Source organism: Rutilus rutilus, assembly GCF_951802725.1.
Source record: "Rutilus rutilus genome assembly, chromosome: 8".
Lineage (NCBI taxonomy): Eukaryota > Metazoa > Chordata > Actinopteri > Cypriniformes > Leuciscidae > Rutilus > Rutilus rutilus.
Window position 1 is genome coordinate 30316153 of NC_140222.1, and position 144179 is coordinate 30460331.

The following is a 144179-nucleotide window of genomic DNA, read 5'->3' on the forward strand; positions in this document are numbered from 1 at the left end:
ACTCCCATTGCAAAATGTTTCCATTAGAATTGAGCAATCTATTAAACTGACAAAAAAGAGAGACAGAAGAAGAGTTTGACCCTTAAAGTATTTGCCTGTACTTAAATTGTTGTTGTCTCTTAGAAAAAAAAAAAAAAAAGTTGGAAAGGCTGGATGTCATTTACTGGATCTTACAGTGTTGACTTTTTGTAAACGCTGAATTGTTAAACTCAAAGGTCTTTAACTTTATTTGCAAATGGTTGTCATGTGATAACAGATTCTTGGCACATTCAATGAATATGTTCAAAACAGGGCCTGGAGCTCTTTAAGAAATGCATCATTTTTAAATAGTAATTGAAAAAAGAGTGCTGAACCTTCAGAAAATGCTGACTGTGAAGATAAATGTCAAACTAAATACTTTATGGAGTTGTTTTATTTTTTTTGAGGTTTGCAAAAAAATTGCAACCATATACCAAACTTGAGACATGTCTAAATGTTAAAACCCCTAATTTGATTAGATTTTTTTTATAACAATAAGCATTACATAACATCAAAATTAAACAGACAAAATTCATAAGATTAAAAAAAAGAGTTTTGGATCAAAGCTTGATTTGTAGTAACTGATAAACTTATTTTCGTTTTTTAATCTTATTATTTTGTTTAATTATTTATTTATTAAAATAGCTTGAGTAACAGAGTTCTTAAAGAAGATATTTATTTTGAGGGGACATTTATTTAAAATTGTGGCATTATTTGGACCCACAGCTATCAGGAACAGGACAAATGATCGCATTTGATTGTCTGCATTTTTAGTTGACAAATATCATATGTGTGAAGTTTGAATTTATGATTGTCAATATATGCTTACTAGACTTTATTGGACAGTAGTTTAAATGATTAATACATAATGTAAACTGTTGTCACTATGCTTTTAATGGCTAATAAGCAGCCCAACTCTGTACACTTTGTTGTTTTTCTTGATTTCTTAACCAGTGAACACTATAACCAGGCTTTTGAGCTAAAATTTCAAAACCATAATGCCATTTATCAAAAAAGCACACCCATTTCCCTAAACTATAAACACTATTCCCCTGTTTTGACACTAAGTCAGATTTGTTGAACTGTCACTGCAAAACTCTACACACAAGCAACATAACTTACCAGTTTTGGAAATGTCATTTTGAATTTATTGCACAAGCGTGTAAGACTATTTTGTGGTGTGTGTGTGTTTGTGAGGGCTTGTGTGTGATGTCTGAGGGCAAAGTTTGGTTTTTCAACAAGAGTGAATGGTTTTGAGTGTAGAGCTTCATTTTGACCTGAAAAAAGGGGATGTTTGGGGAATTGGGTGAGATGTTATGGATTTGTGTTTACTGTTTTGAGAATATGAGGCATAGTTTCAAGAAATGTGTTGAAGCAATCGAGAAAAACTGTAATTGGTCCAAAGGTGAATCCATAGTAAGTGATAAATGGTCCCATGGTCTTCCTAAACTGCCAGGTGGTTTGTCCTGGAAAATAGATGGGTTAAAATATTTAGGAGTAGGCCTATATGTTGGCAACGTTTCAATGTTAAGCAAAAATTGGGAATGAGTTTTAGAAAAAGTAAAGGGGCGATTGGAAAAATGGAAATGGCTTTTGCCAAAAATGTCTTTTAGAGGGAGGGTTATAATAATTAATAACCTGGTGGCTTCAGTTTTGTGGCATTGTTTGGCCAGCATTGATCCTCCAAATGGACTTTTGAGTAAAATTCAAGCCAGTACGGCGGACTATTTTTGGAGCACTTTTCATTGGATACCGCAAAGCATACTTTTTCTACCCAGAGATGAAGGAGGTCAAGGACTTATCCATTTGCCCAGCAGGGAGGCAGCCTTTCGACCTCTTTTTATTCAAAGGTACCTTACAGGACCTAAGGATCTAGTCTGGAGAAAAGTGGCTGATGTTATTTTTAATCAAGCTGGCAGACTGAACTCTGATTGATGGTGATTGACTCCTTTTTATAAGGGACTTTTTCAAGTTTGGGACTTACTTGAAAAACGGAGATTGGAGGCGACTTCCTCGTTGTACTAGCTTTTGGAGAAACCTCTTGTGCATGGAGCATGGTTTGATGTTACTTGTGAAGTTACACCTGGACTGCTTCATTGTTTAATTACCACTAAGACGTTAAAAATGCATCATTTATATGATGTCACTGGTCCTGGTTTAAATAATGCTCAGTCCATGGCCTCACATCTAGGTTTGCGGTCGGTCCCTTTCCAAGTATTTCTTTTAGTCCCAATCTCAAAGGGCTTCCTAGACCTTTTCTGAACCTGAGCAGGCTAGAAGGGTTAAGTTTGCAATATGTTTAGAGTAAAGTGTTGTATAAATGTCTTGTAAAGGTTTTACAGTTTTTTTGGATTGCTTACACACTAAAATTAAAAGTAGTACACTATTAGCAAAACCTTACACTCAAGAAGCAAAACATCAGCCCATATTTGCACAACTATAAGCACATTGTCAACCTCACACTTGTTGCAAAACTCTACTCACAGTGATTTGCAAAACACTAAACACACTTAACATACCCAGCCAGCAATGACATGTGGGGCCCAGATGAGGGCTTCATGGGCGGCAAATGTGGGCCCCATTATGGGCTTGCACCCGGGATCCACATTGGGGCAAGCCGTGGAAGCCCAGACATACTAAAAGTGGGACCTGTAAGGGTACTGCATGGGTCTTAATTGGGCAATTCATGTCAGACCCATTTGGGCCCCACCTGCCCAAATGGGTCTAAAGTGGGCTTGCACCCGGGATCCAACCATGGCTACCCAGATGGGCTTTAAATGGGCTCTGTAAGAGTCTTATGTGGGTCCTAACTGGGCAATTCATGCCAGACCCATTGGGGCCCCACCTACCCAAAGGGGTTTAAAGTGGGTTTGCACCCAGGATCCAGCCGTGGATGCCCAGATGGGCTTTAAAAGGGATCTATAAGGGTGTTATGTGGGATCTTAACCGGGCAATTCATGACAGACCCATTTGGGCCCCACCTGCTTAAAGGGCGTTTACAGTTTTTTTCAGTCGCTAACAAGCGTTTGTCCAATCAGTGTTCACATTTTCAAAACTCTAAACACAATTAGCACAGCATCGGTCTTTTGTGGCCATACCATTCACACATTTCTTGTCGTTTTCACACAATATGCAGTCAGTGAACACATTTCCATAATGCTTACATTTTCTTAACAGACAAGCTATACCTCCCAACAAAATGATGGATTGTTTTTGTAGTATTTACAAATGTTAACACACAACATCCCACAATAGCAAAAACAATATTCCAAACCTTAGATACAGTATGGACTGCATTTATTTATTTACCATTTACATTAACTTTTACCATTTTTGTACATTTCATGATTTTAGCAAAATGTGATTTTGATTGCTAGCAAAATGTGTTGCTTTTGAACAATGTCATGAAGAAACAAGCTTTTCGAGTCCATATGCATCTTCCTGGAGTAATGATGCTGAAAATTCAGCTTTTCATCACAGGAATAAATTACATTTTACACAATTTATTACATGACATACATATTTTTAAACAGAAATCAGTTATTTCAAATTGTACTAATATTTCACAATATGAAAGTTTATAAAAACCTCTGCTTCTGCAATGATATCAGTTCAAAAACAATATATCAGTGAGAGTCAAGGAGCTACAACGACAATATGTCCAGGTATAGTGTACTGTATATTCAATTCAATGTCCAGTTCTATAAGCTTTGCACTTTGCAAGTAGGTAACCTACACAGTAATAGGTTACAGTATAGTATACAGTAATGACATGATTTACATAAACTTTGTTTTGAGAGTTATGAATTCATATACATATAGATGAGGCAGGATTCAATCTGGCCAAAAGGCGTCAACCTGGACAAAATGTAATGTGAAGGTGGAAGGTTTACTGTATGACCATCAGCCACATGACCAGATGTCCCTCTTTGAAGCCATGGATGCTGGCTCCAAGGGTGGATCCGACATACCAAGCAGTTTTATCCCAGGTGCATCGCCTTGGATGATATCAGATGTGATCTTGATGAAAACATGTGGCCTAACCCTAAAGATCGCAGAGATTAGATACAGTAATTTTGTGGGGGGTTTTGTCCCCCCCCCCCCCCCTCCTCTTGTGTGTTTCATGGATATTTTGTTCACTGTAAGCAATACTGTAAAACTTTTTCTGTTCTATCAAACCGTGTTTCTACTGTACCTCCTGTAGTAAACAGTAAAGGAATAAAAACTGATTTGCTTTTTACTGGAATGCTTATGAATGTGAACAGTACTGTACATGTGGACAGTTCCCAACCAAGAATTTAGTGTAAAACGGTGGATTGCACGTTTTGCATGCAAATACCTGTAAAACTGAAACATAAAAATCTATGCAGTTTTAGTAATGTCACCAATAGCCAGTATTTTGAAACCTGGTGTACTTTGATTGAGTGCATGTACCTTGTGAAGTGAAAACAAGTGTTATTCTTTGACAGAAAATTTTCATTTTGAGTCAGATTTCCAGTGTTTTGGTAAAGTTAGTGTGTGCAGAGAAACATGTGTTCTGTTTTGAAATGAAGAGTTAGTATATATTTAACTAAATGTGTTTTTGAGAAGGCAATTAACCATTTGGCCAATTGTGTTTTGTAGGTGTGAGTCTGTGTTAAGAGTTTAGAAAAAGTATCTGAAGTATGGGTAAGCGCTTGTTAGCGATTGAAAAAAAACTGTAAAATGGGCTTGCACCTGGGATCCACACGGGGGCCAGCCGTGGATGCCCAGATGGGTTTTAAGTGGGACCTGTAATGGTCTTATGTGGGTCTTAACTGGGTAATTCATGTCAGACCCATTTGGGCCCCACCTGCCTAAAGGGGTTTAAAGTGGGCTTGCACAAGGATTCAACCGTGAATGCCCCTATGGGCTTAAAGTGGGCTCTGTAAGGATCTTATGTGGGTCCTAACTGGGCAATTCATGCAAGGCCTATCTAAGCCCAACCATGCCAAGTGGTTTAAGGAAACAATCTAAGAAAAACTAAAAATGAGGAATGAATATAAGTCCAAGATAAATACAAGACACTTGACGCTTTGAACTGCAAGAAATATATTGTTAAATTGAACAACAAAAATGATCTTTAAAAAACAATTTAAATGTCACAATGTAACAGGTACCGTAGCAACGGCACCGTTGATAACAGATTAATTCCTGTAAAACAGGAATTTATTTTCTGAATTTTCTTCAGCAATCACATCTCTATTGTTAAGTATCATTGTATGTTTCACATATTATATGTTCAGTGTCTTTTTAACATTACAATGAATTTTCAGTGTCCATGTCAATGCAAAATCCATATTAAAATAAACCTCTTGCCACCAAATGCATGTTCACTTACTCTTCATGCTTGTATTTTATACTATTTATCAAAATGAAATGTAAAGACAATGGTAATATTCACCAGCTTTTTTTTAGATACTTAGAATCTTCCATTCACAGTATTTTATCAGTATCATGTTAATACAGTACTGCAAAATCATGCTCAGAACTCATAAAGTGATTAAAGTGTAACTGTTAACCTCGTTTTAAACTGTAAACATTTTTGTATAAACTCATTGAGCAAAAAAACATTTCCAACAGATGGTGGGAAACTGACATGCTAAACATATCTGTTAACATTACAAGCTCAAAAAAATATCTTCATGTACATATATATACACGAGGAAAGTGTGTGTTGAGCTGACTTGATCTCTAGTAATGTCTCTCGACCGTTACTCTGTTGGACTTTGCCCTCTCGTTTCAACTCATTTCAAACTAAATCAAAAACAGACCCTATTGAAACTCATTTCACTAAAAACAGTTCACTCATATCTCACATACATTTCAGCATAGATAAATGCTACTTCTGAGGTGTTTTTATACAATTACCCACCTGTAAAACAGGAGAGAAACGAGGAGACAATAGCTGTGTCTCAATGTGAAGGCTGCATCCTTCGAAGGACTGAAGACTTCAAGGATGCAGCCTATGCGTCCTCGAAGGACGCACCATGTAGCCTTCATAGGATTTCCTAATTGCGCAACCAGGTGTTTCTGATCACCGCTCCTCAACGGTGCGAGAGGACAGCTGCCATCCTGATCATTCATTTGATATAGCCTAATTGAGTAAACAGCTATGGAGCCAGAATTGGCTACTGTCATTTTTATGTTTTATATTTTACTGGAGGACATGGTGAGGATGTTTCAGCCCTGGCGCTGCCAGGTCATGTATTTTCGGTTTAGCCCTGTTTGAAAATAAAACCCAATTGAATATAAAAAAAAGTCCAGTATTTCTCGCGCTCGTGATCGGCAGCTGTCACGGTTGCCAGGCGACAAGAACAATCCTCCATAGGCTAGACCGGTCCGAGCGCTTCAGATGAGCCCTTTGATATGGGACATATCAAACTTATATGAGACTTTAATTTTCAAACTGATATGGGACTGTAATTTTCGGAACTGCATATTTCATTAAATATTCACGTACAAATGTGAAGTAACCTACTGAAGTACCTTTTTTCCCCTCACATATGATTTTACATTAAACTACACAAAAGTATATAATGTAACAACCTTGAAAATATTCAGAAGTAAAATGCATGTCATAATATAAATACAAACTATAATAAAAACCCTGACAAGGAGTTTTTTCCCCTGCAGAATACATACCTCTAGTTTTACTCTTGATACTAAAAACTTGTTATTAAAAGTACTTTTTTCAGAAATTACTCTTTTTGAAAGTCTAATTATTATTCTAATAAATTCTAATAAAAGTCTACATCATTTTTTTCTTATTTTATGTACTGTAAATGTTTGTTGATTTTGATGTTTAACGTATGTTGTTAATAGTTGGAAAAAGTACTTTAATGTAGCCCATGGAACAAATGATTTTCATTTACCAATTTTATTTGAAAAAAAAAAAGGTATAGGCCTACAAGAGTTTGTTTCAAGTAGAAATTATGTCCAGAACAATTCATTCTCTTTTATTTACACATTTAAAGTTGCATAAAAAAAATGTACAGATTTTCTTTCGTTTTAAAAAATAATGAAAAAAGTTAAAGAATATGTAGAAAAAAAAAAAAAATCAATCATTTTCTCAAGAAGAGAAAACAGCCTGTCCATACTCTCCCTGCTCTCTTCGCCTCTGCCTTGGTGCTGGTGCTGGTGCTGCTGGTGCTGGCTCCTCCTCACCGTGGGCACCCACTGCTGAACTGGGCCATGAGGACAAACCAGGGCCGAGTTTCAGCAGTGGGTTTCCCACTCACACCCTCACCTGTCCCAGGACACTTGCAATCCTAAGGGCAGAGCAAATTAACCATGGCTTGTTAACAACAACAGCACAATACATTTCAGCAAAGACGTGTTTTTTTTTTCTCCTGAATTGCTCTAAAAAAGCTTAACACAGGGGTGCAATCTGAAGTGCATTGTTAACACTGCAAAATATGACACATCAAGACATGCATACAAAATACTTAAGAAATCATATTTCTATATACTCAAATTTGGTTAAAACCACATAGCTTGCATGACAGCACTACAAAAACACATAAAAGTGAAACCCCATTGCCTTATCAACTGCTTTTCTTTTTCATTGTTGTGGGCTTACTTCTTTAGCATATTTCTTTTAGCCTAATACACAAGTGAGATAGACTAGTGCAAATATTACAAATAGGTCGTTAAACTAATATTAGCACAAGTTTTGCCTCAAACTACCTGACAAGCCACGCAATAGTGACGAAGGAGTTAAGATGAAGTTTATAATAAACTTTAACTCGGTTTCGCTAGCCATTTAAATAAATGAAAACATAATACTTACATTTAAATGTGAATTTGCTGTCCACCACCGATCTCTAGTCTCGACCGCCTTTACACACAAAAATCTATCATGAAGTCACTTCCTTGCAATACCAAAGCACTGACTGTCAAATTACCGCACCGTCCAACCAATTGGTTCAACACAGTCATCAGGTGTGCAAACACTTGTTTGCTTAATTGTAGACACACCAATCAGGTGTATAAGCACTATAAAAAGCAGCAGTCATTCAAGACGTTTCTTTCCAAGGTGTCTTGCTAATGACAACATTGCCTGCGATGTTGATGAAATTCTCTGGCCAGATCCAGCTAGGCGAAGAGACTATGTCTAGGTTTTTTTTCTTCTTTTTTTACAGTAAACTTACAGTACAATATGTAAAGTGACATTTTGTTACAGTATTATGAATCTCCAGGTCAACATTTTGGGCGTGTTGAGAAATAAATGAGTTTCTTCAGTCTGCAACATGGTCTTGTGTAGTGTTTGGTGAATTTACATTATATTTGTACTTTGTTGATGGTACCCATACACAAAATAAATATATTTACAGTAAAATATGTTTTCAGAGTATATTTTGGAATATATGCAAATATTTGAAATTGGCCCAATAAATATATTTCACACTTACTGTAACATCATATATTTTTTGTTATATTTCAGAATATTTTTCAATGTTTTTTTTTCTGTATGCACTGTAAAAAGTTTAACTATTATTTACTCAATTTTATTGGTGAAACATTTTTACACTCAAAAAAATTGAGTAAATTTTAAAGCTGTGAAATCAATGAAATATACTGTATGAATTGAGTAAATGCAAGTACAAAAATTAAGTAAATCTGAGTAACTGCATCTGGTACATTAACAAATAAAATTGAGTAGAAATAATTTAACATTTAAACATTTAAAAAACAATATTTATGAGTAATATTAACTGTTTTTATTAATGAGTAATATTAATTTTTTTATTTTCTCTAAACCTTTGTAAAATAGTACTCCAGACAACCAGCAGTATACATTACATTGGCCTTTATTTTCAATGAGTACAGCAATACAGCACATTTTAGACTGTTTTTAACATGTATTTGCCTGCATTTAAACTTATTTAACAAGTAAAAATGAAATATTTAAACATTCAGGTAGCCTAATTCAAGTGTAATCAACCAGTCTGTTATCCAATATCCACCGAATCTGCGCTGGTCCTCGCGCCGGAGACGGACTCGCCTCTGCGGGTGAACTTCGAACTTCATACCGCCGTCCTGCGTTTCACTCAGTCACAGCCGAAAGATACTGCGAGCGACTGACACAACCTGCCAATAAACAAACAGTGACAGTTCTGAGGACATTTTATCATCAAAATGATAATAATTATATTCATCATCATTAGGAATGAAGTCGTGTGTTTATGCAAAGCGTTTCAATCACGCAAAAAGACAGGCGCGACTCTCGTTTAGGTGTGTCAAATTACGCCTCTGTATGTTGTTTTGCATTAAATATGCACAGTAAAGATTTTATAGATAAAATAAAACATACACCAACCTGAATTTCACAGAGGAAATGCACCAAATCTGCGACGCTGAGAAGAGAGCTGTTGTCTGGAGACTGGAGAGTTCAAACAGCGCGCGCTCACTCAACCAACCGTCGAGCTGTCCTCAGGTCAGAGAGCGGGGGAGGGGTGCGTTGTTTTAATTGAGTAAACTTACTCAATTTTAAGAGTGTGTTAAATATATTAATAATATTGATTTGAATTAAGTAATTTTTTTGTTTCTTGAAACAGATCAGTTTAATTCAACATTCTCGAATATTTTGATAGAAATTTCACAAATATATTAAGTATATTATAAAGAAATAATTGGTTAGTCAAATACTAAATCATTTTATTGAAAAAAACTTAAATATATCTGTAAATTTTAGATAAAATTAACTGTTGGATTTTTACTCAATTATTTTGGTATGTTTAACTCAAACAATCAAATAAACGATATTCAGAGATTTTATTAAGTTAATAAAGTTAAAAATTTCTGTAATATTTACTAAGCCACAGAATTATTTTTTACAGTGTGGGTCCCCAAAAGTGTCAAAAATATATGTGGCATATATTCCAAATACATTGAAATATATTCTGAAATATAACAAAAATATATGATGTTAAGTGTGAAATATATTTATTGGGCCAATTTCAAATATTTGCATATATTCCAAAATATACTCTGAAAATATATTTCAAATAAATTTCTTTTGTGTATCTAATCATAGGGAAGTAGAAGTGCTAAAAGTGTTTTAGGTTTATCACAGCAGAGTGTAACTCGTGCAAACAGAGTATAGTAATGTGAAACGTGTGTGTTTCATATGGTAACAAAGTGTGGTTTTTAAACAGAAGTGTATAGTTTTTACAAGAGTGTTTAATTATGCAAAGGATCTGTAGTGTTTTGCTAATTGGGTGTGTGGTTGTGCTAACTGTGTGTAGTGTTTTGAAAACACAGGCCCTGTTTTGAAAATCGTGCTTAAGCAATCCAAAAAAACTGTAAATAAAGCACATTTAAAAGAACGTGATACAATGTGGAGAGAGAGATTGGGACTAGATGATTAAATTAAATCTGTTTGGAGAGTTTTATACAAACCACCAAATGAAAAACGCACAGGTGATATTCAATGGAGAGTTTTACATGGCAGAGTTGCTGTAAATGCATTTGTGAGCATTAACCCCAATATATCAAGTGATTGTGCTTTTTGTTAAATGAAGGAGACAATTTTTCATTGTTTTTTAGAATGGTCAAGATTGTATGATAAGTTTTCTTTTCTTTTCATTAATTTTGGGGAGATTTTTTTTTCCCTAAGATTTGGATTCTTGGACCCAAATATAGTGTGGCGCAATATAGTGAATTTTTATTTGGGCAAGCCAAACTTGCTGTTTACGTAACCAGGAAAAACAAAATAGATGGTAGAGAAGGAAACCATGTGGTTATTATCTTTAAAAATTTGGTAAAAGCAAGTTTTATGTTTGATTTCAAGTTCTATAAAACGATGAATGATTTAGAAAGTTTTTTGCATAAATGGTGTTTTGATGAAGCTATTTTTAAATTTGAGGAAGAAATGTCAATCTTTACTACCATGTTACAGTAAGTCTTGATTTTTGCCTCATTTTAGTTTTTTTGGATAATGTGATTGGATGTTTTGCTGACGTTGTAATGATATAAATAAAGTGAGTTGAAAACTCCCTCCCCCTCTCTCTCTCTCTCTCAAATGCCATATGGTTTTAACTCATGAGTCCAAATCCCAAACGTATGAGACCCTTTGCCAGGGTCAAAGCAAAGTAGCCATCTGAGACGTCTGTCTCTCCTCACTATAGGGTCCAGTTCCTTCAGCACCAATCCTCTTTTCTTACACGCAGACCCTTCTCTCTGCATTTGGTGTACATCCATCGGTACCCATGAAGTTGCCCAGAGGACTGCAGCTGATTACGGATGAAATCAACAAGGTACAAGGTATCATTTTTTCGTTGAGACAAAAGGTGTCTGTCCAAGCTCACATCAGTTTTTGCGAGGGAACGCAAAAATCTTTGCGAGGGAAGGCAAAAGTTTTGTGTGGGAACGCAAATATCTTTGTGAGGGAAGGCAAAAGTTTTGTGTGGGAACGCAAATATCTTTGTGAGGGAAGGCAAAAGTTTTTTGCGAGGGAACGCAAATGTTTTGCGTGGGAACACAAAGTTTCTCGGGGGAACGCAATAGATTTGCGAGGGAACGCAAAAGATTTGAAAAATAAAAAAATACTTCCATCCCAAATTTTTCCCACCACCTTTAGGGGCTACGTAGCTTTCATAGGTTCCACATGTGTAAGGGGAAAAAAGAAAAACATAAAGATGCACAGTCCAGCACACATTCTTCCTCCTCTCCCCTACCTCTTCTTCTCCCTGGTCCTGATCCAACTACTCCTCTCCTTCCATCAACTATTCCTCTCCCTCACCCAGACATTATTTTTCTCTCTCTCTGCTTCTCTGAGTTGTTCTGAATTCACAGTACAGTTTTTTACAATCGCTATGACAATTTTTTTAAATACTTTTAACAAATTTCCTAAACTCTTAACGCACCAACACACCTACAACACTCAATTGGCAAACCAGTTAATTTCATGCTCAAAATCACACATTGTAAACTAAACTCGAACACTAATTTTCAAAATACAATAATACACTAGCAACAATACACCATGTCTACCAAAACATTAACACATGTTCTCGTCCAACAGGAACATTTAGTCAATCATAGCACAATGTCATAAAAACACTAACATCAGATGGCATTACAGAAACTGCATTATTTTATATGTGTCAGTTCTGCCCTTATAGCCTACAATAGACAGTATATTGTATTGATCATAGAATGTGTTTTGTACTGCAGTTTCTTTTGAAGTCTCTCTCTCTACATGTTTGTGGTAGGGTTTAGTAAATGCGACAGAATTGCTGCAGTAACGGCTTTATTTGCAACAGGATATTTCTGCAAGATAACAAAAATATGCAATATACACTGTAAAAAATCCAACTTACGGTTTGTGTGACAAATTCAGTTTTTAAAGTTTATTCAACTATTTAACATGAAAAAAGTTAAGAAAAGTTGAGATAACTCAAACACGTAAGTTGAGAAAACTCAAAAATGTCCTGCAGCTGGTTGCCTTAAAGGCCATGTTGCAGGTTAACCACCACTGTTGATCAATGGGTACATTAATCACTCAAGATATGTATACCATTTTTAAAATGTCTCAAAAATGGTCTTAAAAACCATTTTTTTACGTTTTTTGGTATGAACGTTTTTTTTTACGCAATTCGGTGATGACGTCACGTTGGGGAGAAGCGGAGGAAAGGTAGCCTCAGCCAATACAGTTTGTATTAGAACTATGGCGACTGACTGGGAAAAATGAGTGAAAAATCAACGTTTTCTTTATATCTAGTGGCAGTGATCATGACATTAGTTCAGATAAGTACCGGTAAACTTTGTCTTCATCTAGAAATAGAAGGCATCATGCTAGCTATGGGCTAATTTGCCAGTCCCACCTGTTATCCACCCCCTCCAGATAATCCCTAATTAAGTCTTTCCCCCAACGTGGTAAACACATTAATGATTAGTTATCCCACGTTTTGATGGTAGCCTACTAGCTCCAGTAACAGCATCATTGCCAAGTGTTTCTAAGCGTTTACCTCTTCCTCCGGTGAAAATGTTGCAAACGCAGCCGCCGCGTGTCTGTCGCTGTTTGGCAGGTGCTTGTGTGGGCGCCGGCGGTGCCGTCCCATGGAAACTGCGTTGGAAAGCTTGTGCTGTAAGTGAGTGCGTTTTGGTCGCTGGTCGAGGAGCTCACCCCGCGACCAGGATTTGCATGCTGCCTGAATCCGTTTGTGCTAAAGATAGCATACACCCATTTCACGCAGGATCATGGTCCCCTTCAAGCCGGCACGCACGAGTATGTTAATTGTTTGTTTACTTTACCATTCTTTTTACACAAAGTCTTATGAACCAGCTTAAACAGTTATAGGTGACTAGAGATGTGTTGTATAATCTGCGCTATCTGAATACTCTCGTCTACTACTCGTCTCTCTAGTCACTCGTCTCAACGCTCTCAAGGCGGGCTTTGGAATATTCTCTCCCCAACGTGACGTAATGGAATGCATTGTGGCGGAAAGGAGAATCGTTGCAAACCGCTGTAAGATAGCCTACTTTTTCGTATTATATTGCGTTTTGTGATACCCAACAACATAAAATACAATGGATAACAGTTTAAATGTTTATTACCAACAAGTAAACTGCACAAATTCGATGAAAAAAAAAAAAACCTGCAACATGGCCTTTAAACTTTTAAGTTTTCTCAACTTTTTTTTTTTTTTTACAGCTGGCATTTACAGTATTACTGCATGCCTTATCAGTGTTCAGCTGTGAGGTCTTGGCATGCAGCATCCATTGCATACAGGAGGGACATTTGGTCCCGTGGACGATGGTCAAAAACCTTTCATCTCCAGGCTGAGAAAACTCCTCAATGGGGTTGAGGAAAGGGAAGTAATGGGCAAGAAAAGGGTGACATCATCCTCTGATGGGTGTCAAACCAGGCTGTGACTGCACGGGAATGGTGGAATGCCACATTGTCCCATATGGTATTTGCATAACTTCAGCTGTTTCTCAGTAGCAATGGAATAAAATACAGGGGATATATTTGTGTTTCAATTCACAATATAAACAGCTGTTTACCTTGACTTTAGCCTGTAAGGTTAGGTTCAGAACATGGTGTTATCTGTTCTGACATACAGGGTTAAAGCATTGGTAAATTTGGCAGTAAAAATCCATTGTTTTGGTCTTGTTTGAGCTTGTGTGTAAAAGAAGTTCAAGCATTTTAAATTTGTGTTAATTGTATGCATTTTGTGTTAAAGCAACAAGAAATGTGTTAATAGTATAGCTTACACAGACGGATGTACTGTAGTGTTAACTGTGTTAAGTGTTTTGGAAAATTGTTAAAAGTATTGAAAAATCTGTCATAGCAATTGTAAAAAACTGTTATGTCATTTCCATGCACATTTAAACATGTTGCTTTTATCATTTAGTTTTAATTGCAAGAATTCAAAACAGAGAAACTGAATTGGGAAAAAGGATTTATTTAGATAAAAAAAATAATAATAATTATTAGTAGTACAGCTGATGCATCAGTGATGTTTTATTCTCCTTGTCACACACACTCAGGCAAATGCATCACTCCATCATTACAGTATTGTATTAGGGGGATACTGCCTATTAAATATTTGCCCCACTGACATACAAAGGTGATTTTATCCTCATGTGGTGAGAATATCTTTTCCCGTGGACGCCATCGCAGCTCTATACCTCTTTTATCCATTTCCTCCACCGTCACTGAACAAGGCTCTGAAACAAACAACATCTCACTGTCACTGTTGCAATATACATTCATTGATTCATCAGAACCAGAACAACTACAAGATTACATCAAACTTACAAAACTAAATACAGTTAGAAAAGCCTTACATGTCTTTGATGTATGGTTTATACAGAGTGTTCATACTTACTCAAACACTTAATATTCCCTCTCCATTCGCCTTGTTCACAGGTCATGTATTTGGAGTAGGTGCGACGCTGAACCAGTTTGTATTTATCAAAGCATCTGTATTCAACTCTCTCCCCTGAATTGTATTCAGCTTTTGTCATCACTGTTATATCTGCAAAGTCTACTTGTGGTGGTGGCCCACATTTCCCTGAAGGTAATGCAAAGTTATTTTGTTATTTTTAGATCACCACAAAAATGGCCAAATTACATTAATAAACCTGAATATTAGCCACATGCCTTTTTATGGCCTTCAACCATAGAACATGATTTTATGTAATGAACATTATTAAAATGAGAATTTGGGGTCTTCTTTTAAATGTTTTAAAAAATGCCTTTCTGTATTGAAGAGATCTGTGGATATTTCTATAATATATTATAACAAAATCTAAATTTGTGTCGGAAGTTGCGGTTATGCATGTAAAGCTCATCGCCACGGTGTTAGTGCGTAGCTATGCTGTTGCTAGGTTATTCTGGGTTGTTGCTATATACTCGCAATAGTGATGCTTGCAAACACTGCAAATAAAACTCGATTAAACCTGTGAACCTTACCTTATGCAAAGAAAATATATTTCCTTATATACAGGTGTATGGAAGTAAAATAATGTCAAATGTTTTTGAAAGTTGAATTGCACTACTTGAAAAAAAGAGGCATTGCATTAACCATGCTTGCATTTTAATGCATTGTATTTTTAGGGCTTGCATTTTTATGGGCTGAAATTCAACATGGTTGAATATTTAAGCTGTGAATATTTAAATTCAAAACATTTCAAACACATTTTCATTATTAAAAATTAAATAATCCATATTCACCTTTCATATTTCACTTCCAAAATATTCAAACTGTTTAAAAATACAACCTATAATATTCAACAGGCAATTTTCGGTCCATTTTATTTCGCTTTGAAAATTCGCTTCCACAAATTCAGTGGTTCAAATTCGACAGTAAATTAAACATTGACGTCCAGGAACTGCAGGAACAGCAGTAGATTGCCGAGCATACTCTCCATCTGCTGTTAGTCAACCCCACCAGCAGGTGGTGCAAGCGCGTGTTGTTGACGACGACCAGCAACAGTTAGAACAAGTAATTCATTCATAAAATGAAAATTATTATCTGTGTCAGTTTATATGCGGAAAAGATGATAAACACACAAAAGCTATGTTTATGTTTCATTCAATAACTTCATTGTTACTTTCCCTGTGTAGCCTACATGTTATCAGCTTTCTCTATGATCGGTTTCCCTCAATACCTCATACTCAAGGATTCCCCTTCCGTTGGGACAAAAAAAGCTTAATGGACTAATACCGTGATATAAAAGACCAAACTCTCAACTTATTTGGGAGGTAGGCTGTAGGCTATAGTAGGCCTATATACTATATAGGGGACATTCTACCAGAAACGTACATTTCCACTTTAAAAAATCTTGGGGAAAAAAATATATTTTTCTTAAATCTGAACGTTGAGACATATGGAGGACATGTTAAACTATGAGAAACACATATCATCCCATCTCAGCATGTTTTTATGATTAAATAAAATACATTTTTATACGCATTTCACCCCTAAAATGTCAGGCCCTGTCACAGACAAATTTGTATATGTTAGAATGGTTTCCTAATGAATTTCTTTGATACAGATAGCATTTTCTTATTGATCACATGTCCCTGATTGTATCTAACATGGTTTTATAATTCCTTTAAGAAATATAAGTAACTTTTCGGTCAACTGTAGTACACAAAATCACAGAATACCCACAGGCACTCATATAGTTGTAAAATAACTATCTTTACATAGGAGATTTTTATAAAAACATAGTAGTGGATATATACCCCCACCTTCATCTACACAGTTAAAGAGATTAATTAATTAATATTTCCTCAAATAGTACACTTTTATCATAATTTCCTGTGTGACAGGACTGACCATGGCGTGACAGGACTGACGGTACTGTGACAGGACTGACTTTATGGATTTTGATGATGCAGAAAAAGTTATGTTTTGTGTTCTTTATTTAAGTTTTGACAGGCATTTCTTTTTTAAATTATTATTATAATTTTAATGTTAAAGTAATATTAGACTATGGTAAAATTCAGCCAAGGACATACATAATATTGCCAAAAGTATTGGGACAGCCCTCCAAATAATTGAATTTAGGTGTTTAAATCACTTCCATGGCCACAGTTGTATAAAAATCAAGCACCTTGGCCTTCATTTTACTATTGCATGCGTTAAATACATAGCATATGCAATAAATGTAATAAAAAAGAACAATAACATTAATTTGTAAGGCCGTGTCACACAGGAATGTGACAGGGCCTGATGTGACAGGGCCTGACGGTTGGCCATTGTAAACTGCCATTACTCAGCCTGCTAGCATGCTAGCATAAAAACTGTTAACATGCAAGCAAGGAATTTCAATAACCTTTTTAGACATGTTTTGGATTTAAAACATTTTCATTATTTTCTGGAATGTTTAACCGTGACAGGGCCTGACCCTTTAGCTCGTCTTCCTAAAAAAAACATACAAAAACAAGCTTAAAATCATACAATTCAATAAGCTTCACCTGGGTCAAATTATGTCACTTCCTCTGAGTGATACCCTTAAAGGTGTATTTCACACATTTTATGTAGAGTTTTATGTAAACGTGACAGGACTGACCAAAACATGGGGACAGTTGTAAAATAGAATTTATTTGTAGAATTTATATATAATTTTATGTTTTTGATCAGTTGTGAATGATAACAGCTTAAACTTGTTATTGATGAGTTTTTTTTTTCTAAATAACAGTTTGTAGCATAACAAAACTATGAAAGCTGTAGCTCCAATTTGGCTGAGGACAAGGACATGGACAGGATTTGTAATTTTCAAAAGTGTTTTTAATAAAGAAAAAAATATCTGAGAACCTAATGAATGACATATTCCTTTACAGAACAACTCACAGAAATCAACTATGAGCCAGTTTTAGAAATTTTTGGATGAAATACTTTTTTATTCACTGTAACAATTCAAGGACAGATAATGTACGTTTCTGGTAGAATGTCCATGTTGATACAGATAGATGGACTCAGAATATGAACTTAACGCACAAAGTTTCATGCTGAGCGTGATATACTGGCATAAAATCAACACTTGATCAATTAATACTCTTCTCTTCTCTTCTCTTCTCTTCTCTTCTCTTCTCTTCTCTTCTCTTCTCTTCTCTTCTCTTCTCTTCTCTTCTCTTCTCTTCTCTTCTCTTCTCTTCTCTTCTCTCCTCTCCTCTCCTCTCCCCTCTATATATATATATAGTATGCCTACGTGTATTGCATTAGCTTAAACTGGGAAGAGTCATAGCACTTTCATATTGTTGTCCTCCTATTGTTAGTTTAACTGTAAATCGCTTTGGATAAAAGCGTCTGCTTGGCTTGACATTGGACATTCGCACATTTAGGGACCGTCTCTTAAGTTGCATACAACATTGGCATACACGTTTCTAACTTCAATAGTAAACTTACATTTATTTGAATAAATATCAAAAATCCAAAGGGTGCGCATTATGCCTGACACTACATGAACACTTTACAGTTGGTTTTATGACTGTAAGTCGTTCTATTCAAATGCTATCGAAGTTAGAAACGTGTATACCAAAGTCGTATAGGCTACCTTAGAGAGGCACATTCGCACCACTAAATGTGCGAATGTAGCCTACAACGCCAAGCCAACTTTATGCCAGTCTATCACTGGGAAACGCTCAGCATTAAACTCTGCGCGTTATTCTGAGTCCATCTGCTTGCCTGCGAGTCTGGTCTTTTACATCACTGTAATTAGTCCATTAAGCTACATTAAGCGTTTTATATGTTCAGCAGGGGAATCCTGAAGTATTGAGGGAAACCCTAATAGCCTGCATGAGGCACATCGCCACAATATAAAGTTAAGGCAACTGAACAACCAAGAGAAATATATGTCAACCTGAAAATTTTTACATCTGATCTGTATATCCGCATCGGGGAATAACATTATAATCTCGTTCACGGTAGAGAAAGATGCATGTAATGTAGGCTACACATGAAAAGTAACCGTGAAGACACTGAATTTAACATAAAACAGCTAGCCGTCATAATAATCACAAATACACTTACATTGCTAAATGAGTTTTATGAATGAATGGTTTGCTCTAACTGTTGCTGGTCTTCGTCAACAACACGCGCTTGCACCCCCTGCTGGTGAGATGGACTAACAGCAGATGGAGATGGACTAACAACAGCTCGGCAACCTACTGCTTTTCCTGCAGTTCCTGGACGTCAATGTTGAATTTACTGTCGAATTTGAAGCACTGAATTTTTGGAAGCGAATTTGCAAAGCGAAATAAAATGGACCCAAAATTGCCTGTTGAATATTATAGGTTGTATTTTTAAACAGTTTGAATATTTTGGAAGTGAATGAAAGGTGAATATGGATTATTGAATTTTTAATAATGAAAATGTGTTTGAAATGTTTTTAATTGAAATATTCACAGCTTAAATATTCAACCATGTTGAATTTCAGCCCATAAAAATGCAAGCCCTAAAAATACAATGCATTAAAATGCAAGCATGGTTAATGCAATGCCTCTTTTTTTCAAGTAGTGCAATTCAACTGGCTTTTTTATTTCAAAAACATTTGACATTATTTTACTTCCATACCAGGTGCTGGTCATAAAATTAGAATATCAATCAAAAAGTTAATTTATTTCAAGAATTCAACTTAACAGGTGAAACTAATATATTATATAGACTCATTACATGCAAAGTGAGATATTTCAAGCCTTTATTTGTTATAATTTTGATGATTATGGCTTACAGCTTATGAAAGCCACGAAATCAAAATCCCAGAAAATTAGAATATTACATGAAATCACACAGTAATTACACAGTAATACCATGGTCATTGAACCAGGTTTTGGTTCTTTTGGCAAATCCTGCTGGAAAATGAAGGAAGCATGAAGTGCTCTGAAAATGTCCTGGTAGATGGCTGCGTTGACTCTGGATTTAATAAAGCACAGTGGACCAAAGTCCTCTTTTCTGATGAGAGCAAATTTTGCATCTCATTTGGAAACCAAGGTCCCAGAGTCTGGAGGAAGAATGGAGAGGCACACAATCCAAGATGCTTGAAGTCCAGTGTGAAGTTTCCACAGTCTGTGTTGGTTTGGGGAGCCATGTCATCAGCTGGTGTTGGTCCACTGTGTCCATTGTCCACTCAACGCAGCCGTCTACCAGGACATTTTCAGAGCACTTCATGCTTCCTTCAGCAGACAAGCTTTATGGAGATGCTGACTTCATTTTCCAGCAGGATTTGCACCTGCCCACACTGCCAAAAGAACCAAAACCTGGTTCAATGACCATGGTATCACTGTGTAATTACTGTGTGATTTCATGTAATATTCTAATTTTCTGGGATTTTGATTTCGTGGGTTTCATAAGCTGTAAACCATAATCATCAAAATAATAACAAATAAAGGCTTGAAATATCTAATTTTGCATGTAATGAGTCTATATAATATATTAGTTTCACCTGTTAAGTTGAATTCTTGAAATAAATCAACTTTTTGATGATATTCTAATTTTATGACCAGCACCTGTATGAATGATCAATATATTAAACGATTTAACGACATATTTGAAAATGTTCAGAATAATATATTGTGCTAATAAATCACCATATATTGAAAAATACATTTTTCAATATATGGGAATTGCCACTTTTCATATATTGAAAAATATGTGACAATATATTTACTAATATATCATAATGTTTGTAATTTTATATTCAATTTTATATTTAAATTTTATATTTTATATTTACTTCATAATATGTAGATGTAAGATATGGTACTGCATGTGTATAAATATATTGCAGATATATTTCCTCATGCAGTATAAACACACATAGGCTTTATAGAGAAATATATAATGTAGCCTAATACATTTCTTGTATTTTATAATTATTTACATTATAAATGTTTCATATTTTCAATCTAATAAAAAAAACATGCACACCTGCATGTACTAAAGTATTTAGCAAAGACATTATCACTGTGCAGAGGAGTGCACAGCCATTACTTTTTAAATATAGTAACATATAGAGCCCTATTTTAACGATCTAATGCATGGTCTAAAGTGCATGGCGCAAGTGCACTTAGTGCGTGTCCAAATCCACTTTTGCTAGTTTAACGACGGGAAAAATGGTCGGCATGCCCAGCGTATGGTCTAAGAGGGTTGTCCCTATTCTCTTAATGAGTAATGGGTGTGTTTTAGGCTTTACGTGCGTTAAACCAATCAGAGTCTCATCTCCCATTCCCTTCAGACCAGCACGCACATGGGCGCACATGCATATGCTATTTAAACAACATGGCGCAGGCCGTCGAAACTAGCAAAAAACACTTGCCTGGCACTACATTGCGCTGGGTGTATAGGGCTCATAGTCTTAATGGTGTTTTGCCAATCGTCAACCTAACCACAGGCTCTACTCTTCAGCACAATAACCCCAAAAACACATAACAGAAAACCTTTTAAATTCCAAAATAACAGAATATTAAACACTAGCAGCTCCCCCACTACATTAGTAATATTGACTAAAACACATGAAATAACACTTACAGTTTTTTTCAATCGCTAACAAGCGCTTACCCATACTTCAGATACTTTTTCTAAACTCTTAACACAGACTCACACCTACAAAACACAATTGGCCAAATGGTTAATTGTCTTCTCAAAAACACATTTTGTTAAATATATACTAACTCTTCATTTCAAAACAGAACACATGTTTCTCTGCACACACTAACTTTACCAAAACACTGGAAATCTGACTCAAAATGAAATTTTTCTGTCAAAGAATAACACTTGTTTTCACTTCACAAGGTACATGCACTCAATCAAAGTACACCAGGTTTCAAAATACTGGCTATTGTTGACATTACTAAAACTGCATAGACTTTTATGTTTCAGTTTTACAGGTATTTGCATGCAAAACGTGCAATCCACTGTTTTACACTAAATTCTTGGTTGGGAACTGTATGTCCACATGTACAGTACTGTTCACATTCATAAGCATTCCAGTAAAAAGCAAATCAGTTTTTATTCCTTTACTGTTTACTACAGGAGGTACAGTAGGAACACGGTTTGATAGAACAGAAAAGGTTTTACAGTATTGCTTACAGTGAACAAAATATCCATGAAACACACAAGAGCATTGTGAACAAAAAAACAACAGCAAAGGGAGGGAGGGAGGGAGGGAGGGGGGGGGGGGGGGGGGGGGGGATAAAACAGCTTGGTATGTCGGATCCACCCTTGGAGCCAGCATCCATGGCTTCAAGGAGGGACATCTGCTCATGTGGCTGATGGTCATAAACCTTCCACCTCCACTTTACATTTTGTCCAGGTTGACACCTTTTGGCCAGATTGAATCCTGCCTCATCTATGTATATGAATTCATGAGGGGCCTGGTTGGCCTCCAATTCCATAACTCTCAAAACAAAGTTTATGTAAATCATGTCATTACTGTATACTATACTGTACTGTAACCTATTACTGTGTAGGTTACCTACTTGCAAAGTGCAAAGCTTATAGAACTGGACATTGAATTGAATATACAGTACACTATACCTGGACATATTGCCGTTGTAGCTCCTTGACTCTCTCACTGATATATTGTTTTTGAACTGATATCATTGCAGAAGCAGAGGTTTTTTTATAAACTTTCATATTGTGAAATATTACTGTAGTACAATTTGAAATAACTGATTTCTGTTTGTAAAAATATGTATGTCATGTAATAAATTGTGTAAAATGTAATTTATTCCTGTGATGAAAAGCTGCATTTTCAGCATCATTGCTCCAGGAAGATGCATATGGACTCGAAAAGCTTGTTTCTTCATGACATTGTTCAAAAGCAACACATTTTGCTAGCAATCAAAATCACATTTTGCTAAAATCATGACATTTTCAAAAATGGTAAAAGTTTCATGTAAATGGTAAATAAATAAATGAAGTCCATACTGTATCTAAGGTTTGGAATATTGTTTTTGCTATTGTGGGATGTTGTGTTTTAACATTTGTAAATACTAAAAAAACAATCCATCATTTTGTTGGGAGGTATAGCTTGTCTGTTAAGAAAATGTAAGCATTATGGAAATGTGTTCACTGACTGCATATTATGTGAAAACGACAAGAAATGTGTGAATGGTATGGCCACAAAAGACCGATGCTGTGCTAATTGTGTTTAGAGTTTTGAAAATGTGACAACTGATTGGACAAACGCTTGTTAGCGACTGAAAAAAACTGTAATTGTAAAATGTACTCTTCTTTAACAGTCAGAAGCAAAGCATGCTGGGAACTAGAAATCTGCTGCGACTCATTCCGTGAATGTGTGTATATATGCGTGTACATACATTCACATATGGGAACATGTATGTGAAATATATGTACACAATAAAGGATACAACTTTATGAATATTACATGTAATGCTATTTTTGCCTTAATTTCTAAATATTTCATATGTATCAATATATAGCCATACACGATCAATGCATATATTGCAGTATATTGAAATATATAAGCACTACTTTCCCCTATATGGAAATGTATTATGTAATATATCACATTATATTTTGCAGTATATTCCCATATATTTATGTTCGTAAGGGTTACCTCCTACACATTTAGGAAATGGAACATCCCATTCTCCAGTTGGCAAGCAGGAGATTCCACTCTGTCCTTCTAATTCCGATCCCTTCCCAACACATGAAAGAGTTATTGTGTGTTCAGGTCTGATTGAAACCTTAGTGTGTCCGTCCGGGTGTCCGTCCTCAGTGACGTCTGATCTCATGTTTACTGGCAGGTTTGCGACACACATTACCTCTAAAGAACATAAAGATTTGATAAATCAAGCATTCTCCATGTGAACAACAGATCTATCATTGATCTATCTTTGTCCAATCCAAAGCTTTTGCCATCTGTGTCCTTATAACACAATTAAAGATATGTATAATTGCAGAGCTCTGTAATTGAATTAAAGAGCTCTGCAATTGCATTCTTACTAGTAACAACTGAATTAGAGAGCTGTCTAATTGGAATTGTTACTAGTAATAAATGAAAGCTTTAGCGCAAGTTCTGCCAGGAAGACTCAATCAGCGCGTCACGTGTTACCTCACTTCTAACCAATCATATGCTAACACTCGTAGTATAAAAGATTGGTACTTACATTTGTCTGAGTTCACAGATGCTGACGCTGCCAGTTACCTCCATCCTCCCCAACCACCACCAAGATGGTACCTTCCCCTTCATCCTCCCCACCACCACCAAGATGGTACCTTCCCCTTCATCCTCCCCAACCACCACCAAGATGGTACCTTCCCCTTCATCCTCCCCCACCACCACCAGGATGGTCCCTTCCTTTACCTCCAGGGGGTCAGCTGCGCCCCTGCCTTCATCTTCAGGCAGGATATGCAGCTTCCGCTACCCTCGCATTGCACGCTAAGGACGGGGCCTACGCCAAAGAACTTTATAAATTTATGCTTGCTGGGCTGTTACAGTTTTTCTCGATTGCTTAAACACTATAACCAGGCTTTTGAACTAAAATTTCAAAACCATAATGCCATTTATCAAAAAGCACACCCATTTCACTAAACTATAAACACTATTCCCTGTTTTGACACATGAGTCAGATTTGTTGAACTGTCACTGCAAAACTCTACTCACAAATCCTTTCATTTCTCATTGCCTACACCATGTTGTCATATAGAAAGCACTAGCATTCAATATTGTTCACTCAATCAGCACAGCTTCAGCTCAGTTAGCACACAATTACCCAAGTGGAAACACTAAGAGTCAAAATTGAACACACATCAATCATATCCTCCAATAGATAGATAAAAGGGCCCAAATCAGTTTATTGAGTTTTGGAACAATGGATCCAGAAAGACATGAAGGAAGAGGGATAAAAATGAGGAGGAGGAAGGGCAAGGGCAAGGACAAGGACAAGCAGTCTCAGATTAAATTCAAGCCACTCTAGTTGCACGTCTTAGTCAATGGTATGCCTATGAGGGAGGCTGGGCTACGAGTAAGGCCAAATTTGAGTCGCTTTACCGTCGCCTCGAGAACCTTCAGGGAGGTGTGGTGGCAAACAAAATTCTATCACTGAATAAGAGACAAACATTTCCAATAGTCTTTGATGAGGTGTATTTTCTTGCAAGAAAAGGCCAGCAGTCGTACAGTCACACAGAGTGGCACAGAGTGTGACAGTGAAGGGAGGGCATCCTTCATCCTTTATAGTCTTGACTCCCAGAATGTTATCTTTCTAGGCCAATGATGGTATTTCAACCACATGTGGAACATTCTTAGACGTGTTCCTTGACGTGTTCCTTGTCTCCTTGAGTGGAGGCCCTCCTGTCACGACCAACACTCTTTACCATTCCAATACAATTCCATATTAGAATATGGTTTGTGTGTGCTCTTTTACTGTCATATGATGGTCACACACATCTTACTGTAAGTAAATATAAAAACAAATTTAGAGGAGAGAGTAAAGAAGAAAAAATAAATAAATAATTGTGTGTGTGTGTGTGTTGTACTGTGTAGTACATGAATGAATAAAAATGTGCCAATGTATCCATTGGTTGTGTCTTTTGTGTTCATCATGTGGAAAGGTTTGTGAGGGGGGGAACCACAAGCAACATAACTTACCAGTTTTGGAAATGTTGTTTTGAATTTATTGCACCAGTGTGTTAGACTATGTTGTAGTGTGTGTGATTTTGAGGGCTTGTGTGTCCTGTCTGAGGGCAAAGTTTGGTTTTTCAGCAAGAGTGAATGGTTTTGAGTGTAGAGCTTCATTTTGACCTGAAAATAGGATGTTTGGGGAATTGGGTGAGACGTTATGGATTTGTGTTTATAGTTTTGAGAATACGAGGCATAGTTTCAAGAAATGTGTTTAAGCAATCGAGAAAAACTGTAATAAATATTCGATTGTTATATCAATTTATCTCCCGAGTCTTTCTGGTAGAACTGAATTGTAGAGCTCTCTAATTGTAATTCTTACTTGTAACAATTCATTTGTAGAGCTCCGTAATTAAAAATTAATGGAAGTCAATGGAGACATATGACTAGTAAAAATTAATTTGTAGAGCTCTCTAATTGAATTCTTACTAGTAAAAATGCTTACGACGAGTAACGCTGGGTACAATTTAAGCTAAAACGGCTTGCCATAATCTCCACAATGAATAGCTTATTATCCTTATGTGACTGTTAAACGTAACTGGTATCACCACAAACGTCGGTCTGTGCCCTAAAAACTGGCATATTTCATGGTATTGTGTCATGCAAGGTAATTGCAAAATCTAGAGAAATGTGTGAGGTGGCCAGCGGGGGACAGTTGAGACACATGTATCAACTGTACTGTACCCCCGATAGAGTTCTATTAGGAAACACATTGTTTAGTTGTTCAGTGTTATAATAACAGGTTAAACGCCGTAATTAGCCAGCATAGGACGCAAATGAAAATAAAATTTGATATTTGTGATATTTAAACTGTGTATTATTAATAAATATTGTTACATATCTTTTCATATCATTATAAATATCATACATATATCTTTATCAATTTTAACCAGTACTAATTTAAATAAAATGAATGAATATAAATGGATGAATAAACAAAAATGTTGCCCAATTGTTATTTTCTTTATTTGTCTTTATTTTTTATATTTACAATGAATGGCTAGTTACCTTCACATCATTAAAAATGGGTGTCTCAACTCTACCATGGTACTGTCTCAACTGTACCACATATGGGTACAATTGAGACAAAGTTGAGACAAAAAGCACCTTATTTTTATGAGCTAATTATGGAAAATATAAACTGCTTGTGGGTATTATTGATTGATAATATCTTCAAGCTAATGAAATGTCATGTGGAAATTCACTTCTTTTCAGTATCTATTTTTGTGTGAAAAATCAAAACGCAAAAAGTGTCTCAACTGTACTCAGTCTACCCTACAGTAAGTGCATGGTTTCGACGTGTCAAATTCTGTATGTGCGGCTCAAGAAGTTCGCAAAGATAAGATTTTCCTTCCGCGGAAAATCTGTATCTTTCATACAAGTATAACTATCAGGAAAGGCAAGGGGATTTTGTCTTTCCCTAAAAACTCTTTCTCTAAGTGCTCGTCTAACAGTTTGCGCTGAGATGTCCACAGGATTTGGAAGAAAAGGTGAAGTGTCTGAAGCATTGCAACAGACACTGGAAATTTGTTACGTCACCTATATCTTTCTTTGCTCACAGCTGATTGGTCAAACTTAAGTCTGAGATCTCAAATCCAGAACATAACCTGCCCCGGAGCAGGTTAGCCGTGCAGCGTATAAGATACCATGGCAACGAACACCGATTAAAGCCAAGCTACTTTCATAGTCAGTGGCGGATTTAGCAAATTGGGGGCCCAAGGCGAAGGTATGTATGGGGCCCCCTCATTTGATCTTTAAAAGAGAACAAAAAAATAATAATTACAGACTGAATGTGAGTCCCCGTTTGAATTTTGCCATGAATGTGAACATATTATGTTGTCTGTGAATTTAATTTAATATAATTTTTCGTGTGAAGAATGCTACAATTTAGCGGGTAGAAGTTTGATACGGTTAGACTTTGTGTGAGAGCACTTTGTGGACTACAACTCTTCGCTGCTTTCGATGCGTTTGAAAGAAAGAACAGCCCATTTTGTTTGAACGGTGACATTTGGGTACAAAACACACAGGCATCTCGATCTGTCTCCATAGATTATCGCAGCATTAGCACCGTGATTTGACAAGTGGAGGGAAAATGTGTTATGGGGTGACGTCACATAGGCGACATGTAGTCTTATTCGTTATGTCTTTTCCACAACTGCTAGCCAAAGAATCATACAATATACTGTCAAACTCGTAACATGAAACATTTTATAAAAAAATTCACAGACAACATATGTTCACATTCATGGCACAATTCAACCGGGACCAGAAAATAATTATTTTCTCACATTCACTTGCATTGACGATTTTTCAACCTAGAGGTCCACTTGGGGTTTTACGGATGGGTGGGACTTACCAGCTATATAGACTGCCACTGTCCATAGTAACCCAGGGTTGGCGGAAACTAAACTGAAACATAGCTGGCTAGCCACCTAAACCGGCTTCATGGTATAGACCCCTGCACTCCCGCAAGTACCGCGGGACCCAAAGCAAAAGAGTGCGGCGCGGGACTAGATTTGATGGCCGCGTGCGTGCGTAAGATACTCGTGTGTGTGCGGGTTGCGGGAGAATAAAAAGATTTGCGGGACTCCCGCAAATCAGACATACATATGTGTTGATTTCTTGATGGCCAATGGGATGTAAGCTATTTAAGATAGAATCCACTCACCGCTCAAAACTGAGTTTTTGTTCAGTGCTGAATTCTGCATGCTGGCAGATCCTCTGATTATAACAAACGAAGTGTATAGGTGAATATGGATTATTTAATTTTTAATAATGAAAATGTGTTTGAAATGTTTTGAATTTAAATATTCACAGCTTAAATATTCAACCATGTTGAATTTCAGCCCATAAAAATGCAAGCCCTTAAAATACAATGCATTAAAATGCAAGCATGGTTAATGCAATGAATATTTTTACAAGTAGTGCAATTCAACAGGCTTTTTTGTTTCAAGAACATTTGGCATTATTTTGCTTCCATAAAAGGGCCTATTTTCTTATGTTTATCGTAATATTTTAAACTCATACAATGCTATTTTTGAAGTTTTGCAATCTGATTTAGTAATCTGATTTGAAGGGTTTTCTGTACAATGACACCAGTTTTTTTACATTTCCTACATTGTATGTGTGTAGGGTGAATATTTAAACTTGGGTGTGTTAAATTCAGGCGGAATTCCAAAATATGTGAATTAGAGTGGAAGGAATTTACAAGGACAGAGCAAAAATCAACTGCTTGTCAAATGGAGAATGGCACATCCAATTCCCTAATTGTGTAGGCAGTAAGTTCACATGCCTACTAGTCGAGTTGCATTAGCAGTGCTTGCAAGCATCACAATTGCTCGTATTAAAGTAAATGCTTAACTTTGGTATGTTACTTGACTCTCTTGACCAAGAACCAACGTCTAATTTAGATCTATAGTTATAATACATTATAAAGAAAAATCCAACCCAGATCTCTTCAATACAGAAAGTCATTTTTAAAGCATTTTAGAAAAATGACCACAAATACTCATATTAATAATGTGCATTACATTGATAAAATGTTCTATTGGTTTAATACCTTTGTTGGTCTGTCTCTGACTCTTGCCTGCTTGGGGATTACATTTAATTTGGAGAATCATCCAAACAGAATGAAGTAAAATCAAAATTCTGATAATTTATATAATAATAATGAGAATAATAATACGTGATAATAATAATAAATAGAAATCAATTATAATAATCATTAATGATACAAAAATCATACCAGTGCATTGTCGTATGCCTGTCCATTCATTCGGGGAATTAAAGGTGATTTGTACAGGCTGCTCTGGTTCAAACCCAGGACGACATTTATATTGTATTCTTGAATTGATGTTGTTCCAGCAGCCATATCACCCTGTAGCCCAAGACTGGTTGCCCACTGAAGCTAAGCAGGGCTGAGCCTGGTTAGTTCCTGGATGGGAGACCTCCTGAGAAAACCAGGTTGCTGCTGGAAGAGGTGTTAGTGAGGCTAGCAGGGGGTGCTCACCCTGTGGTCTGTGTGGGTCCTAACACCACAGTGTAGTGACGGGGATACTATACTGTCAAAGAGCACCGTCCTTCGGATGAGACGTTAAACCGAGGTCCTGACTCTCTGTGGTCATTAAAAATCCCATGGCACTTCTCGTAAAGAGTAGGGGTGTAACCCCGGTGTCCTGGCCACATTCCACCCATTGGCCCTTACCAATCATGGCCTCCTAATAATCCCCTTCCATTGAATTGGCTCTATCACTCTCTCTCCTCTCTCCACCTATAGCTGGTGTGTGGTGAGCGCACTGGCGCCGTTGTACTGTGTCTGACGTCGCATCATCCAAGTGGATGCTGCACACTGGTGGTGGTTGAGGAGAGATTCCCTGATATGATTGTAAAGCGCTTTGGGTGTACAGTAGTACATATGAAAGCGCTATATAAATGCCTCATTCTATTCTATTCTATTCTATTCTAGCGTGTTCTCTGATCTCCCACAATCTCTGCATTTGGGATGTTTGGTGTTGCACACATTTTTACTGTAAAACAAAAATATCATCATTCTAATTTGAATTCATAATATATGCACAAATTGTAAGATTTAATATCAGCCCATACCAGCACACAGTGGTTTTGGTGTCCATCCGTCTCGTGTGCATGTGGCCTCTGCTGACATTTTACCATATCCATCCATGCAATAGTAATATTTTTTTACTCCCAATTTCAGATCTCCCCTGAAGTAATATCCAGGTCTATACACATGCTGGTCATATGGAACTTCACATCTAATTTCTGAAACAAGATTTACATTATTTTACAGTTTTTCTCGATTGCTTAAACACATTTCTTGAAACTATGCCTCATATTCTCAAAACAGTAAACACAAATCCATTACGTCTCACCCAATTCCCCAAACATCCTATTTTCAGGTCAAAATGAAGCTCTACACTCAAAACCATTCACTCTTGCTGAAAAACCAAACTTTGCCCTCACACTGGACACACAAGCCCTCAAAATCACACACACTACAACATAGTCTAAGACACTGGTGCAATAAATTCAAAACAACATTTCCAAAACTGGTAAGTTATGTTGCTTGTGGTTCCCCCATCACAAACCTTTTCACATGATGAACACAAAAGACACAACCAATGGATACACTGGCACATTTTTATTCATTCATGTACTACACAGTACAACACACACACACACACACACACACACACACACACACACACACACACACACACACACACACACACACACACACACACACACACACACACACACACACAAAAATATATATTTTTCTTACTCTCTCCTCTAATTTTTTTTTACAGTATTTACTTACTTACAGTAAGATGTGTGTGACCATCATATGACAGTAAAAGAGCACACACAAAACCTTATTCTAATATGGAATTGTATTGGAATGGTAAAGAGTGTTAGTAGGTGACAGGAGGGCCTCGATCCACTCAAGGAGACAATATGATGAACACGTCTAAGAATGTTCCACATATGGTTGAAATACCATCATTTGCCTAGAAAGATAACATTCTGGGAGTCAAGATTATAAAGGAGAAAGGATGCCCACCCTTCACTGTCACACTCTGCATCCACTCTGTGTGACTGTACGACTGCTGGCCTTTTCTTGCAAGAAAATACACCTCATCAAAGACTATTGGAAATGTTTGTCTTTTATTCAGTGATAGAATTCTGTTTGCCACCACACTCCTCCCTGAAGGTTCTCGAGGCGATAGTAAAGCGACTCAAATTTGGCCTTACTCGTAGCCCAGCCTCCCTCACAGTCATACCATTGACAAAGACATGGGCAACTAGAGTGGCTTGAATTTCATCGGAGACTGCTTGTCTTCTTGTCCTTCGTCGTCGTCCTCCTCCTCCTTCTTATCCCTCCTCGATCTCTTCCTTCATGTCTTTCTGGATCCATTGTTCCAAAACTCAATAAACTGATTTGGGCCCTTTTATCTATCTATTGAAGGATCTGATTGATGTGTGTTCAATTTTGACTCTTAGTGTTTCCACCTGGGTAATTGTGTGCTAACTGAGCTGAAGCTGTGCTGACTTGAGTGAACAATATTGAATGCTAGTGCTTTATACATGACAACATGGTGTAGGCAATGAGAAATGAAGGGATTTGTGTGTAGAGTTTTGCAGTGACAGTTCAACAAATCTGACTCATGTGTCAAAACAGGGAATAGTGTTTATAGTTTAGTGAAATGGGTAATACCTTTGTTGGTCTGTCTCTGACTCTTGCCTGCTTGGGGATTACATTTAATTTGGAGAATCATCCAAACAGAATGAAGTAAAATCAAAATTCTGATAATTTATATAATAATAATGAGAATAATAATACGTGATAATAATAATAAATAGAAATCAATTATAATAATCATTAATGATACAAAAATCATACCAGTGCATTGTCGTATGCCTGTCCATTCATTCGGGGAATTAAAGGTGATTTGTACAGGCTGCTCTGGTTCAAACCCAGGACGACATTTATATTGTATTCTTGAATTGATGTTGTTCCAGCAGCCATATCACCCTGTAGCCCAAGACTGGTTGCCCACTGAAGCTAAGCAGGGCTGAGCCTGGTTAGTTCCTGGATGGGAGACCTCCTGAGAAAACCAGGTTGCTGCTGGAAGAGGTGTTAGTGAGGCTAGCAGGGGGTGCTCACCCTGTGGTCTGTGTGGGTCCTAACACCACAGTGTAGTGACGGGGACACTATACTGTCAAAGAGCACCGTCCTTCGGATGAGACGTTAAACCGAGGTCCTGACTCTCTGTGGTCATTAAAAATCCCATGGCACTTCTCGTAAAGAGTAGGGGTGTAACCCCGGTGTCCTGGCCACATTCCACCCATTGGCCCTTACCAATCATGGCCTCCTAATAATCCCCTTCCATTGAATTGGCTCTATCACTCTCTCTCCTCTCCACCTATAGCTGGTGTGTGGTGAGCGCACTGGCGCCGTTGTACTGTGGCTGCCGTCGCATCATCCAAGTGGATGCTACACACTGGTGGTGGTTGAGGAGAGATTCCCTGATATGATTGTAAAGCGCTTTGGGTGTACAGTAGTACATATGAAAGCGCTATATAAATGCCTCATTCTATTCTATTCTATTCTATTCTAGCGTGTTCTCTGATCTCCCACAATCTCTGCATTTGGGATGTTTGGTGTTGCACACATTTTTACTGTAAAACAAAAATATCATCATTCTAATTTGAATTCATAATATATGCACAAATTGTAAGATTTAATATCAGCCCATACCAGCACACAGTGGTTTTGGTGTCCATCCGTCTCGTGTGCATGTGGCCTCTGCTGACATTTTACCATATCCATCCATGCAATAGTAATATTTTTTTACTCCCAATTTCAGATCTCCCCTGAAGTAATATCCAGGTCTATACACATGCTGGTCATATGGAACTTCACATCTAATTTCTGAAACAAGATTTACATTATTTTACAGTTTTTCTCGATTGCTTAAACACATTTCTTGAAACTATGCCTCATATTCTCAAAACAGTAAACACAAATCCATTACGTCTCACCCAATTCCCCAAACATCCTATTTTCAGGTCAAAATGAAGCTCTACACTCAAAACCATTCACTCTTGCTGAAAAACCAAACTTTGCCCTCACACTGGACACACAAGCCCTCAAAATCACACACACTACAACATAGTCTAAGACACTGGTGCAATAAATTCAAAACAACATTTCCAAAACTGGTAAGTTATGTTGCTTGTGGTTCCCCCATCACAAACCTTTTCACATGATGAACACAAAAGACACAACCAATGGATACACTGGCACATTTTTATTCATTCATGTACTACACAGTACAACACACACACACACACACACACACACACAAAAATATATATTTTTCTTACTCTCTCCTCTAATTTTTTTTTACAGTATTTACTTACTTACAGTAAGATGTGTGTGACCATCATATGACAGTAAAAGAGCACACACAAAACCTTATTCTAATATGGAATTGTATTGGAATGGTAAAGAGTGTTAGTAGGTGACAGGAGGGCCTCGATCCACTCAAGGAGACAATATGATGAACACGTCTAAGAATGTTCCACATATGGTTGAAATACCATCATTTGCCTAGAAAGATAACATTCTGGGAGTCAAGATTATAAAGGAGAAAGGATGCCCACCCTTCACTGTCACACTCTGCATCCAGCAGATGGGAGTTTTACTTACTCAAACATGTTCTGAGGGCAGAAAGGAAAATGATTGGTTTACAGTTTCAACCAATGAAACTGAAGCAAGGGCGGGGTTTAGACGTTTGAACTTGAGATGCGCTGCGGAGGGATTTCTTGAGGAATAGTCGGAAGAAAAGACAGATGTTCGTGGGAGAACGCATTTATTGCAAGGTAAGTGAATTTACAACTATATTTTGTTAATTCAACATCCTCTAATGTTTACTAAGATAATAAGCGAACATTTAAAAATGCACAGAACTAATCATCGTCTAAATAACGTATGCATTTTGATTTGTCTGTTTCATCAGTAGAGCAAAACAAAGCTGCTTATGGGGTAACTAGTGTAAAACATGCTTTTCCAATGCTTCCTCGCTGTCTGTTAAATTGATATGCGAGAACAAAACTCGTTCAAATTTTCCGCGGTCAAAATGATACATCTCCCGCCTTCGCGCTGCTCTCAGGGCAGGAGTACTTGATAGATTCAAACTGCTGTTATTTTAGTGTATTACGCGCTGCTCTCAGGGCAGGAGTACTCGATAGATTCAAACTGCTGTTATTTTAGTGTATTACGCGCTGCTCTCAGGGCAGGAGTACTCGATAGATTCAAATTGCTGTTATTTTAGTGTATTATGCGCTGCTCTCAGGGCAGGAGTACTCAATAGATTCAAATCACTTTTATTTTAGTGTATTACGCGCTGCTCTCAGGGCAGGAGTACTCAATAGATTCAAACTGCTGTTATTTTAGTGTATTACGCGCTGCTCTCAGGGCAGGAGTACTCAATAGATTCAAATCACTTTTATTTTAGTGTATTACGCGCTGCTCTCAGGGCAGGAGTAGCCTACTCAATAGATTCAAATTGCTTTTATTTTAGTGTATTACGCGCTGCTCTCAGGGCAGGAGTACTCAATAGATTCAAAGCGCTGTTATTTTAGTGTATTACGCGCTGCTCTCAGGGCAGGAGTACTCAATAGATTCAAATTGCTGTTATTTTAGTGTATTACGCGCTGCTCTCAGGGCAGGAGTACTCAATAGATTCAAAGCGCTGTTATTTTAGTGTATTATGAGCTGCTCTCAGGGCAGGAGTACTCGATAGATTCAAATCGCTGTTATTTTAGTGTATTACGAGCTGCTCTCAGGGCAGGAGTACTCAATAGATTCAAATCGCTGTTATTTTAGTGTATTACGCGCTGCTCTCAGGGCAGGAGTATAGATTCAAATTGCTGTTATTTTAGTGTATTACGCGCTGCTCTCAGGGCAGGAGTAGTTGATAGATTCAAACTGCTGTTATTTTAGTGTATTACGAGCTGCTCTCAGGGCAGGAGTACTCAATAGATTCAAACTGCTGTTATTTTAGTGTATTATGCGCTGCTCTCAGGGCAGGAGTACTCGATAGATTCAAATTGCTGTTATTTTTAGTGTATTACGAGCTGCTCTCAGGGCAGGAGTATAGATTCAAATTGCTGTTATTTTAGTGTATTACACGCTGCTCTCAGGGCAGGAGTACTCAATAGATTCAAATCACTTTTATTTTCAGTGTATTACGCGCTGCTCTCAGGGCAGGAGTACTCAATAGATTCAAATCACTGTTATTTTAGTGTATTACGCGCTGCTCTCAGGGCAGGAGTACTCGATAGATTCAAATTGCTGTTATTTTAGTGTATTACTCGCTGCTCTCAGGGCAGGAGTACTCGATAGATTCAAACTGCTGTTATTTTAGTGTATTACTCGCTGCTCTCAGGGCAGGAGTACTCAATAGATTCAAACTGCTGTTATTTTAGTGTATTACGCGCTGCTCTCAGGGCAGGAGTACTCGATAGATTCAAATTGCTGTTATTTTTAGTGTATTACGAGCTGCTCTCAGGGCAGGAGTACTCAATAGATTCAAATCGCTGTTATTTTAGTAACTTATATTACGAGCTGCTCTCAGGGCAGGAGTACTCAATAGATTCAAATCACTTTTATTTTCAGTGTATTACGCGCTGCTCTCAGGGCAGGAGTACTCAATAGATTCAAATCACTGTTATTTTAGTGTATTACGCGCTGCTCTCAGGGCAGGAGTACTCGATAGATTCAAATTGCTGTTATTTTAGTGTATTACGCGCTGCTCTCAGGGCAGGAGTACTCGATAGATTCAAACTGCTGTTATTTTAGTGTATTACTCGCTGCTCTCAGGGCAGGAGTACTCAATAGATTCAAATCGCTTTTATTTTAGTGTATTACTCGCTGCTCTCAGGGCAGGAGTACTCAATAGATTCAAATCGCTTTTATTTTAGTGTATTACGAGCTGCTCTCAGGGCAGGAGTACTCAATAGATTCAAATCAAATCGCTGTTATTTTCAGTGTATTACGCGCTGCTCTCAGGGCAGGTGTACTCAATAGATTCAAATCGCTGTTATTTTTAGTGTATTACGCGCTGCTCTCAGGGCAGGTGTACTCAATAGATTCAAATTGCTGTTATTTTAGTGTATTACGCGCTGCTCTCAGGGCAGGAGTACTCAATAGATTCAAATCGCTGTTATTTTCAGTGTATTACGCGCTGCTCTCAGGGCAGGTGTACACAATAGATTCAAATCGCTGTTATTTTTAGTGTATTACGCGCTGCTCTCAGGGCAGGAGTACTCAATAGATTCAAATCGCTTTTATTTTAGTGTATTACTCGCTGCTCTCAGGGCAGGAGTACTCAATAGATTCAAATCGCTTTTATTTTAGTGTATTACGAGCTGCTCTCAGGGCAGGAGTACTCAATAGATTCAAATCGCTTTTATTTTCAGTGTATTACGCGCTGCTCTCAGGGCAGGAGTACTCAATAGATTCAAATCCCTTTTATTTTCAGTGTATTACTTGCTGCTCTCAAGGCAGGAGTACTCGATAGATTCAAATTGCTGTTATTTTAGTGTATTACGCGCTGCTCTCAGGGCAGGAGTACTCAATAGATTCAAATAGCTGTTATTTTAGTGTATTACGCGCTGCTCTCAGGGCAGGAGTACTCAATAGATTCAAATCGCTTTTATTTTAGTGTATTACGCGCTGCTCTCAGGGCAGGAGTACTCAATAGATTCAAAGCGCTGTTATTTTAGTGTATTACGCGCTGCTCTCAGGGCAGGAGTACTCAATAGATTCAAATCGCTTTTATTTTCAGTGTATTACGCGCTGCTCTCAGGGCAGGAGTACTCAATAGATTCAAATCACTTTTATTTTAGTGTATTACGTGCTGCTCTCAGGGCAGGAGTACTCAATAGATTCAAATCGCTTTTATTTTAGTGTATTACGCGCTGCTCTCAGGGCAGGAGTACTCAATAGATTCAAATCGCTGTTATTTTTAGTGTATTACGCGCTGCTCTCAGGGCAGGAGTACTCAATAGATTCAAATCACTTTTATTTTCAGTGTATTACGCGCTGCTCTCAGGGCAGGAGTACTCAATAGATTCAAATCGCTGTTATTTTAGTGTATTACGTGCTGCTCTCAGGGCTGGAGTACTCAATAGATTCAAATTGCTGTTATTTTAGTGTATTACGTGCTGCTCTCAGGGCAGGAGTACTCAATAGATTCAAATCACTTTTATTTTCAGTGTATTACGCGCTGCTCTCAGGGCAGGAGTACTCAATAGATTCAAATCGCTGTTATTTTAGTGTATTACGTGCTGCTCTCAGGGCAGGAGTACTCAATAGATTCAAATTGCTGTTATTTTAGTGTATTACGTGCTGCTCTCAGGGCAGGAGTACTCAATAGATTCAAATCGCTTTTATTTTAGTGTATTACGCGCTGCTCTCAGGGCAGGAGTACTCAATAGATTCAAATCACTTTTATTTTCAGTGTATTACGCGCTGCTCTCAGGGCAGGAGTACTCAATAGATTCAAATCACTTTTATTTTCAGTGTATTACGCGCTGCTCTCAGGGCAGGAGTACTCAATAGATTCAAATCGCTGTTATTTTAGTGTATTACGTGCTGCTCTCAGGGCAGGAGTACTCAATAGATTCAAATCACTTTTATTTTCAGTGTATTACGCGCTGCTCTCAGGGCAGGAGTACTCAGATTCAAATTGCTGTTATTTTAGTGTATTACGTGCTGCTCTCAGGGCAGGAGTACTCAATAGATTCAAATCACTTTTATTTTCAGTGTATTACGCGCTGCTCTCAGGGCAGGAGTACTCAATAGATTCAAATTGCTGTTATTTTAGTGTATTACGTGCTGCTCTCAGGGCAGGAGTACTCAATAGATTCAAATTGCTGTTATTTTAGTGTATTACGCGCTGCTCTCAGGGCAGGAGTACTCAATAGATTCAAATCGCTGTTATTTTTAGTGTATTACGCGCTGCTCTCAGGGCAGGAGTACTCAATAGATTCAAATCACTTTTATTTTCAGTGTATTACGCGCTGCTCTCAGGGCAGGAGTACTCAATAGATTCAAATCGCTGTTATTTTAGTGTATTACGTGCTGCTCTCAGGGCAGGAGTACTCAATAGATTCAAATCGCTTTTATTTTAGTGTATTACGCGCTGCTCTCAGGGCAGGAGTACTCAATAGATTCAAATCGCTGTTATTTTAGTGTATTATGAGCTGCTCTCAGGGCAGGAGTACTCAATAGATTCAAATCGCTGTTATTTTAGTGTATTACGAGCTGCTCTCAGGGCAGGAGTACTCAATAGATTCAAATCGCTGTTATTTTAGTGTATTACGCGCTGCTCTCAGGGCAGGAGTACTCAATAGATTCAAATCACTTTTATTTTCAGTGTATTACGCGCTGCTCTCAGGGCAGGAGTACTCAATAGATTCAAATCCCTTTTATTTTAGTGTATTACTCGCTGCTCTCAGGGCAGGTGTACTCGATAGATTCAAATCACTGTTATTTTAGTAACTTATATTACGAGCTGCTCTCAGGGCAGGAGTACTCAATAGATTCAAATCACTTTTATTTTAGTGTATTACTCGCTGCTCTCAGGGCAGGAGTACTCAATAGATTCAAATCACTGTTATTTTAGTAACTTATATTACGAGCTGCTCTCAGGGCAGGAGTACTCAATAGATTCAAATCACTTTTATTTTAGTGTATTACGCGCTGCTCTCAGGGCAGGAGTACTCGATAGATTCAAAGCGCTGTTATTTTAGTGTATTACGCGCTGCTCTCAGGGCAGGAGTACTCAATAGATTCAAATCACTTTTATTTTAGTGTATTACGCGCTGCTCTCAGGGCAGGAGTATAGATTCAAATTGCTGTTATTTTAGTGTATTACACGCTGCTCTCAGGGCAGGAGTACTCAATAGATTCAAATCACTTTTATTTTCAGTGTATTACGCGCTGCTCTCAGGGCAGGAGTACTCGATAGATTCAAATTGCTGTTATTTTAGTGTATTACTCGCTGCTCTCAGGGCAGGAGTACTCGATAGATTCAAACTGCTGTTATTTTAGTGTATTACTCGCTGCTCTCAGGGCAGGAGTACTCAATAGATTCAAACTGCTGTTATTTTAGTGTATTACTCGCTGCTCTCAGGGCAGGAGTACTCAATAGATTCAAACTGCTGTTATTTTAGTGTATTACGCGCTGCTCTCAGGGCAGGAGTACTCGATAGATTCAAATTGCTGTTATTTTTAGTGTATTACGAGCTGCTCTCAGGGCAGGAGTACTCAATAGATTCAAATCGCTGTTATTTTAGTAACTTATATTACGAGCTGCTCTCAGGGCAGGAGTACTCAATAGATTCAAATCACTTTTATTTTCAGTGTATTACGCGCTGCTCTCAGGGCAGGAGTACTCAATAGATTCAAATCACTGTTATTTTAGTGTATTACGCGCTGCTCTCAGGGCAGGAGTACTCGATAGATTCAAATTGCTGTTATTTTAGTGTATTACGCGCTGCTCTCAGGGCAGGAGTACTCGATAGATTCAAACTGCTGTTATTTTAGTGTATTACTCGCTGCTCTCAGGGCAGGAGTACTCAATAGATTCAAATCGCTTTTATTTTAGTGTATTACGAGCTGCTCTCAGGGCAGGAGTACTCAATAGATTCAAATCGCTTTTATTTTAGTGTATTACGAGCTGCTCTCAGGGCAGGAGTACTCAATAGATTCAAATCAAATCGCTGTTATTTTCAGTGTATTACGCGCTGCTCTCAGGGCAGGTGTACTCAATAGATTCAAATCGCTGTTATTTTTAGTGTATTACGCGCTGCTCTCAGGGCAGGTGTACTCAATAGATTCAAATTGCTGTTATTTTAGTGTATTACGCGCTGCTCTCAGGGCAGGAGTACTCAATAGATTCAAATCGCTGTTATTTTCAGTGTATTACGCGCTGCTCTCAGGGCAGGTGTACACAATAGATTCAAATCGCTGTTATTTTTAGTGTATTACGCGCTGCTCTCAGGGCAGGAGTACTCAATAGATTCAAATCGCTTTTATTTTAGTGTATTACTCGCTGCTCTCAGGGCAGGAGTACTCAATAGATTCAAATCGCTTTTATTTTAGTGTATTACGAGCTGCTCTCAGGGCAGGAGTACTCAATAGATTCAAATCGCTTTTATTTTCAGTGTATTACGCGCTGCTCTCAGGGCAGGAGTACTCAATAGATTCAAATCCCTTTTATTTTCAGTGTATTACTTGCTGCTCTCAAGGCAGGAGTACTCGATAGATTCAAATTGCTGTTATTTTAGTGTATTACGCGCTGCTCTCAGGGCAGGAGTACTCAATAGATTCAAATCGCTGTTATTTTTAGTGTATTACGCGCTGCTCTCAGGGCAGGAGTACTCAATAGATTCAAATCACTTTTATTTTCAGTGTATTACGCGCTGCTCTCAGGGCAGGAGTACTCAATAGATTCAAATCGCTGTTATTTTAGTGTATTACGTGCTGCTCTCAGGGCTGGAGTACTCAATAGATTCAAATTGCTGTTATTTTAGTGTATTACGTGCTGCTCTCAGGGCAGGAGTACTCAATAGATTCAAATCACTTTTATTTTCAGTGTATTACGCGCTGCTCTCAGGGCAGGAGTACTCAATAGATTCAAATCGCTGTTATTTTAGTGTATTACGTGCTGCTCTCAGGGCAGGAGTACTCAATAGATTCAAATTGCTGTTATTTTAGTGTATTACGTGCTGCTCTCAGGGCAGGAGTACTCAATAGATTCAAATCGCTTTTATTTTAGTGTATTACGCGCTGCTCTCAGGGCAGGAGTACTCAATAGATTCAAATCACTTTTATTTTCAGTGTATTACGCGCTGCTCTCAGGGCAGGAGTACTCAATAGATTCAAATCACTTTTATTTTCAGTGTATTACGCGCTGCTCTCAGGGCAGGAGTACTCAATAGATTCAAATCGCTGTTATTTTAGTGTATTACGTGCTGCTCTCAGGGCAGGAGTACTCAATAGATTCAAATCACTTTTATTTTCAGTGTATTACGCACTGCTCTCAGGGCAGGAGTACTCAATAGATTCAAATTGCTGTTATTTTAGTGTATTACGTGCTGCTCTCAGGGCAGGAGTACTCAATAGATTCAAATCACTTTTATTTTCAGTGTATTACGCGCTGCTCTCAGGGCAGGAGTACTCAATAGATTCAAATTGCTGTTATTTTAGTGTATTACGTGCTGCTCTCAGGGCAGGAGTACTCAATAGATTCAAATTGCTGTTATTTTAGTGTATTACGCGCTGCTCTCAGGGCAGGAGTACTCAATAGATTCAAATCGCTGTTATTTTTAGTGTATTACGCGCTGCTCTCAGGGCAGGAGTACTCAATAGATTCAAATCACTTTTATTTTCAGTGTATTACGCGCTGCTCTCAGGGCAGGAGTACTCAATAGATTCAAATCGCTGTTATTTTAGTGTATTACGTGCTGCTCTCAGGGCAGGAGTACTCAATAGATTCAAATCGCTTTTATTTTAGTGTATTACGCGCTGCTCTCAGGGCAGGAGTACTCAATAGATTCAAATCGCTGTTATTTTAGTGTATTATGAGCTGCTCTCAGGGCAGGAGTACTCAATAGATTCAAATCGCTGTTATTTTAGTGTATTACGAGCTGCTCTCAGGGCAGGAGTACTCAATAGATTCAAATCGCTGTTATTTTAGTGTATTACGCGCTGCTCTCAGGGCAGGAGTACTCAATAGATTCAAATCACTTTTATTTTCAGTGTATTACGCGCTGCTCTCAGGGCAGGAGTACTCAATAGATTCAAATCCCTTTTATTTTAGTGTATTACTCGCTGCTCTCAGGGCAGGTGTACTCGATAGATTCAAATCACTGTTATTTTAGTAACTTATATTACGAGCTGCTCTCAGGGCAGGAGTACTCAATAGATTCAAATCACTTTTATTTTAGTGTATTACTCGCTGCTCTCAGGGCAGGAGTACTCAATAGATTCAAATCACTGTTATTTTAGTAACTTATATTACGAGCTGCTCTCAGGGCAGGAGTACTCAATAGATTCAAATCACTTTTATTTTAGTGTATTACGCGCTGCTCTCAGGGCAGGAGTACTCGATAGATTCAAAGCGCTGTTATTTTAGTGTATTATGCGCTGCTCTCAGGGCAGGAGTACTCAATAGATTCAAATCACTTTTATTTTAGTGTATTACGCGCTGCTCTCAGAGCAGGAGTACTCGATAGATTCAAAGCGCTGTTATTTTAGTGTATTACGCGCTGCTCTCAGGGCAGGAGTACTCAATAGATTCAAATCACTTTTATTTTAGTGTATTACGCGCTGCTCTCAGGGCAGGAGTACTCGATAGATTCAAAGCGCTGTTATTTTAGTGTATTACGCGCTGCTCTCAGGGCAGGAGTACTCAATAGATTCAAATCGCTGTTATTTTTAGTGTATTACGCGCTGCTCTCAGGGCAGGAGTACTCAATAGATTCAAATCACTTTTATTTTCAGTGTATTACGCGCTGCTCTCAGGGCAGGAGTACTCAATAGATTCAAATCGCTGTTATTTTAGTGTATTACGTGCTGCTCTCAGGGCAGGGGTACTCAATAGATTCAAATTGCTGTTATTTTAGTGTATTACGTGCTGCTCTCAGGGCAGGAGTACTCAATAGATTCAAATCACTTTTATTTTCAGTGTATTACGCGCTGCTCTCAGGGCAGGAGTACTCAATAGATTCAAATCGCTGTTATTTTAGTGTATTACGTGCTGCTCTCAGGGCAGGAGTACTCAATAGATTCAAATCACTTTTATTTTCAGTGTATTACGCGCTGCTCTCAGGGCAGGAGTACTCAATAGATTCAAATTGCTGTTATTTTAGTGTATTACGTGCTGCTCTCAGGGCAGGAGTACTCAATAGATTCAAATCACTTTTATTTTCAGTGTATTACGCGCTGCTCTCAGGGCAGGAGTACTCAATAGATTCAAATTGCTGTTATTTTAGTGTATTACGTGCTGCTCTCAGGGCAGGAGTACTCAATAGATTCAAATTGCTGTTATTTTAGTGTATTACGCGCTGCTCTCAGGGCAGGAGTACTCAATAGATTCAAATCGCTGTTATTTTTAGTGTATTACGCGCTGCTCTCAGGGCAGGGGTACTCAATAGATTCAAATCACTTTTATTTTCAGTGTATTACGCGCTGCTCTCAGGGCAGGAGTACTCAATAGATTCAAATCGCTGTTATTTTAGTGTATTACGTGCTGCTCTCAGGGCAGGAGTACTCAATAGATTCAAATCGCTTTTATTTTAGTGTATTACGCGCTGCTCTCAGGGCAGGAGTACTCAATAGATTCAAATCGCTGTTATTTTAGTGTATTATGAGCTGCTCTCAGGGCAGGAGTACTCAATAGATTCAAATCGCTGTTATTTTAGTGTATTACGAGCTGCTCTCAGGGCAGGAGTACTCAATAGATTCAAATCGCTGTTATTTTAGTGTATTACGCGCTGCTCTCAGGGCAGGAGTACTCAATAGATTCAAATCACTTTTATTTTCAGTGTATTACGCGCTGCTCTCAGGGCAGGAGTACTCAATAGATTCAAATCCCTTTTATTTTAGTGTATTACTCGCTGCTCTCAGGGCAGGTGTACTCGATAGATTCAAATCACTGTTATTTTAGTAACTTATATTACGAGCTGCTCTCAGGGCAGGAGTACTCAATAGATTCAAATCACTTTTATTTTAGTGTATTACTCGCTGCTCTCAGGGCAGGAGTACTCAATAGATTCAAATCACTGTTATTTTAGTAACTTATATTACGAGCTGCTCTCAGGGCAGGAGTACTCAATAGATTCAAATCACTTTTATTTTAGTGTATTACGCGCTGCTCTCAGGGCAGGAGTACTCGATAGATTCAAAGCGCTGTTATTTTAGTGTATTACGCGCTGCTCTCAGGGCAGGAGTACTCAATAGATTCAAATCACTTTTATTTTAGTGTATTACGCGCTGCTCTCAGGGCAGGAGTACTCGATAGATTCAAAGCGCTGTTATTTTAGTGTATTACGCGCTGCTCTCAGGGCAGGAGTACTCAATAGATTCAAATCACTTTTATTTTAGTGTATTACGCTCTGCTCTCAGGGCAGGAGTACTCAATAGATTCAAATAGCTGTTATTTTAGTGTATTACGCGCTGCTCTCAGGGCAGGAGTACTCGATAGGTTCAAAGCGCTGTTATTTTAGTGTATTACGCGCTGCTCTCAGGGCAGGAGTACTCAATAGATTCAAATCACTTTTATTTTAGTGTATTACGCTCTGCTCTCAGGGCAGGAGTACTCAATAGATTCAAATAGCTGTTATTTCAGTGTATTACGCGCTGCTCTCAGGGCAGGAGTACTCAATAGATTCAAACTGCTGTTATTTTAGTGTATTACGCGCTGCTCTCACGGCAGGAGTACTCAATAGATTCAAATTGCTGTTATTTTAGTGTATTACGCTCTGCTCTCAGGGCAGGAGTACTCAATAGATTCAAATCACTTTTATTTTAGTGTATTACTCGCTGCTCTCAGGGCAGGAGTACTCAATAGATTCAAATCACTGTTATTTTAGTAACTTATATTACGAGCTGCTCTCAGGGCAGGAGTACTCAATAGATTCAAATCACTTTTATTTTAGTGTATTACGCGCTGCTCTCAGGGCAGGAGTACTCGATAGATTCAAAGCGCTGTTATTTTAGTGTATTACGCGCTGCTCTCAGGGCAGGAGTACTCAATAGATTCAAATCACTTTTATTTTAGTGTATTACGCGCTGCTCTCAGGGCAGGAGTACTCGATAGATTCAAAGCGCTGTTATTTTAGTGTATTACGCGCTGCTCTCAGGGCAGGAGTACTCAATAGATTCAAATCACTTTTATTTTAGTGTATTACGCGCTGCTCTCAGGGCAGGAGTACTCGATAGATTCAAAGCGCTGTTATTTTAGTGTATTACGCGCTGCTCTCAGGGCAGGAGTACTCAATAGATTCAAATCGCTGTTATTTTTAGTGTATTACGCGCTGCTCTCAGGGCAGGAGTACTCAATAGATTCAAATCACTTTTATTTTCAGTGTATTACGCGCTGCTCTCAGGGCAGGAGTACTCAATAGATTCAAATCGCTGTTATTTTAGTGTATTACGTGCTGCTCTCAGGGCAGGAGTACTCAATAGATTCAAATTGCTGTTATTTTAGTGTATTACGTGCTGCTCTCAGGGCAGGAGTACTCAATAGATTCAAATCACTTTTATTTTCAGTGTATTACGCGCTGCTCTCAGGGCAGGAGTACTCAATAGATTCAAATCGCTGTTATTTTAGTGTATTACGTGCTGCTCTCAGGGCAGGAGTACTCAATAGATTCAAATCACTTTTATTTTCAGTGTATTACGCGCTGCTCTCAGGGCAGGAGTACTCAATAGATTCAAATTGCTGTTATTTTAGTGTATTACGTGCTGCTCTCAGGGCAGGAGTACTCAATAGATTCAAATCACTTTTATTTTCAGTGTATTACGCGCTGCTCTCAGGGCAGGAGTACTCAATAGATTCAAATTGCTGTTATTTTAGTGTATTACGTGCTGCTCTCAGGGCAGGAGTACTCAATAGATTCAAATTGCTGTTATTTTAGTGTATTACGCGCTGCTCTCAGGGCAGGAGTACTCAATAGATTCAAATCGCTGTTATTTTTAGTGTATTACGCGCTGCTCTCAGGGCAGGAGTACTCAATAGATTCAAATCACTTTTATTTTCAGTGTATTACGCGCTGCTCTCAGGGCAGGAGTACTCAATAGATTCAAATCGCTGTTATTTTAGTGTATTACGTGCTGCTCTCAGGGCAGGAGTACTCAATAGATTCAAATCGCTTTTATTTTAGTGTATTACGCGCTGCTCTCAGGGCAGGAGTACTCAATAGATTCAAATCGCTGTTATTTTAGTGTATTATGAGCTGCTCTCAGGGCAGGAGTACTCAATAGATTCAAATCGCTGTTATTTTAGTGTATTACGAGCTGCTCTCAGGGCAGGAGTACTCAATAGATTCAAATCGCTGTTATTTTAGTGTATTACGCGCTGCTCTCAGGGCAGGAGTACTCAATAGATTCAAATCACTTTTATTTTCAGTGTATTACCCGCTGCTCTCAGGGCAGGAGTACTCAATAGATTCAAATCCCTTTTATTTTAGTGTATTACTCGCTGCTCTCAGGGCAGGTGTACTCGATAGATTCAAATCACTGTTATTTTAGTAACTTATATTACGAGCTGCTCTCAGGGCAGGAGTACTCAATAGATTCAAATCACTTTTATTTTAGTGTATTACTCGCTGCTCTCAGGGCAGGAGTACTCAATAGATTCAAATCACTGTTATTTTAGTAACTTATATTACGAGCTGCTCTCAGGGCAGGAGTACTCAATAGATTCAAATCACTTTTATTTTAGTGTATTACGCGCTGCTCTCAGGGCAGGAGTACTCGATAGATTCAAAGCGCTGTTATTTTAGTGTATTACGCGCTGCTCTCAGGGCAGGAGTACTCAATAGATTCAAATCACTTTTATTTTAGTGTATTACGCGCTGCTCTCAGGGCAGGAGTACTCGATAGATTCAAAGCGCTGTTATTTTAGTGTATTACGCGCTGCTCTCAGGGCAGGAGTACTCAATAGATTCAAATCACTTTTATTTTAGTGTATTACGCTCTGCTCTCAGGGCAGGAGTACTCAATAGATTCAAATAGCTGTTATTTTAGTGTATTACGCGCTGCTCTCAGGGCAGGAGTACTCGATAGGTTCAAAGCGCTGTTATTTTAGTGTATTACGCGCTGCTCTCAGGGCAGGAGTACTCAATAGATTCAAATCACTTTTATTTTAGTGTATTACGCTCTGCTCTCAGGGCAGGAGTACTCAATAGATTCAAATAGCTGTTATTTCAGTGTATTACGCGCTGCTCTCAGGGCAGGAGTACTCAATAGATTCAAACTGCTGTTATTTTAGTGTATTACGCGCTGCTCTCACGGCAGGAGTACTCAATAGATTCAAATTGCTGTTATTTTAGTGTATTACGCTCTGCTCTCAGGGCAGGAGTACTCAATAGATTAAAATCGCTGTTCTTTTAGCGCAGTACTCCAAGCTGTCAGTGAAGGAGTACTTAAGAGATTCTAATTGCTTTGCATTTTCCTAGAAATGAAGTCCTGTAATATTCCTGTATTGCAGGAATATACAGTAGTATTGATACTATGTGCTCTAATAATTTGATACACTAAGCTCAGTTCTAGAATAATTATATTTTTCTCTATAACTAATCATTGTTAATTCTTAAAAAAAAAAAAAAAAAACATCACTCATAAAAACATTCAGTAAACATGGCTGTCAGCTCCCAGGGCATTACTTTTGTAAAACTAAAGCAAAGTTGTCCCACAATACCAAAATATACAGTACAAAATACTCTTTTTTTTCTGTTTATATTTTTGCTGGTTTTATAGTCTAGTAAATCTATAGCCCTACACATTTTTAAGGGTATATTTGATTATTTTTAATCATTTTGTTGTTACATAAGTAGACCATTTCTTTTTGGTCTATTATTAACTTGTTCTTTTATCTCATTCTTCAGTTACCTGAATGAGCTGGCAGAAACTGGATGAATAAAAGGAGCCAACACTGAAGATGCCTGATGCTACCCAGTCTATGATTAACACCTGGATGCAAAGATGGGGAGCGTTTGGTTCCACCTGATACAAGCACTCAATCTCAGTGTTGACTTTGTGATGCATAAATGTGATTGCAAAATGTGGATCTATGTTCAAATACTTAATTTTCCACTGAGTATTGCAGAGAAACAAAGACACTTAATTTCAGGGTTCCTACGCAATTTGGAAAAGTTTGGCATTTGATTTGAGTAATTTCCAAGTATAGAAAAATATTTTTGTTTCCATATTTTTCCCACCATTCTGTTTGCCAAAATATAAAATTAAGATTTTCTAAAAATACATTTATCAAAAGCCGATTGAATACATGGCAAAAGTTTAGTGATCATTTAGAGATTGTTTGTCTTTATCATAAGCGAGTCTCTTTTGAATGTCACTAAATGAATGTGCATTTACCCCTCTACCAGCAACAGATAAAGGAGCAGACTACCATTTAACTTAGTGGTCATGCAACATCAAACCACACAGGTTATAAAGCATTTTAGGTTTCTTCTCATCCTGTTAGTGCTTATCACTTCCAGAAAACATTTGTACTGTATACCAAAGATGTAATGTTTTATGAAACATTAATGTTTAATATGGTTAGAAAAAACTAGAGAGAGGATTGCAATTTTAAGTCTGTGTGGAAAAGTGTAAGATTAAAAATAATTAAAGATATTTGAAAATGAACAAAAACATTTTCTTTTACTGTTTCAATTCCCCTTTCTTACCCCAGGGTACCATCTGGAGTTCCTAAAGGCAGAGGTACTGATAGTGCTCAAGGCCTGTAGGTCAAAAGTGTGTACTTCGGGGGTCAACGAATTGTCACACCTTTTACAATGGGGGAAATTGTAATTATCTGATTAGTCGATTTGAACGTCTCACATTTGGGTTACAGACACATGGTCAAGGAAGGCATCAAAGATTATAACAGTTTCTCTGTCCCTTTTATTTTCTCTGTCCCTTTTATTCTCTGGCTCTCTTTGTCTCTTTCTGCACCCTCTCCCTCTCTTTATATCTCTCATGAAACACTTTACATATATGGGGGTACAATTAATGGTATTTTGGAATGGGATAAGTTTTTATCATCACATCTATTTTGTAACTTTAAGTGTAACCATATATAGTGTCATTAGACCCTTTCAATTACATATAATGTGCTAACTAGTTTTGATTAGGTATTGTCTTTGAAGTGCTACCTATTGCAAAACAATATCGTCACTCTATAGCAGCAATCTGCCACATATTTAGCTGTTGTTACAACTTGTAACTGCACTTATTTCCGTTGTTGATTTAAGTAGCAGTGGGTGGTAATGGACAAGAAATCTACAGTTTTCCACCATCTTACTGATAACATTTCTTTAGTAATTTGGCAGTCTAGCAGCCTGAACCCCTGTAGGAAATCCATCCTTACAAAAGTATGGAATTTTGATTTCATTTAATGACTGAACAAAAATTTATTATAAATAACTAGTTTACTAATTATATTTTTATTGAACTGTCTTTTGGTCCAATTTTGCAAAATAACCAATTCAAGCATAATCATGACTTTCCTTTTTTATAGTATTACAAAACATTTCCAGTGAATTAAATGTATAAAACAGAAACATATCACAAAAAAATGCAGAGCAAAGATGTAGCCTATCATTAAACTGCTGTACTTTTAACTAGCTCATATCATTATTCTTAGAGGTTTTTAATTGCTTTATTATTTTTCTTTTAGATGGGTGTCATTGAACTTGAATGGGCTTCCCGTTAAACCAGGCCCAACGCTACGGGTCGCCTGGTCAAATGTCTGTCAGTTCCTCCTTAAATTCTCCAGATCTGTAGGTCTTCCTGCAAATGAATTACATAAAGATGTTGGTTTCAATGTAAGCTGATAGTCATAAAAAAAAAAATGTAAAATGTATTTCACCTGAAAGCTTCAGTTTCATCCTCATTTTAAAATATTTCCTGGACTATTTCTTTTGTGGAGTAAACTTGGTGCAAGGGACATTAATGAAACCTTATTGTAACGTGGTACCAATGTAAGCAAATAAAATTACTTGTAAAAATCTTGAGATCTTTAAGCTAAAATACATTTATAATGCCCTCAAAACAGCACTAAAGACACAGTTATATTGTGCTTATCACAGTTAGTGCATGTTGAAGTCAATTTGAATCGGAGTACTCCTGCCCTGAGAGCAGCGCATAATACACTAAAATAAAAGTGATTTGAATCTATTGAGTACTCCTGCCCTGAGAGCAGCGCGTAATACACTAAAATAAAAGTGATTTGAATCTATTGAGTACTCCTGCCCTGAGAGCAGCGCGTAATACACTAAAATAAAAGTGATTTTAATCTATTGAGTACTCCTGCCCTGAGAGCAGCGCGTAATACACTAAAATAACAGCAATTTGAATCTATTGAGTACTCCTGCCCTGAAAGCAGCGCGTAATACACTAAAATAAAAGCAATTTGAATCTATTGAGTAGCTACTCCTGCCCTGAGAGCAGCGCGTAATACACTAAAATAAAAGTGATTTGAATCTATTGAGTACACCTGCCCTGAGAGCAGCTCGTAATACACTAAAAATAACTGCAATTTGAATCTATTGAGTACTCCTGCCCTGAGAGCAGCGCGTAATACACTAAAATAACAGCAGTTTGAATCTATTGAGTACTCCTGCCCTGAGAGCAGCGCGTAATACACAAAAATAAAAGCGATTTGAATCTATTGAGTACTCCTGCCCTGAGAGCAGCGCGTAATACACTAAAATAAAAGCGATTTGAATCTATTGAGTACTCCTGCCCTGAGAGCAGCTCGTAATACACTAAAATAACAGCAATTTGAATCTATTGAGTACTCCTGCCCTGAGAGCAGCGCGTAATACACTAAAAAATAACCGCGATTTGAATCTATTGAGTACTCCTGCCCTGAGAGCAGCGCGTAATACACTAAAATAACAGCGCTTTGAATCTATTGAGTACTCCTGCCCTGAGAGCAGCGCGTAATACACTAAAATAACAGCGATTTGAATCTATTGAGTACTCCTGCCCTGAGAGCAGCTCGTAATACACTAAAAATAACAGCGATTTGAATCTATTGAGTACTCCTGCCCTGAGAGCAGCGCGTAATACACTAAAATAACAGCAGTTTGAATCTATTGAGTACTCCTGCCCTGAGAGCAGCGCGTAATACACTAAAATAACAGCGATTTGAATCTATTGAGTACTCCTGCCCTGAGAGCAGCGCGTAATACACTAAAAATAACAGCAATTTGAATCTATTGAGTACTCCTGCCCTGAGAGCAGCACGTAATACACTAAAATAAAAGTGATTTGAATCTATTGAGTACTCCTGCCCTGAGAGCAGCGCGTAATACACTAAAAATAACAGCAATTTGAATCTATTGAGTACTCCTGCCCTGAGAGCAGCTCGTAATATAAGTTACTAAAATAACAGTGATTTGAATCTATTGAGTACTCCTGCCCTGAGAGCAGCACGTAATACACTAAAATAAAAGTGATTTGAATCTATTGAGTACTCCTGCCCTGAGAGCAGCTCGTAATATAAGTTACTAAAATAACAGTGATTTGAATCTATTGAGTACTCCTGCCCTGAGAGCAGCGCGTAATACACTAAAATAACAGCGATTTGAATCTATTGAGTACTCCTGCCCTGAGAGCAGCTCGTAATATAAGTTACTAAAATAACAGTGATTTGAATCTATTGAGTACTCCTGCCCTGAGAGCAGCGCGTAATGCACTAAAATAACAGCAATTTAAATCTATCGAGTACTCCTCCCCTGAGAGCAGCGCGTAATACACTAAAATAACAGCAGTTTGAATCTATTGAGTACTCCTGCCCTGAGAGCAGCGCGTAATACACTAAAATAACAGCGATTTGAATCTATTGAGTACTCCTGCCCTGAGAGCAGCACGTAATACACTAAAATAAAAGTGATTTGAATTTATTGAGTACTCCTGCCCTGAGAGCAGCGCGTAATACACTAAAAATAACAGCGATTTGAATCTATTGAGTACTCCTGCCCTGAGAGCAGCGCGTAATACACTAAAATAAAAGTGATTTGAATCTATTGAGTACTCCTGCCCTGAGAGCAGCGCGTAATACACTAAAAATAACAGCAATTTGAATCTATACTCCTGCCCTGAGAGCAGCGTTTAATATACTAAAATAACAGCAATTTGAATCTATACTCCTGCCCTGAGAGCAGCTCGTAATATAAGTTACTAAAATAACAGTGATTTGAATCTATTGAGTACTCCTGCCCTGAGAGCAGCGCGTAATACACTAAAATAACAGCAATTTGAATCTATTGAGTACTCCTGCCCTGAGAGCAGCGTGTAATACACTAAAATAAAAGTGATTTGAATCTATTGAGTACTCCTGCCCTGAGAGCAGCGCGTAATACACTAAAATAACTGCGATTTGAATCTATTGAGTACTCCTGCCCTGAGAGCAGCGCGTAATACACTAAAATAAAAGTGATTTGAATCTATTGAGTACACCTGCCCTGAGAGCAGCTCGTAATACACTAAAAATAACTGCAATTTGAATCTATTGAGTACTCCTGCCCTGAGAGCAGCGCGTAATACACTAAAATAACAGCAGTTTGAATCTATTGAGTACTCCTGCCCTGAGAGCAGCGCGTAATACACTAAAATAAAAGCGATTTGAATCTATTGAGTACTCCTGCCCTGAGAGCAGCGCGTAATACACTAAAATAAAAGCGACTTGAATCTATTGAGTACTCCTGCCCTGAGAGCAGCGCGTAATACACTAAAATAACAGCGCTTTGAATCTATTGAGTACTCCTGCCCTGAGAGCAGCGCGTAATACACTAAAATAACAGCGATTTGAATCTATTGAGTACTCCTGCCCTGAGAGCAGCTCGTAATACACTAAAAATAACAGCGATTTGAATCTATTGAGTACTCCTGCCCTGAGAGCAGCGCGTAATACACTAAAATAACAGCAGTTTGAATCAATTGAGTACTCCTGCCCTGAGAGCAGCGCGTAATACACTAAAATAACAGCGATTTGAATCTATTGAGTACTCCTGCCCTGAGAGCAGCGCGTAATACACTAAAAATAACAGCAATTTGAATCTATTGAGTACTCCTGCCCTGAGAGCAGCTCGTAATATAAGTTACTAAAATAACAGTGATTTGAATCTATTGAGTACTCCTGCCCTGAGAGCAGCACGTAATACACTAAAATAAAAGTGATTTGAATCTATTGAGTACTCCTGCCCTGAGAGCAGCTCGTAATATAAGTTACTAAAATAACAGTGATTTGAATCTATTGAGTACTCCTGCCCTGAGAGCAGCGCGTAATACACTAAAATAACAGCAGTTTGAATCTATTGAGTACTCCTGCCCTGAGAGCAGCGCGTAATACACAAAAATAAAAGCGATTTGAATCTATTGAGTACTCCTGCCCTGAGAGCAGCGCGTAATACACTAAAATAAAAGCGATTTGAATCTATTGAGTACTCCTGCCCTGAGAGCAGCTCGTAATACACTAAAATAACAGCAATTTGAATCTATTGAGTACTCCTGCCCTGAGAGCAGCGCGTAATACACTAAAAAATAACCGCGATTTGAATCTATTGAGTACTCCTGCCCTGAGAGCAGCGCGTAATACACTAAAATAACAGCGCTTTGAATCTATTGAGTACTCCTGCCCTGAGAGCAGCGCGTAATACACTAAAATAACAGCGATTTGAATCTATTGAGTACTCCTGCCCTGAGAGCAGCTCGTAATACACTAAAAATAACAGCGATTTGAATCTATTGAGTACTCCTGCCCTGAGAGCAGCGCGTAATACACTAAAATAACAGCAGTTTGAATCTATTGAGTACTCCTGCCCTGAGAGCAGCGCGTAATACACTAAAATAACAGCGATTTGAATCTATTGAGTACTCCTGCCCTGAGAGCAGCGCGTAATACACTAAAAATAACAGCAATTTGAATCTATTGAGTACTCCTGCCCTGAGAGCAGCACGTAATACACTAAAATAAAAGTGATTTGAATCTATTGAGTACTCCTGCCCTGAGAGCAGCGCGTAATACACTAAAAATAACAGCAATTTGAATCTATTGAGTACTCCTGCCCTGAGAGCAGCTCGTAATATAAGTTACTAAAATAACAGTGATTTGAATCTATTGAGTACTCCTGCCCTGAGAGCAGCACGTAATACACTAAAATAAAAGTGATTTGAATCTATTGAGTACTCCTGCCCTGAGAGCAGCTCGTAATATAAGTTACTAAAATAACAGTGATTTGAATCTATTGAGTACTCCTGCCCTGAGAGCAGCGCGTAATACACTAAAATAACAGCGATTTGAATCTATTGAGTACTCCTGCCCTGAGAGCAGCTCGTAATATAAGTTACTAAAATAACAGTGATTTGAATCTATTGAGTACTCCTGCCCTGAGAGCAGCGCGTAATGCACTAAAATAACAGCAATTTAAATCTATCGAGTACTCCTCCCCTGAGAGCAGCGCGTAATACACTAAAATAACAGCAGTTTGAATCTATTGAGTACTCCTGCCCTGAGAGCAGCGCGTAATACACTAAAATAACAGCGATTTGAATCTATTGAGTACTCCTGCCCTGAGAGCAGCACGTAATACACTAAAATAAAAGTGATTTGAATTTATTGAGTACTCCTGCCCTGAGAGCAGCGCGTAATACACTAAAAATAACAGCGATTTGAATCTATTGAGTACTCCTGCCCTGAGAGCAGCGCGTAATACACTAAAATAAAAGTGATTTGAATCTATTGAGTACTCCTGCCCTGAGAGCAGCGCGTAATACACTAAAAATAACAGCAATTTGAATCTATACTCCTGCCCTGAGAGCAGCGTTTAATATACTAAAATAACAGCAATTTGAATCTATACTCCTGCCCTGAGAGCAGCTCGTAATATAAGTTACTAAAATAACAGTGATTTGAATCTATTGAGTACTCCTGCCCTGAGAGCAGCGCGTAATACACTAAAATAACAGCAATTTGAATCTATTGAGTACTCCTGCCCTGAGAGCAGCGTGTAATACACTAAAATAAAAGTGATTTGAATCTATTGAGTACTCCTGCCCTGAGAGCAGCGCGTAATACACTAAAATAACTGCGATTTGAATCTATTGAGTACTCCTGCCCTGAGAGCAGCGCGTAATACACTAAAATAAAAGTGATTTGAATCTATTGAGTACACCTGCCCTGAGAGCAGCTCGTAATACACTAAAAATAACTGCAATTTGAATCTATTGAGTACTCCTGCCCTGAGAGCAGCGCGTAATACACTAAAATAACAGCAGTTTGAATCTATTGAGTACTCCTGCCCTGAGAGCAGCGCGTAATACACTAAAATAAAAGCGATTTGAATCTATTGAGTACTCCTGCCCTGAGAGCAGCGCGTAATACACTAAAATAAAAGCGACTTGAATCTATTGAGTACTCCTGCCCTGAGAGCAGCGCGTAATACACTAAAATAACAGCGCTTTGAATCTATTGAGTACTCCTGCCCTGAGAGCAGCGCGTAATACACTAAAATAACAGCGATTTGAATCTATTGAGTACTCCTGCCCTGAGAGCAGCTCGTAATACACTAAAAATAACAGCGATTTGAATCTATTGAGTACTCCTGCCCTGAGAGCAGCGCGTAATACACTAAAATAACAGCAGTTTGAATCAATTGAGTACTCCTGCCCTGAGAGCAGCGCGTAATACACTAAAATAACAGCGATTTGAATCTATTGAGTACTCCTGCCCTGAGAGCAGCGCGTAATACACTAAAAATAACAGCAATTTGAATCTATTGAGTACTCCTGCCCTGAGAGCAGCTCGTAATATAAGTTACTAAAATAACAGTGATTTGAATCTATTGAGTACTCCTGCCCTGAGAGCAGCACGTAATACACTAAAATAAAAGTGATTTGAATCTATTGAGTACTCCTGCCCTGAGAGCAGCTCGTAATATAAGTTACTAAAATAACAGTGATTTGAATCTATTGAGTACTCCTGCCCTGAGAGCAGCGCGTAATACACTAAAATAACAGCGATTTGAATCTATTGAGTACTCCTGCCCTGAGAGCAGCTCGTAATATAAGTTACTAAAATAACAGTGATTTGAATCTATTGAGTACTCCTGCCCTGAGAGCAGCGCGTAATGCACTAAAATAACAGCAATTTAAATCTATCGAGTACTCCTCCCCTGAGAGCAGCGCGTAATACACTAAAATAACAGCAGTTTGAATCTATTGAGTACTCCTGCCCTGAGAGCAGCGCGTAATACACTAAAATAACAGCGATTTGAATCTATTGAGTACTCCTGCCCTGAGAGCAGCACGTAATACACTAAAATAAAAGTGATTTGAATTTATTGAGTACTCCTGCCCTGAGAGCAGCGCGTAATACACTAAAAATAACAGCGATTTGAATCTATTGAGTACTCCTGCCCTGAGAGCAGCGCGTAATACACTAAAATAAAAGTGATTTGAATCTATTGAGTACTCCTGCCCTGAGAGCAGCGCGTAATACACTAAAAATAACAGCAATTTGAATCTATACTCCTGCCCTGAGAGCAGCGTTTAATATACTAAAATAACAGCAATTTGAATCTATACTCCTGCCCTGAGAGCAGCTCGTAATATAAGTTACTAAAATAACAGTGATTTGAATCTATTGAGTACTCCTGCCCTGAGAGCAGCGCGTAATACACTAAAATAACAGCAATTTGAATCTATTGAGTACTCCTGCCCTGAGAGCAGCGTGTAATACACTAAAATAAAAGTGATTTGAATCTATTGAGTACTCCTGCCCTGAGAGCAGCGCGTAATACACTAAAATAACTGCGATTTGAATCTATTGAGTACTCCTGCCCTGAGAGCAGCGCGTAATACACTAAAATAAAAGTGATTTGAATCTATTGAGTACACCTGCCCTGAGAGCAGCTCGTAATACACTAAAAATAACTGCAATTTGAATCTATTGAGTACTCCTGCCCTGAGAGCAGCGCGTAATACACTAAAATAACAGCAGTTTGAATCTATTGAGTACTCCTGCCCTGAGAGCAGCGCGTAATACACTAAAATAAAAGCGATTTGAATCTATTGAGTACTCCTGCCCTGAGAGCAGCGCGTAATACACTAAAATAAAAGCGACTTGAATCTATTGAGTACTCCTGCCCTGAGAGCAGCGCGTAATACACTAAAATAACAGCGCTTTGAATCTATTGAGTACTCCTGCCCTGAGAGCAGCGCGTAATACACTAAAATAACAGCGATTTGAATCTATTGAGTACTCCTGCCCTGAGAGCAGCTCGTAATACACTAAAAATAACAGCGATTTGAATCTATTGAGTACTCCTGCCCTGAGAGCAGCGCGTAATACACTAAAATAACAGCAGTTTGAATCAATTGAGTACTCCTGCCCTGAGAGCAGCGCGTAATACACTAAAATAACAGCGATTTGAATCTATTGAGTACTCCTGCCCTGAGAGCAGCGCGTAATACACTAAAAATAACAGCAATTTGAATCTATTGAGTACTCCTGCCCTGAGAGCAGCACGTAATACACTAAAATAAAAATGATTTGAATCTATTGAGTACTCCTGCCCTGAGAGCAGCGCGTAATACACTAAAAATAACAGCAATTTGAATCTATACTCCTGCCCTGAGAGCAGCGCGTAATACACTAAAATAACAGCGATTTGAATCTATTGAGTACTCCTGCCCTGAGAGCAGCTCGTAATATAAGTTACTAAAATAACAGTGATTTGAATCTATCGAGTACACCTGCCCTGAGAGCAGCGAGTAATACACTAAAATAAAAGGGATTTGAATCTATTGAGTACTCCTGCCCTGAGAGCAGCGCGTAATGCACTAAAATAACAGCAATTTAAATCTATCGAGTACTCCTGCCCTGAGAGCAGCGCGTAATACACTAAAATAACAGCAGTTTGAATCTATTGAGTACTCCTGCCGAGAGCAGCGCGTAATACACTAAAATAACAGCGATTTGAATCTATTGAGTACTCCTGCCCTGAGAGCAGCGCGTAATACACTAAAATAACAGCGATTTGAATCTATTGAGTACTCCTGCCCTGAGAGCAGCGCGTAATACACTAAAATAACAGCGATTTGAATCTATTGAGTACTCCTGCCCTGAGAGCAGCACGTAATACACTAAAATAAAAGTGATTTGAATCTATTGAGTACACCTGCCCTGAGAGCAGCGCGTAATACACTAAAAATAACAGCGATTTGAATCTATTGAGTACTCCTGCCCTGAGAGCAGCGCGTAATACACTAAAAATAACAGCGATTTGAATCTATTGAGTACTCCTGCCCTGAGAGCAGCGCGTAATACACTAAAATAACAGCGATTTGAATCTATTGAGTACTCCTGCCCTGAGAGCAGCACGTAATACACTAAAATAAAAGTGATTTGAATTTATTGAGTACTCCTGCCCTGAGAGCAGCTCGTAATATAAGTTACTAAAATAACAGTGATTTGAATATATTGAGTACTCCTGCCCTGAGAGCAGCGCGTAATGCACTAAAATAACAGCAATTTAAATCTATCGAGTACTCCTGCCCTGAGAGAAGCGCGTAATACACTAAAATAACAGCAGTTTGAATCTATTGAGTACTCCTGCCGAGAGCAGCGCGTAATACACTAAAATAACAGCGATTTGAATCTATTGAGTACTCCTGCCCTGAGAGCAGCGCGTAATACACTAAAATAACAGCGATTTGAATCTATTGAGTACTCCTGCCCTGAGAGCAGCGCGTAATACACTAAAATAACAGCGATTTGAATCTATTGAGTACTCCTGCCCTGAGAGCAGCACGTAATACACTAAAATAAAAGTGATTTGAATCTATTGAGTACACCTGCCCTGAGAGCAGCGCGTAATACACTAAAAATAACAGCGATTTGAATCTATTGAGTACTCCTGCCCTGAGAGCAGCGCGTAATACACTAAAAATAACAGCGATTTGAATCTATTGAGTACTCCTGCCCTGAGAGCAGCGCGTAATACACTAAAATAACAGCGATTTGAATCTATTGAGTACTCCTGCCCTGAGAGCAGCACGTAATACACTAAAATAAAAGTGATTTGAATTTATTGAGTACTCCTGCCCTGAGAGCAGCGCGTAATACACTAAAAATAACAGCGATTTGAATCTATTGAGTACTCCTGCCCTGAGAGCAGCGCGTAATACACTAAAATAAAAGTGATTTGAATCTATTGAGTACTCCTGCCCTGAGAGCAGCGCGTAATACACTAAAAATAACAGCAATTTGAATCTATACTCCTGCCCTGAAAGCAGCGTTTAATATACTAAAATAACAGCAATTTGAATCTATACTCCTGCCCTGAGAGCAGCTCGTAATATAAGTTACTAAAATAACAGTGATTTGAATCTATTGAGTACTCCTGCCCTGAGAGCAGCACGTAATACACTAAAATAAAAGTGATTTGAATCTATTGAGTACTCCTGCCCTGAGAGCAGCGCGTAATACAGTAAAAATAACAGCAATTTGAATCTATACTCCTGCCCTGAGAGCAGCGCGTAATACACTAAAATAACAGCGATTTGAATCTATTGAGTACTCCTGCCCTGAGAGCAGCTCGTAATATAAGTTACTAAAATAACAGTGATTTGAATCTATTGAGTACTCCTGCCCTGAGAGCAGCGCGTAATACACTAAAATAACAGCAGTTTGAATCTATTGAGTACTCCTGCCCTGAGAGCAACGCGTAATACACTAAAATAACAGCGATTTGAATCTATTGAGTACTCCTGCCCTGAGAGCAGTGCGTAATACACTAAAATAACAGCGATTTGAATCTATTGAGTACTCCTGCCCTGAGAGCAGCGCGTAATACACTAAAATAAAAGTGATTTGAATCTATTGAGTACACCTGCCCTGAGAGCAGCGCGTAATACACTAAAAATAACAGCGATTTGAATCTATTGAGTACTCCTGCCCTGAGAGCAGCGCGTAATACACTAAAATAAAAGTGATTTGAATCTATTGAGTACTCCTGCCCTGAGAGCAGCGCGTAATACACTAAAAATAACAGCAATTTGAATCTATACTCCTGCCCTGAGAGCAGCGTTTAATATACTAAAATAACAGCAATTTGAATCTATACTCCTGCCCTGAGAGCAGCTCGTAATATAAGTTACTAAAATAACAGTGATTTGAATCTATTGAGTACTCCTGCCCTGAGAGCAGCGCGTAATACAGTAAAATAAAAGCGATTTGAATCTATTGAGTACTCCTGCCCCGAGAGCAGCGCGTAATACACTAAAAATAAAAGCGATTTGAATCTATTGAGTACTCCTGCCCTGAGAGCAGCGCGTAATACACTAAAAATAACAGCAGTTTGAATCTATTGAGTACTCCTGCCCCTAGAGCAGCGCGTAATACACTAAAAATAACAGCAGTTTGAATCTATTGAGTACTCCTGCCCTGAGAGCAGCGCGTAATACACTGAAAATAACAGCAGTTTGAATCTATCGAGTACTCCTGCCCTGAGAGCAGCGCGTAATACACTAAAATAACAGCAGTTTGAATCTATCGAGTACTCCTGCCCTGAGAGCAGCGCGTAATACACTAAAATAACAGCAGTTTGAATCTATCGAGTACTCCTGCCCTGAGAGCAGCGCGAAGGCGGGAGATGTATCATTTTGACCGTTGAAATATCGCGGAAAATTTGAACGAGTTCTGTTCTCGCATATCAATTTAACAGACAGCGAGGAAGCATTGGAAAAGCATGTTTTACACTAGTTACCCCATAAGCAGCTTTGTTTTGGTCGACTGATGAAACAGTCAAATCAAAATGCATACAATACGATATTTAGACGATGATTAGTTCTGTGCATTTTTAAATGTTCGCTTATTATCTTAGTAAACGTTAGAGGATGTTGAATTAACAAAATATAGTTGTAAATTCACTTACCTTGCAATAAATGCGTTCTCCCACGAACATCTGTCTTTTCTTCCGACTATTCCTCAAGAAATCCCTCCGCAGCGCATCTCAAATTCAAACGTCTAAACCCCGCCCTTGCTTCAGTTTCATTGGTTGAAGCTGTAAACCAATCATTTTCCTTTCTGCCCTCAGAACATGTTTGAGTAAGTAAAACTCCCATCTGCCTGCATGCACTCTGTGTGACTGTACGACTGCTGGCCTTTTCTTGCAAGAAAATACACCTCATCAAAGACTATTGGAAATGTTTGTCTTTTATTCAGTGATAGAATTCTGTTTGCCACCACACTCCTCCCTGAAGGTTCTCGAGGCGATAGTAAAGCGACTCAAATTTGGCCTTACTCGTAGCCCAGCCTCCCTCACAGTCATACCATTGACAAAGACATGGGCAACTAGAGTGGCTTGAATTTCATCGGAGACTGCTTGTCTTCTTGTCCTTCGTCGTCGTCCTCCTCCTCCTTCTTATCCCTCCTCGATCTCTTCCTTCATGTCTTTCTGGATCCATTGTTCCAAAACTCAATAAACTGATTTGGGCCCTTTTATCTATCTATTGAAGGATCTGATTGATGTGTGTTCAATTTTGACTCTTAGTGTTTCCACCTGGGTAATTGTGTGCTAACTGAGCTGAAGCTGTGCTGACTTGAGTGAACAATATTGAATGCTAGTGCTTTATACATGACAACATGGTGTAGGCAATGAGAAATGAAGGGATTTGTGTGTAGAGTTTTGCAGTGACAGTTCAACAAATCTGACTCATGTGTCAAAACAGGGAATAGTGTTTATAGTTTAGTGAAATGGGTGTGCTTTTTGATAAATGGCATTATGGTTTTGAAATTTTAGTTCAAAAGCCTGGTTATAGTGTTTAAGCAATCGAGAAAAACTGTAATATCATGCGGTAAGTTCAGCAATAAATGCAGAAGTGTTTCTCTATAATCTTACCCGCACAAACAGGCTCATAATCCCACTGCCCATTCTCTCCACATGTAAATGATTTGAAGGTTTCTTTTGTTTGAAAGATCCAGTATTTTTCAGTGCAGGTGATCTCCACACTTTCTCCAGCTCTGAAAATAGTTTTTCCCTCTGGGTTGATCTTTTTTACTCCGAATGTGGTTGACTTAAGCTCACAAGTTACTTCTGTACAAGACATAATTATGTAGAAATAAGGGTAAGAAGAGATGAAGCATAAAAATGTGTGAAACTGGATTTGCATGCTTTGTCTTTTGGGGAAAACAAATTATTCTGACATTTTTTTTTTTTTTTTTTATCCTAAAATGGGAAAAAATATAGCTTACCATAAATAGAGAACAATTTGAATAAGTCCCTAAATAAGTATAAGCACATTTTCTATTTTGAGAACTTTTAGACATATTTGCTAAACTGTCATCTGGAAATTAAGCAAGCAATTAGAAAGTAGTTATTAGTAAGTTTTTTAGCTGATTTTGTAGTAACCAAATAATAATGATCAGCAAATGCTGTTGCCTCATGATTTTCCCCAATAAAAAATAAAATAAAATAAAACGTTGATTAAAACCCAGAAAACAACATCAGCTGGACACTTACAGCATCAGAGGAAGAAAGTAAATAATCTCATTCCATTTTCTCAACTTTTACAAATATTGGTGTGTTGACTCCTTTCATCATTTAGAAAGGAATCTAACTAAGATCAAGCAAATATTTTTTTGAATGCTTTGGAAATATTACATTTTAGTTTATTTAACTACATACTTGCTTTATTTTAATATTCAGTTTTGAATTTAAGGTTAATGGCTATCTAATTTAAGAATGTTTCAGTGTGACACTACAGAGTTTCTTTGCATAATGAAAGCTATATGGATATAATGATTTTAGTGTTATTTCACATATTAATTGTTTATTATGTAATATTGGTGCATTACCATCACATTCTGGGTTCAGAGTCCAGCCAAATTTAGCACATCTGGGGATTCCCTCTCTAGGTTTGAACCCTGGTGAACATCTGTATTTTAATATGGCATCTTTCTGGTATTCTTGCATTTTCTCAACAACATCACCATTTGGTATTGTTGTGGAAATAATTCTATTCGAGAGGAGGAAGAAGACAAGTCGAGACCTTTGAAAAGTCAAAGTATCAAAAAGGTTTATTTCTTGCAAGCTAATTGACATTCACATACAGAACGCATCTGGTATGAGAAGGCAAAGGGCTAGTCCCCTTCCCCAAGTTATATACCCCTAAACACATCCTGGATAGGCTTCATCTGTGTCAAAGGATCAATACCTTAAAAGGAGACATCTCATTCCATTCTCTTTGTCTGGCGCATATTATATCTTAGACAGAAAACAATATCGTGGCTAGATACAAGTTCCTGTTTTTAGCTGCAGCTCTTCACACATTTTGCTTACATCTCTATTTTTGATCTTAAGCTACGCACATACTTTCACACTTGGAGCTCACAAAAGCTACGCACATACTTTCACACTTGGAGCTCAAAAGGACACTCGAAGTACAGAGGGTCACTTAAGTGCGTATAGTCTCTCTGTTACTTAGTCTCCTATAACTCAGAACATTTTGTCCCTGCAAGCTTGTCTTAACTTATGCTTTTCTAAAACACTTGATTACATATTTTTAATAACGTGCTTTAGCTTATATGAATATATTTCTTCAAATGCTCATGAGTACAAATAAAGTGAAAGATGTTAATACAAGTTGTACACTTCTAAAAGTAAAAAAAACCACATCTAAATGTAAAAGAACACATCTAAATGTAAAATTTCTATCACATTCCCACATCTGTTCATTCAAAGAACCAGGGCCGGATTATCCATAGACGGGATTGGGCGAGTGCCCTGGGGCACCAGCCAATAGGGGGGCACCAAGTGATTAAGATAATGACTAGACTTTAAAATATTTTTCATGTTTTGTATATATATTATTTTGCTGGAAGAGATGCAGATACAAAATGAACAGTTAATGATACAATATATACAGAGAGAATATTAATTATATCCATAAAGAATTGACCGTTCGCAAAACCCCGCCCTCGAATGGTCCTCGTCCAATCCTAGCTCAGCAACTGTAACTAAGGAGAAAGACCCCCGTGACCGTCAAACATTGCGATTTTCAGCAAGATGGTGAAACGATGCGCCTATGGCACCTGCAAGTCTGACACCACCAGGTACCCCAAAAGTTCATAGGGAGGGGTCGTTTTTTTTCGCCTTTCCAAAGCCCAAGATCCAAGCGGAAAGATGCCGACAATGGATTAAGACAACCCCGACAACCTCACTCATGGGCGTCAGTTTGGTTTGAAATGTGCTGGGGACAGAGACGCATTCGGAAGTGCATTTTCAGAAGTGCTGGGAATAATGACGCATTATTTATTTTTTTCTCTTTCGCGCAGGTCATGTTTTGAAAGACGATGTCCTGTAGCTTACTAATGTAAATAAATAAAAATGTATACAAAAATGTGATGATGTCCAACTCGTTTTATGAATAAGAAAGCCTTAAGTTTTCAAAAAGCATTAGACATGTGGGTTGACTCCACACGGTTCTCATGGGGTTTATACTAACGTGAAAAAGCTTTACGTGGCTTAATGTACCTAAACAACGATCACCAAAAAAAATCGAACCCAAAGTCCAATTATTTTGGACGTTAAGTTGGGGGGGGGGGCACTTCAAATGTTGTCACCCAGGGGCACTACACGGTGTTAATCCGGGCCTGCAAAGAACATACACAAAATTTGACATTTACTCCTCCATAATCATAGTAATTTACAACAGGTAAATTTTTCCCATGGTTACTTCATTTCTTAGTCAAACTCATGTTCGCTCTCATTCTCGCGTGCCTCACCTTCAGGCACTGTAACCCCAACCTCATACTCTGGGGCCCTTTGTATCATTGTTACATATTCCCCTTCAGTCATTCTAACCATCGTGGTATTCACTGCCCTAGCAGTGATTGTAGAAATACAATTCATAACACATGGGATCATCAAAAGCAAAATCAAAATCAAACATGCTATTGGCAAAACTGTACTTATCACCCATCTCATCCACCCCTCTAGGCCTGAAAACCAGTCACCTATCGAAGATGACATGTCTCCTGGGGTGGCTACAGCCATTTTCATGTGCGCTATTATGTCTGTTACATTTTGATCCTGTGAAAAGGATATAAGTCCTGTGTCTCTATGTATTGTTGGTCTCAGGGCCGGTCTGGTAGATATTATTAAACAGTTCACTGCAAGTCCCACGCCGTCAAAGCACCACAAAGTTCTTGTCACAGTTCTTATTACCCCTAAAATCGCTGAATCGTCCCGTACTATTGATTCGTCTTCTCTCCAATGATGATGATTTTCAAATTGGTAACCTACAGGATGGCATGCACCTCTGGTCAGCCTGATCACCCTGTTAGGTGCTCGTTAGCTGTGTATGGGATTCTTCTTCCGTTGCAGCTACCGCAGGAGCTGGCACTTTTCGACAGTGCGTCCCATGGATCCACGGAGCTCTTTCCTCGACTTTCACCGCAGTGTGAGTTGTCAGCAAAACCTGAAATGGCCCCTGCCACCTCTTTGCTCTCCAGTGCTTCCGCCTCAGATCCTTTATCAGCACGAAATCTCCTGGCCTGATGCTGTGCAGGGCTGTCTCAGCTGGCTCTGGAGCTGCTGCCTGGACCTGTTTTGAGATATCACAGAACACCTTATCCAGTTCAACACAATATTGCAACATGTCATGTTCACATAGAGTGGTGTCAGGCAGTGGTCTAGGATTTTGAGGTTCCCAGCCCATGTGAGGTGGACGAGCAAACAGAATCTCAAATGGTGAGAGTTGTGCTCGCCCCCTCTTTCTCATTCTCATATAAGTCAAAGCAATGGGCAGGGCCTTTGGCCATGAAAGCCCTGTCTCATCACAAATTTTTACCAGTTTGTTTTTCAGAACTTGGTTCTGTCTTTCTACCGCTCCGGCTGATTCCGGATGATAGGAACAAAAATGCTTCCAGGGAGTACCCAAGAAAGCTTCAACTGCTGAAATTGCACTGTTTACAAAATGTGAGCCATTGTCACTTGATAATTTCTCAGGAATTCCCCATCGTGGGACAATTTCTTGTAGGAGTAATTTCGCCACTCCTTGTGCATCTGCTTTTGCTGTTGGCAGAGCCTCAATCCAACCTGAGAAAAGATCCACGGCAACTATGCAGTATTTCTTTTTATCTGATTGTGTCAAGTCAATATAATCAAGCATTACATGTGAGAATGGTCTTGGCGGCCTGGGATGCCCCGCCTGTCTCATTGCCTGACCCCTGCCGACATTGTTAGTTCCGCAGATCAGACATCTGCTGCAAAAATCTGCTGCCACTGTGGAAAAACCTTTAGTAAACCAGTTATTTTGCATAATAGAAAACATTCCCGTCTTGGAAGTATGGTCCAAACCATGTGTTAGTTTAGCATATGCCTGAAAGAAATGAGAAGGTAAACACGGTTTATTATTGGGGCCCCACCATTGTCCATTCTTATACATACATTCTGCCTCTCTCCATTTTCGCTTGTCAATTTCAGAGGCGTGCTGTTGCATGGCCTCTATGTCACCTAGTTCCTCATTCAGCCGTGCTGCTGTGGTTATCTGAACAGGAAGCAGAGCCCCAGCCTTTGCAGCTAAATCTGCAGATCTGTTTCCTTTGGAAACGTCATCGCTACCCGAAGTATGGGCCTGGCATTTGCACACTGCTATTTCTTTTGGCAACAGCAAAGCATCCAACAATTGACTCACAAGCAGGTGATTCAATATTGGTTTACCATCTGCTTTCAGAAACTTTCGATGTCTCCATAATGAGCCAAAATCGTGCACAACGCCAAAAGCATACCTGGAGTCAGTGTAAATTGTAACACGTTGGCCACTTGCCAATTTGCATGCTTCAGTCAGAGCAACCAGTTCAGCAGCTTGTGCAGAAAAATGTGACGGCAGTGATTGTTGTTCAAGAACCTCAGTTAATGAAACTACTGCATATCCAGCCCTGTTTTTGCCAAGGTCATCCCTACTGGAAGACCCATCCACAAAAAGGATCATGTCACTGTTGAGTAAGGCCTCGTCTTTCAAGTCTGGTCTTGGACTACATATCTGTTCCAAAGCTGAAACACAACAGTGTGGTTCACCATCCTGTTCCGTCGGGAGCAGATTTGCTGGATTTAAAACATTACAACGTTTAACAGTAACGTTAGGCATTTCCAACAGCACAAAATTATATCTCAGCCACCGGGCTGCAGATAAATGAGAAGTCTTCTGTTCTAACAAAATTAGTGACACAGCATGTGGTACTAACAGTGTTAGGTCGCTAAAACCTACAAAATCTCTAGAGGCTATCACAGCTCGCTCTGCTGCAGCCACAGCTCTTAGACAAGCAGGGAACCCTCTTGCTACTGCGTCTAATCTCGTTGAGAAAAACGCCACGGCCCTTAACTTTCCTCCGTGTTCTTGTAACAAAACAGAGGACATGTAACCATCTTTCTCAGCTACTGTCTGTGTATATGATTTATCTGGGTTTGGAATACCAAGCGTAGGCGAACTCAGCAATGCCTGTTTCATTTCACAAAAGGCACTCTCTGCCTCTGTGGTCCATGTCAGTTTGTCAGAGGCTACCATTTCCTGACCATAAATTAACGCTGACAAAGGTCCTTCCTTTTCGCTGTAGCTAGGAATGAATGTTCTACAATACGAGGTCATTCCTAAAAATGACATCATTTGTTTCTTTGTGATTGGTTTAGGAATGTTTTGTATGGCTGTGACTCTTTTGTCAGATAATGACTTTCCATTTGCTGTCAACACGTGACCTAAAAAGGTAACTTTGGTTTGATTTACAGCTATTTTACTCGGGTTGACCTTGTGTCCCCGCTCTGCTAAGTAGGTTAACAATGTGATGGTAGCCTGCTTACAGATCTGTTCATTTGGACAGCAAAGTAACAAGTCATCAACATACTGCAACAGAGCCACGCCAGGTGGAAGTACCAAATCTTCCAAACTACGTTTTAAAGCTTCGCTAAAAACGGTCGGACTTTCACAGAAACCCTGCGGTAAACGTGTGAAGGTGTACGCTTTACCATTGAAGTTAAATGCGAACCAAAATTGTGAGTCAGGATGTACTGGAACACTAAAGAATGCATTCGCAATGTCAACCAGCGTGTAACATTTGGTGTCAGCCGGAATCTGAGATAAGATCGTATAAGGATTTTGAACGTTCGGAGTTCTGGCTTGTACTGCGTCATTAACAGCTTTGAGATCCTGAACGAATCTATATTGAGTGGTCTGGTTTGAATCACGTATTTTCTTTACTGGAAAAATAGGTGTACGGACAGGTGAGTCCGGACATTCAATAATGACCCCTTTTTCCAACAAAGAATTAAACACTGGAGTAATGCCCTCAATCGCTTCCTTTTTCAATGGATATTGCATCTTTTTTGGTCTATAGTCAGATTTGGGTTTAATTTGAACCGGTTCACAGCCTGCAATCAGACCCACATCATATTTATCTTTAGCCCATAGACAACTCGGAACTCCCTCCAACCCCTCTGGGATGACTGGGAGGTGCGATAAGGTCAGACTATCAAGTGTTGTTTCCTCCTCCCACACTGTGACTGCTCTCAAACCTCTCAATGTTTTATGACATGGTTGTTTAAACCATCCGGTACTTTCACTTTGGCAGATCAGTCTTTTTTGATCTATTATGACCCAGTCGGTCAGTTCATGGCATTTGGCCATGAAGGGACCTGCGTCACGCCATTCAGCCTTCACTGGTTTGGCCAGTGATATATGAGGCTGTGCATTTTCCACGTCATAAAACATTGCCTGTTTGTCAGTCAGTTTCACACTCAAAACACACCAGTGGTTTGTCCAATACAGATAATCTGTCTTTACATTTTCCACATCAACATTAAACCAACGCTGTGCATATTCATCATCAGGTTCAGTGCTGACATGTGAAGTACAGTGCAAATCTGTGTCATTTATAAATTCAGACGATGGCAACACTCTGTCATGAGCCTTTGTGGTTAGACACGTGTTAGAAACTTGCCATTCGTAGACAAACAAAGGGGTTTCCCATGTATCTACATGCAACATCCTCATGCCAGCAAAAAGCCCTTGAGTAGTACAGTGAACAGAAACACCCAGCTTACAGAGCAAATCTCTACCCATCAGATTAACTGGACACGTCTGAGTAATCAAAAAACAATGCTCAAATTTTTTCTCATCAATTGAACACTCAAACGGCGTTGAGAATGGTTCTGTGACCACATGACCCGTTGCACTTCTGGAACAGGTTGTTTTTCCAGAAAGTGGAATGGGTTTTGTCAATTCTGTTTCTTTAATTAGTGAGTTACTAGCTCCTGTGTCAAGCAAAAATAGTAATGTCTTGTCAAGAACATTTACTTCTATCATAGGTAAAGAATTATGAGCCTTATAGAAAACATTAGCAAGCACTTCTTCATTGCAGAGAGCAGAGTCAAAAACGAAAGGAAAATGATACTTATCTGATGAAGAGACAGGAGACCCGTTGCTCGCACCCCCCTCCTCTCAATCTGCTTGTTCTGGTCTGTAGGCTGCTTGTGGACAAGTGTCTCGCCAATGTCCTTTTTGTCCGCAGATGAAACAAGTGTCTCGATCTGGGCGTTGTTGATTTTGCGGAAAATGACGACCTCTTCCACGGCCACGTCCTCTGCCTCTTCCTCCACCACCTCTTTGGTTTTGTTGGTAGTGGTTTGGTTTGGGGTTGTTGTTTTCGTTCATGTGCAGCGCTATCAGAGCCAGAGAAAGATCTTTTTCTTGTTTGGTGGTTTTGACTGTCTTTTGCTTCTTGATGATTCCCTCGTGATGTCTCGCATGTCGTCTGATTTCTGCTGTAGAAGCCAATTGCCATCCAACACAGCTTTTTTCAATTTCTTTCGAAATTTCTCTGTCCAGTCCATCCATGAACAAAGTTCTTAAATAGTCGTCATAAGGATCAGATCCCACAGCCCCCGTAGTCGGGTCCGCTGGCGGTTGTCTTTTTTCTATACCACCATGGCGGTCAAAGCACTCTTTCAGTCGTAAGAAATATGCTTCAGTAGTTTCATCTTTTCCTTGAGTACATTGACGAACTTGGTGGATGTCCATCGTACGTGGAAATACTTTCTTTAAAGCTTTGACTCTATCATCGACTTTCTTTGCGTAGTCATTGTTCATCTGATGGTCGTATTCGACGTGTATCGGACGGGAATCTTCTGGCCAGTCGTCTGACAGTTTAGCCATGTGCACTGGTCCATATTTCAAAACCATTAGTCTCCACAGCTCACCAAGAGTCGGTCTGAATTCTTTGCAGAAAACAACTAAATCAGCACCTAATTTTGCCCCACCTGCTTCGATGTTTGGCAGGTGTTCAGAAGCTTGTTTCAGTTCCCCTTGGGTCCATGGCCGCATTACCAGAACTGCTCCATCTGGTCCGGCTACTTCGAGCATCGGTGCCTGAAAATCTCCATCGTCATCATCACTTTCACTCTTTATCTCTGTTTCTGAATCATCAGTCTGCTGGCTCTTGCGTTGATTTCGCAGGTTCGGTCGGCGCTTGATGCCGTCTGCCCGTCAACCTGGTCGAATTTTGGTTAAGTTTTCTTTTTGTATGTCTTCGTGAGTGCAAAGTTAAGTCTTTCATGTTTGCAGTTAGCAATTCTTCTAGGTCTTTGTTGCATCTCGGCCGCCTTCCTGTTTGATATGGAGCCCCAGAGCGCGTTGACGATGTGTCACCTCTCTTTTCCTCTGTTGCAACATATGTGGGCGGCGGTTCAGCTGGCTCACTGGCTTGCACTCCTCCTGCAGCAGCTCCGTCTAGAGTAGGATTGAGAGCAGGTGGGCGATGAGCCGGATACGCCCCGTCCTCCACCGTCATTTTCACGTATTGACCGAAAAAGGGAGAAGAAGAGTCAGCAATGCCACAACAGTCATCTTTAAGATTCTGTAGTGCTTTCTTTGAAGCATCCTGTCTTTCTTTATCAGAGTATAATGGTGCGATGGCTCGACAGACTTGTTTTTGTTGTCTGCGTGTTGCCTCTTCTAACCATTTTACTATGATTTCACCACATTTCTTGTAATTCTCTTTGTCTTTTTTCTTAACAATATGAGTCACCCAATTCACTTTGGTTTGAGTCAACTGTGACACACTCAAACCCCCGTTAAATCCATATTGTTTTATTAAAAACGGCACATAAGCATGGTACCAAGTTCCCATTATTCTATCCATGGCTTTGTACGAGCTTTTAGAGAAATTAACCCGTTCCTCCTCTCCTTTAGAACTTTTACTTCCCATTGATTCTACTTTATAGTATTTATATTTGCGTATTTAAATCTTTCTTCTCACGTGGTCAACACGTACTATATTTACTGTGTTAATTCTCCTGCCCAGCGTCGCCACCACGCCCTGCCTAAATCCGTCAATCTAGGACTTTCAAAAATGCCCACATCCGTCGATGCTAGGTCTTTTTCCCAGACAAGTGCCTTATTAAATATTTGGAAACTTACTTTCAGGCTTATTCCAAAAAACGCAAACTTGTCTAGACTTTTGAGAAATTTACTTTCAGTCTTATTCTCAAAATTCTGGCCTTTCTGGAAAAAGAATTAACACTGGCATTTTAAGAAGTTACTTTCAAACTTATTCTCAAAATCCTTTTGGAAGTTACTTTCAGGCTTATTCCAAAAATCCTGACCCTTTTAGGAAAAATATTCAATACGCAAATAATTTTCTTATTTACCACGTAAATAATTTTCTCTCACCGTGCTTTTTGCAGCTTGGTTCTTTATTCGGGATCGCGTCCACCTAGGCCTGCCGTGGTGTCTACAATTCTCCCGTCCCTTGCAGTTTAGCGTCGGGGTATCGGAGCCAGAGACTTCTTGTCTTTGGGATGATCAGTCAATTGCTTCATCCACGGAGGTCATCAGTTTTGCGATCCTTCCTCGTCGCCATTTGTTGTGGAAATAATTCTATTCGAGAGGAGGAAGAAGACAAGTCGAGACCTTTGAAAAGTCAAAGTATCAAAAAGGTTTATTTCTTGCAAGCTAATTGACATTCACATACAGAACGCATCTGGTATGAGAAGGCAAAGGGCTAGTCCCCTTCCCCAAGTTATATACCCCTAAACACATCCTGGATAGGCTTCATCTGTGTCAAAGGATCAATACCTTAAAAGGAGACATCTCATTCCATTCTCTTTGTCTGGCGCATATTATATCTTAGACAGAAAACAATATCGTGGCTAGATACAAGTTCCTGTTTTTAGCTGCAGCTCTTCACACATTTTGCTTACATCTCTATTTTTGATCTTAAGCTACGCACATACTTTCACACTTGGAGCTCACAAAAGCTACGCACATACTTTCACACTTGGAGCTCAAAAGGACACTCGAAGTACAGAGGGTCACTTAAGTGCGTATAGTCTCTCTGTTACTTAGTCTCCTATAACTCAGAACATTTTGTCCCTGCAAGCTTGTCTTAACTTATGCTTTTCTAAAACACTTGATTACATATTTTTAATAACGTGCTTTAGCTTATATGAACATATTTCTTCAAATGCTCATGAGTACAAATAAAGTGAAAGATGTTAATACAAGTTGTACACTTCTAAAAGTAAAAAAACACATCTAAATGTAAAAGAACACATCTAAATGTAAAATTTCTATCACAGTATTTCTGGTGCTGTGCATGTTATCTCTGTGTGAAAAGCAAGGGAAATAGAAATAGTTAAATATGTGTTTTAAATAAAGCTCAGAAATTTGTGATCATTGGGCGAAGATACAAACAAACAAACAAATAAACAATGGAATGAACCTTTGCACTTTGGAACGGAGTCACTCCATTCGCCCGTCTCTGTGCAGTGAATTTCACTACTTCCGTCTATCTTTTTGTCATTAGATACACACTCAAAGTGAATAACATCACCATAACTTCCCTCCTCTGTAATCTCCCAATCACTTTCCAATAGTAACAACAAGCTACAACCCAATTTTCCTCAAAACAAGTTTATAATATAAATTGGTCTCTATGAGCAGGCAGCAGAGAGAAAAGTCTGAAGGGACCGTCTGCCTGAGCTCACAACAGGTTTTGCAAGGGAACGCAAACGATCTGAAAAATAGATCAGAAAAAATGGACCATGTCCATTTAGGGGCTCCATACATTTCATACAATACATATAAAGAGAATAAAAAGCATAAAGCACATTTACTCTTTCTCGCAAGTATACAACACTGTTGATCCAAAAACAAACTCTGTTAAGACTAAAATCACCATTTGCTATTACCCCTGGGTGACTGCATTTTTTCTCTGCAGAAATCAAACAAGTTTTACTCTGCATTGTAACATTGATTTACAGTAATAACCAAAAATGATGTGGTCATGTGGAATTGACCATTTTCTCACTTGCACATGGTCGCTCAATGGATGTCTTCCATTGTCCTTTTTCACAGTTTAATCTATACATTCCAGTAAAACCTGTCGTGCAGCTCAGCTTCACTGTTTCACCTTCATCGTATGACTCTTTCGCAACTGGTTCTGTGTATTTATAGTTCATATCTGCTATACGACATTCTATAGCACAAAAAAAGTTACACAAAGACATTTTGTACATTAAATGTACCCCCTTTGCATTGTACATGCAAAACTAGGCAACACTTTCTAAATCTACAGTTTGGGAAGTGCATATAATATAACATTTACATTCAAGTCAATCAAATCTAAATTAAAAAGACATTCAAAATAAATAACAACAACAAAAAATCACTTGCCTTGACATCGAACACAATTTAAGGAAACAAACCAAAAGACGAAGCCGAGGAGTTCTCTTACGAGAGGTTCTCTCGTATTGCGTAAGCTAGCTTACGCTGCGGGAAAGTCTCCTTTCTCGAGATACTGAAGCCAAAAATTATCCTTAATTTTTTAAATCTTGTCAACGCAGTGCGGCAGCCTGCAGACCTAGGGCAGGCTTGGCGCGCTCAATGCGTCACAGCCCGTCATTAGGGGTGTGGCTTAGCGTATATAAGCAAGGTACAGAGGCTGCTTCGCTGATTTCTGTCTCTTCAGCGAAGCTCTTCGCATCGCATCTCTGAGGAAGCCGCCGTCGAATCAAGCGACCAGCACGCCGAGGATTTCAGCCTGAGGACGCCGGCCGCTTCGCCGCCTTCAGCCTTCCCTGCCTGCTGCGCCATCCGGCATACATATCCTTTACTTGCTCTGTGTTGTGTGTTTTGTGTGTTCGCCCCGCGACACACTTGCATCTAAAAGAGCGCGAGGCGTTGTTGCAAATGCCTCGCTCATCCTGTGGCTCGTGTGAGCCACGCTCAGCGACAGAGACCGCATGTATCTGCGCTCTCTGCCTGGGCTTCTATGACAGCTGAGCGCTCGCCGGAGCCCCTCCCGCGAGCCTCGCTATTTCCTTCTCCCCCCCACCTCCCGACGCGCAGCGGCCGGCTTCGCCCGCACTGCCGTCGCCTCAGGGGATGAAGCAGACAGCGCTGTTTTCCTAGACAGCTGCTTTCTCCCCTCTGTCAAGCCGCGCAAACGGCGCCGCTCACAAGGGATGTCAGAAACGGAGGTCTCGGGCTATAGCTTCCTTTACGTTACAAGAAAGCTACCCCCCGGACGACGCACGCCCCTCCCTGCGCTCTCCCCCTCTGTTCGAGCCGCGCAAACGCGCCGCTCACAAGGGATGTCAGGAGTAGACGGTCACGGGCTGGCTTCCTTTACGTTATAAGAAAGCTACCCCACGTCTCGGTCGCGCGCGTCACTCTCCGGCCACCTCCGTTTCTCACACATTTCTCAGTCCCCTCCTAAGCTCAGGCGACAAGAAATATCAATATTGCAGTAAACGAGCCTGTTTTAATACACGCACGCCTGCAAACATACGATGTCATCGCACATGATGACATCTTCCCGCTCTCTCTCCCTTGTTCGAGCCGCGCAACTGCGCCGTTCTCAAGGGATATCAGAGCGGACGTCACGAGCACCGGCGAAAAGAGGAAGAGAGAGTGTTTTCGTCCCGCCTAGGCCGGACTACCTCCAGTCCTCGTATATTCTCAGTCCCCTCCAAGTTCAGGCGGCTGGAAATACTATACTGCAGTAACGAGCCTGTTTTATTACACGCGCGCATCTGCAAACAAACGCCGAAACGAAACACGACGCTCGGTCATATGCTCGCACTAACTAAAAGATTATGTGTGCTCCTGTGGCTCAGTGGCAGAGCATTGGACTTCCACACGGGAGACCTGTGTTCGAATCCGGCTCTGGCGGCAGATAAATATTTTTTCTGCTGGCTTCTCCTAGCTCGCGGCCAGCTTTCTCACATACAGAAAGCGAACCCGTATCTCGCAGGATGGTGCTTGAGTATTTATGAGCGTCTAAACTTATGAGCCATCAAAGCTTCTCGCTCTATCAGTTTCCTATAACACCGATGGTGTTATACGTGTAGAAAATGTGCCCACTCCCACGTGCTCACGGCTACACACAAACACGGTCTCCCCGGTAACGTCCACAGAGCGCACTCTCTTAAAGCGGTCACACGCCGCTTGAGTACTAAGTGTAGGAAATGTGCCCACAACTCTGTGCTCACACCTACCCGTTGCTCGCTCTGCCACTCAGTTACCCCGGGTTGCAGATCCTCTAAAGCTCACTAACATTCCAGCTCTAGCCGAAGATAAGTGTAGAAAATGTGCCCACTCTCATGTGCTCACTGCTTCACACAAACACGGTCCCCATGGTAACGCGCTCAGAGCGCTCTCTCTTAAAGCGGACACGCGCCGCTCGAGTATTAAGTGTAGTAAATGTGCCCACAACTCTGTGCTCACACCTACCCGCTGCTCGAGTTGCAACGGCTCAGGCCGAGGGGATATTAAGTGTAGAAAATGTGCCCACTCCCATGTGTTCACTGCTTCACACAACATGGTTCCCATGGTAATGCGCTCAGAGCGCTCTCTCATAAAGCGGAAACACGCCGCTCGAGTATTAAGTGTAGTAAATGTGCCCACAACTCTGTGCTCACACCTACTCGCTGCTCGCTCTGCCATACGGTTACCCCGGGTTACAGACCCTCTAAAGCTCCCCAAAACACTGGCCGTGTTATAAGTGTAAACCCTGCGCCCGCTCACGAGCACGCGCACTCACTTTCAGACACTATATCCCCCACGCCGCTCTCGCGCCAGGGGTGTTTGACAGCAAAACGCGCTCCATCCTTCAGGACCGAGTTACTGAACGCTGTACAGCCGGCCAATACTGTTTATCAGCCCCCGTGTTCGAGCACCGGCGGCGCGCGCGCCGCCCCATCCTCTCTGATACAGGTTCTCCATCCCGCGCAGCGCGGCGATCTGAACCCAGAGACCATTCGATCCCTAGCTATGCGTGCAAAAGCATGGGAAGCTATTCAGGGCGCGTCAGAATGGGTGTTGAACACTACAAAACACGGCTATTCACCTCAATTCGCTCGTCGCCCCCCGCGCTTCTAGCGCAGACGGAGACGAAAGTGGGTTTAGAAGCAGCGCACCTGCTTCGAGCAGAAATAGCGAAGCTGCTGCGCAAAGGGGCCATAGAACAGGTTCATCCTTCCTTGAACGAGTCAGGCTTTTACAGCCGTTACTTCCTCGTTCCCAAGAAGGACGGAGCATTAAGACCTATTTTAGATCTGAGACATCTGAACACGGCTCTCATGAGACGGCCGTTCAAGATGATTACAACCAGACAGATCCTTGCGCAGATCCGCCCAGGAGACTGGTTTATCTCTCTCGATCTGAAAGACGCGTATTTCCAGATCCAGATAACCCCCCATCACAGGCCATTCTTGAGATTCGCCTTCGACGGTCGAGCTTATCAATACACAGTCCTGCCGTTCGGCCTGTCTTTAGCACCCCGTACATTTACGAATGCATGGACACGGCTCTCGCTCCCCTGAGAAGTCAGGGAATGCGAATTCTGAACTATCTGGACGACTGGCTTGTTCTAGCGCAGTCAGAGACAGAACTTGTGTCTCACAGAACAGCGCTTCTCAGCCATCTGGAAGGTCTGGGTCTAGCGGTCAATTGGACCAAGAGCTCGCTCTCGCCCCGTCAGTCAATTTCCTTTCTCGGAATAGAACTGGACTCGGTGGCGATGACGGCCAGATTGTTGGAGCAGCGCGCGCGCCGCATCCGGCGCCTCGCCGCATCCTTCAAGGAAGGCAATCGGGTTCCTCTGAAAGCATTTCAGTGCATCCTGGGGCATATGGCCTCAGCTGCAGCAGTGCTTCAGCTGGGTTTACTGCGCATGCGCCCGCTTCAACGCTGGCTAAGAGCGCACGTATCCCATCGAGCCTGGGCGACCGGCGGCTCGCTAATCAGAGTGACTCAGGGCTGTGTCTCAGCCCTGCAGCCCTGGCTAGCAGCCGAATGGTATCACACTGGAGTGATTATGGGAGTGATTTCACACCGGAAAGTTGTCTCAACAGACGCGTCCAACCTAGGTTGGGGAGCGCTCTTCGAAGGCAGACCGGTCTATGGCCGCTGGTCAGACCAGGAGAATCTCCTACACATAAACTGTCTAGAGATGCTCGCGGTCGAGAAAGCGCTCATGCACTTCCTCCCATTCCTCCATGGTCACCATGTTCTAGTCCGCACGGACAACACATCAGTAGTGGCCTATGTGAACCACCAGGGCGGTGTCAGATCAAAAAAGCTCTGCGCCCTGACGGAACGCCTCCTCGTATGGGCTCAGCACTCTCGGCGCTCTCTGAGAGCATCGCATGTGCCTGGCCATCTGAACGAGGGCCCCGACAGACTGTCCAGGGACAACGTTCCCCTGGGGAGTGGTCTCTACACCCCCAAAGAGTCCAGTCGCTGTGGCGCCGCTTTGGCAGAGCGAAAGTCGACCTCTTTGCGTCAAAAGACAACGCACACTGCCCAGTATTCTTTTCAAGAGCGAGGACGCGCTGGCCCAGACGTGGCCCAGCGGCCCGCTATATGCTTTTCCCCCGGTCTCTCTGCTGCCTCAGGTCATCGAGAGAGCCAGGAAAGCACGCCACACAGTGCTCCTCATAGCCCCGTTCTGGGAGAACCATGCTTGGTTCCCGGAACTCATACAATTGGCAGATTCAGCCCCTTGGCCGATCCCGGTGCGGAGAGACCTTCTCTCTCAAGCCCGCGGCTCGATTTGGCATCCCCACCCAGAGCGCTGGTCTCTGCATGCGTGGAGCCTCAACAATTACATGCTGATCTACCAGAAGGGGTGATGAACACGATCATACAATCTAGAGCTCCCTCCACGAGGCGGCTCTACACGTCTAAATGGTCGGTGTTTAACAAATGGTGCACTGCCAGAGGGCTCGATCCACAGACATGTGGGGTCTCGCAAGTATTCTGCTTCCTTCAAGAGCTACTGGACGCGGGCAGGTCCCCCTCCACGCTCAAAGTCTATGTCGCGGCCATTTCAGCGCTCTCTGTCTCAGAGCCGGGCCGCGCATTAGGAAGGAACGAGTTTGTCATCCGCTTCCTTAGAGGAGCGAGAAGGATGAACCCCCCGCGACCCCCTTCGGTTCCTATGTGGGATCTTTCACTGGTCTTAGACGCCCTGAAAGCACATCCCTTTGAACCCCTGGAAACTGTGGATATGAAATACCTCACGCTCAAAACCGTTTTTCTGATAGCACTGTCTTCAGTAAAACGTGTGGGAGACCTTCACGCGTTATCCACTAACGCTGCGTGCCTCGAGCTCGGACCCAATGACTCTAAGTTATTCTCAGACCGAGGCATGGGTACGTCCCCAAAATTTTGGGCACTCCCTTCAGAGCGCAGGTCATTTCTCTTTCAGCCCTGCCGAATGCTGGCTGCGAGGCAGATAGTAATCTCCTCTGCCCAGTTAGGGCGCTGAGAAGCTATATTTCGCGCTCCGCCGCCTTCAGGCGTTCAGAGCAGCTCTTTGTTTCATTCGTTGGGCGCACAAAGGGTCTCGCCGCCTCGAAACACACCCTATCCAGATGGATAGTTGACGCTGTCGCAGCTGCTTACGTGTCTAAAAACCTGCAGTGCCCTTTGGGCATTCGAGCGCACTCCACCAGAGGCATGGCCTCATCGTGGGCGTGGTCCAGCGGGATTCCCATTCATGACATTTGTGCAGCGGCAGGCTGGGCCTCCCCCTCCACATTTGTTAGGTTTTACAACCTGGAAGTTCCCGCCTTGCAGGCTAAAGTGTTATCAGTCTAAGTCTCGCGTAGCCAGCCCACTGTCTGTGCGCGGGCTATGTTGTTTGATTTAGCTCTACTGGTTGAGCTGCACTACGTGGGAAGTGTCAGTTTGGACCGGCTGTGCCGCTCCCTGCCTCATAATATGTGCTTGTGTACTGTGGTATCTTGGCCGCCCAGCTCCGCTTCGCGTTCCCCGGGCTCTCCATGGGACTCATTCAGGATGCTGGGCGCGCGCACGGCGTTGACAAGGGAGTTCCCGCAGCGTAAGCTAGCTTACGCAATACGAGAGAACCTCTCGTAAGAGAACGTACTCGGTTACTAACGTAACCTCTGTTCTCTCTAGAGAGGGAACGAGTATTGCGTAACCCGCCGTGCTCTCGCCACGCTTCATGCGACAGAAACCAGCGAAGCAGCCTCTGTACCTTGCTTATATACGCTAAGCCACACCCCTAATGACGGGCTGTGACGCATTGAGCGCGCCAAGCGCGCTCATTGGACGTGACGTCACGCGCAAGGCTCAGCCATAGGCTGCTGCAGTTGCCGCAGAGCAGCCAATGGGCACGCGATTCGCCTGCCCTAGGTCTGCAGGCTGCCGCACTGCGTTGACAAGATTTAAAAAATTAAGGATAATTTTTGGCTTCAGTATCTCGAGAAAGGAGACTTTCCCGCAGCGTAAGCTAGCTTACGCAATACTCGTTCCCTCTCTAGAGAGAACAGAGGTTACGTTAGTAACCGAGTACGTTTTACAGGAACTCTCATTTTGATCTCAATTCACAAGTATCTTTTTTTGGTCTGTCTCTGATACTCTTGTCTGCTTGGGGATCAACAAGTTAATCATTTATCAAAGTCAAAGAGAGTTTTTTCTTAAACCAGACCATCTGTGGACAAGCAATATTTCATATAAGTGAAAAAAAAAAAACACACCAAAAGAAATGTCCTCGAGAGATGTCCTCAAAATCAAAATCCTTGAGTCACAGTTGTTAACACATGACCATGAAGCAAAGGTTCCAACATGCCATGTTCACCTCTGAACTCTTTAATTCTGTTAATGTTTTTCATGTTCTTCTTGAATCAAATCATAAAGTACATTATTTGGTGAATGAATCTGTCTCATAGAGCATAATGAGTGAGATCGAAGAAGATTCACAACAATTTTGAAGAAGAATTTGAGCCTTAAAGTATTCGACTGATCCTCCTTATCTCACAAAAAAAAAAGATAAATAAATAAATAAATAAATAAATAAATAAATAAAAAGAGTTGGAAATGTAAAGGCTGGATGTCATTTACTGGATCTTACTTTTTATGTAAACACTGAATTGTTAAACTCAAAGGTCTTTAACTTTGTTTGCAAATGCTTGTCATGTGATTCTTGGCAAAAAAATTAATTATGTTTAAAATAGGACATGAAAAATTAATACAAATGTATTTTTTTCCCCAATACATATTGAAAATTCTTGTGACTGTGAAATGCTCACTGTGAAAATAAATGTCAAACTAAATATTATAAGAAGTTTATAAGTTAAGTTCTGAGGTTTGTGATTTTGCGATTTTTGTGTAAATACTAAAAACCCTGAATTGAATAGATTATTTTATAGCAATAAGCATAACATACGTCAAAATTAAATCGACAAAATTCACAAGATAAAAAAGCTTGGTTTGTAGTAACTGATAAACCTATTTTTATTTTTGTAGGGAATATTGTTTATTTGTTAAAATATCTTGCGTAGTTGAAGGGTTAGCTCACTGAATGCAGTCAACACTAGTGTAAAACAATTAATCATGGGTCTTGTAATTTTCATTAAAAAACTTTAAAGTGATAATTAAAAATATTGTCTATATTTTATTAAGAAAACTGTGGTTCAGTGTTGTATAAAAAAATATTAAGAACATTTCACTAGGAGATATATTTTCCTATTTTTTTAAGGAAACATACACAGTTTTGAGGCTTAAATTGAGGAACCGATTAAGCTGATAAAAGTAAGGAAAAAATGCTACCTATTTATTTTAAGAGAATTTGATCAATTATGCGGTTTTTGCAACCCAGTCTCATGGCAGTTCGTGAAATGGTCACGTAATTTAATCTATTGATTCGTTGAATAGATTAAACAGACACGTTTATTTCGTTATTTTCGTAATATCAGCACGTTTTTTAAACTAGTGTATTTCAATGGGAAGCATCTTTTGTGATCACAGCACGATTCTTTCTGCCTGTCGGCCTGCAGCAGAGAAGCTGTTTAATTCACGAGATCTTATCTTATCATGGTTTATATATTTAAAAAAAAAAGAAGTTATTTTTTCAAACTTATTGTCAGGGAATCTGGATTGCTTTGCTGTTTATTGATTTTTTTTTATTTTATGAATTATATTTTATCAGTAGGAAATTGCGCTGAAGAAGTCTCGTTCCGAACACATCGCGATCTTTGGCATCAGTTTACGTGTGTCAGATGCATAGACGGTCAGATGTTGGTAAGTAATAAATACGCTGTCCTAATAATGTGTGATATAATGTCTTTTCTTTTTGTCGATATTAATCAGATTAGCTCACGTTCAGTCACTGCATTATATCTGTCATCTCCACGGAGGCTTTGCATTTCATTGCTTTCTAATTCAAAACACTGCCTGTCACGTGACGTGCTATAGGCCTATAGACCTTCAATCAGTTAATCATATTCATATCAGATTAAAAGTAGTACAATTAGTTCCAAAGTTGTATTTGTTGTAGAAGCACAGTAAAACAACACTTACCATGCTTTTACCACATTAACATTAGTTATCTTACGAGAGGTTCTCTTGTATTGCGTAAGCTAGCTTACGCTACGGGTAAAGTTGTCTTTTCTCGAGATCTGAAGCCAAAAAATTATCCTTAATTTTGTATTTATTGTCAACGCAGTGCGGCAGCCAGCAGACCATAGCAGGCTGCATAAGCGTGCTCATTGGCTGTCCTGCGGCAACTGCTGCAGCCTACCAGTGAGCCCTGTGTGACGTCACGCCCTCCACACCCCTCTAACCGTCAGAATGGGCGTGGCTAGCGTGTATAAAGGAAGGGCTCACAGGCTGGAAATCTGATTTTTCATGTCTTCAGCAAAGCTCTACGCATCGCTGGACTCTGAGAGAAGCCGCCACCGTTGAATTCAGCAACCAGCAAGCTTAGGACAGCGCCTGGAGAAGCCGGTCGTCTTCGCCGCCTTCAGCCTGCCGTGCCTGCTACGCTATCCGGCGTCATATCCTTTTTCTGCTGTGTGTGTTCGCCGCTGCGACACACATTCTGTCTAAATGAGAAATTTCCTACAAGGCGTTGTTTCAAATGCCTCGCACCTCTCTCCCCGCTCTCTCTCCCCCTCTGTTCGAGCCGCGCAACTGCGCCGCTCACTAGGGACGTTAGAAGCGGATGGTCACGGGGCTAGCTTCCTCGTGTTCTCGCAGCTGCGCCGTTCACAAGGGTTGGCAGAAGCGGACCGTCTGAGCCAGCTTCCTCGCGCTCCCCCTCTGTTCGAGCCGCGCAAACCGCCGCTCACAAGGGATGTCAGAAAGCACACGGTCACGGGCTAGCTGCCTTTACGTTACAAGAAAGCTACCCCGCTGGCGAAAGGAGAAAAGTTTAGTCCCGTCAAGACCGGACCAACCTCCAGTTCTCACATATTTCTCAGTCCCCTCGTTAGCTCAGGCGACTGGAAATACCTTTATCGCAGTAAACGAGCCTGTTTTAATACACGCACGCCTGCAAACTAACGCTGACGCAAAACACGCGCTCTCCCCCTCTGTTTGAGCCGCGCTAACGGCGCCGCTCACAAGGGATGTCAGAAACGGACGGTCACGGGTTAGCTTCCTTTACGCTACAAGAAAGCTACCCCGCCCCGTTCGCGCGTCACTCACCGGCAAAAGGAGAAAAGAGGTGTTCGGTCCCGCCAAGGCCGGATCAACCTCCATTTCTCACACATTTCTCAGTCCCCTCCTAAGTTCAGGCGACTGGTAACATCTATATTGCAGTAAACGAGCCTGTTGTGATACATGCACGCCTGCAAATAAATGCTGTCACAAGACATGATGACGCTCTCTGGCTATTCGCCTATTACAACATCTTCCCGCTCTCTCTCCCTTTGTCCGCGCAAGCTGCGCCGTTCTCAAGGGATGTCAGAGCGGACGGTCACGAGCAATGTTCAGTACCGCGTGCCTCACTCACCGGCAAAAGGAGGAAGAGAGAGTGTTTTAGTCCCGCCGCGGACCAACCTCCAATTCTCACACATTTCTCAGTCCCCTCTAAGTTCAGGCGGCTGGAAATACTAATATTGCAGTAAACGAGCCTGTTATAATACACGCACGCCTGCAAACGAATGCCGACACATTCAGGGACGTGCACAGAAATTTTGAGGGGCAGGGGCTCAAGTGAAATAAAGGCTCAAGTGTTTTTTTTTTAGTTTTTTTTTTACAAAAAAGTATATATATTAACGCAACTCTGACTTCCTTTAAAAAAAAAAAATAATTTAAAAAGTTAATCAGTTCACACAGAAACCATGGTCTACTTAGTATTCACTAGGTTTATAGAGCAGCAAAGGAAACCATTCCGCAATGTGCATGTTTTGAAACCATTTTCTATGTTACTAGTTTCAAGTATATATAGAATAACCTAAATAACTGCATCAAGCAGAGGGGCGTGTTTTACTAATAATTTGTTTATTTTTGCACAAGGCACTACATCATTTTAATTATTTTGGTGTTATCAGAATACATAACACTTTAAAATCAACACAAATATTCACTCTAAACTGAAGAGGGCTGTTGCTGCTATTTTGTTACAGATAGCAAAATCTGCTAATTTATTAATTACTCATAAATAAAAAGTGAATTTATAAATATTGTTATTTTTAATGTTTAATGTTAACTTATTTCTACTCAGTTTTATTTATTAATGTACCAGATGCAGTTACTCAGATTTAGTACATTTTTTAGAGTGTATCCTCCATCTGTTTGCATCTGTAGATTTCTTCTAAATTCACCAATTTAGATTTCTACATTTCAGGGGGAAAGACTCTTGATGTAAGTCATTAACTGGGGACGTTCTGTATGCAAATTAGGCGTCATATGCGCATATTTGCATCTAATTGACAGGGCAATGCAGGTAAATAGGATAAACAAAATAACTAAAGCATGTCACCTGGTGGTGATATATGCTTATTTTATTACTTGGCTTGGTTAAATTCCAATGTAGAATGCGGTCTGTTATTTCCATAGACTGTAAAGGTTATTTCTTGATAACAGACCGCTGTGCGGAGTAGCCTATAACAGACCGTTTCCATGAAAAACAGAGCGTTGCCATGGACTCACAGGATTCTAACCGCAGAGATGGAGCGTACTATTTTCTTTAGCGGAAGCAATACAATCGGGTTTAAATCAATTAACCCTTTTAAATGAATTTTTTGTGTCAAATTAATTATTTATTTGATAGATTTATTTGGGATATATATTATTAACAGGAATATATATTATTTTTCAAAAATAAAAAAAAAGCACCCCAGAAAAAAAGGGCACTTTCTCTCCAGGAATAAAAAGGGCAGGTGCTCAAGCCCCCTTTGATGTCTATGTGTGCACGTGCCTGGACACATTACATGACGCTCGCTTATAGCTCGCGCTACCGAAATCTTATGTGTTCTCCCCCTGTGGCTCAGTGGCGGAACGTTAGGCTTTTGCGCCAGAGACCCGAGTTCGAATCCGGGTCTGGCGGCAGGTAAAAGTTATGCTATTCACTTCTCCGAGCTCGCGACCAGCTTTCTTATATACAGAAAGCAAACCCGCCTCTCGCACCCTCCCACTCACAGGATGGTGCTTGAGTATTTTTGAGCGTCTAAACATATGAGCCGTCAAAGCATTTCGCTCTGTCAGTCCCCTTAAAAAGGCGACTACAGATGTGTATTTTGCAACCAACGAGCGCGTTATACAACCCGCTTGCCTGCACCCAAACACCGTCTTTACGGCACCCCAGAGAAAAAAAAAAAGCTCTGTCAGTCCCCGTTGTCATGGCTACTGCAGATGTTTACCTCGCGGCCAACGAGCCGGTAAATCAACCCGCTCGCCTGCACACAACCGCCGTTATCAGGGCGACCCAGAGAAATCTCAAAAGAGCATAATGTCTGGGTGTCCGGCTCACACCGCATGTGTTTCAAGTGTAGAAAATGTGCCCACGTTTCTGTGTTCACCCCTACACACAAGCACTATAAACCCCGTGTCTCTCTCAGAGCCCACTCTCATAAAGCGGACGAAAGCCGCTCGATTGTTAGATGTAGGTCACGTGTCCACATCCCCGTGCCCACACCTACTCACTGCCCGCTCTGTTACACGGCCAAATGTAAGTCCTGTGCCCGCCCTCGAGCGCTCACACATACAGACAAACACTTCACCCCCGGCGCCGTTCCTCGCGCGCCGTTCCTCGCACAATATGTTCCCCGTCATATGCCACCGGGACATTGTGTGTAAACCGGCCAGCCATCGCTGCATGCGAGCCGCCGTATTCAAGCACCGAGAGCGCGCGCTCTGCGCCCGCGCCTCCGAATCAGGTTCTCGAGTCCGCGGAACGCGGCAATCAGAGCCCGGAGGCCATTCTGCCCCTAGCCATACATGCGAAAGCGTGGGAAGCTATTTCGGGTGCGTCAGAATGGGTGCTGAGCACAGTAAGAGAGGGCTATTCATTGCAGTTTGCTCGCCGTCCCCGCGCTTTCAAGCGCGAACCGAGACGAGAGTGAATGGGGAAGTAGTACACCTACTTCGTGCAGAAATAGTGAAACTTCTGTGCAAGGGGCTATAGAACCGGTACCCCCTTCTCTGAGCGAGTCAGGCTTTTACGGCCGTTATTTCCTCGTGCCCAAGAAGGACGGAGCTCTCAGACTGATCTGAGATATTTGAACGAAGCTCTTATGAAAAGACCGTCCAAAATGCTCACAACCAGACAGATCCTCGCGCAGATTCGTCCGAGGGACTGGTTTAGTTCCCTCGATCTGAAAGACGCTTACTTTCAGATCCAGAAAATACCCCGTCACAGGCCATTCTTGAGATTCGCCTTCGACGGTCGGGTATATCAGTACAATATCGTCTTTAGCACCCCGCACATTCAAGTGCATGGACACGGCTCTCGCTCCCCTGAGAGCTCAGGGCATGCGGGTTTTGAACTAGGTGGACGATTGGCTGATTCTAGCACAGTCAGAGGAAGAACTTATCTCTCACAGTACAGTGCTTCTCAGCCACCTGGAAAGCCTGGGTCTCACGGTCAACTGGACCAAGAGCTCATTACTGCCCAGTCAGTCAACCTCTTTTCTGGGTTTGGAACTGGACTCTGTGGCAATGACGGCCCGGCTGTCGACACAGCGCGCGCGCCGTATCCGACACCTGGCCACGTCTTCTAGTTGGGCAGCGCCACACCTCTAAAAACTTTTCAGAGGATGCTGGGTTGTATGGCATCAGCTGCAGCAGTGCTTCAGCTGGGTCTACTGCGTATGCGCCCGCTACAACGCTGGTTGAACGCTCGAGTGCCTCACCGAGCCTGGGCGTCCGGCGGCATACGAATCAGAGTGACTCAGAGCTGCGTTTCAGCACTGAGACCCTGGTTAGTGGCCGACTGGTACCAGCGGGGAGTGACAATGGGAGCAGTCTCGCACTGAAAAGTTATCTCGACGGACGCATCCAACTTAGGTTGGGGCGCTCTTTTCGAGGGCAAACCGGTCTTTGGCCTGTGGTCAGACCAGGAGAAATGCCTCCACATAAACTGTTTGGAGATGATAGCGGTCGAGAACGCGCTCAAGCGCTTCCTCCCATATATATGAGACCACCACGTGCTAGTCCGTTCAGACAACATGGCCGTGGTGTCCTACGTGAACCGACAGGGTCAGATCCAGGAATCTCTGCAAACTGACAGAACGCCTTCTTGTGTGGGCTCATCGCTCGTTGCGCTCGCTGAGAGCCGCGCACGTGCCGGGCCACCTGAATGTCGGCCCAGACAGACTGTCCAGAGACATCATTCCCCCGGGAGAATGGTCTCTGCACCCTCAGACAGTCCAGTTACTCTGGCGCCTATTCGGCAGGGCAGAAGTCGACCTCTTTGCGTCAGGAGACAACGCTCACTGCCCGATGTTTTTCTCAAAGAGCGAGGACGCGCTGGCCCAAACCTGGCCCAGCCGCCCACTGTACGCTTTCCCTCCGATCTCCCTGTTACCACAGGTCATCAAGAGGATCAGGGAAACACATCACCCAGTGCTTCTCGTAGCCCCGCGATGGGAGAACCAAATCTGGTACCCAGAGTTAGTGAGGCTGTCGCACTTAGCCCCATGGCCGATCCCGGTGAGAAAAGATCTCCTCTCTCAAGCCGGTGGATCGATTTGGCATCCCCATCCAGAGCGCTGGTCTCTGCATGCGTGGACAATCAACGGATACCCGTTGACCTGCCAGAAGGGGTCGTAAACATGATCACGCAGTCTAGAGCTCCTTCCACGAGAAGGCTCTACGCGTCTAAATGGTCAGTGTTCTCTAAATGGTGCACTATTAAGAGCCTGGATCCACATACATGCGGGGTTCCACGGGTGCTCTCCTTCCTACAAGAGCTGTTGGACAAGGGCAGGTCCCCCTCCACGCTCAAAGTGTATGTTGCGGCAATTGCAGCGTTCACGGAGACGACGCGCGGCCGTGCAATAGGAAGGAACGAGCTCATCATCCGTTTCCTCAGAGGAGCCAGACGGACGAATCCCCCGTGGCCCCCCTCGGTTTCTTATTTGGGATCTGTCCTTGGTCCTGGAGGCCCTGAAGGCTTTTCCCTTTGAACCGCTAGAATCCGTGGATTTGAAATATAAATTTAAACCTCTCGTTTAAAACCGTTTTTCTGATAGCTCTGTCTTCAGTAAAACGCGTGGGGGATCTACACGTGCTATCTGTTAGCCCCGCATGTCTCGAGTTCGGACCGAATGACTCCAAAGTCATCCTCAAACCGAGACACGGTTATATCCCCAAAGCGATTGGTACCCCCTTTAGGGCGCAGATCATCTCCCTGTCGGCTCTGCCAGCATCCGATAGCGAGGACAGTGATAACCTCTTATGCCCCGTCAGGGCACTGAGAGTTTACATCACACGCTCCGCCGCCTTTAGGCGTTCCGAGCAGCTCTTTGTTTCGTTTGGTGGGCGCACCAAGGGTCTTGCCGCTTCGAAACAAAGCCTGTCCAGGTGGATAGTGGACGCAATCGCAGCAGCTTATGCCTCCAAACACCTGCAGTGCCCTATGGGCATCAGAGCCCACTCCACTAGAGGCATGGCCTCGTCGTGGGCTTGGTCCAGCGGGATTTCTATTCACGATATTTGCATGGCGGCGGGCTGGGCCTCCCCGTCTACATTCGTGAGGTTTTATAACCTGGAAGTTCCCGCCTTGCAGGCTAAACTGTTATCAGTATAAGTGATATGTATGTTCTGCCCACTCACTTATGAGAACCTCTCGTAAGAGAACGTACTCGGTTACCTAATGTAACCTCGGTTCTCTCTAGAAGAGGGAACGAGTATTGCGTAACCTGCCGTGTCGCGCCACGAGCTTATTCGCTTCAGACTATATGAAAACCAGATTTCCAGCCTGTGAGCCCTTCCTTTATACACGCTAGCCACGGCCATTCTGACGGTTAGAGGGGTGTGGAGGGCGCGAAGCGCCCTCACTGGGCGTGACGTCACACGGGGCTCACTGGTAGGCTGCAGCAGTTGCCGCAGGACAGCCAATGAGCACGCTTATGCAGCCTGCTATGGTCTGCTGGCTGCCACACTGCCTTGACAATAAATACAAAATTAAGGATAATTTTTTGGCTTCAGATCTCGAGAAAAGACAACTTTACCCGTAGCGTAAGCTAGCTTACGCAATACTCGTTCCCTCTTCTAGAGCAGTGGTTCTCAACTCCAGTCCTCGGGACCCACTGCTCTGCACATTTTGTATGTCTCCCTTATTTAAACACACCTGAATCAGATCATCAGCTCATTAGGAGAGACTCCATGAACTGAACTGAGTGTGTCAGATAAGAGAGACATACAAAATGTGCAGAGCAGCGGGTCCTGAGGACTGGAGTTGAGAACCACTGTTCTAGAGAGAACCGAGGTTACATTAGGTAACCGAGTACATTTTACTGTGTTAAGTGTAGTAAAAGACAGTAATCACAAAACTTACCATGCTTTTACCACATTATTGGTAGTTTTAATGTGATACTTATTGTAAATGCACAGTAACCACAACACTTACCATGCTTTCCCTTACGAAAAAGAAGTTTATTCAAGTGTTCTATTAGTAACACTACTAGTTTAGTAGTTTTATACTACAAGTTTAATTTAAGTGAACTTAACATCATACTTATAGTTTACCATTTATATATTATTTTTACTCTTTTAGTGTACTCTCAGTAAACTTGTAGTATAAAACTACTAAACTAGTAGTTTACTGAGAGTACACTAAAAGAGTAAAAATAATATATAAATGGTAAACTATAAGCATGATGTTAAGTTCACTTAAAGAAAACTTGTAGTATAAAACTACTAAACTAGTAGTTTACTGAGAGTACATTAAAAGAAAACTTGTAGTATAAAACTACTAAACTAGTAGTTTACTGAGAGTACATTAAAAGAAAACTTGTAGTATAAAACTACTAAACTAGTAGTTTACTGAGAGTATACTTCAAAGTTGCTACAAGTATTAAAATAGTAAACTACTAGTATACTCATAAGTTCACTTGCAGTACAAATGAGAATCATAATTATGAACTAGTTGTGCACTTAAAGTTTACTACTGTTACACTTATAGTACACTTAAACATATACTTTTATATACTTCAAGTGGGCCAATTTAGTCCCAAGCGGTATTAAAATAGTACACTTACAAGTTTACTACTAGTACATATTGACATTAGTATACTTACTACATAAAGTATACTTAAAAATATACTTGAACATTACTCAAGAAAACTTCATAAAATGAACTTGAAGTATACTTTTTTTTCGTAAGGGTTTACCACAGTAACCCCAGTTTTACTGTGATAGGTGTGGTAAAAGGACAGTAACCACAAAACTTACCATGCTTTAAACCTCAGTAACCTTAGTTTTACTGTGATTGATTGGTGTAGTAAAGGACCGTAACCACAACACTTACCATGCTTTTACCACAGTAACCCTAGTTTTACTGTGATAGGTGTAGTAAAGGACAGTAATCACAAAACTTACCATGCTTTTACCCCAGTATTGGTAGTTTTAAAGTGATATTTGTTGTAAATGCATATTAACCACAACACTTGCCATGCTTTTAATGCTTTATAATGTAACATCCAATATTTGTAAGGTAAATCAGTACTTTTTCCTTTAAATAATCATATATATTATACATAATGCTATTTTCTTTCCTCTTTTTTCAGCTGAAAAGACCAAAAGGACCTTTCGGACTCAGTCAGCCCATTATTGTTTGAGGACAAGTAAACGGAGGAGACGGAAAGCTGCAAAGGCAAATATTCGCAATGGTTTGTATGTGTTGGTTTTAACCCTTAATCAAACATTTTATCAAGCATTTGTTGTTTCTTAAACCTTTTCTTACAAAACCCATAGCCCAATCAGTACGAACATAGTCTGAAAGTCTTAAAGGAGAACTCGGTAACTCTAGCGAACTCTAGTCACTTCTTCGCTGATTTTCCCTTTTGTTGTCGCGTGTTTTCCCCACGAGCTCCCCCTACAGCTGTGGGAGGGCGTATATTTCACAACACAGTCGTAAAAAACTCACTTGCGGCGGCCTCCTCCCCCTCTCTACCGCTGCTCATGTGCGTTTGTTTTGATCGGAGCAAGCCAACTGTATCGTGTGGAGCTATGTCTCTGGGTAATCTGGTAATACATCATACATGCGTGTTTGTTTATGTCGAATTGCCGTAAAGCAATTTGTGTTTCGCGCTCGTTCTCGTTCTAGTTCTCGCTTCTCACGAGACTTCCAATTTCTATCTTGCCGGGACGGTAGTCCCCAAGTTGCAAGGTTGGTTTTCCGCCTGGGAACGCTGGGGGGAGCGGGGAAAGTCACCAGTATCACCAGAACAGGTTGTTTAACCATCCAAATTATTTCTAGACAGTTTTATTAAGTTAAAAAAGTTACCAAGTTCTCCTTTAATTATTCACAAGATTTAACAAGTTGTCAAATTCGTACAATACTCGTACATATTTGTATACTCGTACATAATCCTGCAGCTTTTAGTCCTAGTGCTGTCATTGGCTACTGCCTCAATTCCTGTACATATTTATCGCGATATTTGTAAATCAGTTGCGCCCCTTCTTGGAAAGTAGTCGGATGTCCCACACACTGTCAGAAAAGTTTATATTAATTGCATTGTATTCTTTAAAATTATTACAAATTGGTCCCTGTCTGTTCATGTTCCAATGATACATGATGTCTCTCCACACCTCATAACCTTCCTCTGTTTGCAAGAGTGGAAAAGCTAATCTTACTTGTCACATGACATCAGATACTCGATTATTTTGTCATAATCAGAACAGTTACACTGCTGATAACTGTCCCGTTTGCATGTAAATCATGTTATTTTTAAACGAGTTCATATGATTATTGCTTGCTATTAAAGACATACTTTTAATCATGCCCACATATCAGTTAACTTATTACATAAATGCATTTCACATTTAATTATGCAACTTCCTTTACAGAAAAATATCCCACAGTTATGGATAAACTCACAACATCATCATCAAGTGCTGTGCTGGGCACATTGGGCAACAAGTGTCCTTCAACGTATTCGATCCGTGGCCAAGTTCTCCACATCTTCCCATGGGACACTGACATTCTTCAGGTCTTCGTGAAACATGTCTCCGTGTCTTCCTTGGTCTTCCCTGTCTCCTGCATCCTCCTGGTGGTGTCCACTTCATCACTGTCTTTGGGTGTTGTTGTTTGGGCATGCGCATGATGTGTCCAGTGAGGTGCACCCTTTGGCTCTGTCTCAGTTTATGAAAGTCTTCATGTGAAGTCCCACTCCTCCTTGTGATCTCTTTGATATATGCAGTACCAATATTGAAAATAGTGATTTATCTTTTTCCATATTGTTAAAGCATTTTGTTTTCTCTATTCAGCTTCATAAACTGTTCTTGATGTCTGCCTAATGCCATTATCAGAAAAGCATCAGTGCTCATCAGGTGTTTTGCTAAAGGACATATTCATTGCCATCCATTAGTTCTAGTCATGCAGTGACTTCATGATGCAATAGACAAATGTATATTTCTGCAAGTGTATATAGCAGGTGTTTGTCCGAACAATTGAAGATAGTGAGAGCGTTCAGGAAAACCTTTCGAAAACAATCAATATTTTTGTAAATTTTTTTGGTGCTGAAAGTTTTTTATTCTGAGTTGTTTACCTTTACATTTAGCTTCATTAAACCTTGTATTACAGTGGTCACTATAGTAAATGTCCACCATAACTACATCTATGGTATCATTATATCACTACCTGGTTAATGTAAATATAATATACCCGTGAATGTATTTTATAGAAGCATTTTCTTGCTGACGTTTATAATCATTAACTATTTTAAGTTGCCTTTCATTTAGTTACAATAAAAGTGACCAATAATCACAAGGATATACACTCACCTAAAGGATTATTGGAACACCTGTTCAATTTCTCATTAATGCAATTATCTAATCAACCAATCACATGGCAGTTGCTTCAATGCATTTAGGGGTGTGGTCCTGGTCAAGACAATCTCCTGAACTCCAAACTGAATGTCAGAATGGGAAAGAAAGGTGATTTAAGCAATTTTGAGCGTGGCATGGTTGTTGGTGCCAGACGGGCCGGTCTGAGTATTTCACAATCTGCTCAGTTACTGGGATTTTCACGCACAACCATTTCTAGGGTTTACAAAGAATGGTGTGAAAAGGGAAAAACATCCAGTATGCGGCAGTCCTGTGGGCGAAAATGCCTTGTTGATGCTAGAGGTCAGAGGAGAATGGGCCGACTGATTCAAGCTGATAGAAGAGCAACTTTAACTGAAATAACCACTCGTTACAACCGAGGTATGCAGCAAAGCATTTGTGAAGCCACAACACGCACAACCTTGAGGCGGATGGGCTACAACAGCAGAAGACCCCACCGGGTACCACTCATCTCCACTACAAATAGGAAAAAGAGGCTACAATTTGCACGAGCTCACCAAAATTGGACAGTTGAAGAATGGAAAAATGTTGCCTGGTCTGATGAGTCTCGATTTCTGTTGAGACATTCAGATGGTAGAGTCAGAATTTGGCGTAAACAGAATGAGAACATGGATCCATCATGTCTTGTTACCACTGTGCAGGCTGGTGGTGGTGGTGTAATGGTGTGGGGATGTTTTCTTGGCACACTTTAGGCCCCTTAGTGCCAATTTGGCATCGTTTAAATGTCACAGCCTACCTGAGCATTGTTTCTGACCATGTCCATCCCTTTATGACCACCATGTACCCATCCTCTGATGGCTACTTCCAGCAGGATAATGCGCCATGTCACAAAGCTCGAATCATTTCAAATTGGTTTCTTGAACATGACAATGAGTTCACTGTACTAAAATGGCCCCCACAGTCACCAGATCTCAACCCAATAGAGCATCTTTGGGATGTGGTGGAACGGGAGCTTCGTGCCCTTATGTGCATCCCACAAATCTCCATCAACTGCAAGATGCTATCCTATCAATATGGGCCAACATTTCTAAAGAATGCTTTCAGCACCTTGTTGAGTCAATGCCACGTAGAATTAAGGCAGTTCTGAAGGCGAAAGGGGGTCAAACACAGTATTAGTATGGTGTTCCTAATAATCCTTTAGGTGAGTGTAGAGTTAAAGTTGACAATGTAAAATGTTGTGCTTAAGTTTTTGCCTATTTGTTCTTTATAGGGAAGAAACAAATATATTTTCACAAAACAAAACAAAATTGAATCTCATCTCTTGATTTGTAAAAATATTACTTCATTATAGCGATTTTGTTTAACATTACTCTATGTGTCACTATAATAGATTGCCCCTGTATATATATATTTAAATACAATAGGAGAAAATAGTTTAATTTAAAAAGACTGCAGAGTAATAGTTTGAATGTTAAGCTTTATTCTCAAGCAGTTACAGTTTTTGAACTATGGCTCCATTTCTCAAAACTCTACACACAAAACCACAAAACACACACAAGATGCAAAACGTCACACATCTTTTGCAAAAGCAAATACTTCATTCAAAAGTATTTTAACTCTTCTATGCCTTTTTTGTGTAACTCTACATACAAACATAAAATGATTGGCCACAAACACACCAAACTACACAAATATGTGAAAAATGTAAAACAATACTCTCTTGTCTCTTTTGCTTGTTCAGTGTGCAGTGGAGAACAGGAATCTGTCACTCAGGGTTCTCAAGTTTTATCAAAAGCTTGGAGTGAGATCACATGCGGTTAGGGGAGGGGCCCTAATGGAGCCCTGCCCCCGCCCCCCAATTTTACCCATTGTTCATAATTAACCAGCACAAATTGAAATTATAACAATTGGTTAATCTGATAAATGACAGAGCAATTCATCACAACAAATATACTCTTTAATGTTATATTTCAAAATTACAAATATACAAAAATTACCAAAATATAAAAATTGCTCCAAACAGTTTGGAAAAACAAATCTTTTTGCATTTTTAATGTGTCTAGTTGAAATGGTATAATGATGTATTGTGTGATGGGACATTGTGAACAAATGACATATTAGAGTATTAAGGTGTGTGTGTGTGTGTGTGTGTGTGTGTGTGTGTGTGTGTGTGTGTGTGTGTGTGTGTGTGTGTTTGTGTGTATGCAATGGCAATGATTAATGTAAGTTATGTTTTGACAGGATATAAAATATTACCCAGAGAGCACTCTGCTTTAATACATGTAGTCCTAATGTAAGAACGACTATTAATACAGTATAATATATAATTTAAAATAAAATGAAGAAATACATCTTCATTCCTTCCCATACCCACTAACATTTCCCTTAGTTTCAGATAACGTAAGCTAGCCAAACTGAGCCAAAGCTTCTGGCCTGGTTGCAAAGTAGTTGTAGAGTTTTTGACAGCATCAGTAATAATGTATATACGATGGGCTATAGCCTATATTAAATGTTCTAGCCTAAAAATGTTAGACAAGCTTTCTTCCAACTTACCTTCTCCATCACGACCATAGACAGTATATAAACTGGACACAGCGACCCCATTGGATTCAACGGAGACAAGTGAAGTCAATTAGAGGCACTAACTTCCTGATGGTCGAGCGTACTGCGCAGACTCAAACTGAGCTTGACGACGTAGATGTGACGTGAGCAACCCGTCTGTCTTCTAGTGGCAGTGCCAACAGAAATCTGAATCATTCCCTTCCGAAACTTGCAGAGACGGAGAGCGTGAGTAGGAGCTGTCCATGAGCTTGGAGCAGGAGAAACTTTTGCTAAGTATTCTGATTAATTATTTTGTCATTTTGCCTCCATGTCCCCCCGATTGCCCGCGAGCTTCTCCTCCTGTCCATACGGTAATTCTCTACTGTGCGACAGAGAGTCGCGTGGTTATGACGCAATCGTTAGCTTATTTTTACAAAAACTGCTTCTACGGGGCCATAACGTAAGATACAAGGTAATGGAGCCTTTTATACATTTTCGTGTTTCTTTAGAAATAAATAATGGACAAATGGAGTCTTTAAACGCCTCAGATGTAAAGTTATTCGCTGTCAAAGTGACGCCAAAATGAATGGGAGTCAATGGGATGCTAACAGCAGGTGATGGTCTGATAGCCAATGGCGGCGCCCGGGGAAGCTTCAACATAATATGAAACGCTGCCCCCCTGATCACGACGTGTGTTCGCGCGATGTTGTTGGTTACCTAGTGACGAACGTACGGTGGCCGAGAATGTTCCGTCAACTTCCGTGTGTTCGCGCACCTATGTTGCCTAGTAACGAACGCAATCTGGCCGAGATACGTGCTGGCGGCAGGAAACTTCACTTTGTGTGCCTGCGGCTCGTACACAACGTTATATATAAAGCTTGCAGGACAACTTGGTTGGCATTGCCTTTTCAGCGTGAGAAATACACGGTGTGGCGTGTGAGCGTGTGAACTGGTTGAATTGCGTGTGTCTCACGGCCAATGCGTGAGACTTGAGAACCCTGGTCACTGAACTGACTTGAGCTGAATAATGTCTCTATTTGCTTGTTAGAATTTGTTACTATTGTGAAGCTGCTGTGAAACAATCTATATTGTATAAAGCGCTGTACAAATAAAGTTGACTTTCTGGCCTACATGCATATGTGATCAATTTATGTATACGTTTTTTCACACATGATCATTGTGTGTAGGTAATCGGGAAATTATTGTGGCATTAAATGGCAGTGTTTTCTAAATGAAACACAAGAGTTGTTTTAAATGTGTGTAATGTAGAGAACTGTTTAGAGTTTTGCAAAAAGTTTGTTTTACAAATGCAAACTGAGTGTAAAGCATATAGTGTGCTTACAGATTTCCAGACTTGGTCTGAAGATTCGGTATGAGTGAATGGTTTCACTGGCCCTCATTTATCAAAAGTGCGTACACCAAATTTCCAGCGTACACCTGGCGTACACCCAAAACCACGGTGACTTTGAGATTTATCAATATGGACGTTGGCGTACGGCACGCTCAAATCCTACGCCAGCTCAGGAGGTGGTGTACGCACGTTTTGAGTGCGGGAATGCGCAGAAAAACAATTCCTAACACCACAAAACGCACTGACAAACTAAAAGATATAATATATTATGACCCACTGTAAAAAAAACAACAACATAGTAATTATAAACTTCAGTGTTTATTTTTGTGCAACATGGACTTCAATGTTTAATTTGTGTGAATTTACCAAAGCATTTGAATTGTAGGCATATGTATTCCTTAAGTTGCGAGCCTGTGCGCTTCACCTGACGTTTCAAGCCTTGTTTATACTTTCGCCTGGCTCCGCAGCGCGAGTCTCCGCAGACTGCGCACGCACCTCCCCAAACGGACGAGGGGTTACTCGACGCGCTCGCCGTTGTACTATTCTTTGAAACGATGGTTAGGCCAGGGTTAGGCCCGGCAGGTGTGCACGGACTGGGTTTAGTAATGAAAGGCTTTCAATGACCAAAAAAAATAATTCAGACTGACAAAATAATAAAAATGCCATTCTTCTTATTTAAAATAATAATAATAATACAAATAATAATAATAATAACGACATTCTTCTTCTAAATAACAATAAGCGTCATCATTAATAATAAAAATCTAGAAATCAAATTTGTTTCTTTCCACTTCCCTGGTTTCGCTTTCTCTTTCTCAAAGAAGTTTCTCTTCTTTGCCGTCTTCCGTGTGTCCATGGCGTAAAATGAGGGCGTGGGGGGAGCGGAGACTTGAATATATAGGGGCGTGTTATTCTAATGACGATCGATTTCAGCCGCGGCATTTATCAAGGGCAGGTATTGCGTACACCAGAATTTCAAAGGTACGCACAGCTTCATAAATCAGGCGATGAGAAGAGTGTAAGCAAAATTTTACGCCAATATATACGCCCGTTTCTACGCAAGATTGATAAATGAGGGCCACTGAGTGGGCTTTAAGTACCACTTTTAGTGTGTAAGGAATAAAAAAAAAAACATCTGTCATATTACTGTAACATGAGCAAGTAAATTGAAGCATCAAGCAAGTGTGTGTGTGTGTGTGTGTGTGTGTTGCTCTGCCACAGCGTGTCTGTCCATCTTCATTCAGATCTGTGGGATAATCAGATCTTAATAAAGAAAACTATGATAAATGCAGTTACTTGTGAACATTACTGTTGTTTTTAACCTTTAATCAGTGTTTGGGGTCATTATGACCCCACTGGACTTTTCTTTCATTTTTTTAAAATGTTACCTTCATCTCAGGGGCATGAAACTCTGGGACTTTTCCTAAATAACCTATCTAAACATGCACAAAAAAACTGGGCTTGATTTGGTTGTTCTAAAGGTGTGTAATTTTTTTTTTACCTTTTAAGGTGTTTGGGGTCAAAATAACCCCACATTGAAAATGAATGGGAAAATTAAAAAAATGACTTTTTTTTTACTTTTGTTTGTCAAAAAAATAAAATTAAATCCATTATAAATCTGAAAATTTCTACATATAAACCAAGGTCTCTTGTTATCTCTTGAAAACAGCACACGTCCAAATGATCTGACGGCGCGGGCGGGTATAGATATATACATAGATGTCGCCTTGGCTACTGCAGTTCATTGGAACGAAACCGTAGCCAAGCGACATCTAGTGTATATATCTATACCCGCCCACTGGCGGGTATAGATGTATACACTAGATGTCGCCTTCGCTACTGCAGTTCATTGGAACGAAACCGTAGCCAAGGCGACATCTATGTATATATCTATACCCGCCCGCGCCGTCAGATCATTTGGACATGTGCTGTTTTCAAGAGATACAACGATATAAATACTGTTCGTTTTCTCACACAAACCGCTCGTTTCGTGTCTTAGGCCATCAATGTGTACTTATGATGGGGAATTGTTTCATTTGGACGTGGGGAATTGTTTTAATTTGGACTCTGTGCTTGTGTTTTGAGACAGTGACCATAGACCTGCATTATATGACTGACAGACAAGAACGGTTTGACCTAAAAATATCAAAATTGAAACTACTGCGGAAACAAAGACACCTACATCTTGGATGCCCTTGAGGTAAGCTAAAACATATCAAAAATTTATTTCAAAGTGAACTATCCCTTTAAGTGTTGTCCTTTTTTAACACTGATTAAGGGTTAATCAGTTTACACTTCATTACAGGATCTTTATCCCATTCTAATTTTGCACTGCAAAATAACTCTGAAAACAGAAATTAAATTATTGTAAATCAAATGTGGTTAGTACATTATCAAAATGTTTAATAGTTTTTACCTCAGTGTTTTACTCCAGCTTTCTTTCAATTTATGTCTTACTGACCTGAAGAAAAGGAGAAGAAAAAAAAAAAACATTTTATTTTCAATATTATCAATAAAATACGTTTTTTTTTTTTTTTTTTTTTTTTATTCAGTAAGGATGCATTAAATTGACCAAAAGTGACAGAAATGAGATTTCTAATGGTACAAAACATTGTCTATTTTAAATAAACTCTGAACTTTTGAACTTCCTATTTAGTTTAGCTGTCCGTAACATAAAACATAAAAACCTCAACAAAAGTAGATTATTAATTATTATCAGGATGATAAAGATCAGGGATGGAAATTAGCACCCGCCACCAGCCAAATGCGGGTGATTTTGTGTTGTGGCGGGTAAACTCGCTTCACCTACCGGCCACCGTGGCGGGTAAATAAAAATATACTGTTTCACACAGACGGCGGACACTTTTAGAGGACATAAGTGTACGCTGAAATAAAGTCTTTCACCTCAGAAAAACGGACTTTCTTGTCCTGTCACGTCAGCCGTTATCCTGTTCTCGTAGCGAACACTCTTCAATTGCACGTGCATCCGGCGGCGCGCGCTGTGTATCCCCTCACTGTATATAAAGTGCAAAATAAACTACGAGCATGCAACGCCGTTACGTTGTAAATTACACAAAATAAAAGTAATGCAGGGATGATTTTCATACTATTCACCAGGAGCAGTTTCCATGGTTCATTAACAGTTATTGTTAATATTGTGTATTCACCATGGTAACTGTCGTTTCCATATTAACCCCAAAATGCCACTTTATTTTTCTTTGTGTTATTTTTTATATTTTTAAATGACTATAGTGGCTCATACCAACATTGTGTTAACAAAAACTAGTTTGGGACTGCTATTTAATAGCTTTCGCATAGGCCTAATGTTTATTTATTAGTACTAGTCTTTACCATTAGTCATATTCTTACAATTCATGTTAAGTAAAGGGGGCAGTACTTGTGTGTGTGGAAATAGCCGGTTTCAATAAAACTACTTGTGACATGTCATATTTGGCTTTGACTTTGACTGAACATTTGCTCTCACTTTGCGGAAAAAATATTGGGATATCGTATATCGATATTCAGTCTAAATAATCGGGGTATGACTTTTGGTCCATATCGCCCAGCCATAGTTTCATTGTTGGGACTAAAAACCTAAAACTGGAAGCCATAAAAGACCACGAATCATTCAAATGCCACATCCAGGTAAAAAAGATAAATATATATAAGAGAGAAAGAGAAAATGTCAGTATTTCATTGAGACTTGAGATTAAATAAACTGCTTAAGTATTGTAGATCTTGTAGTATTAATTTTCACATGCAGTTACACATTGTCGGTTAAAAACAAGAAAGTGGCTGGTAAAAACATTGAGTGGCTGGTAGATTTTGAAATCCACCAGCCACAGTGGGCGGTGGACAAAAAAGTTAATTTCCATCCCTGATAAAGATGAGTCTAGATCAGCTGCAGACAAACCTGATGACCTCAACTAATTAACAATGAAAATACACAAATACAGAAATACTGTAATATACAATACATTATTGGCTGTATGTAAATTGTGCCCAAAATTTCAGAGACAGATCATGACACGATTTTTGCTTTGCTGTGAGGAAACAGTTTCAAAACGTAGAATTCATTGATATTGAGAATTCACTTGCAAATTGTATATGTTAAATAATTTGCACAAACTGTAACATTAATATGAGCACATACCAGCACACAGTGGATTTGGTGTCCATCCGTCTTGTGTGCATGTGGCCTCTGCTGACATTTGATAATATCCATACATGCAATAGTAAGATCTTTTTGCTCCCAATTTCAGATCTCCCCAGAAGTAATATTCTGGCCTAGACACACCAGTATGGTCATATGGAACTTCACATCTAATTTCTGAAACAAGATTTACAATATTTTACAGTAATAACATGCAATAAGTTCAGTGCCAAATTCTGAAGTGTTTCTCTATAATCTTACACTCAAAACAATTATAAGCCATTTTTCAAGATTTAGGCATTTCAGTTAATAGTAAAATTCCATCCAATTCAATTAAATAATCCTTACATATTATTCATATTATGAACTAAGAATTTTAAATGATTAAAAACCCTGAGCTTAATAAAACATTTTGTATAAATCTTAAACTTAAATTTAAACATTTTTTTTTTAATGTATGAATACGAATCACATAAACTAAATGATCCATTTCCTTATTCCATTAATATTTATACAAAATGTTTTATTAAGCTCTATTTTTTCTACTCATTTAAAATTCTTAATTCATAATATGAATAATATGTTCAATATCAATTATTAAGTTAAATAATTTGCACAAACTGTAACATTAATATGAGCACATACATAAATTGAGTTATCATTGTGAAAAAAACCCTCCTTGAACTGCCACCTTACCGTGGTGGAGGGGTTTGAGTACCCGAATGAACCTAGGAGCTATGTTGTCTGGGGCTATATGCCCCTGGTAGGGTCTCCCAAGGCAAACAGGTCCTAGGCGACGGGTCAGACTAAGAGCGGTTCAAAACCCCTTATGATGTCAAAAAAAACAAGGACCGTGACGTCGCCCGGTATGGCGCAGCCGGGGCCCCACCCTGGAGCCAGGCCCGGGGTTGGGGCTCGTATGCGAGCGCCTGGTGGTCGGGCCTCCCCCCATGGGGTCCGGCCGGGCTCAGCCCGAAGGAGTGACGTGGGGCCACCCTCCCGTGGACCCACCACCTGCAGGAGGGACCGTAAGGGGCCGGTGCTAAGTGGATCGGGCGGCAGTCGAAGGCGGGGGCCTAGACAACCCGATCCCTGGACGCGGAATCTAGCTCTAGGGACATGGAATGTCACCTCTCTGGCGGGGAAGGAGCCTGAGGTTGTGCGTGAGGTTCAGAGATTCCGACTAGAGATAGTTGGGATCACCTCTACGCACGGCTTGGGCTCTGGAACCACACTCCTCGAGAGAGGATGGACTCTTCACCACTCTGGAGTTGCCCATGGTGAGAGGCGGCGGGCTGGTGTGGGTTTGCTTATTCATAGATGCCACCTACGTCACTACAAATAGAACGCCGCCATATTTGCGACCGACTCGCCCGGTATGGCCGCCCAAACTGCCCATTTGAATGAGAGAGAGAGACAGAGATACCTGGAGAAAATTTATAATTTAGGCTCCGATCCTTATTTTTTACCCCCAGTTTTCTTTAGTCCATTATTATCTGCCCCAGGCTTGCCCCAATTGGCCTTTCATTTAAGTCATAGAGCTTCATGGCGCGCGTTCATGAGAATTGAGGCGATGTCATGAATGAATCTGAATCTGCAGCTGTTCGGCCGGCATGAATGAATCTATCTAATCCGTCCATCAGCACAGCCAGAGACATCAGCCGAATATCATAAAAGACTGCCATATCTGTCCGAAAGAACAGATGTTCAATTACAGAGAGAAGGTTTAATACACACAAATATCGAAATGAAAGAATCTTTCGAATCGAATCTTTTTGAATGATTCGGCTGCGATTAAAAGCTATCAAGACAAGAGGTAAGCTCAGTGATTATAATATAACGACTTAAATTGCAGTTTGTTCGTCACATAAAGCTATCATATGAAAAAATAACGATATTAATATAACGGACGAGTCGTATAAGATCACTTTTATGATACTTTTGTGATGTTTTTTTTGTCTTTTATATAATTTTTTTGCGTGACAGCCCCCAGTAAGCTAATGTTACTCATTCACTTTCATTACATCGACAAAAAGAGTCTCCATTAGGCTACATATTCAAAAATGTCCCTTTGTCTTCCACGGAAAGGCTGAGATTATGCATCGTCTGCAGAGCTAACGTTAACGTTACTTACACAAAATAACATCTAAAGCGCATGTGACGAAGACAATATCTTTATGAACTTCAGAAAAATATTTATTAGATTTAGGTAGGTATTAACTAACATACAGACAGACAGTTATATTCAAAACAACCCCAAATCTTACTAACTTACCATGATAAAGTGCATTTAAACAGATCCAACAATAAAATGAAGACAAAACATTATCTGTCGATATCTGTCTATGTTGGCCACTTAGAGTATAATGGAAATATAATTAACCACAAACCAACATGAGACTTCAAGTCTTTTAAATAAAAGATTCTCTCTTCTCTCTTCTTTTGGTATAGAATAAAATACCAGCTCAGGGTTCCTCTTTCGGCTGTTGTTGCAGCCAACTGCACAACATATTGCAGGCATTACTGAGACCGCCGCGGTCGCAAAGATGGCGGCGCAAAGCTACAGTGACGTCATGTGAATCGAATGAATAGCCCCCCAGCTCAGCCGCCATGTGTTGGAGTTTACCCCGGTGAACGAGAGGGTCGCTTCCCTACGCCTTCGGGTCGGGGATAGGTCTCTCAATGTCGTTTGTGCTTACGGGCCGAACGGCAGTGCAGAGTACCCGGCCTTCTTGGAGTCTCTGGGAGGGGTGCTGGAAAGTGCTCCGACTGGGGACTCCGTCGTTCTACTGGGGGACTTCAACGCCCACGTGGGCAGCGACAGTGACACCTGGAGGGGCGTGATTGGGAGGAACGGCCCCCCTGATCTGAACCCGAGTGGTGTTCTGTTATTAGACTTCTGTGCTAGTTACAGCTTGTCCATAACGAACACCATGTTCAAGCATAAGGGTGTCCATCAGTGCACATGGCACCAGGACACCCTAGGCCGGAGGTCGATGATCGACTTTGTGGTCGTTTCATCCGACCTCCGGCCGTATGTCTTGGACACTCGGGTGAAGAGAGGGGCGGAGCTGTCAACTGATCACCACCTGGTGGTGAGTTGGATCCGATGGCGGGGGAGGAAGCTGGACAGACTCGGCAGACCCAAACGTACTGTGAGGGTCTGTTGGGAACGTTTGGCCGAATCTCCTGTCAGAGAGATCTTCAACTCCCACCTCCGGCAGAGCTTCGACCAGATCCCGAGGGAGTCTGGAGATATTGAGTCTGAGTGGACCATGTTCTCCACCTCCATTGTCAACGCGGCCACTCGGAGCTGTGGCCGTAAGGTCTCCGGTGCCTGTCGAGGCGGCAATCCCCGAACCCGGTGGTGGACACCGGAAGTAAGGGATGCCGTCAAGCTGAAGAAGGAGTCCTATCGGGCCTGGCTGGCTTGTGGGACTCCTGAGGCAGCTGATGGGTACCGACGGGCCAAGCGGACTGCAGCCCGGGTGGTTGTGGAGGCAAAAACTCGGGCCTGGGAGGAGTTCGGTGAGGCCATGGAGAAGGACTATCGGTCGGCCTCGAAGAGATTCTGGCAAACCGTCCGGCGCCTCAGGAGGGGGAAGCAGTGCCCTACCAACGCTGTTTACAGTGGAGGTGGGCAGCTGTTGACCTCGACTGGGGATGTCACCGGACGGTGGAAGGAATACTTCGAGGATCTCCTCAATCCCGCCGTCACGTCTTCCATTGAGGAAGCAGAGGCTGAGGGCTCGGAGGCGGACTCGTCCATCACCCAGGCTGAAGTCACAGAGGTAGTCAAGAAACTCCTCAGTGGCAAGGCACCGGGGGTGGATGAGATCCGCCCTGAGTACCTCAAGTCTCTGGATGTTGTGGGGCTGTCTTGGCTGACACGCCACTGCAACATCGCGTGGCGGTCGGGGACAGTGCCTTTGGACTGGCAGACCGGGGTGGTGGTCCCTCTTTTCAAGAAGGGGGATCGGAGGGTGTGCTCCAACTATAGGGGGATCACACTTCTCAGCCTCCCTGGGAAAGTCTATGCCAGGGTACTGGAGAGGAGAATCCGGCCGATGGTAGAACCTCGGATTCAGGAGGAACAGTGTGGTTTTCGTCCCGGTCGTGGAACACTGGACCAGCTCTATACCCTCTACAGGGTGCTGGAGGTTTCATGGGAGTTTGCCCAACCAATCTACATGTGCTTTGTGGATTTGGAGAAGGCATTCGACTGTGTCCCTCACGGCGGACTGTGGAGGGTGCTCCGGGAGTATGGGGTCCGGGGCCCTTTGCTAAGGGCTATCCGGTCCCTGTACGACCGGAGCAGGAGCTTGGTTCGTATTGCCAGCAGTAAGTCAGACTTGTTCCCGGTGCGTGTTGGACTCCGGCAGGGCTGCCCTTTGTCGCCGGTTCTGTTCATAATTTTTATGGACAGAATTTCTAGGCGCAGCCAGGGGCCGGAGGGGGTCAGGTTTGGGGACCACACGATTTCATCTCTGCTCTTTGCGGATGATGTTGTCGTGTTGGCCTCATCAGACCAGGACCTCCAGCATGCACTGGGACGGTTTGCAGCCGAGTGTGAAGCGGCTGGGATGAGAATCAGCACCTCCAAATCCGAGGCCATGGTTCTCAGTCGGAAAAGGGTGGTTTGCCCACTTCAGGTTGGTGGAGAGCTCCTGCCTCAAGTGGAGGAGTTCAAGTATCTTGGGGTCTTGTTCACGAGAGAGGGAAGGATGGAACGGGAGATTGACAGACGGATCGGTGCAGCTTCTGCAGTAATGCGGTCCCTGTACCGGTCTGTTGTGGTGAAGAAGGAGCTGAGCCGCAAGGCAAAGCTCTCGATTTACCAGTCAATCTACGTTCCTACTCTCACCTATGGTCATGAGCTGTGGGTCATGACCGAAAGGACAAGATCCCGGATACAAGCGGCCGAAATGAGCTTTCTCCGCAGGGTGGCTGGACGATCCCTTAGAGATAGGGTGAGAAGCTCGGTCACTCGGGAGGAGCTCAGAGTAGAGCCGCTGCTCCTCCACATCGAGAGGGGTCAGTTGAGGTGGCTCGGCATCTTTTCCGGATGCCTCCTGGACGCCTTCCCGGGAAGGTGTTCTGGGCATGTCCCACCGGGAGGAGACCCCGGGGAAGACCTAGGACATGCTGGAGAGACTATGTCTCCCGGCTGGTGTCCCCCCGGAAGAGCTGGAGGAAGTGTCTAGGGAGAGGGAAGTCTGGGCATCCCTGCTTAGACTGCTGCCCCCGCGACCCGGCCCCGGATAAGCGGTAGAAGATGGATGGATGGATGGATGGATGGATGGATGGATGGATGGATGGATGGATGGATGAATATTGAAAAAGTTATAGTATCTGTAATATACGTTACTGTAACATACCAGTGCATTGTCGTATGCCTGTCCATTCATTCGGGGAATTACAGGTGATTTGTACAGGCTGCTCTGGTTCAAACCCAGGACGACATTTATATTGTATTCTTGAATTGATGTTGTAGTAGTGTGTTCTCTGATCTCCCACAATCTCTGCATTTGGGATGTTTGGTGTTGCACACATGTTTACTGTAAACAAATATCCATCATTAATTAGAATTCATATTATATGATAATCATTTGCACAAACTGTAACATCAATATGAGCACATACCAGCACACAGTGGATTAGGTGTCCATCCGTCTTGTGTGCATGTGGCCTCTGCTGACATTTGATAATATCCAGACATGCAATAGTAAGATCTTTTTGTTCCCAATTTCAGATCTCCCCTGAAGTAAGAGTACAGTTCATACACATGCTGGCCATGTGGAACTTCACATCTAATTTCTGAAACAAGATTTACATTATTTTACAGTAATAACATGCAATAAGTTCAGTGCCAAATTCTGAAGTGTTTCTCTATAATCTTACACTCAAAACAATTCTAAGCCATTTTTCAAGATTTAGGCATTTCAATTAATAGTAAAATTCCATCCAATTCAATTAAATAATCCTTACATATTATTCATATTATGAACTAAGAATTTTAAATGATTAAAAAACCTGAGCTTAATAAAACATTTTGTATAAATCTTAAACTTAAATTTAAACATATTTTCTTTTTTTTAATGTATGAATACGAATCACATAAACTAAATGATCCATTTCCTTATTCCATTAATATTTATACAAAATGTTTTATTAAGCTCTATTTTTTCTACTCATTTAAAATTCTTAATTCATAATATGAATAATATGTTCAATATCAATTATTAAGTTAAATAATTTGCACAAACTGTAACATTAATATGAGCACATACATAAATTGAGTTATCATTGTGAAGATATTTAATGATTTGAATATTGAAAAAGTTATAGTATCTGTAATATACGTTACTGTAACATACCAGTGCATTGTCGTATGCCTGTCCATTCATTCGGGGAATTGCAGGTGATTTGTACAGGCTGATCTGGTTCAAACCCAGGACGACATTTATATTGTATTCTTGAATTGATGTTGTAGTGTGTTCTCTGATCTCCCACAATCTCTGCATTTGGGATGTTTGGTGTTGCACACATTTTTACTGTAAACAAATATCCATCATTAATTAGAATTCATATTATATGATAATCATTTGCACAAACTGTAACATTAATATGAGCACATACCAGCACACAGTGGATTTGGTGTCCATCCGTCTCGTGTGCATGTGGCCTCTGCTGACATTTGATAATATCCAGACATGCAATAGTAAGATCTTTTTGCTCCCAGTTTCAGATCTCCCCTGAAGTAAGAGTACGGTTCATACACATGCTGGCCATGTGGAACTTCACATCTAATTTCTGAAACAAGATTTACAATATTTTACAGTAATAACATGCAATAAGTTCAGTGCCAAATTCTGAAGTGTTTCTCTATAATCTTACACTCAAAACAATTCTAAGCCATTTTTCAAGATTTAGGCATTTCAATTAATAGTAAAATTCCATCCGATTCAATTAAATAATCCTCACATATTATTCATATTATGAACTAAGAATTTTAAATGATTAAAAAACCTGAGCTTAATAAAACATTTTGTATAAATCTTAAACTTAAATTTAAACATATTTTCTTTTTTTTAAAGGGACAATGTGTAGTTTTTTAGGTATTTTATTATCTAAAATCAATATTTTTAGTCATAAATATGTCCTCAATGGTGTACAAATACCTATGCCAATGATCTGAATTATCCTCGTAAACGAAGAATTTATCATCTTTATATACATGGGACGGGTAGGTCCACGGAGGCTTCCATGTAGTTCCGCCATCTTGAAAAACTATAATAGCAGAGAGGGACAAAAAGTACTAGGCCAACGCGTTTCCACAACGCGTTTTCGTTCAGAGCCAGCGTCACGTGACTGAAACCAGCAGAAACGGAGGAGCAGAGCAGTGAGAGACGCTTGTCACTGCCCCGGCAAGTTTAAAAGGCTTATTTATAATGGAGGACCATACATATGCTGAGTCACAGGATAAGGAGTCCTTGTCGTCGAAAAAGTCCAAAATAGACCGTAAAAGGAAACGTGACCGGAGATTACAAAAAACAAGGGTTAATGTCGGGATAGCTTTTTCCAGGTGGAAAGACCTAATGCAGCAGAAAGCTTTCAAAAGAGACGCTGAAGTTGCCTGCTTTCTTCTCGACAGGTAAGTCTGTTACGGTCTTGAAATAACAAACCTGTTCACCCGAAGGAAAACTCAAATTAGAAGACATCCTGTCACAGCTTTTTGGTACATAACGGCTACCGTAGATGCAACGCATTTGAAAAAGCGAGGCGCTGGAGAGCACTATTCGTTTGAATGCAAAATACAATTTCACCACTAGATGGGAGAAATTCCTACACAATGTCCCTTTAATGTATGAATACGAATCACATAAACTAAATGATTCATTTCCTTATTCCATTAATATTTATACAAAATGTTTTATTAAGCTCTATTTTTTCTACTCATTTAAAATTCTTAATTCATAATATGAATAATATGTTCAATATCAATTATTAAGTTAAATAATTTGCATAAACTGTAACATTAATATGAGCACATACATAAATTGAGTTATCATTGTGAAGATATTTAATGATTTGAATATTGAAAAAGTTATAGTATCTGTAATATACGTTACTGTAACATACCAGTGCATTGTCGTATGCCTGTCCATTCATTCGGGGAATTACAGGTGATTTGTACAGGCTGCTCTGGTTCAAACCCAGGACGACATTTATATTGTATTCTTGAATAGATGTTGTAGTAGTGTGTTCTCTGATCTCCCACAATCTCTGCATTTGGGATGTTTGGTGTTGCACACATGTTTACTGTAAACAAATATCCATCATTAATTAGAATTCATATTATATGATAATCATTTGCACAAACTGTAACATTAATATGAGCACATACCAGCACACAGTGGTTTTGGTGTCCATCCGTCTCGTGTGCATGTGGCCTCTGCTGACATTTGATAATATCCATACATGCAATAGTAAGATATTTTTGCTCCCAGTTTCAGATCTCCCCTGAAGTAAGAGTACAGGTCATACACATGCTGGCCATGTGGAACTTCACATCTAATTTCTGAAACAAGATTTACATTATTTTAATATCATGCAGTAAGTTCAGCACTAAATGCAGAAGTGTTTCTCTATAATCTTACCCGCACAAACAGGCTGATAATCCCACTGCCCATTCTCTCGACATGTAAATGAGTTGATGGTTTCTTTTGTTTGAAAGCTCCAGTGTTCTTCAGTGCAGGTGATCTCCACACTTTCTCCAGCTCTGAAAATAGTTTTTCCCTCTGGGTTGATCTTTTTTACTCCGAATGTGGTTGACTTAAGCTCACAAGTTACTGCTGTACAAAACATAATTATGTAGAAATAAGGGTAAGAAGAGATGAAGCATAACAAATGTGTGAAACTGGATTTTCATGCTTTGTCTTTTGGGGGAAACAAATGATTCTGACATTTGTTTAAAAAAAAAAAATAAAAAAAAAAAACCTAAAATGGAATAAAATATAGCTTGCCATAAATAGAGTACAATTTGAATAAGTCCCTAAATAAGTATAAGCACATTTTTTATTTATTTTGAGAACTATTAGATATATTTGCTAAACTATTATATGCAAATTAAGCAAGCAATTAGAAAGTAGTTATTAGTAGGTTTTTTTTGTGCTGATTTCGTAGTTACCAAATAATAATGATCAGCAAATCCTGTTGCCTCATGATTTCCCCGATTAAAAAAAAAAACAAAAAAAAAAAACGTTGATTAAAACCTAGAAAACAACATCAGCTGGACACTTACAGCATCACAGGAAGAAAGTAAATAATCTCATTCCATTTTCTCAACTTTTACAAATATTGGTGTGTTGACTCCTTTCATCATTTATAAAAAAATCAAACTAAGATCAAGCAAATATTTTCTTGAATGCTTTGGAAATATAAAATGTTAGTTTATTAACTGCATACTTGCTTTATTTTAATATTCAGTTTTGAATTTAAGGTTAATGGCTATCTAATTAAAGAATGTTTCAGTGTGACACTACAGAGTTTTTTGCATAATGAAAGCTATATGGATAGAATGATTTTAGTGTTATTTCACATATGAATTGTTTATTACTGTATGTAACATTGGTGCATTACCATCACATTCTGGGTTCAGAGTCCAGCCAAATTTAGCACATCTGGGGATTCCCTCTCTAGGCTTGAACCCTGGTGAACATCTGTATTTTAATATGGCATCTTTCTGGTATTCTTGCATTTTCTCAACAACATAACCATTTGATATATTTGGTGCTGTGCATGTTATCTCTGTGTGAAAAGCAAGGGAAAGAGAAATAGTTAAATTGGAGTTTTGAATAAAGATCAGAAATCTGTGATCATTGGGTGAAGATACAAACAAACAAATAAACAGTGTAATGAACCTTTGCACTTTGGAACTGGGTGACTCCATTCGCCCGTCTCTGTGCAGTGAATGTCTCTACTTCCGTCTATCTTTTTGTCATTAGATACACACTCAAAGTGAATAACATCACCATAACTTCCCTCCTCTGTGTTGCCCGATGCAATCACATCCCCATCTGTGCGAATGGCTGGACATGTCACAGCTAGGCAATAAAATATAACAATAAATACAAAATAAAGTAACCAACAAACCAATCAATTATTTTAGTTATAATTCTCTTGTCATGAGTCACTATAGTTCCGAAATTTATGACTGAATCAAAAGAAATCAAAAATATCAAAAGACAAAAAAGAAAAATAGTTACTGAAGAAAGCGTACCTTCACAGATAGGGAGAGTATTGTCCCATCCTTGAGCTTTGCAGGTACGCTGATTGATTCTGCTTGTCATTTCAAACCTGTGAACACAAGTACAAGTGCACACTTTTTACAAGTACAAGGAGTGTTAAACAGAAAAGGACAGTATGCATGTCATACAAGAGAATAAAAAGCATAAAGCACATTTACCCTTTCTTGCAAGTATACACCACTGTTGCTCCAAAAACAAACTCAGTTCCTGATATAAAACTAAAATCACCATTTGGTGTGTCCCCTGGGTGACTGCATTTTTTCTCTGCAGAAATCAAACAAGTTTTACTCTGCATTGTAACATTGATTTAATAACCAAAAATGATGTAGTCATTGGTGATGTGGAATTGACCATTTTCTCACTTGCACATGGTCGCTCAATGGATGTCTTCCATTGTCCTTTTTCACATTTTAATCTATACATTCCAGTAAAACCTGTCGTGCAGCTCAGCCTCACTGTTTCACCATCATCGTATGACTCTTTCGCAACTGGTTCTGTGTTTTCATAGATAATATCCTCTTTATGACATTCTGAGAAACACAAACAAATGTTACACAAAGATGTAACTTTGTACATTAAATGCTGAAGCACATGCAAAACTAGGCAACACTTTCTAAATCTACAGTTTGGGAAGTGCATATAATATAACATTTATATTCAAGTCAATACAATCTAAATTAAAAAGACATTTAAATAAATAACAACAACAACAACAAAATATCACTTGCCTTGACATCGAACACAATTTAAGGAAAACAACCAAAAGACGAAGCCGAGGAGTTTTACAGGAACTCTCATTTTGATCTCAATTCCCAAGTGTCTTTGTTGGTCTGTCTCTGATACTCTTGTCTGCTTGGGGATCAACAAGTTAATCATTTATCAAAGTCAAAGAGAGGTTTTTTTACCGGACCACTCTGTGCACAAGCAATATTTCATATAAGTAAAAAAAAAAAAAAAACTTATCTGATGCAGCAATTCTTATTTGCCATTTAAACACACCAAAAGAAACGTTACTTGAGTCAAAATCCTTGAGTCATAGTTGTTCAACATAGTTGATCCTCATTATCTCACATAAAAAATAAAAAATAAAAAAAAGAGCTGGAAATGTAAAGGCTGGATGTCATTTACTGGATCTTACTTTTTATGTAAACACTGAATTGTTAAACTCAAAGGTCTTTAACTTTGTTTGCAAATGGTTGTCATGTGATTCTTGGCAAACAATTAATTATGTTCAAAATAGGACATGAAAAATTAATACAAATGTATTTTTTCCCCAATAAATATTGAAAAAAAGAGTTCTTGTGACTGTGAAAATAAATGTAAATCTAAATATTATAAGAAGTTTATAAGTTAAGTTCTGAGGTTTGTGATTTTGCGATTTTTGTGTAAATACTAAAACCCCTGAACTGAATAGATTATTTTATAGCAATAAGCATAACATAAACGTCAAAATTAAATCGACAAAATTCACAAGATAAAAAAGCTTGGTTTGTAGTAACTGATAAACCTATTTTTATTTTTGTAGGGAATATTGTTTATTTGTTAAAATATCTTGCATAGTTGAAGTGTTAGCTTAGTGAGTGAATGCAGTCAACACTAGTGTAAATGGGTCTTGTAATTTTCATTAAAAAACTGATAATTAAAAATATTGTGTATATTTTATGAAGAAAACTGTGGTTCAGTGTTGTATAAAAAAAATATTGAGAACAGTTCACTAAAATATACATTTTCTTAATTTTTAAGGAAACATTCACAGTTTTGAGGCTTAAATTGAGGAACCGATTAAGCTGATAAAATGAAGGGAAAAAGGCTACCTATTTATTTTAAGAGAATTTGATCAATTATGCGGTTTTAGAGACACCATTGTTAGTTCCCAGGATGCTTTGCACATGGCTGGAAATGAAGAGTACATGTTGAAATTAAGTGTTATTTTATGTGTTTTTGAGCAAAGGGAAACATCTGTTAATGTTTAATGTTCAGTTGTTTAAAATAATTTTTTTTTTTTGTCTATTATGTTGAAGTTTTGATCAGAAGATTGTGCAGAAGAGTAGGGCTTATGGTTAGGTTGTGAATAACTGCATGTATTGATAATCTGAAGCATGTTGCTTTGTTCATTGAGCAATAACTTTGCTATAATGCTAGTGCAGTAACAAGTTTGTTTCTGTGCTGAACAGCATACAGTCTTTTAATTATACAATATAAGTCAAAGACAAATATAAACAGGTTATTTCCATTCACTCTAATTCACACACTTTTGAGCATCAACTTGTTATAGACATATTCTAAAAAAAAAACATATTATAGACTAAATAATTTAGGGCATTTTACATTATTTATTCAGGTAAATTCCATGAATGAAATCAAGCCTTATGTTGTTATGCTGTAATGTTGTTATCAAAAGGAAATAACAATAACATATATATATATATATATATATATATATATATTTTTTTTTTTTTTACAGTGCTGTGATGTTTGTAAAATAAAATGGAGAAAATAGAATGCGATTAATTGTCTTGTTCCTGTTAATTTTCCTGTTCCAAATAATGTCACAATTTTTACCCTTTTTTCTCCGCTCAAAATAATGGATGACTGCTAAATATCTGCTTTAAGAATTCAGTGATCTATTGCACCACCAAGTGGTCCTTCTGTAAAGTTAAAATTTATGACTGCATTTATTATTTAAAAATATACACCATGATTTTAATGTATATTGTCTGCGACAGACAAAAAGATTGTCAGCAGTTTCATCAGAATATTAACCAACCAATCTCTGATCCTGTGGTTAATATGTAAAAGGTTATAATAGAAGGGAGCACTAGTCAATTATTTTCCCCACAGTCAAATGCACTTTGTAATGTCACATATATTAACCAAGTATTTTTGTACATTTTACAATGATATCTGTATGAATTTGTAGTCAAGTGTACCAGCTCTTAAGCACTATTTTTTTAATATAATAAATGTCTGACTGTACATTATCCCACTGATTGCATGGCTACTCACCAGATAAAAATAAAACAAAATACGTAGACATCAAATATTAAACTTATCTGTATATTATTCTAAAGCTTCTGCAAAAAATACTAGTCCATTACAAAACAACCTTGCAACACGACGAACACCACAACATGAGTACAGTATAGTATAGGGGTTGCACAGACTAGTCAACTTTTCAACTTTAATGCTCTGCTGTGACATTTTACATATTGCATTGTCATTTTGCATATTACATTTATGCAAAAACAAGGCACATGTGACCTGGATAACGCTAAAAAGGACACGCAAGGAATAACTAAGGCAGTGGGGAACACAGCAGACCTCCAGAGGTCCGGAGACAAACAACAGGAGGCAGGATGCTAGCAAAATGAAAAGCATTTTGAGTAGAGTTTTGCAGAAAACATTGAGAAAAGAGGAATGTGTGTGAAAAAAGTGAAATGTTTAGAGAAATGTGTCTTTGTTTCTAGAACTGAATGAATGGTTTGGGATTTTGGGCCAACTGAATTAGTTATAGTTTATTAAGTCAAGTCAATTAACAATCGTGAAAAACTGAAACTTAAGCAATTTGTTCCCTTTCAAAAGTTACATTCAATGCTGCACTGAAGTGCTTTGGGAACAACTTTGTGTGACCAGAGGGCTGTTCCATGAAACAAGATTAGAATTCAAGCCAGGCTTATTTTGGTTAGTCAGACTTATTGTTTGGTGGATTCTTTTTCATAAAGCAAACTTAAAATAGTTCAAACTCAGTTACTCTGGCAATTTATGCATGGGAAACTAACCTGGTCAAGGGCAGGCTAACTTTTAGGCTAAGCCTGAGTTGTTACACCGTTCCTCTAACACTCACCTACAGGAACACAATGATATTACCACTGACTCTCTCGCATACCATTATTTGACTAACAACTATCAGTCCAAAAATAAATATACAGGATACAGAAAATCAACTTAATTAAGTCTACAATGATAAATGATACAATATAGACCTACAAACGTGTTCAATTATATTTTATATGAATTTGTATTTATTTTATATATATATATATATATATATATATATATATATATATATTAATACAAAATGTTACGACCCGTGAGTTTTGTGTGCGTGTTTTGTGTGTGTTGCTGTGGGTGTTTTCTGTCTCTCTCTTCTGCAGGTGTTTTGAGTCTGGCGCGGTGAGAATCCCGCAGCTGAAGCGGATCAGTGGCAATTAGTGGGGTGTATAAGTTGAGCCAGTGAAGTGCTCTCGAGTCTCTCACTTTTCCTGGGCGGCTCGCGTCAGACTGTGTGAACTACTGTGTGGATTACTGTGTGGATTACTGTGTGGTTTGTAGCGCGATCTGCTCGGTGCTGATCTTAGCTTCTCCCTACTTCATCTGTCAAGTGACTCTGTGGAGGCAGCTGTCGGACCGGGGTTCCCGATCAGCTGGAAGTCAGCGTTGTGAGCGGGGAGGGGGGCAATCTCCGCGTGCGTTTCAGCAACGCGGTGGAAGCCGTGGAGACAGTATATTGTGTTGCACTTTTTTTATAGATTTTTTTTTTTGGTAGTTTACTTTACATAAGGCTGAAATAAATAAATACATGAACTTGATACATGTTTTGAGTCATCCTTGGTTTTTCCACCGTGTGTGTGTGTGTGTGTGTGTGTCCGTGTGTCCGTGTGTCCCCATCGCCGTCCCCCCCCACCCTAGACAAGCCGGGGACTTAACAAAGTGGGGGCTCGTCCGGAATATTTCTGGAAAACCGGGATGCTTGATTCATGTTGTATGTATGGTGATTTAAGCTTCATATTATATTTGTGACTATTTTTGTTTATGGTAACGTAATCATTGTTACCCCGAGTGAATTTCCACTTGAACTGCTTCCTCAGCTTAGCACAGGGTAGTGTCCAGCTGGGCTGAAACAGCCTTTCCATCGGGCACTAGTTTATTATTTTGCCTTTTTTGTTTTTGTAAGTAAATCCTGGGCGGAGACTATGTTTCTCCAAAGGGGGCTGGCGTTTCAGGGTTTTGACCGCTGATGTACTGCCTGTAAGTCGCCTCGAGCCCGGTACGCCTCTGAAGATAGATCGGTAAGTTTGGTGAGGCAGGTGCTGAGGAGGTTTGTTCTGTGGAGGGAGGCGGTTTGCCTGTTAGAGGGGTTAATATCAATCATTGGGTTAGCTTATTTTAGGTGTTTTTTGTCATGACAGGTTTTGACTTAAATGTTTTTGTGTTCAGTCCAGATTTTAACCAGTTAGATAAATGCAAGAAAACTGAACTCCATGACATTGCAGACCATTATGACATCTCTGTGTCCACTTCCCTAGGGAAAGCTGAACTTAAAGCGGTAGTTTTAAATGGACTTATCAGTAAAGGGGTTATCACATTACCGGTAATTATGAGCAATCCTGACCCAGAGCAGAGTGTGGTGGGGGACCAACTTGGTAATGGGACTCCTGCTGGTCAACGGGGGGTACAGATAGGGAAGCCCGTAACAATGCCCCAATTTGTGCCATTCTCAGTTGAGTCATCTGCTGGCTCTAAGCAGCATGGGAGCAGACGAGTTTGCGCTTCTGCATAAGGCCACCTTTATTAAGCGTGATGCTCCTTCACAAGTAGGTTTTCAAAAAACTGAACAGCTGGTTCATAAGCCCCTTGACAGTCGTCCCAGTTTAGCTTCCATTCAAAAGGCAGACAGAGTATTTTTTTTTTTTTTTTGTCGTAAGGCAGGACATCTAATTGCTGAGTGTAGAGCTTGGAAGGGTCAGCAACCCAGTCCAAATCAAAAACAACCAAAGGGGGTGGGGTTGATTAAAATGTCTCCCCGGCCCCAGGGGCTAGAGCCTGAGATGCGTGAGACTGATGATTGTTTTAAACCTTTTATTTTTAAAGGTTTTGTTTCTTTGACAGGGAAAGCAGAAGACCAGCGAAGAGTGGGAATACTGCGGGACACAGCCTGTTTGCAGTCACTAATGCTGTCTGGCACTCTCCCTGTGTGTGACAGTTCTGATGTAAGTGCAGTGGTGAGAGGTATTGAGATGGGTTTTGTACCACCGGATTTTTGTTCATTCTGATCTGGAAACTGGATTTTTCACGGTGGGTGTACGTGCAGGGTTTCTGATAGAGGGTATTGAGGTAATAATTGGGAACGATATTGCTGGGGGAAAGGTATTCCCTGTTCCTAGGGTGGTCAGCAATCCTATCCCTGAGTCTGAGCAGGATGGGTTGGGGAGAATCCATCCTCATATTTTTGTAGCCAGTGTGACTACAAGAGTGCTATCTCGTAAAAAGACCCAGGAAATTAACCTGTCTGACTCACTTTTTGCCTCTATTTTTTTCTGAGGAGGGTGTGACCCATAATGATCCTGTGAGCTGCAAGGTGGACAAGGCTGAAAAGGTAGTGGACTCTGTGGGTAAGTTTGATCTTGCACCTTTGCCGCTCACTCCCAATGCTCTGATAACAGCTCAAAGGAGTGATCCCTCATTGATTAAATGTTTTGCTTCGGTGGTCAAAAAAAGGGGTAACGGTAAACAACCTTTCTTTATGGATAACGGGGTATTGATGCGCAGGTGGGTTTCTCAGGCAGATGATGCAGGTATGGAACCAGATATCGATTGGAAGGTGGTTTGCCAGGTAGTTGCACCGGCTGACTGTCGACAGCAGATATTGTCATCGGCACATGAGCATTTATGGGCAGGTCATTTGGGCATTAGTAAAACCTACAACCGTGTACTAAAACAGTTCTTTTGGACAGGTCTAAAAACTGATGTGACCCGTTTTTGTAAAACCTGCAGGACTTGTCAAGTTGTCGGCAAACCAAATCAGCCTGTTCCACCGGCCCCGTTACAGCCCATTCCCGTAGTTGGTGAACCATTTGAACACGTCATGGTTGACTGTGTAGGCCCGTTACCTAAAACCAAAGCCGGTAATCAGTTTCTGCTCACCATGATGTGTGTTGCCACCCGATTTCCAGAAGCTATTCCCCTACGGAGAATCACAGCCGTATTAGTAACCATGGCACTAGTCAAATTTTTCACTACATATGGGTTGCCCAAGGTGGTACAAACTGATCAGGGAACTAATTTCCTTTCCAAGGTGTTCAAACAAACTCTCAGCTCATTAGGAATCGCTCACTCAGTGTCTAGCGCCTATCACCCCGAGTCACAGGGAGCTTTGGAACGCTGGCACCAAACGTTAAAGTCCATGTTGAAAAAATACTGCCATGAGACGTGTAAAGACTGGGATGAAGGAGTCCCTTTTGTACTTTTTGCTGCTTATGACACAAAGCAAGAGTCTTTAGGTTTTAGTCCAGTCAAGCTTGTTTGGCCATAACGTGCGTGGTCCGTTAAAGATGTTGAGAGAAAAGATGGTGTATGATGAGTCTCCTAAAACTAACGTGTTGGATTTTGTTTCCCGGTGCAAGGAGCGGTTACATCGTGCTGTGGAGCTGGCAAGGGAGTCACTTTCTTCCACACAGACCCATATGAAGAGGCGGTTTGACAAAAAAGCAGTTGAACGGCAGTTCAATGCAGGTGACAAGGTATTGGTCTTGCTGCCCGTTTCTGGGTGTACCCTTCCTGCCAAATTTTCAGGGCCATATGATGCGGAAAGGAAGTTTTCAGAGACAGATTATATCATCCGTACACCTGACCGTAGACGAAAAACACGCCTATGTCATGTAAACATGTTGAAGCTTTTTCATTCTAGAGATTGAGACTCCAACGGTGGCAGTGGTGGGAGTTACATCTCTTGTTAATGACTGGTCTGAGCCTGATCTAGCAACGCCATGTGAAGACCATATGTGTGGCAGGTTGGCTAACTCTGAGTTCATGGCTACTTTAGTTCAACAATTGTCTTGCTTACCCACATCTCAACGACAGGATTTGATTGATTTACTTCGTGCTCACCCTTCCATTTTAGGTAATGTGCCATCCCGCACCACGGTGCTGGAGCACGATATTGACGTGGGTGACGCTAGACCTATTAAGCAGCATGCTTATCGCTCTCCGATAGCCAAACGAGAAGCGATGCAGAGAGAAGTCAGCTATCTGGCAGAACACGGCCTAGCCAAGACTAGTTACAGTCCGTGGAGCTCACCCTCTCTGCTAACGCCTAAGTCCGACGGAACACTTCGTTTCTGTACTGATTTTAGAAAGGTGAATGCAGTTACTGGGCCCTATTTTAACGATCTGAAACGCAAGTGTCAAAGCGCAAAGCGCAAGTAACTTTGTGGGCGGGTCTTGGCGCTGTTGCTATTTTCCCGGCGGGATAAATGACTCTTGCGCCTGGCGCAAATCTAAAACGGGTTGGTCTGAAGTAGCTTCATTATTCATAGGTGTGGTTTGGGCGTAACGTGAAATAAACCAATTAGAGCGACATCTCACATTCCCTTTAAGAGCAGGCGCGCTTGTTCTAAAGCGGATTCCTATTATAACGGCGGATTTGCCAGGCACACGCCAGGAGCGGTTCAAGGCCGAGGAGACCGACGTTCTCGTCAGGGACGTTGGGGATGGAGAAACACACCCAAATTAACTTCGGTTAAACAGGCGTATGATAATTTGGGTAAATGTGTAAGCTAGATGTATGCTTTTATAATAAAATGTCTATCTATCTATCTATCTATCTATCTATCTATCTATCTATCTATCTATCTATCTATCTATCTATCGTAATAATGTATGATTTGCAAAAATAACTGCTGCGTCTGTGTGTAGATGAGAGAATCAAAGTGTATGCACGTTGTGCACACGCTACATTGATTAAGGCCAAGCATGCGCCCTTAAAATAGCATATGAATAACATGCGCAACGCGCCACTGACTTTAAACTGTTTTTTTTTCGGTCAGTGGCGCAATGGTTTTTTTGCAGTGAGAGGCGCCTATTTTCAATTGATTTCCTATGGCAGCGAGCGTTCTGCGCGCTGTTTATGCGCCTGCTGCGCCTCGCGTTTTACCGCCTGCTGCGCCTCGCGGTTTTGAAGTTGAAAAAAAAGCAACTCCGAGTGGAAAAAGCGCCGATGCCATCGCGTTTTTTTCCACTGTCCAATCGAATGAAGTGAGAGGCGGGCCTTCCGTTTAAGTGATGAAAGCTACAGTTGCTTGAACGCCAGGAGAGTGCGAAGATAGAGGATAAACTTGTGGTGCTCTCGCGGGTTACCAGGAGCTTAACGACTTCACGAACCGTAACTACCACAATGTTAACAGAAAGTAAATAAAAGGCTGATTTGACGTTTACTTGACTGACAGGACAGCTGTTTCATTGGTTGCCTAGCAACATAAAAAACGCAGCGCACTGCTCGTTCTGTGTAATGTAAAGTGCTGTGCACCTCGCGTTTTCAAACCTGAAAACCGCGTCAGGTGTGATCGGCCCCTAAAATAGCATGAGGGAACGTTTGCGCCGGAACACGCCTCTTTGCGCTGAACCGCCCCGGGGAGCGCAAGTGTATTTCTTAGTTAACCGACGTGCATCTGTAGAGGGAAAAGTCCGCTTTGCGCGGGGGCAATCTCCGCATGCGTTTCAGCAACGCGGTGGGAGCCGTGGAGACTGTATATTGTGTTGCACTTTTTTTTTTTTTTTTTTTTGTTTACTTTACATAAGGCTGAAATAAATAAATGCATGAACTTGATACATGTTTTGAGTCATCCTTGGTTTTTCCACCCTGGGTATATATATATATATATATGTGGCAGGTCTAATGAAATATATCCTGCCTGCAGGTGGCTGATTAATTCATTTGAGCTCGTCCTATCAGTGAGCTGTAATAGCGCATATAAACAAGCTGGTTAGAGTGTATGGTGTCATGAGGCACCACCCCTTCCCGTGTCGTCATTCAGGGCGACATGCAAGCTTTCGCGGCTGGCATTTGGCTGAGGTTGTACCCTTGATGGTCAAAGTATGGTTGTTTATACTTCATGCCCGGAATGCTTAGTTATTGCCGACGCGCACGCTGTCCACCTGATAGATGGGATGAGCCCACATGCATGTTGTCTGTCTGACTGAGTTGGTCCCCAGAGATCGCACCTAAAAGATGTAGTACGGACCAATGGGTCGCATCTGCACCACCGATTAGTTTCCGTGCGGTTGACTGCGTGGGACTACTTCTGGAGGCGCTGTTGCTTTGCTGCTTTTGCTGTTGCTTTGATCCGTTGTGGACAAAGGACTGAAAACACTGTCCTTTGTGTTTATTTTAGTGTGTGTGCCTCCATGTGAGCCCTTTATTTCGGGGTTGTCTCCGTGTCTTGTGACACCAGGAAAGTTTTCTTTTCGTTTGTATTAGTTTTTATTTTGTATTTTGACTCAGAATTTTGTAATATGTTTAATGTGAAACTGAACATCTCTACTCCAATTTCTGTCTCTTGGAGTGACAATTCTGAGTGTGTTTCAACAGTGACAATTCTGAGTGCGTTTCAACAGTGACAATTCTGAGTGTGTTTCAACAGTGACATTTCTGTTCCAGGAGCTGAGTGCACAAAGCAGGGGCGGATTGTTGGTGGTGGTCTCCCTCACGAGTGTGGTGTGCTGAGTGGTGTGAGTGTGTGTGTACTGGTGTGAGTGTATATGCACAGGCGTACGGAAAAGGTGACTTGTCGTGGAGGCCTTATGTGCCCTTATCCACTGCTCTGCCTCGGCCCCTGTCCTGCTGACTCAGGTCGCTCCATGTGTGCTTGTGGAACCACAAAATTGTCTACATTGAGTGCTGTGGATGTTTGTGCATTTTATATTGATTATTTATCTTTAATAAAATAAATTTATATTTTTGTACCCACGTCTCCTGCCGCCTTACTGTGGACGAACCTGTGTTTCCTTAAATAACAAACTATATTTTATTGTCCCTGGCAAGATTCCAGGGTGGCGTAGTCGTTAGCAGAGATCATTTTATGCTTAAAATCATTCTATCCCATCCTCGTGCTGCTACATATATATATATATATATATATATATATATATATATAATTTTTTAATCTGTTTGTTAGTCCCACCCTAGACAAGCCGGGGACTTAACAAAAATTAAACATTCACATATTTTTTATCAAATGACACATAACCCCCTAATAAGTCAATATTATTTAAATATTGAATAATAAAATTAAATAAGTAAATAAATAAAATAATAAATAATTATAATTAAAAGGGGAGAGTAATTAATTAAAATAAAAATTAATTAATATAATTAATGTGATATGTATTCCTTTATTTTATAGAATATTCTTTGATTTTAGAGTTGCCCATATCTTTTCAAAATGAATACTTTTGCTCTTAATTTCATGCAATCCTCTCCATAGTATACTTTAAAAACTAAATCTAAACAATAATTTAAAACTGGGGATTCTGGCTTTCTCCAAAATTGTGTTATTGATTTAAAAGCGGTAATTCACAGTATTCGAATCTTTATTAAGTAGCATAGATCCTATACCCAAAATTATATTTTGTATCTTAATTAATATTAATATCTTTATTATTATTATTATTATTAAAAATGTCAACAACAAAAAAATGTAAGTAAAATAAATGAGTGTAATAATCTATAAGTTCACCGCAACTTAGCCAACATTCTAAAGATAAATAAATATAGTTAGAAGATATGTTTAATAAGAGAAGTTTAATCACCGCTTTTCTTAGCGTCTTTTATGAAGCAGGCCTCTGCTGTGAATAATGTGTGTAACACAGTGGCGTGCACAGACCTCCTCCGGGGCAGGGGCGGAAGGACCAAAAAGGGTCTATTTTAAATATTTTTTTTAAATAAATCACCTGCATTTAAAGCAGTACCCATCTGTCTGTTGTGTTTTTTATATTTATTACTAAATATTATTCACTTTACCAAACAAAACAGAGAATCAAGTAGGTAATTATGAGGAATTCATGTTTAGTTATGTTGTTGATGTTATAAATTTTATGTAGGCCTATGTATTCATTAAAGTGTTATAGCTATCATGAAATCAGTAACACTTTACAATAAGATTTCATTAGTTAAATTTGTTAACATGAACTAATAATGAACTGCACGTCTACACCATTTATTAATCTTAGTTAATATTAATTTCAGCATTTACTAAAACATTATTAAAATCAAAAGTTGTATTTGTTAACATTAGTTAATGCACTGACTGTGACATAACATGAACAAACAATTAAAAGTTGTATTGTTATTAACTAAGATTAACAAATAGGCCTACAGTAGCCTAACAAATGTTTTGCTCATGCTTAGTTAATGTTAGTTAATATGAATAATAAACAAATTAACCTTATTGTAAAGTGTACTATGAAATCAAAGATATAAATTCCTTACAATTTAGAGCTGGACATGGACTTTCACTAGATGTATTTCCCCAAGCTAATAACACTTGCTATGGCCTTGGATAAAAACGAATGACATTGTCAGACTCAGAATGCGGCTGAAATTGAGTTATACTTTTATGATTGTTAAGCATAACTCACATGCTGCCGTACCTTTTACAGTAGCATGGTATGATAAATGTAACTTTTCCGTATTAGCTTAATGTTACCTGCTGCCCATGCAATTTGAAGACTCGCGGCGAACTGCTGCATAGCGCTGCAAAGGAAACTCCGCCTACTACCACTTCACCTCCGCCAAATGCTTCCACCAAAAATATAATTTTTTATTTTATTTTATTTTTTTGTTTGTATTATTATTGTTAGTGGCAATGGTGTATACATGTATTGTTATTTATTATAATATTTATTTTAATAATTATTATTATTTACATTTATCAGAGAGGGGCACAATACATTTTGAGACAAAAGGGGCAGGGGCAGGGGCTTGAGCCGTGCACGCCACTGGTGTAACACATCAATGAAAACTGACATTGAACTTGACAGCCTCAGACGGTGACGTCATCGGAATGCGTGCTCATCAGATGTGTCACAGGTGCATCCCGAGGTTCTTTGGCCCTGTCCCAAATGGCACACTTCATATGAACTTTTGGTCTTGTGAACTTACAATGGCTGCTGCGTGCGCATGTCAGTTTGTAATTTTAGGTATCAGAAGGGTGCTCGCGAGCGGCCCCTTTGCGGTCGATATGCGTCCTCGATACGCACTTTTGCCGAGCACACACTGATGCGAGCCATAGACAGTAAAAGAAATGGACACAGCGACATCATTGGATTCAACGAAGAAAAGTGAAATCAATTAGAAGCACTCACTTCCTGATGGCTGAGCATACTGCGCAGACTCAAACTGAGCTTGACGACGTAGATGTGACGTGAGCAACCCGTCTGTCTTCTAGTAGCTGTGCCAAGAGAAATCTGAATCATTCCCTTCCGAAACTTGCAGAGACGGAGAGTGTGAGTGGGAGGTGTCCTTGAGCTAGGAGCAGGAGCAACATTTGCTAAGTGTTCTGATTAATTATTTTGTCATTTTGCCTCCACGTCCCCACGATTGCCCGCAAGCTTCTCCACCTGCCCATACGGTAATCTCTCTACTGTGCGACAGAGAGTCGCGTGGTTATGACGCAATCATTAGCCTATTTTTACAAAAACAGTAGATGGGTTAATAAAGGTATACACTACAACATGTGAAAATTACAATATTATACCTATAACTCAATTGCCAGGACATTAAGATAACTTTAAAGTCATTTTTCTCAGTTTCACACTCTGGTGAGTTAAGGTCTTTTGCCTTAGTAGGGCAGTATAGGTAGCTCAGGTTCCCTTTCGTGGTCACTCCGAGTTACGTCGGATGACGACGATTGGGGTTTCGCTTAGAAGCCTATCACCTTCGAGTATATAAAACGAGCCAATGGCAATGAAATGCCATGGGTCTGCGGAATTTGCATAGCGTATCTCCGCCCACCGCAGGGGGTATATAAGGAAGTACGCTGGCAACATGCAGATATGTTTTCGCTTCGGAGCCGAGAACTTCTCCACTCCACGCAAGCCAAAAATCCTGAGTTATTCTTCTCAATTCCTTCGAGACGAGCGAGCTCTCCGGTGTTGGTGTGACGGCGATTTCAGCGAGTGCACACTACCCTGCTGATCTGGTCAGTGATCTGACAGTTAGTGTGATTTCTCCCTGTTCGCTTCAACATCCACGGAGTTTTCCTCTCACAAAAAGAGCATTGCACGCGGCACGTCTTTTTAAAGATGCCTCGCCCGTGCACTTCTGGTTTGTGGTCGCGATGTATTCTTTGCTGATGGGCACAATCTCTGCTTAGCGTGTTTGGGCGTTGATCACGCTAAAGCAGCGTTTGTGGATGACTCATGTTCTCATTGCGGGAACATGACCATCTCCATGCTGCGGTCGAGACTCAATGAGCTCACCAGAGCAAGAGTCCCCCTACCCACACCCCGATCTACTGACTCCCCGAGAGCTAGTACTTCGGCTGGTGGCCGGGGTGACCTGAGGGTGACTGTGTGGAGCACACCGCCGATACGTCCACGGTCCACACGCCCCTCTTCAGCATCGGTACCCGCGAGTGTTCAAACTGAGACCGCTGGTCCCTCTACGGAGGCCCCGCGTGTTTCGTTTGGAGCTCCAGCAGAGGATGCAATGTCGATCACTGCATCACAAGGTGGGCATGAGTCCTCGGGAAGTGAGGATTCGGCTGTGTTGCCACCCTCGGGCATGCCAGCATTGCCCGAGTCTGATCCCGAGCTGACTGCCATGCTTTCCCGGGCAGCCGCGGCCATTGGGCTCGAGTGGTCCCCGCCACCCGATCCAGTGCGCTCACGGCTGGATGATTGGTTTTTGGGAGCGGCCGCTGACACTCGTCGCCGCCCAACCCCAATACCATTCTTCCCGGAAGTGCATGAGGAAGTCACGCGGTCCTGGAAGGCCCCCATGTCTTCCCGTGATCGTTCGTCGGCTTTCTCCGCCTTTCCTCCCCTCGAGAAGGCTGATGCTTGTGGGTACACTGGGATTCCCCCGGTCGAACGTTCTGTCGCGATGCAGCTGTGTCCGACAAGCGCTTCATCGCGTGGTGATCCTAAGCACCCATCCAAAGCCTGTAGATTTTCGTCTACTATGGTGGCGAAGTCTTACAGAGCGGCGGGACAGGCAGCTGCCTCTTTGCATGCCATGGCCATCTTGCAGGTCTACCAGGCCAAGATGCTCCGTGACATGCACGAGGGTAGGACAGACCCAGGGCTCTTCGATGAGCTGCTCCCTGGGTCTGGTGATGTCCACAGCTGTGGTCCAGGAGCGACATCTCTGGCTGAACCTGGCCGATATGCATGAGCCCGAGCGGACTCGTCTGCTCGATGCTCCCATATCCCAGGCCGGCCTTTTCGGCGGTGCCGTCGAGGACTTTGCCCAGCAGTTCTCGACCGCCCAGAAGCAGACTGAGGCGATCAAGCACATTCTGCCCCGACGCTCCGCTGCTGCTCAGCCGTCGGCACAGAATCCTCAGCCTGCTCGCCGCCGAGGGCGCCCTCCCGCACGGCCCCAGCAGCAGCCTTCATCTGGGCCTACGCAAGTATGCGTTTCCCCCAGTGAGCCTTCTTGCGCAGACTTTGCGCAAGATCAGGGAAGACGAGGAGCAGGTCATTTTGGTTGCCCCGTATTGGCACAACCGGACCTGGTTCTCCGAACTAGTACTCCTCGCGACAGCACCTCCCTGGCCAATTCCTCTGAGGAAGGACCTCCTTTCTCAGGGACGGGGCACCCTTTGGCACCCTCGTCCCGATCTTTGGAACCTCCACGTGTGGCTCCTGGATGGGACGAGGCAGGTTTGAGTACCCTACCACCAGCGGTGGTGGCTACCATCACTTCCGCTAGAGCATCGTCCACGAGACATGCCTATGCGTTGAAGTGGAACCTCTTCGTCAACTGGTGTTCTTCAAAACATCAAGAACCCACGAAATGCCCGATCAGTGTCGTGCTTTCCTTCCTGCAAGAAGGGTTGGAGCGAAGGCTGTCTCCCTCCACCCTGAAAGTGTATGTTGCCGCCATTGCCGCACATCACGACGCAGTTGATCGTAAGTCTCTGGGAAAGCACGACCTGATCATCAGGTTCCTGAGGGGAGCGAGGAGACTGAATCCTCCTCGTCCTCCCCTCGTACCCTCTTGGGACCTCTCAGTGGTTCTAACTGCCCTGCAGAGTGCTCCATTTGAGCCTTTGCAATCAGTAGAGCTTAAGTTCCTGTCTATGAAGACAGCGCTCCTGGTTGCATTGGCCTCCATCAAGAGGGTAGGGGACCTGCAGGCATTTTCGGTTGACGAAGCGTGCCTGGAATTCGGGCCGGCTAACTCTCACGTGATCCTGAGACCCCGGCCTGGATATGTGCCCAAGGTTCCTACCACACCCTTTCGAGACCAGGTAGTGAACCTGCAAGCGCTGCCCTTGGAGGAGGCAGACCCAGCCTTGGCACTGCTCTGTCCAGTACGCGCCCTTCGTGCTTACGTAGACAGAACGCAGTGTTTCAGGACCTCAGACCAGCTCTTTGTCTGTTATGGTGGGAAGCTGAAGGGAAAGGCTCTCTCAAAGCAAAGGTTATCTCACTGGATAGTGGATACCATTGCTTTGGCATACCAGCAGCAAGGTCATCAATGCCCCCTTGGTGTGAAAGCCCACTCCACTCGTAGTGTGGCTTCCTCTTGGGCTCTAGCGCATGGCGCCTCGCTAACAGACATTTGTAGAGCTGCAGGCTGGGCGACACCCAACACATTCGCGAGATTCTATAATCTCCGAGTAGAGCCAGTTTCTTCCCATGTACTCGCTTCAACCAGCCGGTACTAGATTCTGCTCAGGTGTCTTCGCTTGCTCGCCATTCCTCTCCACGGACGGGATACGTGCGATTATCTTCTCAGGTGAGTCTGATAAGCTCTGAGTTTCCTCCAGCACTGGTTACGTCAACGCCTGAGTTATGCCAATCTGCCATAACGCAGCTTTTGCGCTTGACTAGGTGCCTCCATGTGCATGGTCCCCCCTCTGGGCGACCCCCACATGTGTATTCCACTGTAAGTCTCTTTTGAGCGTGTGTCTTTCCCTTGGCAAGCCACCTTGCCACCCCTGGGGTTTAAATATTCCACCTGCGGCTGGACACCTCAGTGATACTCCATATGCATCCCTCTGGATCATATGTGTCTCTCAAGTCCCCCCCCTTAATGGTTGGGCGTAATTGCATATTTCTCCTGAGATATGCTTCCCAGTGTACCTTGGTATTCCTGTGTTAGGTAGGACTCCTTCGTTCGTTCTAGTCTCACAACAGGGAGCTCAGACTTACGCAGGGCACTGGATGACAGCCGAGGTGGCGTGATGAGACTGGAACCCCAATCGTCGTCATCCGACGTAACTCGGAGTGACCACGAAAGGGAACGTCTCGGTTACGGATGTAACCCTCGTTCCCTGAGTAGGGAACGGAGACGTTACGTCTTCCTGCCACTTCCTCTGTATCGCTGAAAAACGCCTGGGTCCAGTTTCGACTCCTCAGCGAAGACATATCTGCATGTTGCCAGCGTACTTCCTTATATACCCCCTGCGGTGGGCGGAGATACGCTAAGCAAATTCCGCAGACCCATGGCATTTCATTGCCATTGGCTCGTTTTATATACTCGAAGGTGATAGGCTTCTAAGCGAAACCCCAATCGTCGTCATCCGACGTAACGTCTCCGTTCCCTACTCAGGGAACGAGGGTTACATCCGTAACCGAGACGTTTCTTTGTATTCCTAGTTGGACAAATTAAGAAATTGCTCCCCTTGTCAGCTGAATCAGTTCATATCCTGAATAATTTTATGGTATTGTTTAATAAAGAATTTTGTATTTTTCTACAACTTATTGTCTTTGGTGATCGATCTGTTTTTTTTTTTTTCTCTTTTTTATTTGGCCCTCGCGGGTGTCATAAATATAGATGAATCTTTTTGTAAAGTTACAAAATGTAACTTATTTAGTCACGATCAGTGAGTATGCCTAATTTATTTGTCCTTTGTTTGATTAACATTAAAACACAGCATGCAGGTTTATTAAAATGCTGCCCCTTTAAGACCGAACGCACGTTTTTCTTAAAAATCAGCTCGCACACCACAGCTATATAGGCTTTACTATATTTCGTTTAATAGTCCACCAATAACATACACTGAAAAAAGTAAGTTTTTGTTGAAGTAACACTTTATCGTAAGTGGTTGCACATAATTGATTTTAGCACTAAAGGTCAACTTAATGCATTTGTTTAAATGTAGCTAAAATCAGTTGTGTGCAACCACTTACGATAATTATTTTTAAGGTCAACGAATAATTTTTTTCAGTGTACATTTACTTAAAAGACAGCCTTCTTTTTTTATCCCAATTATATTCTTTGTTGTCAGTGTTTCTTTGTCTGGGCACAGACACTGTCATCACATTTATAATCAGAAACCCAAAGCAAAAATAAAGTTTTCTTTATTTCTTTCCCCCTTATTTGCGTGATAGTAAAAATACTTTATTATTTTTCTCTTTGTTCTTACAGGCTTTTTGCAATATTTTTATGAAAAGTTTTTTTTTTATACACATGAAAACTTAGCTGGCATTAAATAAGGTAATAGCGTTTTTTTTAAAGCACATTTTAAACATAATGATTTTATCATTCATTTAGTTTTAATTACAAGAATTACAAAACAGAGAAACTTAATTGTAAAAGGTTTTATTTTGATTAGCTCCACTTGTTTTTATTAGTAGTACAGCTGATGCATCAGTGATGTTTTATTCTCCTTGTCACACACACTCAGGCACATTCATCTCTCCATCATTACAGAATTGTATTAGGGGGATACTGCCTATTAAATATTTGCCCGACTGACATGCAAAGGTGATTCTGTCTTCATGTGGTAAGAATATCTTTTCCCGTCCAGCCCATCGCAGCTCTATACCTCTTTTATCCATTTCCTCCACCGTCACTGAACAAGGCTCTGAAACAAACAACATAGTTGTTCTGGTTCTGATGAATCAATGAATGTATATTGTAACAGTGACAGATTACATCAAACTTACTACTAATAATAATAATAACTAGATGTACCGCATGGCGGTAAAAAATATGACCGCCGCTCAGGCCTGCACTGGCTTTCCACAAAAATAAATGACGTGGAGCAATTTGGCTGTATTGCGTGTTTATGTATATACCTAAAAAAAGTAGTAGTATGTGCATGTCTGTCTGTGTGTGTGTGTATGTGTGTGTGTTTGTGTGTGTGTGTCTGTGCATGTGGATTTGTATGTGTGTATGGGTGTGTGTCTGTGCGTGTGGATGTCAGTGTGTGTGCATGCTTGCGTTTGTTTGTATTCCTGCATGTGTGTGTGTGACAGTATCATCCTAAACCAGCAACCCTTCGCTCAACAGCACCATCTACAGGCCGATGAGTGTACAGTCACTAAATGTGCACATAAATGAATTTATTTTATACCCCCCATGGATGAAATTCTACGAAACTTAGCATACCCCCAGAGGATGTCAAGTTAATCATACACATGAAATATGGTGCAGTTCTGAACATCTCCACTGAAGATAGGGGCGATTAAAGCAGAATAATATTGCATTTTCATTTTTTATGGGAGGGGCGCAAATCACAAATGAGTGATTATGGGCTAGGTTGATGTGGGCCCTTAAGACCAACATACCATAAAAATGTCTTCATCCTCGGTTCCACGGTTCAAGTAGTTATTTAGGAAAAACTGCATTTTTTGGGTTTGAGGGGGCCCAGCACGGGGGGGAGTGGCCCCCGGGGACCAAACGAAATTTTTCTGTAAAAGTCTAGTGGGGCTACATGCTCACCAAATTTCATGTTCCCCGGTGTTTCGGTGTCCCTGGTATCGTTGACGAAAAATTCAGTAGATTGACAAAAAAAAAAAAAAAAAAAACTTTGACAATCCCTATATGACCGCTTTCGCTAGCTATGCTAGCGGCGGTCATAATAATAAATACTGTTAGAAAAGACTCACATATCTTTGCTGTATAGTGTCCATACTTACTTAAACACTTAATAATCCCTCTCCATTCGCCATGTTCACAGGTCAAGTATTTGGAGTAGGGGTGACGCTGATCCAGTATGTATTTATTAAAGCAGATGTATTCAACTCTCTCCCCTGAATTGTATCCAGGTTTTGTCATTTCTTTTGTATCTCCAGAGTCCACTTGTGGTGGAGGCCCACATTTTTCTGAGGGCAAAGCAAAGCCGTTCGTTCGTTTATTTTTAAACTCTTTTTAGATCACCAAAGAAGATAATAACATAGAACATGTTATAAATGTAATGCACATTTTTAATATGAGAATTTGTGGTCATTTTTCTAAAATGCTTTAAAATGCTTGGGGATCAACAAGTTAATCATTTATCAAAGACAAAGATGTCAAAGTTATGGGGTTCCATTTGTGCCGAAATTATGTCGACATGCTATCTGTCTATGCTGTGTGTCGTCTTCCATGTCTATGTGTCTGTTCACTGTCTATGTGATTGCCCACATGACTCAACTTTTGTCTTTGTCCACTCAACTTACTCCTGTCATCTGTCCTTGTCGTTTGACTGTGTCGTCTTGCTGTGTCAATGCTGCATGTGTCATGACTGTTGTTTCACTGTCGTTGCTATGCGTCGTTACTATGTGTCGTCTTCTCTCTCTTGCTTTATATTGTTCATTTTAGGTTAAACTCCCTTTTAAGAAGCTTTTTTTTTTTTACATGCTTTAGGGAAAGAAAAGAAAACAACTTCATGTACTTTCAGTTAAGATGGTTAAAAATATGTATACAGTTATAAATACTATATTTATATAGTTTACATTTGATTCAAATAAACGGGGATATCTTAGTACATGTAAAGTGTAAACATTGTTCGTTTACGTAAATTACACACAGCAAGACGACACAGTCAAACGACAAGGACAGATGACAGGAGTAAGTTGAGTTGACAAAGACAAAAGTTGAGTAGACGACAGAGGGAAACAACGCATAGTAACGATGCATAGTAACGACAGAGGGAAACGACGCATAGCAATGACAGAATGAAAAAACACAGTCATGACACATGCAGCATTGACACGCAAGACGACACAGTCAAACGACAAGGACAGATGACAGGAGTAAGTTGAGTGGACAAAGACAAAAGTTGAGTCATGTGCAATCACATAGACAGTGAACAGACACAGACAAGGAAGACGACACATAGCATAGACAGACAGACATGGACATAAACAGTGAACAGACACATAGACATGGAAGACGAGACACAGCAGACAGATAGCATGTCGGCACAAATGGAACCCCATACAAAGTCACACCTAGCTTGTGCACAAGTAATATTTTCACTGTTCGCTTATGTTCTTCTTGAATCAAATCATAAAGTATATTGTGGTGAATCAATCTGTCGGGCATTGGAAATGAGTGAGATTGAAGAAGATTCACAACACTTTCAAACTTTTAAACACATATTTAAAATGTAGCGTCTTTATTTTGTTACATTTAATTTGGAGAATCATCCAATCAGAATGAAGTAAAATCAAAATTCTGATAATTTCTATAATACTAATGAGAATAATAAAAAGTGATAGTAATAATAAATAAAATCAATTATAATAATCATTAATGATACAAAAATCATACCAGTGCATTGTCGTATGCCTGTCCATTCAGTCTGGGAATTACAGGTGATTTGTACAGGCTGCTCTGGTTCAAACCCAGTACGACATTTATATTGTATTCTTGAATTGATGTTGTAGTGTGTTCTCTGATCTCCCACAATCTCTGCATTTGGGATGTTTGGTGTTGCACACATTTTTACTGTAAAACAAAAATATCCATCATTCTAATTTGAATTCAAAATATATGCACAAATTGTAAGATTTAATATCAGCTCATACCAGCACACAGTGGTTTTGGTGTCCATCCGTCTCGAGTGCATGTGGCCTCTGCTGACATTTTACCATATCCATCCATGCAATAGTAATATTTTTTTACTCCCAATTTCAGATCTCCCCAGAAGAAATATCCAGGTCTATACACATGCTGGTCATATGGAACTTCACATCTAATTTCTGAAACAAGATTTACATTATTTTAATATCATGCGGTAAGGTCAGCAATAAATGCAGAAGTGTTTCTCTATAATCTTACCCGCACAAACAGGCTCATAATCCCACTGCCCATTCTCTCCACATGTAAATGATTTGATGGTTTCTTTTGTTTGAAAGATCCAGTATTTTTCAGTGCAGGTGATCTCCACACTTTCTCCAGCTCTGAAAATAGTTTTTCCCTCTGGGTTGATCTTTTTTACTCCGAATGTGGTTGACTTAAGCTCACAAGTTACTGCTGTACAAGACATAATTATGTAGAAATAAGCTAAAATGGGAAAAAATATAGCTTCCCATAAATAGAGTACAATTTGAATAAGTTCCTAAATAAGTATAAGCACATTTATTTATTTTGAGAACTATTAGATATATTTGCTAAACTATTATATGAAAATTAAGCAAGAAATTAGAAAGTAGTTATTAGTTAGTTTTGCGGATTTTAGTTACCAAATAATAATGATCAGCAAATGCTGTTGCCTCATGATTTTCCCCAATAACAAAATAAAAAAAAACTTGATTAAAACCTAGAAAACAACAGCTGGACACTTTCTACAGCATAACAGGAAGAAAGTAAATAATCTCATTCCATTTTCTCAACTTTTACAAATATTGGTGTGTTGACTTCTGAGAGAGAGAGAGAGAGAGAGAGGACTTGCTTAGTGGCGGTTGATCGGCTGCCATTGTGTTCAGTGCTCACTCCTGCTCTGTAAATGAAGCCCAGGTTCCCAGGCCTCTCTGCTTGAACACCGGTGTACTGCAGTTGGATTTTCTCAACGCTCGCTATTGTTGCCTGAAGGGCCGTAACTATATTTTACTACCACACGGTGCGAATGCGTGTTCTTCTGCTATCTGTGGTGCCGGTGTTCATTGTGGTTGCTTGCTTCTAGCCTCGGCAATACCCATCCTGTGGTTCTGGCGTTGTCCTGAAGACTGTGTGGCTATCTTCGAACCTCCCTCAACGCTCACTGCTTGCTGCCTGGAGTACCGTAACTTTTTCCTGTGGGTCTGACGACTACCGTGATCCTCTGGACGTGTCCGTTCGACTGCTTTGAGGGAGGACAGCTGGAGCAAACTACTGAGAAGCTACCCAGTCACTGAATCTTAACCTCTCTCTAAAGGGTTTCAGAGACTTGATTTTAGTGAACTCTTTCCCCTACGTATCAGTGTTTCATTTAGTGCTTGCTGGCCCATTAATAGTGTATTTCTTTGTATTCAACCTTGACTGTCTGTTGGGTTTCTGTGGCTGGGACCTGAGTCTATTATTTAACGTTGGTCACTAGGTGACACACTTGCTTTATTTTAATATTCAGTTTTGAATTTAAGGTTAATGGCTATCTGATTTAAGAATGTTTCAGTGTGACACTACAGAGTTTCTTTGCATAATGAAAGCTATATGGATAGAATGATTTTATTGTTATTTCACATATTAATTGTTTATTATGTAACATTGGTGCATTACCTTCACATCCTGGGTTCAGAGTCCAGCCAAATTTAGCACATCTGGGGATTCCCTCTCTAGGTTTGAACCCTGGTGAACATCTGTATTTTAATATGGCATCTTTCTGGTATTCTTGCATTTTCTCAACAACAACACCATTTGGTATATCTGGTGCTGTGCATGTTATCTCTGTGTGAAAAGCAAGGGAAAGAGGAATAGTTAAATTGGTGTTTTGAATAAAGATCAGAAATCTGTGATCATTGGGCGAAGATACAAACAAATGAACAATGTAATGAACCTTTGCACTTTGGAACAGAGTCACTCCATTCGCCCGTCTCTGTGCAGTGAATGTCACTACTTCCGTCTATCTTTTTGTCATTAGATGCACACTCAAAGTGAATAACATTACCATAACTTCCCTCCTCTGTGTTGCCTGATGCAATCACATCCCCATCTGTGCGAATGGCTGGACATGTCACAGCTAGGCAATAAAATATAACAAATTAAAAATAAAATAACCAACAAACCAATCACTCATCAAATTATTTTAGTTATAATTCTCTTGTCATGAGCAGTTCCGAAGTTTATGACTGAGAGAAAATCAAAAGAAATAAAAAATATCAAAAGACAAAAAAGAAAAATAGTTACTGAAGAAAGCGTACCTTCACAGATAGGGAGAGTATTGTCCCATCCTTGAGTTCTGCAGGTACGCTGACTGATTCTGCTTATTTCAAACCTGTGAACACAAGTACAAGTGCACACTTTTTACAAGTACAAGGAATGTTAAACTGAAAAGGACAGTATGCATGTCATACAAGAGAATAAAAAGCACATTTACCCTTTCTTGCAAGTATACACCACTGTTGCTCCAAAAACAAACTCAGATCCTGATATAAGACTAAAATCACCATTTGCTATTACCCCTGGGTGACTGCATTTTTTCTCTGCAGAAATCAAACAAGTTTTACTCTGCATTGTAACATTGATTTAATAACCAAAAATGATGTAGTCATTGGTGATGTGGAATTGACCATTTTCTCACTTGCACATGGTCGCTCAATGGATGTCTTCCACTGTCCTTTTTCACATTTTAATCTATACATTCCAGTAAAACCTGTCATGCAGCTCAGCCTCACTGTTTCACCTTCATCGTATGACTCTTTTGCAACTGGTTCTGTGTATTCATAGATAATATCCTCTCTATGACATTCTGAGAAACACAAACAAATGTTACACTAAGACATTTTGTACATTAAATGCTGAAGCACATGCAAAACTAGGCAACACTTTCTAAATCTACAGTTTGGGAAGTGCATATAATATAACATTTATATTCAAGTCAATAAAATCTAAATTCAAAAGACATTTAAATAAATAACAACAACAAACAAATCACTTACCTTGACATCGAGCACAATTTAAGGAAAACAACCAAAAGACGAAGCCGAGGAGTTTTACAGGAACTCTCATTTTGATCTCAATTCACAAGTGTCTTTGTTGGTCTGTCTCTGATACTCTTGTCTGCTTGGGGATCAACAAGTTAATCATTTATCAAAGTCAAAGAGAGGTTTTTCTACCGGACCACTCTGTGCACGCAATATTTCATATCAGTGAAAAAATTTTTTTGCAAAAAAAAAAAAAAACTTATCTGATACAGCAATTCTTATTTGCCATTTAAACACACCAAAAGAAATGTTACTTTAGAGAAGTCAAAATCCTTGAGTCATAGTTGTTAACACATGAACATGAAGCAAAGGTTCCAACATGCCATGTTCACCTCTGAACTCTTTAATTCTGTTAATGTTTTTCATGTTCTTCGTGAATCAAATCATAAAGTACATTATGTGGTGAATGAATCTGTCTCATAAAGCATAATGAGTGAGATCGAAGAAGATTCACGACGATTTTGAAGAAGAGTTTGAGCCTTAAAATATTTGACTGACTGTGCTTAAATTGTTGTTGTCTCTTATGACCTAGAATGATCCTCCTTATCTCAAATAAAAAAATTAAATAAAAAGATAAAAAATAAAAAGAGTTGGAAATGTAAAGGCTGGATGTCATTTACTGGATCTTACTTTTTATGTAAACACTGAATTGTTAAACTCAAAGGTCTTTAACTTTGTTTGCAAATGGTTGTCATGTGATTCTTGGCAAACAATTAATTATGTTCAAAATAGGACACGAAAAATGAATACAAATGTATTTTTTTCCCCCAATAAATATTGGGGGAAAAAAAGAGTTCTTGTGACTGTGAAAATAAATGTCAAATTAAATATTATAAGAAGTTTATAAGTAAAGTTCTGAGGTTTGTGATTTTGCGTTTTTTGTGTAAATACTAAAATTGAATTGAAACCCTGAATTGAATAGATTATTTTATAGCAATAAGCAAAACATATACGTCAAAATTAAATCGACGAAATTCACAAGATAAAAAAGCTTGGTTTGATAAACCTATTTTTATTTTTGTAGGGAATATTGTTTATTTGTTCAAATATCTTGCATAGTTGAAGGGTTAGCTCACTGAATGCAGTCAACACTAGTAAAATTTTTTAAAGTCCATCCATCTTCTACCGCTTATCCGGGGCCGGGTCGCGGGGGCAGCAATCTAAGCAGGGATGCCCAGACTTCCCTCTCCCTAGACACTTCCTCCAGCTCTTCCGGGGGGACACCGAGGCGTTCCCAGGCCAGCCGGGAGACATAGTCTCTCCAGCGTGTCCTAGGTCTTCCCCGGGGTCTCCTCCCGGTGGGACATGCCCGGAACACCTTCCCGGGAAGGCGTCCAGGAGGCATCCGGAAAAGATGCCCGAGCCACCTCAACTGACCCCTCTCGATGTGAATTTTTTAAAGTGATAATTAAAAATATTGTGTATAGTTTATTAAGAAAACTGTGGTTCAGTGTTGTATAAAAAAATATTGAGAACATTTCACTAAGAGATACATTTTCCTAATTTTTTTAAGGAAACATACACATTTTTGAGGCTTAAATTGAGGAACCGATTAAGCTGATAAAATGAAGGAAAAAATGCTACCTATTTATTTTAAGAGTTATGCGGTTTTAGAGACACCATTGTTAGTTCCCAGGATAGTTTGCACATGGAAATGGAGAGTACATGTTGAAATGAAGTGTTATTTTATGTGTTTTTGAGCAAAAGGAAACATCTGTTAATGTTTAATATTCAGTTGTTTGAAAGAGTTTTTTTTTTTTTTTTTTTTTTTTTTGTCTATTATGTTGAAGTTTTGATCAGAAGATGCAACCCGTTGTCATCTCAGGGCGTCATATAAGGCCGTTTTGTCACGTCCTTCTGTGTTTTATAGCACCCTTTTGCGTATAGATGACACGCACATGGCTTTCAACCAACTTCAATGTAAAACCATCCGCGATGTAATTACACGCTCAGGGCTTCACCAGTCGTCAATTCACCTCAACATTGACCGACTGCACAGGCTAAAGACGTTTTCAGCAACGACTAATGTTTGCTCTATGATTAGGATTGCCTACACCTAATATAGGAGGTCATTGTTTTCCATTATTTATCTTTCAAGAGGAGTCTATTTGCCATTTTCAACAATACAATAAATAAAAATAAAAAGGAATAGACTACAATTAATGATCTATGCCAGGGCTAGTCAAATGGCGGCCCCCAGATGATATTTATCTGGCCCTCCAACTGGTTTTTGATGTTTAAAAACCCTCGCAATCTGATATCAAAGTTCCCTCTCTGCGCAAAGGTTTAGCGGGTTATTTTACAGTAGAGCACATTTATGCCAGAGATCTTTTATTTACTCTTCTACCAAAACCCAACCAGATCTCAGCCAAATATTTTCTTATTCTGGCAGCCCGAGCTCAAGCCAGGGCTCAGCCAAAAAGATACAATTTGATTTTTGTTTCTTTTGGTTAGCCAGACTCCAGCCAGAGCTTAGCCTAGTACTGTTTGACACAAGAGTGTGAAAAAAGCTGTGCCAGAATTAAGCCAGAAGTACCTAATGTAAGCCAGACTCGGCCCAGACTTTGTTACTATCTGGGTAATGTTTGCTCTATGATTAGGATTGCCTACACCTAATATAGGAGGTCATTGTTTTCCATTATTTATCTTTCAAGAGGAGTCTATTCGCCATTTTCAACACCCTTATCGTCTGTGAGAGACGCTCGTGGCTTAACCACCTCCAATGCAACCCACCCGCGTTTTACAGGACGCAGTTGGACTTTGCTAGCCAATCCAAGTGCGTGATATCAGACGCTTTCAGCACCAGTAGCATGCGTAGGCCAGTGGCGCCTCCAGAAATTTTTCATAGGGGTGGCCAGATGGGGCCACTTAAAATCTTGGGGTGGCACACCAAAACTATAAACCATAATTTCAGAATTTGTTTCTACTGTTGTAGTAAACCGGCCTGTAGAAAACTTTTAGAAAGACTTAAGGAAACTCCTACTGATATACTATATGATGGTTTACTCTGTTATATTTAATGTTACTAATGATATAATGTGCATAGACTAATTCAAAGGTTTAGCGCGTTCATATGGCAACCGCATTCAGCGGTGAGTTTAACAACTCATATACTCATTGTCACGGGGTGAAGAATCACTCGACAAGGCAGGCTTAGTGAAAAGGCCCCGGAGGGTGGATTTTATTTACAGTGCAAAAATAAAGGTGAAGGAAGACGGTGATCCGGTGAGTGATGGCTGGTGCTCCAAGTGCTCTGCAGTGTTCAATCCAAACCGAAAGTGGGTGTCCAAACGTGCTCCAAAAGTGGTGGGCTGTCGGTCACTCGCTGCTTTCTGAAGGGAACAGAGAGAAAGGTTAGTCCAGCAATTCTAGCCTAGCCTAGCCTAGCCAGTCTCCAGACCTAAACCCAATAGAGAATCTTTGGAGGGAGCTCAAACTCTGTGTTTCTCAGCGACAGCCCAGAAACCTGACTGATCTAGAGAAGATCTGTGTGGAGGAGTGGGCCAAAATCCCTCCTGCAGTGTGTGCAAACCTGGTGAAAAACTACAGGAAACGTTTGACCTCTGTAATTGCAAACAAAGGCTACAAATATTAACATTGATTTTCTCAGGTGTTCAAATACTTATTTGCAGCTGTATCATACAAATAAATAGTTAAAAAATCATACATTGTGATTTCTGTTTTTTTTTTTAGATTATGTCTCTCACAGTGGACATGCACCTACGATGACAATTTCAGACCCCTCCATGATTTCTAAGTGGGAGAACTTGCAAAATAGCAGGGTGTTCAAATACTTATTTTCCTCACTGTAGCAATACCTCATTGTTAACTGACAGTATTACTGACAACATACTGTAACGCCAGCAAAACATAGTTTGCGATATGGAGCACTTTTTATTCTGACCTAAACGTTAGTCCAACCACAGCTTGTCCTTCTGGGGCCATGGAAACGTCAAAGCCACGTCACACTTGTCCATATATGGTATTTACAGGCTCTTCCGACTTTTGATGTATGCAAATCCAGGATATTTATTTATTTTGTTGTTGTTATTTTTCATTGAAATATCTACAACAACGCTTAATTTCCATGATCATGTATGTATAAGTTCTGCAATAAAAAAAAAAAAAAAACAGACTCTTCCGAGTTCTGACTGAAGATAGGCTATGGTAACCTATGCTATAATGTAACCCTACAGGGATCTTACAAAAAGAAAATTACTCTTGATAGTTATTCTAGCATGCAGTATTTGTTTTAAACAGACGTAAGTTAATCTCTTAATCAAATAAAATGTGTCTGTAACATTTAAAGATGATTGCGCTCACACTTTGTACTAATTTCCCAAAATGTATTGATATGCCAAACTAATTTTTATTTTCTTTAAAAAACAAAAAACAAAAAACAGCAGATGCAAGGCTGCCACCAGAAAATACACTATTTTCTTCCCTTTGAAGAACACTTTGCCCCCCCCAAATAAAAACAATATATATATTTACATGATTAATTTTACATTATTTTGTAAAAAGGCAATTATAAATAGGTAATTACAATTATAATTATAAATGTTAAAGGAATTAATATCTGAAACAGCACTCATTTTCTCCCTTATGATCTCCATGGTACACTTCCTGGCTGTACTGAGAATTAAATAATAAATAAAATATGACTTACCACACAGTGCATGGCAACCAGTGGACTTTCAATTCGGCTTTCCCCTACACACACAAACACGAATAATAATTATTTTAACTGTTTTAGCAATCACTGATTAGGGCATAACATATTGTTTTATTATCTTTGAAAGGTCAGAATCAGTCATTTAGACAAGAAAGCAGCCTAACAGAACACATTTTACCTCATTTATCCGTTCCCCAGTTATTCGATCAAAGAGGAAAACCTTCTGCCCACTACATTTTCGGCAACCTGATATGATGAAAAGACACGGAAAGTTTATTAAGCCTTGATGCCATGCTTTGTAGCTGAATCAGTCCAAATTTATCATTTCACATGTGAGGTGATATGCAGTCCTTTTCATTCATGGCAAAGTAAATTTGTCCCTGTTTTTGAAAGCAAAATGTACAGGATTGGCTTTCCCAAAGTCCTCTTAGCTTAATGGTCCTTGCACACTGACTCTGAAATACGACGAATAAATATGTTTTGTCAATCACGTTTACACACTGCCGTCATAAAAAAATCGGATCGTTCGATTTTCTGCATTTTTCGGATCAGTAGCAAGAATTTTGAATGGTGTTTTGACAATGAATACGGAAAAACGCATATGAAAATTTCAGACTCAGTGTGGAAGGACCTTAAGTCAGGGACTGACATTAACCACAGGCCTTGGACATTGGCCACAGCTAAATAACTAAATACTCTGAACTGGCTACCAATGACCCGGTTAGCCAAACGAATCAAATTTACATGAAGTCAACTCTGACTGGGAGCAAATTTATTAACAGTGTGGAGTAAGATGTACCATGCAAAAAGTTACCTTTTCTTCTGTTCTTCACACGTGGCCCTTCCTGACACAAAGACGTGGAAATGTAAAAGGCAGACGGAGATGGAAGAGAGACAGAGGGAGAATAGTGTGAAGAGGCAGAGGTGTTTGTCCTTTTCATTTGTTGCAAAGACTTAGAGCATGGAAGTTTGGAAGAAAGTGAAGGAAGAATAGTTGTACAAGTAGAAGAAGAAGTAGGAGAGAGAGAGGAAGACAGAGGAACAAGGTTAAGAACAAATACAGTCTCAGACTCCTTGATTTGACTCTCCGGTTGCTGTGCTGTGGAGGTTGCTATAATACAAGTTTACTTTCATTTAAAATCTGTACATATTAACAAAGAAATATACATTTTAAACATTCATCATTTCTTAATCAAAACATTACTTACATTTTGTCAAGATAAATTCATAGGCCCTCCGCATCTTCTCCAAAAGAATTTTAGTGACAGGAGTGGGGTGCCAATAAATAAAATTGGCTTGTATCCTACAGCTTCAAGTTTACTCACCTGAAATGAACAAACGCAGTTATCAGACATTAGTTAAATCCACTGAATTATTAGAAACATCAGTAATATATAAAGCAATTTTATTTTAAGGACATTTAATGGAGTTGGAGTACAACGCAAGAAACATTCCTCTTGAACTGTATGCAATCAATGGCCTGTTTCAGATAAGGCTAGAGGTACTCTTCAGTTTCTGCCATTGCCATCATGACTTACTTACAGTAACCCACTGCGCATAGACACGTCGAAACGACGTATTTTCTACGTCGTTTTTGCACGTCCAATTTTGCTCCCCTTGAAGGTGCAGACTGTGACGCCAGATGACGTCTTTTTCCGACGTCTTCCGCACGTCTAATGTTGACGTCCGTCCACAAAAGTTTGTTTGTGGGAAGAAGGAAGGAGACGGGGTCGGCTTGCTGTGGATCGTGTGTTTTATTAGATACTGTGCGTCTTTTCCAAACAATAATCGCGCTCAAACAAAACAGCGGCTTTTTCTCATGAGACCACACACACACACACACACACACACACACACACACACACACACACACACACACACACACCTTATTCTTGCTTTCCCTGGGACTCTAACTCATGATCTTAGCGTTACAAGCACCAACGCTCTACTGTTTGAACTACAGTATCATACCTTTGTACAGTACGTGTCTCCAGTTATCACCTGATGCTGAGACGATCAAATAGAGTTTTTGGAAAATGATCTTAAATAAATATAAATAATCTGTATTCATATATATTAATCATGTTGATAATAACAATGTTGATATTTGTAAATAAAATAAAAAATATTCATGTCAATTTCCTGCACCTGTCTTAGACGTCCACATGGCGTCACAGTCTGCACCTTCAGGGAACCAAAATCTGACTTCCAAACATGACGTAGAAAAGACCTCATTTGGAGGTAACTTTGCAAACCTAGATCATGTCAATTTCCTGCACCTGTCTTAGACGTCCACATAACATCCAGAAAATTACCTATTCCGGCGTTCAAATATTGAACATTATATTGACGTCCAGGTGGGGTCATGGTTAGATGTCCAAATAGCAGACCTAGATTGCACGTTGCATAAAGGTCAAAAATTGGTCTTGGACCGACTGACGCAATATAGACATGATCTGCCTGTCCAATAGACGTCTGATGTTTAGTGGGAATACTTGACAGAAAAACACAAGACAGATGTGGCTCTTAAAAGTGCCTTTATTGTGTGTGTTTCTGTGTGTGTATGTGTGGTGGGGGATTAGAATAAAGAGCAGGCAAAATTAAAGGACCTGATGAGGCGATTCAGAATCGAACACCTTATATTTTACACCAGTATTCTTCATGTTGCCAGATTGGATAGTTTCCCAGCCATTTGGTTGGTTTGGGGTTGATCTATGTGTGATAAAAAAAGGCTTGGGCAAGTGGAATTTTTTTATTTTAAGGCAAAGGACAGAAATGGAAAATAATTGTACAGTTGCACTGTTCACTGTAGCCTTAAATAGCCTCTGAAAGAACACACAAATTATTTATCATTTCATATTGTGATGAGCCACAATAATGTTGTAGTTATAAATTAATTTGTATTATTTATTATAGATTTATTTGGGTGTTAATTATATAATTTTGCGTGGATTTTAAACAATTAGGCTGTAAAACAAACCAATCTGGCAACTGTTCTTTATCTGAACATTTCTAATATTGGATAATAGTTGTGGGCTAATGTAATACTGAAAATATTACACTCCCCTATGATACATGATTATATGCGACAAAAATGAACTTGAATTCAATTAGCTAACTTTTCTAGCTTGCACATTTGGTGCAGCAAGCAATATTTTTACAATGCCTTCTATTATTTACCGTCATACGAAATTGCCACCTTACACATCTAAAGGTTCTAAACACAACTTCTTGTCCTGATTCAACAGTTTTTAGATGTGTAAATTTAAGAATAGTATCCGTCTCTATTAATAAACTCTTCTACTTACCAAGTGGAAAATCGCAATGGACCTTGGGATCGTCACCCATACAGTGACGTAAGCGTTATTAATGTAGAGGATTTAATCAATAAATAATAATAATAATAATAAAAACACAATTGAACACAATCGTAGCATATTATATATATTTATTAACATCAACAAACCTCCGATAAAAATACGTTACCCAGCATGCTCTAGTTAAAGCAGTGTACCTATGTACCAGTACCTATGACGAGAAAACGGTTAAAGGTCCCGTTC

At 40.3% G+C, this 144179-nt stretch overlaps 2 protein-coding genes and 4 long non-coding RNA genes across 9 annotated transcripts; all 6 read right to left on the minus strand.

The window, feature by feature from the left end:
- Positions 1-14475: 14475 nt before the first annotated feature.
- On the minus strand, positions 14476-14964 carry LOC311296168. The gene is made up of 2 exons (XR_014628502.1): positions 14877-14964; positions 14476-14715 (listed from the first exon to the last, which is right to left on the minus strand). It is a non-coding gene; the product is annotated as an uncharacterized lncRNA (long non-coding RNA).
- Positions 14965-30127: 15163 nt separating this feature from the next.
- Positions 30128-30420, minus strand: LOC311296169. Its single transcript, XR_014628503.1, has 2 exons — positions 30250-30420; positions 30128-30170 (listed from the first exon to the last, which is right to left on the minus strand). It is a non-coding gene; the product is annotated as an uncharacterized lncRNA (long non-coding RNA).
- A 2546-nt stretch (positions 30421-32966) lies between these two features.
- On the minus strand, positions 32967-62998 carry LOC311296170. The gene is made up of 3 exons (XR_014628504.1): positions 62838-62998; positions 61882-62076; positions 32967-33097 (listed from the first exon to the last, which is right to left on the minus strand). It is a non-coding gene; the product is annotated as an uncharacterized lncRNA (long non-coding RNA).
- Positions 62999-64838: 1840 nt separating this feature from the next.
- On the minus strand, positions 64839-72617 carry LOC311296161 (uncharacterized protein). 2 transcript variants are annotated; one of them, XR_014628500.1, is made up of 2 exons: positions 71705-72617; positions 64839-65587 (listed from the first exon to the last, which is right to left on the minus strand). XR_014628500.1 is itself a non-coding variant. In XM_084417845.1 (2 exons), exon 1 carries the CDS (start codon positions 70394-70396, stop codon positions 69476-69478), a length of 921 nt encoding a protein of 306 aa, XP_084273971.1. In that variant the 5' UTR covers positions 70397-71341; the 3' UTR covers positions 64839-65587; positions 69429-69475. The 2 variants fall into 2 exon arrangements, 1 of the variants encoding a protein (XP_084273971.1); XM_084417845.1 differs by lacking the exon at positions 71705-72617 and adding an exon at positions 69429-71341.
- A 24213-nt stretch (positions 72618-96830) lies between these two features.
- LOC311296144 (complement factor H-like) lies at positions 96831-136042 on the minus strand. 3 transcript variants are annotated; one of them, XM_084417810.1, is made up of 16 exons: positions 135900-136042; positions 135542-135709; positions 135338-135443; positions 135162-135235; positions 134798-134980; positions 110434-110601; positions 109452-109646; positions 109199-109372; positions 108934-109113; positions 107431-107604; positions 107169-107345; positions 106435-106608; positions 106170-106349; positions 100792-100968; positions 99055-99099; positions 96831-97884 (listed from the first exon to the last, which is right to left on the minus strand). In XM_084417810.1, exons 1-15 carry the CDS (start codon positions 135967-135969, stop codon positions 99092-99094), a joined length of 2208 nt encoding a protein of 735 aa, XP_084273936.1. In that variant the 5' UTR covers positions 135970-136042; the 3' UTR covers positions 96831-97884; positions 99055-99091. The 3 variants fall into 3 exon arrangements, with proteins under 3 accessions (XP_084273936.1, XP_084273935.1, XP_084273934.1); XM_084417809.1 differs by lacking the exons at positions 134798-134980; positions 135162-135235 and adding exons at positions 110715-110897; positions 111074-111150 and having other exon boundaries at positions 96841-97884; XM_084417808.1 differs by lacking the exons at positions 134798-134980; positions 135162-135235; positions 135338-135443; positions 135542-135709; positions 135900-136042 and adding exons at positions 110715-110897; positions 111074-111150; positions 111260-111365; positions 111464-111631; positions 111830-112248 and having other exon boundaries at positions 96854-97884.
- Positions 136043-139198: 3156 nt separating this feature from the next.
- On the minus strand, positions 139199-141570 carry LOC311295569. Its single transcript, XR_014628354.1, has 4 exons — positions 141434-141570; positions 140798-140865; positions 140614-140657; positions 139199-139276 (listed from the first exon to the last, which is right to left on the minus strand). It is a non-coding gene; the product is annotated as an uncharacterized lncRNA (long non-coding RNA).
- Positions 141571-144179: the final 2609 nt, after the last annotated feature.

Excerpts from the sequence above, each read along its gene's own strand:
- LOC311296144 (XM_084417808.1), bottom strand. The coding sequence starts at position 111,977 with ATGATTAACTTGTTGATCCCCAAGCAGACAAGAGTATCAGAGACAGAC. Across the intron at positions 111,366-111,463 it reads CATTGAGCGACCATGTGCAA|AGAAAAAATGCAGTCACCCA; the intron begins GTGAGAAAATGG and ends TGATTTCTGCAG. Across the intron at positions 109,373-109,451 it reads TTATCAGCCTGTTTGTGCGG|AAATTAGATGTGAAGTTCCA; the intron begins GTAAGATTATAG and ends ATCTTGTTTCAG.
- LOC311296161 (XM_084417845.1), bottom strand. The coding sequence starts at position 70,396 with ATGCTCGAAGTAGCCGGACCAGATGGAGCAGTTCTGGTAATGCGGCCA.